At 40.5% G+C, this 144,179-nt stretch overlaps 1 protein-coding gene across 1 annotated transcript; it reads right to left on the bottom strand.

Moving 5' to 3' along the window:
- Positions 1 to 26,841: 26,841 nt before the first annotated feature.
- LOC126236954 (succinate dehydrogenase [ubiquinone] flavoprotein subunit, mitochondrial) lies at positions 26,842 to 115,042 on the bottom strand. Its single transcript, XM_049946652.1, has 13 exons — positions 114,884 to 115,042; positions 110,405 to 110,491; positions 88,685 to 88,902; positions 80,620 to 80,720; positions 72,017 to 72,303; positions 69,181 to 69,319; positions 65,699 to 65,867; positions 63,621 to 63,830; positions 47,264 to 47,447; positions 40,463 to 40,654; positions 34,856 to 34,999; positions 34,566 to 34,679; positions 26,842 to 27,947 (listed from the first exon to the last, which is right to left on the bottom strand). The coding sequence occupies exons 1-13, from the start codon at positions 114,941 to 114,943 to the stop codon at positions 27,861 to 27,863; spliced, it is 1,992 nt and encodes a 663-aa protein (XP_049802609.1). The 5' UTR covers positions 114,944 to 115,042; the 3' UTR covers positions 26,842 to 27,860.
- Positions 115,043 to 144,179: the final 29,137 nt, after the last annotated feature.

Raw genomic sequence — 144,179 nt, 5'->3', positions numbered from 1 at the left:
CAAAGTGGCTCATCCAATGGGATGCCAGTGTGAAGCTGAATCAAACCCAGCCAATTATCACTGACTCTGACGTCTTTGTTGATGTGCGGAGCAACAATCCTCACGTGACATCGACAAACTCCAGCTTCACCGCCATCTATGACACATTGACATAGAATACTGCTAAATGCGCCCATTCCTACACAGAGCATCACCAACCACTTCGCCAACCTGCATAGCTGCATCACCTGGCCAATCACACTGCACATGAGCAGAACACCTTCTGCTGGTATTGTACAACATATGATGCCGCTGCTCACAACTGCAGCCAACCATGCAGTTTCCCATACTAGTCTCTCGATTTGCTGGAGGTGCACCTGACCATGCTGGAAATTTACGTCGCCTTGACACTAAAAGAGTCAATGACGGATTGCACGTGACCTGCTTACTTCATGATAACAGACTTTTTGTGTATGACAACACATGCAGACATTTATACCTCATCAACACAGTTTCTGAGATCAGCATTACACCACTTTATTCACCAGATACATTAACCGAATATATGCCTGTTCAACACCTTGTGGCGAATGACATGTCATTTCAGGTTTATGGCTCACAAGTTCACACACTCTGCCGTGTCACACAAAGCAATTCACCTGGAGATTTCTCGTTACAGACATGCCAAATCACTTATTGGCGCCAGTTTCCTAAAACACTTCAACTTGATCCAAGGCCTATCCAATGACAGGCTCTTCCAGCTAACCAGTGGTCATTTCATTTATGTCATCTTCGACGATGCCTGTTCATTGGCACAGTCCTCTCTGCCCCATGACCTCCATTACCTGAGGACAGTCTCGACAACCATCAGACACTTCATGGGTGCATCAGTATTATGGAGCAGTTGCAACACGTTCACCAGCTTTATTCTGACATGCGTGAAGCGAATCTTCGATTACATCATAACATTGACGCCATCAGGAACAAGATTAAAGATGTCAAGTATGAACTTCTTGAGATACTGCAGCTCTTTGACCATCCGTGGCAGTCCCTCCACTCATCACCTCCCACTGGCTGCCACCCCCATAACACGCCAATGCAGTACCTCTATCAATATTAACGGACATGCACATAACATTGCTTCCAGCGAACACTTCAAGAGTTAGTGCAGCATTACTCACTCGCTCAGTCCATACCGAGTTTTTGTGTGATCCTTCGCAAATGTGTGCTAAACAGTGCGCCATTACAAACTAAATTGTCCATAAGATCATTACCGCACCGGGTCTCCTGGTAAGTCACTGACCACGCTGAATGCCACCTGACCTACTAAGGGTTGCCAAAGCATCTGCAGATGAGCTGTTACAAAGAGGCATAGTCCCCCCCCCCCCTCGCCCCTCCTCTGACAGTTCATGGGCTTCACCCATAAAACTGGTTCCAAAGAGAGATGGCTCTGTCAGGTTATGCAGCGAGCATAGAATCCTTCACGTTCACTCCATCACAGGCAACTGTCCCATTTCATGTGTAGAGGACTTCACCCACTATCTTGCAAATCCTTCCAGTTTTCATTGTAAAATGGCATATTTGCAAATACCTATACACACTGATGACATTCCAAAAAGAGCCATAATCATGCCATGTGGCCTCTTCGAATGTATGTTCATGCAGACTCAGAAATGCAACCCAAACATCACAACGCTTTATCGGTGGACTACTCTTCAAGCACCCATTTTCTCATCTCTAGTTCGATGACATCCTAATTTTTTCACCTGATGAGGACACACACAAAATTACGTCAAATAAGTTTTAGACACCCTCAGCTACAAAAGTGTAATAATAAATGAAGGCAAATGGGAACTTCGCCACAAAGAAGTTGTCTTCCTCAGACCCATCAAAAATGCATCAGGAATTACATCCACATCATAACATGTTGAGATCAGCCATCAACTGTCCCCACAACAAGACTACGAGAAATTATGCAGATTAATAGGAATGATAAACTTTTGAAGGAGATATTTTCCACAAGCAGCAGCCTTACAAGCATCCCTAAAACAAGCTCTGGTTGCCGAAGATACTACTGATGAATATAAATCCGCATGTATGGACAAGATGTAGACAGTGTTTGAGCCCATCGAAGACTGCCTCACACAAGTTGTCACCCTTGCAAACCCCCTCCATGACACACAACTCATCATAAGAGCAGACATGAGCGACTCCAATATCAGCGCTGAGTTGAAGGTGCCCCATAGCCACTCCGGTTCTTCTCCCGTAAATTCACATAGTCCCAAAACAAGTGGTCAGCTTATGATAAGTAGCTTCTGGCACTCTACAAGGCATCATGATACTTCAGGCACAACGTTGATGACACCCCCCTGATCATTTACATCTGTTACCATCCCCTTGTGGACTATATCTGCGCCGGGTGGAGTGGCCGAGCGGTTCTAGGCGCTACAGTCTGGAACCACGCGATCCCTACAGTTGCAGGTTCGAATCCTGCCTCGGGCATGTATGTGTGTGATGTCCTTAGGTTAGTTAGGTTTAAGTAGTTCTGAGTTCTAGGGGACTGATGACCTCAGCAATTAAGTCCCATAGTGCTCAGAGCCATTTGAACCACTTGAACTATATCTGCAACCCTTCCAAAGATATTTGTCCTTGATGGTATCAACACATGGACGATGCAGCACAGCTTACAACAGATGCCAACGTCCTCAAAGGCACAGAGAACGTTGCAGAAGATTATTTTTCTCAACTGATCACCCTGTCATCCACTGTTGATTTTGCGCCAAGGCACAAAATGACATGCAGTTACAACCACTCGCCCACGACCCAGACACAAACCTCAGAACTGAACCTTGCTGTACCCCAGATGAGACCTAGCCTATAGTATGTGATACTTCTCAAAACAGGGTACAGCACATGCACCTGGATGCTTTTGTTGAGATACCTTTGAACATCTTCATAATCTGGCTCTTTTTCATGGACGCATTTGTTTGGTCTAGAGTTAAGAAAGACTGTAAACTCTGGGCTCATGCATGCATACCATATCAAAAAAGTAAAGCTTTGAGCCATGCACAGCCATCTTTAGGTGAGTTCGACATTCCTAAAGAACGCTTCCAGCACAGTCACTTTGACCTTGTCGACCCACTGCCAGCCTCCAACAGTTACTGATACATCCTCTTGGTCAACTACTGAATCACATGACCGCTTGAGGTGACACCAATTTAAGAAATTACAGCCAAATCCACCACCAAAGCGTTCATTGAAACATGGATATCAATATTTGGCTGACCCATGCTGATCACAACTGCTCAAGGCAGACAGTTTGAGTCAGCGCTCATCTCTGAACTATGCAACTGAACTACCACACAATTCAGAACCACAACATATCACCCACAAAGTAATGGGCTACTTGAACGATGGCGCCACATATTAAAAGCCACCCTCATGTGCCATGGGAGGCATTGGTCACAAGCATTCCTTTGATCCTTCACAGAGTCTGTGCAGCATACAGACATGACTTCGTGCATTGTTGGCTGTACTTTTATAAGGCGAGACACTATCTCTCCCAGTGGACTTTGTACTTCAAGACTTGACAACCATGTCCACTGATCTACTAGAATTAGTAATGTGCATTAAAAAAATAAAGCGCACCTTTGAATAACGCTGCCTCATCCACACTCATTACCAAAATGTGTTTGTCCAGAAAACTCTTGTTGATTGTGAGTTCATCATGTTGACAGACGATACACTAAGTTCTGCACTGCACAGGACCTGACAAAGTCGAACATTTGTCATCCACCACAATGGAAAAAACCAATTACCATGTCCATTATCAGACTGAAACCTGCTTGGACATTAGACAAGTTCGTATGAGATGACAAAACTTGCCAACCACACTCACGCCCAACACCCAATGGCTTGAAGGCCTCCAACACCACACAGTCAACCACCAAGCTCAGATTAGAAGCCAGTGACCCCCTTCCAGAGGATCTCACCACCAAAACTACAGACAATGATTTTCTCATTGAAGGATTGTTCACGGACTGCCAGACTACAGATGGCTCCATCAAATACCACTTTTGTAAAACCGTCTCACTGCCACGTGACATTGATGCAGCCACCCTCACTTCCCACTATTCTACTGACGGCAGTCTCTCTTTCATGGTACCACCTACTTCCACTAGACCCCCCCCCCCCCCTCCTTCCTCAACACTACCTACATTGGACAACACACCACCTGCACATCCTAATTCCAACACGTCCCCACACTCACACCAAGGCTGGCCCCACCATATGCCGACCCAACTCCAAGATTTTCGTGTATACACCTTTCAGTGTACTTCACTGACTGACTGACATACTTGGCATGGAGAAAGACAGCGCACCTGGGAGGCCTACCCATCTCCGTGTATTATCACCACCTCAATACACCATGCAGTCTACCTTGCCGTGCTCCACACTTGGGTTCAAATGACTCTAAGCACTATGGGACTTAACTGCTAAGGTCATCAGTCCCCTAGAACTTAGAACTACTTAAACCTCAATAACCCAAGGACATCACACACATCCGTGCCCAAGGCAGGATTCGAACCTGCGACCGCAGCGGTCGCACATTTCCAGACTGTAGCGCCTAGAACTGCTCGGCCACTTCTGCCGGCTCCACACTTGGGGGCAAGATGGGGGCGTGTGGGAACACTTATGAATGTATGCCCTTATTGGTAATAAATATTGTTCTGCATTGCATTAGGACTAGTTATTCATCGTAATCCCCTCCTATACTTAGTGGATCTACAAGACAATAACGTTAATTTATGATAAATACAGACAATATGCACTTCTGTTAAAAGAGAAAACTAATGTGACAGTCTTTTTAGTTATTTACAGTAATGCCGATCTATTATGAAATGGTATACGCACAATATTTGTTCTACATCTAAATCTACACTAATATTTTGCAAATTATTTTGTTGTTCATTACAGAGGGCATGTCCAATTGTATAGTTATTAGGGTTTCTTCCTGTTCTGTTCACACATTGAACACATAAGGAATGGTTATTTAAGTGCCTCTCTGTGTGATGTAATTAATCTAATCTATTTAATCCAATGGGACAGAAATGTAGGGGACTGTAGTATGTTCCAGCATTTAAGGCTGTTTCTTGAAACTTTGTAAGTAGGCTATCTCGGGATACTTTATGTCCATCTTCAAGAGCCTGCTAGTTCAGGTTCTTCAACATCTCTGTGACGTCCTTCCATAGAGTAAACAAATTTGTGACCATTTGTGCTGCTCTTCTCTGTATACATTCAATATCTCCCAATTAGTCCTACTTGGTTTGGGTCCCACACATATGAGTAATATTCTAGGATGAGTCACACAAGAGAACTGCAACCAATCTCCTTTGTAGGCTAATTGCATTTCACCACTATTCTACCAATAAATCAAAACATACCATATGCTTTACCCATGACTGAGCCTTCGTGTTATTTCATTTCATATCCCTACAAAATGTTACACCCAGTTATTTGCATGAATTAACCGATTCCAAAAATCCACATTGATATTGTAGTTATAGGATACTATGTTTTTTTCATTTTGTGAAGCACACAGTTTTTACTGAATTTCTGAACATTTAAAGCATATTGCCAAATTTTTGCACCACTTTGAAATCTTATCAAGATGTGACTGAACATTTGTGAAGCTTCTTTCATACAGTTGTTCATTACAGATAACTGTATTATCTGCAAAAACTCCGAGGATGCTATTAATATTGGCAGAAACAGCATGGTACTCAACATATTTCCCTGGGGTGCACCCGAAATTACTTCTACATCTTTTGATGACTCTCTATCGCAGGTAACTTGCTGCGTTCTCCCTACCAAAAAATCTTCAGTCCACTCACAAATTTCGCTTGATACCCAACACAATCATAGCTTTGATAATAAACATAGATGAGATACAGAGTAAAATGCTTTTCGGAAATCAAGAAACACTGCAGCCATGTGACGGCCTTAATCCAAAGCTATCAGTACGAAATGAGGAAAAAGTTGGAGTTGGGATTCACATGATTGATATTTTCAGATTACAAGCTAGTTGGCACTAAGGAAACCATTATGTTCGAGATACCTCAATATGTTTGAGCTCAGAATATGTTCTAAGATTCTACAACAAATCGATGTCGATAATATTGATAACGATAATATTGATCACGTCTACTACCCTTTCTGTAAATTGGAGTGATCTGTGCTTTCCTCCAACTACTGGGCATATTTTTTGTTCGAGGGATCTACGATAGATTATGGTTGTCAGAGGGCTTAACTCAGCCGATAATTCAGTGTAGAATCTTATGGGGATACCATCGGGCCCTGGAGCTTTGTTCATTTTAACAATTTCCGCTGTTTCTCAGCACCACTGACATTAACACTTACTTCATTCACTGTTCAGTAGTACGAAGATTAAATTGGGGGAAATTCTCCTGAGTTTTCCTTCGTAAACCAATATTTGAAAACAGAGTTAAGCATTTCTGCATTTGCTTTGTTACCCTCCTCTTCAGTTTGTCTCACCCATGTGTGACTGAATGTTAACTTTGTTGCCACTAGCCTTTACATATGACCAGAATTTCTATGAGTTTTGTGAAAGATCTTTTGACAATATTCTGCCACAGTAGTCACTGAGAGCTTTAGACATTGCTCTCTTCACCGCCAACTGCGTTTCATTTCTATCTATAACCCTATGCTTTGTTTTACACCTATTGTGCAGTAGTCTCTGTTTCTATGGAAGTTGCTTTATGGTGTCTGTATACTATGGAGGTTCCCTCACTTTATGAACTGTTCTACTGAGATCACAGTTGTCTAGTGCAGTGGTTCCCAACCTTCCTTAGACCACTACCCCTGAGTGCAATCTGATATTATCTAGTACCCCCCACCCTTTTCTTTGAAAACTTTTGTTTTTAAAATGATGAAAGATGAATAATATTTAGTTTGCATATTTGTGTTTGTGTGTGTGCGCTATAATAAATGATGAAACAATTCCCAGTGAACAGTGAGTGCTACCTACAACTCAGTCAGGGTAGCTAACTATCCACAGTGAGGGTAGACACTTGTTCCAAAAGTGCCTTTTCTGCATTATTCCTCTCCCTAGCAGCATTTGCTTCACCCACACCATGTGACCCCATTTAAAATCCACCTCGTTAAAATGTGTACACTATAGTTACTGTTAGTAAATCACTTAGTACTAGACTCCTAATACTTCTGAAGTGGCAGATATTGCGAGACATCAGGCTGTTAACACTTTGTGTCTGACCACCTTAACAACAAAAATGATGATGATAATTCTGTGTACAGCACTATAGTGTTGACATGCCAATTAATCCATATATCTGTTTGAAAGGAAATAATGAAGCAATTTCGGCGCTATTGGAGGAACTATCTACAACTTGCATAGGTATTTTCAAGAGGTATTTAGCATTTGTTACTTATGTCTTACTTTTACTCTCATATACGTACTATTTAAAGTACAAAGTACGTGTGTATTCAGTGGCCTATGTAAGGTGCCTGTGACCTCCACCGCATGGTGTTATGCATTAATGCTAATAACTAATTATTGATAACCTATTTAATCAGTATTAAAGTCTTACAAAACTGTGATAGTACTAATGATGTTTTAAAAGTAATTTAGTTTCATGACTGACACACACTCACACCCTTTTGGTTTTTTACCTCTTAGGAAATCTCATTTCACCCCTCCGAGGGTAATTACCCTGATGTTGGAAGCAACTTATCTAGTGTACGTGCAACTGTTCCTTTAAACTTGATCCATAGTTCCTCTACATGCTCCTGTAATGTGAGAAAAGATCCAAGTTCCTCGCTGAGAATTGCACTTCTGCTTTTTAATATAGTTTGTTGAATACATATATCTTTCTATTTGTTTTACTTGGCCTTTGTAGTTTGGAAATCATTGTTGCCACAACTGCTTCACACCAGTTTCGATGCAGACATCCTCAAAGAGGTCAGGTCTGTTTGTTGCTATTTGATCTAATGTATTTCCATCATGAGTGAGGTTCCAAACTATCTGTTCTAAGTAGTTTCCAGAGAGGGCATTTAATAATGTTTCACAGGATGTCATGCCTAGCCCACCACTAACAGAACTGTAACTTTCCCACTTGACTTTTGGATGATTAAAGTTTTCACCTATTATTACACTGTGATGGAGAAACTTACGTACAAGCAAAATGAGGCTTTCTGTAATGTTTTTGGTTAGATCAGGAGATGAGTCTGGTGGTTGATCCAGAATCCAACTACAATTTTATGTCCAATGCTAGTACTGATCCTTGCCCAAACAATCTAGCATGCAGATTCAAGAACTAAGCTTGTAAGCCATTCTTGAACAAAAAATGGTTCAAGTGGCTCTGAGCACTATGGGACTTAACGTCTGAGGTCACCAGTCCCCTAGAACTTAGAACTACTTAAACCTAACTAACCTAAAGACATCACACACATCCATGCCCGAGGCAGGGTTCAAACCTGCGACCGTAGCTGTCGCGCGGTTCCAGACTGTACATTCTTGAACAATGTACATAACTATTCATCCTTTTTAGGGCTGAAGAACTTCTCTCAACTGAGGCCCTGGATGCAGGAATAGTTAAAATATTTTTAAAAGTTTTGCAATTTCACAGTATGCTGTCTGGAGTTCTTTTGACTTAATAGACTAAGGCACTCCACACACAGAGCTACTCAAAAGAGAATGGCAGATGACGCAAAACACTAAAGAGTCCGCTATGAGTCATTAACTATATACCAGTTACTAGCAAGTCAGTAACCCATTAATAATCAGTCAGAAATTGCTCAATGTGTTGACTCGGAAGTAATTAAAATCACTCAGTTTCTGGGTCTAATCCATTGCAACAGTGCTCCATTCCTTTAATAAAACTGAACGATCAACCGGTAAACATAAAGTTTGTGTGGGAAGTGGGAAAACCCCCGCATTGTACAATTATAAACTTCTGGAATACTCGAGAAAGGATGAGACTGAAAAGGTATGGAGCGAAGGGGACAAAGATGTTAATACGCCAGGCATGAAATGTTTTTTTTATATTTTTTTTTTATTTGAAAGTAGCATGAACACAATTTTGAAATACTTTTTACAGTGTGATCTCCCCTTTTCGGCCCTCTTTCCTTTTCTTCTCCTCTTCCTTCTTCCTTCGTCGTACCGCAGCTATATCTCAGGGTCTTCAACACGAAAGGGACGGAGAACACGGGGGTACATGTGTGTGGTTGATCATGATGACGTAGTGCTATGTGTGAGTGTCCCCCTTATCTCTGTTCTGAGAATACTGCTAACTGAAGCAGAAACATTCCTCTAAAAGAAAAAGGTAAGTGCTCTCTTTTTGAAGAAAAGTAAACTCATCTGTTCCAAATGTGATTCACAACGAGAGTAGTTAGTTTTCGGTGTGTGTGTTGTGGTCACTAATGATTGAAATGATCGTTCCGGTAATTCTATCACAATCTGTTTATGGGTTGCTAAGCAACGTATCAACTAGCTCACTATTCCGTGATTAATATCGGTCGTATTCAAACAGTAAATCAACTCACACTTGTTGTAAGCATCAAGAACACTTAGTATCCCTTCCGATAATTCTTTGATAATTATTATTAAGTTAATGTCAATAAATCATGGTCAGTGTCACTTAATCATTCACGCAACTACACTCCTGGAAATGGAAAAAAGAACACATTGACACCGGTGTGTCAGACCCACCATACTTGCTCCGGACACTGCGAGAGGGCTGTACAATCAATGATCACACGCACGGCACAGCGGACACACCAGGAACCGCGGTGTTGGCCGTCGAATGGCGCTAGCTGCGCAGCATTTGTGCACCGCCGCCGTCAGTGTCAGCCAGTTTGCCATGGCATACGGAGCTCCATCGCAGTCTTTAGCACTGGTAGCATGCCGCGACAGCGTGGACGTGAACCATATGTGCAGTTGACGGACTTTGAGCGAGGGCGTATAGTGGGCATGCGGGAGGCCGGGTGGACGTACCGCCGAATTGCTCAACACGTGGGGCGTGAGGTCTCCACAGTACATCGATGTTGTCGCCAGTGGTCGGCGGAAGGTGCACGTGCCCGTCGACCTGGGACCGGACCGCAGCGACGCACGGATGCACGCCAAGACCGTAGGATCCTACGCAGTGCCGAAGGGGACCGCACCACCACTTCCCAGCAAATTAGGGACACTGTTGCTCCTGGGGTATCGGCGAGGACCATTCGCAACCATCTCCATGAAGCTGGGCTACGGTCCCGCACACCGTTAGGCCGTCTTCCGCTCACGCCCCAACATCGTGCAGCCCGCCTCCAGTGGTATCGCGACAGGCGTGAATGGAGGGACGAATGGAGACGTGTCGTCTTCAGCGATGAGAGTCGCTTCTGCCTTGGTGCCAATGATGGTCGTATGCGTGTTTGGCGCCGTGCAGGTGAGCGCCACAATCAGGACTGCATACGACCGAGGCACACAGGGCCAACACCCGGCATCATGGTGTGGGGAGCGATCTCCTACACTGGCCGTACACCACTGGTGATCGTCGAGGGGACACTGAATAGTGCACGGTACATCCAAACCGTCATCGAACCCATCGTTCTACCATTCCTAGACCGGCAAGGGAACTTGCTGTTCCAACAGGACAATGCACGTCCGCATGTATCCCGTGCCACCCAACGTGCTCTAGAAGGTGTAAGTCAACTACCCTGGCCAGCAAGATCTCCGGATCTGTCCCCCATTGAGCATGTTTGGGACTGGATGAAGCGTCGTCTCACGCGGTCTGCACGTCCAGCACGAACGCTGGTCCAACTGAGGCGCCAGGTGGAAATGGCATGGCAAGCCGTTCCACAGGACTACATCCAGCATCTCTACGATCGTCTCCATGGGAGAATAGCAGCCTGCATTGCTGCGAAAGGTGGATATACACTGTACTAGTGCCGACATTGTGCATGCTCTGTTGCCTGTGTCTATGTGCCTGTGGTTCTGTCAGTGTGATCATGTGATGTATCTGACCCCAGGAATGTGTCAATAAAGTTTCCCTTTCCTGGGACAATGAATTCACAGTGTTCTTATTTCAATTTCCAGGAATGTATAAAGGGCGATGGCCTACCGCGTATCTCAAACTTCGCGCCGATATTTCAAAGTCCAGTTTGGCCGTGATTCCCTAGAATATTTTCTAAACCAACTCCGGGGTGTGAATTATCAGTTCTATGTCCATTCATAAAAAATTACAGAGGGCCCGCACTCGATTACGACTTGTCAGCGCACTCGAGCAACTCAGAAGGTATCATCCACAGTCTAACATGTTAGACTGTGGTATCATCCTTCTCAAAGCTCAAAGAGAAAAAATATCCCACATAACACAGCATTGTGGTCTTCTATGTCAAAATACATTTATATCCATCTCATAAAGACTCATTACCTATTGATCCTAAAACATATTGTAATTAATTAAATTCTTTACTCCTTAAATAACTAACAAAGTTTAGAAATTATTAACATGTCTACTGTGTCAATCACTCAGCAAAGATTTCACAAAAAAAAAAGAAAAAGAAAAAAAAAAAATCCCGAGTTGAGATGACGTCATGGGTTACTAGTTGAATTCTTTTATCTTGGCGGCTCGTGCATGACCGCCCAGACGCGGGAGATTGCTGCGTTGCCAGTTGCACACGAGGCATGCGCCAAGAGAAGCAGCGCCATAGTATAGTATAGTTCACAAGCTTACGTTTAGGGGGGAGCGCGCAGTTTATGAAGTAAAGCCACCACGGCCGCATTAACCCTTTCGCTGCTACAGAGACGTGCTCCCCGCATTCCGCGCTGTGCGCGATTTTGTCACTGCACTGCTCGCCTGTGCTGACACATGGTGTTTCCGACTGCTTTGACACACTTATCATTCGATTTGTGAAATCGAATGATAAGTGTGTCAAAGCAGTGGGAACACCATGTGGTTGCACAGGCGAGCAGTGCAGTGATGACAAAATCGCACACAGCGCGGAATGCGGGGAGCACGTGACTGCAGCAGCGAAAGGGTTAATGAACAGACAAAGCACTAGAAATTTCAAAAAATTGCATTCAAACGAATAAAATTCGTGAAGTAAGACACTTCGATATTGTTTTTAAATAAAGAAAATATTTTGCATCGCTCAAAGGTTGAACACATTACCTTTCACTCACTAACCCAACACCTTAACCGTTACGCTAGCGCACCTCGTACTACAATAGTTCTCCATACGGACTGTAACAGCTCACGCAAAATTCTGACAAACACTGTTGGTATGCCTATGAATTACTCGCACTTCGTCGAAGTACAATAGGAAATAAACAATTACTGCTGTTCTTTATTGCGAAAAAGCGGTTCGTCAAATTGATACAAACACCTTTCCTTGCTATCGCCTGAATTAAGAGTCTTATTGCTTGTTTGGTTTAATTAATTTATAGAAAATGAAGCAATTGGTATAAAGAATGGTTTTTCCAAACTTTCAAAAAACAAAGTCTGCTATCAAGACATTGCTTTTGTTCTATTACTTTATTTATGGCTGAACGTTTCTAAAACTGAAGACACTCGTCCGTGCTCTGCTCTGCAGTCGAGATCTGGCAACGTCGTTCTCTGTTCATTGGCTGACAGTATTTTTTGACGTCAGATGCGCAGAACGAACCTAAACTCGGCTGCCAACACAAATGACGCGCACTTTAGTACTGTATTTCCTTTCCTCTGCTGTATTTCTTTGTACCCCGGAACTCTATTCTCTGGGCCCCTTTCTTTTGCCCCACCCTGTATTTCTACTGTAACTACATCGTCACAGAATAGTTGTGACATCTTTTTTCTAGCCCACCGCCCGTTCACTAATATGATTTTATTTTTGGGTTTGGTTCCTCTGTGATCACTGTTGTGTTGTTTGCGAGATCAATTAGTTGTCCATTCCTTGTACAAGGCTCCCTCAAACACACTACATGTGCGTTTCTTTGACCACGACCATTTCTAACTCCATGTTCATGACAGTACTCCAAAGAATATTTAGTTTGAACAGCTTCACAGGTGCTTGGTGAACAGAAACCATTTCAAGTCCGTCCTGGTTGGGTCAAAGGCTACACAGCCATGTGCCATCGCATTGTCTTTGTACACCTGGTCCAGGCTGAACCCTTCTGATCTCCACACACATGGTTTCCCTGTGAGTTCAAGTGTAAGTGGGGATAAGCTGTGAGATTTTCAACATTTAAGATCATTCAGTCTGAGAGTTCAGTAGTGGGAAAGCATGTTCTAATTTCTTTTGGGTGCATTTTCCATGCTATGAAACGCTGAGCAGTTTGAAAGTTATTTCCCTGTTCAGTCTGTTTTTGTGCAATTTCTACTATAAGGTCCCATAGCCACAGAAGCCATTTTCTTGGATTTGACGACCATCTCCTTGTTATATTTTTGTGCCAGACCCCTTGGTTTCTGAAAGGTTGAAACTAATTAAGATTCTAAACTTGTTAACAGGAAACTGTGTGTGTCAAAACCTCTCATTAGTAACGTGAAACCAATTTCTTTTAAGTACACAATGGTTAACTGTTACATATCGAAGATGCAAAAAACGCATCTACTGAATTTAAATGAAGTTTTACTAAATATTGTTCCTACGTTTTTCTCGAAATGTTCATTTAGGCCCCACAATAGATTCTTAGATTTTCAAGACATAACTCTGCCCTACGCTGTGTGCACACTGCAAGAATGTGAAGTATTGAACTGCATGTACCTGAACTAAATCACTGTGTGGCAAAGTGCATTATCTTGCTCTATTTTATCTATCAGGCCGCAACAGCAAACTGAACTTTTGCTCTCTTTCCAAACACATGGTTCAGTGTCCACACAACAGTCCAAGGCGTGACAGTGCAGGTCTTGCCAACTCTGAATTTCATCTGATATGGGGATAATCTTCATGAAACATTTATAACTGACAAAAGGAAAGTATTCTGCAATTATATTGAATCCTTTTAATGAAACGAAAATGACTCAAACTAAAAATGAACTATGACACTTTTTAACATTATCACATATCATAAAAATTTATTTTCAAACATAATGGTTAGCTTATGTAAAATTTACACTTTTCTTTCAAGCTGTTGTTGTTACTGTGGACTTCAGTCCAGACTCTGGTTTGATGCAGCTCTCCATGCTACTCTATCCAGTGCAAGCTTCTTCATCTCCCAGTACCTGCTGCAACCTACATCCTTCTGAATCTGTTTAGTGTATTTACCTCTTGTTCTCCCTCTACGATTTTTACCCTCCATGTTGCCCTCCAACACTAAATTGGTGATCCCTTAATGCCTTATAATATGTCCTACCAACCGATCCCTTCTTCTAGTGAAGTTGTGCCACAAATTTCTCTTCTCCCCAATTCTATTCAATACTTCCTCATTAGTTATGTGATCTGCCCATCTAATCTTCAGCATTCTTCTGTAGCACCACATTTAGAAAGCTTCTATTCTCTTCTTGTCTAAACTATTTATCGTCCATGTTTCACTTACATACATGGCTACACTCCATACAAATACTTTCAGAAACCACTACCTGGCACTTAAATCTATGCTCGATGTTAACAAATTTCTCTTCTTCAGAAACGCTTTCCTTGCCATTGCCAGTCAACATTTTATATCCTCTCTACTTCGATCATCATCAGTTATTTTGCTCCCCAAATAGCAAAACTCCTTTACTACTTTAAGTGTCTCATTTCCTAATCTAATTCCCTCAGCATCACCCAATGTAATTCGACTACATTCCATTATCCTTGTTTTGCTTTTGTTGACGTTCATCTTATATCCTCCTTTCAAGACACTGTCCATTCCGTTCAGCTGCTCTTCCAGGTCTTTGCTGTCTCTGACAGAATTACAATGTCATCAGCGAACCTCAAAGTTTTTATTTCTTCCCGATGGATTTTAATTCCTACTCCGAATTTTTCTTTTGTTTCCTTTACTGCCTGCTCAATATACAGATTGAATAACATCGGGGAGAGGCTACAACCCTGTCTCACTCCCTTCCCAACTGCTGCTTGCCATTCATGCCCCTCGACTCTTGTAACTGCGATCTGGTTTCTGTACAAATTGTAAATAGCCTTTCGCTCCCTGTATTTTACCCCTGCCACCTTCAGAATTTGAAAGAGAGTATTCCAGTCAACATTGTCAAAAGCTTTCTCTAAGTCTACAAATCCTAGAAACATAGGTTTGCCTTTTCTTAATCTATTTTCTAAGATAAGTTGTAGGGTCAGTATTGCCTCACGTGTTCCAACATTTCTACGGAATCCAAACTGATCTTCCCCGATGTCAGCTTCTACCAGTTTTTCCATTCGTCTGTAAAGAATTCGCGTTAGTATTTTGCAGCTGTGACTTATTAAACTGATAGTTCAGTAATTTTCACACCTGCCAACACCTGCTTTCTTTGGGATTGGAATTATTATATTGTTGTTGAAGTCTGTCTCTTACATCTTGCTTACTAGATGGTAGAGTTTTGTCAGGACTGGCTCTCCCAAGGCTATCAGTAGTTCTAGTGGAATGTTGTCAACTCCCAGGCCCTTGTTTCGACTTAGGTCTTTCAGTACTCTGTCAAACTCTTCACGCAGTATCATATCTCCCTTTCATCTTCATCTACATCCTCTTCCATTTCCATAATATTGTCCTCAAGTACATCGCCCTTGTATAGACCCTCTATATACTCCTTCCACCTTTCTGCTTTCCCCTCTGCTTAGAACTGGGTTTCCATCTGAGCTCCTGATATTCATGCAAGTGGTTCTCTTTTCTTCAAAGGTCTCTTTAATTTTCCTGTAGGCAGTATCTATCTTACCCCTAGTGATATACACCACTACATCCTGACATTTGTCCTCTAGCCATCCCTGCTTAGCCATTTTGCACTTCCTGTCGATCTCATTTTTGAGACATTTGTATTCCTTTTTGCCTGCATTTTTGTATTTTCTCCTTTTGTCAATCAACCCGTATCAGTTCAATAGGACTACTCCACTTGTGCGACTGTGGCGAGCACATTGCTGCTGCTGAGCGCTCTGTTACTGCTGTTAGATGACTGAGTGGACTAGCTTGTGGAGTGGGCATGCGTGGAAAAATTGACGTGTTTGCTAATTTAACAGCAATAGAGCAAACTGTCATGTCAGTGTGTGTGCACCATGGGTAAGATACTGTGAAAAAGGGAGGATATCTCAGTCGGTGGTCTGACCCATGGCGGCGATGCATTCTGAGTCAATCAAGCAACTGACTGATGAGAAGACCAATGTTCGAAGAAACTCGGAAAATGAATTTGGCAACTCAGTTGAGGATGTCTCCATTGAAATTGATGCCTGCTGCCACATCCATACTGGAGAGAAACTAAGGCTGACAAATGATCCTAGGATCACAGCTCACAACTATCATGACCCAAGAATGCCAGCTCCGAATTTCTACATCCAATACCTGAGTGAAGATTGGATGGAGTTCCTTGGCATGCTCGAGGGCACCACGACGGGTGTGATCAGCTTCAAGCACCTGGACGACAATACTCAGGTGGAGGGGTGAGTAGAGTGTTTGTCTGACTAGGAAACTCTCAAGGCTCTACTCAACAAGTATGTTGTCCCGGCATGGGAGAAAACACGGCAGAAGGAGAATATGGCAACAGCTAAGGCACTCCTCAGGGGGTCGGCATGGTAATGAATAAATCTACTGCAAAGGGCTACTGTGCACCTAGTTCAGAGACATTGCTGTCAAACTTCGTAACAGGTACAACAAGAAAAAGCTGTCGCTGTATACCTAGATTGTGGACAGAGTTGAGCATCAGCTATGGAGAAAGAATGCTGACCAGGTCTTTGAGCTGAATAAGTACATGGGCTTTCATCTACAGGTCGAGTTTCTTCCAGTAGAACTCATCATCAACTCTCAGTGCTTTAAGTGTCAAGTAGAGGTTGCATGGCATAATATTGCCCCAATTAGGTGAAATGTGTCAAGTGTGCTGACAAACACATCACTCAAACTTGTACACTGAAAAAAATGGGATCAACTGACGTGAACCCATAGCAGTGGGTCATATGTCGCAAATCGTGGCATCTTCATGGCCTTGTCAATCTGCAGAAACGTTAACAAGATGAAGTGGAAGAAGAAGACAGACCAGGCATGCTCAGCAGGTGGTGTGACAGCCAAGAAAAAGAAACTGAGAAGAAGAAAGCGCGGCAAGGACATGGCTTCGCTGGTGGAGCTGGACAGAAACGAGTCAGCAGCGGCTCCCCTTCACATGCAGCCAACTGTCTCCATCAGTAAGAGTGATGGAGGAGGCAGCACATGCGGCACAGATTGGTAGCAGACAGCAGCAGTGCTGTGTGAGGAGCAGGTTGTTGTTGTGGTAGAAGGTGGTGCACAAAACAACAGTAAGGTAGCAAGGCCGGTACAAGCCAAGATAAACATATTATTTCAAGGTCAATCCCATGCTTCTTGGGAACCCCCCATCACCCCTCTCTGCCCTCGTATTTTGGTCGACTGGTCAGGATGTAACCTGATACTCAACCCATGGCTGTAGTGCACTTTGTGTGGCTTCATTCACGATCAGGCTGTAGCCTGAAGCCTCACACAAACTTGTAGGCCAATTGCGTCATTCATCCAGTATGCCAATTGTGGCGCAGATAATGATCCAAGATGAGGTCATCCTCTCCCCTCACCCACTGATCTAGGCCAATAGGATGGCTTAAAAAGGTGGGAAACCCTTCACCTCCTCCCTTTTTCTCTCTATACCAATAGGAACACATTAAAATAGTGGGAAACCCCTCCCTCTACCAGTTTTCTCTCTATACCAGTTGCTTGAGCATTGTCATTTGTACTCTGTTCACCATATGGTAAGGATCAGTTTTGTTTGGCATTAAGGTGTGGGCATCTGTTATATAACAACGATATAACAAATTAATTTCTAATGTAAACAATATGTTTTCAAAGCTGGGAAGTGACAGCCGAGTTTCTTTTGGCACTGTGAGGCGATATGCAAATGAACTGTTTACTGAACTCGGAATGCTACTATAAATTTCCCCCATGTGGTGCCATGTTGACCCCACCAAAATTTGTGACTTGGTTTTGGGAAGAGGTTGGTGCGCCAATATATGTGTAGTCTGAAATATCAGGATAGATAATCAGATTTATTCCATTTGACAATTACACCCACTAACAAATTGACTTAATGAGGTGATGCCTGTTGAGTATGGACAGATTAATATCTTAATAAAGAGAACTATAAAATCTAGCAATGCGGATTGACACTTTCCCTTAAGCAAATGAGACCACAAGATTCTAGATAACCTTCTTTCCCTGAGTATCTAACCCCAGAAATAATGCATATATGTGCTGCGATGCTCAATGGGTCATTGGTCATCTGTTTAATTTCTACGAACTGCAAGGCTGATCGTGCTACGGACGGAGTTGCATATATTACCTATTCTGCTCTTCTTCTCCATGACAGGGTTCCCAGCCGGCTGTTCTCATTGTGCTTTTATGCTGATCAGATGTGATGTCCTTGCAGCCAAAGCAGCGCGTGTATACGATACAATTCCGCGAAATTAGCCGGAGTTCCGTATAAGGTACACAGCTCCTCCACTGAAATGCGAGTATCATTGCTACCATAATCTAGTAGGGTGTGCCGCTCAGCTGCTGTGGCTGTCCAATCACAACATTTTAACAAATTTTTCACCATGCTACTGCTACTCGACTGTGAGTGAGCAAGAAACACTATTTCTGTCCCACGCACAAAAACTATGGAGTGGGGGATTCGTGTAGGTACATTCCTTGCTGGCAATGTCACCCACGATGCTTTTGTGATCCCAGGGCGACACGACCGAGAGCGAAATAGTGTCTCTCTGCATTATTCACTTTGGGGAGAGATTCTGCATGCCTCACAGTGTTCGGCCAGAAATGCCGCCAGGTCCTCAGGTGGTATCAAAGCCCTCCCACTGGAGACCGCCCTGGTGGGGCCAGCACCACCTGGGGCACTGGAGGTGGTAAAATTCGACCTTTGGGCTAATGCCTTGCTGGCTTCACACCACCTGCTCCCCAAGTAAAATACTGCACGAAACTCTGTTCACAAAAATTATTTGCAAATAACACAATGCAGAACAGTCTCATTGCTCATCCCTTAGCCACCTCTGTTAGCAAAGAGCAATGAACCGCAAATTTGTTCACATCTATGCTGCTACTTGTCATTACTACCCTAATTAATTATTCAAAAATGCAAAGTGGCGATTGGTGTGGGTGTTGCACTCCCAGCGCAGAGCCCATATTGGTTGCCACCCTGAAAAGTTTTTATAATTGTTCCAATATATGGTTTAGTAACAATTTTTTCATAGTTATTTTTACAATAATTTTTTGTTCTTTCAGTACATGGTTTCACTTTGGGGAGATATTATGCACGCCTCACAGTGATCGGCCAGAAATGCTGCCTGGTCCTCAGATGGCATCAAAGCCCTCCCACTGGAGACCGTCCTGGTGGGACCAGCACTACTGCTCTCTGCTAACAAAAATTAGTTTATTAACAACATTTCCAAGTTTTTTATACTATACATTATTTGTTTACTTTAATAGACAACTTACACGGTCCAGTCACATTAATGTGACCATCACCCAGATTCAAGTTCAAGCTGCAATAAGCACTCACAGATTGAAGGTGGCAGAACTAACATTGGAGATTATATAAGCGAGTCTGGCGATGTGGAAAACAGTGCAGTCACTGTTGTAATGCGAAAACAGAGTGATTTAACTGATATGGAAAAGAGCATTATCGTTGGCTTTCAGGCCAAGGCTGGAAGCGTTTTCAAAATGGCTAAGTGTGCAAACTGTTCACATGTAGCTGTGGTTAAACTGTACCATGCATGGCAAAATCTATCCAAAAATGGCGCGGAGGCAACTGTGGTGAACCATGAGCCATAGATAGCAAGAGTGAACAAAAGCTGCGATGTGTATGGGCGAATAGACATGCAACTGTCGAGCAACTGACTGTGCAGATCAACCAAGGGGCTACCAACAGTGTATCTTCAATGACCATTAAGTGAACATTGCTGTGCATGGGCCTCCACAGCAAGCACCTGGTCCATGCATCCATACTGACTGCTGTTCATCAGCGATGTAGGCTGGACTTTTCATGCTAATACCGCAACGGGACATCCACTAAGTGGCAACAGGTGACCCTTTCAGACGAATCATGTTTTATGCTCTATGGAACAGAGACCTGTCGGGGTGTATAGCATGAAACATCTGAAAGAAAACATTCTGCAACCAGGAGAGAGTGTTACAGTCCAGGGAATGTTTTTGTTGTTTTCCTTGGGTGACCTCATCATTCTGGAAGGCACAACCGATCAACACAAGTATGCATCTATCCTTGGGTACCATGTCCACACCTACATGCAGTTTGTTTTTCATTGGAATGATCAGCTTTACCAGCAGGACAAGTCACATAGGTCACAGTGCACGTGTGCAGTTTGAAGAGCGCTGGGATGAGTTTACCATACTGCCCCTCAACAGTTGTCATCATTCCCCACAAACTCATGGTGGAGAAAGACATCATGATTTGGTATGGGTCATTCAATTTGATCTTCGCAGCTGCAGGTGGACTGAGCATTGTGATAATTTCAATCATAGGCTGCAGAGTGGATATACTCTGGGAGTGTACAGTCATAGGGCTGGACTGTTCTTCATCCATCCCAACCGCCACAATTTCTCTGAAAAATTCTACAAGGAAAATAGCATTGCATTAAAGAACCACATTGTAATTCTTCATACACACACATACAGAGAAAGAGAGAAAGTGTATAAAAATAAGCTTATACTTATGATCACAAAACTCGCCTGTTGAAGTTTATGATTCGCTGTCCGCTGCCATTCATGAAAACATTCTAGGGTGTGTTTTCCAAGAGGATAACACTCGCCCACATACCGCTGTTGTAACCCAACGTGCTCTACAGTGTCAACATGTTGCCTTGGCCCTCTCGATCACCAGATATCTCTCCAGTTGAGCTTATAAGGGACATCACTGGATGCTAACTCCAGCTTCAACCACAAACAGAATCAACTGCCCCTATATTGACAGAGATCAAGTGCAGCAGGTGTTAACTCCATCCCACAAACTGACATCTGGCGCCTGTACAATATATTGCACACTTGCATTTAACTTCTGGCATTTGTTAATGTACGAGCAATTCACATTTGCAGTGACGTTTCTCACGTTTATAGTAACCGGTGATTTTGCTATGTTAATTACTTACATATATCACTTAGACACATGTATTGTATTCCCGAAATTTCATTACTCTACATTAATTAATTTTTGCTGTTGTGATTTTTTTTTTTTTCGTCAGAGTGTTTCAATCACATCTGATGAGTCTGTGTGTGGGCGGAGCTTCGTCACTAACGCGTTACTAACTGCTGGTAATTTCAGTTTCTTTTGAGTAGCTCTGTGTGTGAACCGATTAAACCTCAGCAAATCACTAGCACTGTTATTACGCATTTCTCTTTAAATATACGTAACTATTAGCCGTCATCTTAAGCAGGAAAAAGGATAAATACTCATCTGGAGCAGTTTTAGTGATTAAACACAAGTTTGCTTATTTTCCCACCAACTGTAGTACACCTATGCGATCTGCATTTCAAAGCTGTTTATTGCGTTGACATAATGTAATAATACAGGGGTTGGACAAAAATGTGGAAACACTTCGAGAAATGCTTGCTTGAACTTAAAATTCAAATGCTGGACAAGCCTGCAGGTTGTGCTGTAGTATTTGACCGCAAATGGCACTTATGCACTATCCTCAACGTGCTGACAGTGCCAGTCATGTTCAAAACTGTTCTTCGTAGAGTCCACGTCATGTTGGAGGGCGGCCCAATTTAAAGTCATTCTGCGCATCCCCCTCCATTAGCCACTGGCAGCCAATATTATTCATTCTCTTTCCCAATGGCTAGCAGCGAGTTACAGCTAGACAACGAGAACCTCGCTCCTACATGCTGTGCTGTTGCTGTACTTCGCGACAGCCAAAGTATTCATTCAATTGTCAGTTTTTTGTTCTCTTTTCTTTCCTTGTAACAGTATAGTTGTTAATGTACATCTGTAAATGTTTAAGTGCGATTAAAAAGAAAAAAAAAAAAAAAAAAAAGAGGGGGACTATTTACCGCATTTATAACTTTTTCAAACTTGAATTTGAAAGGTCTCCTACTGTTCACATTTGAAGGCACAAGTACGGACTCCAGAACCATGTGGTGCACAGAAAATAACGGTAAAGAGAATAGTAAACGAAAGTGTCAGAGCTGTAGGAACCGCAGAAAAAGTTGGTTTCGTGTCGCCGGTAAAGCATCGAAATCGCAAGGAACCTGTAATACAAATGGACTGCTTTAACAATGATGTTTTAAATTTCTCCATATGAATGATGAATGCCTGACACCACAAAATGTTTTACAGTTATGCAAGAGAAAATTGGCTTCAATGTTAAGCACTTCGTCAATGTGAAGAATTTTAAAAGACGTTGGTTCCAGATTTAGTTCAAAGAAGTGGCATAGGTGCAGCGCAAACTACATCCCATATAAATTCACAATCAAAAGAGAAAGAAGTAGTTCAGTAGTGTATTACCTTGATGAAAAATGTGTCAATTAGAATCATTCCAGGGAGATTTGCTGGAAAATGAGTGATGATACTGGCAGTTTTAAAGTTTTCATAGGAATAGGTTCTTGGATAAATATTCTGCATGCTTCTTCTGGTTTTGTTTCTGAGAGTAAACTTGTATTTACGTGTAAGGAAAACAGCAGTGACTACTATACGGAAATGAGCACTGTTTCCTGAGTGATTCACAATTCTTGTCAAACCTTCCTCAGAAGTCAGTCACTGCCAGTTATAACTCAACTGTTACAGAGAAAACACTGAGTACTTCAATGGCTTGAAAATAAAAATATTAAGCACAGTATGAAATAGACTCGTGCCGATCTCCTGCAGCTCGTTAATGTATACAAGTGTACAAACTTGGCTTCCTTGATGTAAATGAGGTCACATAGTTTTGCATTTATTCCCATGTCACTGTCAGTGTAGCCCCATGAAATTGGGAACAAAGTGATAATATATTTTAGTTTTAAAGCCTCGTGGTTTAAAAAATGTATTTGTCAACATATCAGATGCATACATAATAATGAAAACTTCCTACCCTTTTTGATTAGGACTTAGTATCCTTTGAACTGTGCAGACTATAATGTTCAACATATTGCCCAAGCAGAAGTTAAGCTTCTCCCACCATGTTGTGTGCTCTAATGAGACTCAAGTATGCAGCTGGATACATTTGTCAAATGTTCGATATTTCCACATGGAAACCCCTGTCATTTCCAAGGCACAAATGAGATAAGGCCCTCTAAAATGGTAGTAACTTATTTGTCGAGACATCAGTGGTTTTCGATGTTATTGGTCAGCTTTCCCTGGAGTTATTCGTAGATGATTGTTAGTTGTCACTCATAATGCCTGTTGACAGCGAAAAATGACAACTTACTAACCATTTTTACGATAGACTTTTACATTAGTCTTTTCTACCACTAATTCTTTCTTACGGGCTGTGATTAAACGTAACTATAGCCAAACACATCTACACGCACACCTTACACACCTTTTTAAAAAATTCTATCGAGTAGAAACAATTGTCAAGCAAATATAATAATTTTGATTGTGCTTGAAGTTAATTTTGTTGCGTATTAAATTTTTACTTACAGTACAGTTAAAATTGTAATAGGTGATACTTATTGCAAGCAGTTTTGATGATCTTGTCATTAGACAATTAAGGATCCCTTCAGTTGTCACTCGCAGCACCCTTACAGCACATCAGTATGTTGGCGATATTCTACACTCCTTTCAGTTGTTGTTCATGACAAGCCTTCCTAGGCTTACACTACAGCAAGATAATACCTAACCATATATGGCGAGTTTCTACCGCTTCTCTTTGTGGTTGCCAAATCCTACCTCGACCAGCAAGGTCGCATGACCTCTCTTCAATGGAGAACCGTAGGAGCATTATGGGCAAGGCCCTCCAACTAGCTTGGGATTTTGACTACGTAATGCATCAGCTGGGCAGAATTTGGCAAAATATCCCTCAGAAGGCCATCCAACAACTCTTATCATTGCTAAGCCAAATAACTGCTTGCATAAGGGTCAGAGGTGGACTAATGCATTATAAACCCATCAATTTATGGAGCTCTTTTTCTTGAATAACAATCCAAATTTTCTTAAATTGTAATCATTTGTTTAGGAGTATATGTGCAACACATTTAGCAATTTTTTTCCCATTCGGATAATTCCTTTGTGGTGCAATGTTTGTTTGTTTTTGTGTTAGTTCATGTATCATCACATATTTTGTAGAACAAATTCTTTAGTTAAAAATAAATAAAGTAAGGTGTTTGTTTTGTTCTTCCAGAACTTTGTAGTGACAGAAGCAGTTGTTCCAGTTGGTTGATATTTGTTACAACTGATTTGTCTACATCAAAAGACAAAAAGTAGTTCCTTGTACACCAGCTGCAAAAATTTAGTGCAACAGTCTCCTCCCCTTCATCATCACTGTCATCACCACACTGTTCCTTCGCAAGCACCTTACTTAAATTAGGTTGGGTGTGGAAGTCAGAACATCTTCACCACAAGAAACAAATTCCTGGAATGTCCTATTTTCAGGAACCTCTACGATTATACTCTGATCTTCTGGAAGAATGTCATCTTCAAAAGTGGCTGATGTAGCACAAACAACCTTTGTGAAACAATTTAACACTAACTGTTGTATAACATAATTCCAGGCTATAACAAACATGTGGCCCATAGAATGTTAAGTCATCACTTCCTTCTTCTCAAGGAATGGAATTGACTTATGGACAACTGTAACTCTGTGTTTTGTTTTAACAGACTATATTCTATCTAGGTTCAGAGGCAGCAGATGCTTTTGGTAGTCTGATGGAAATAACACAACATTTTTCATTCCTGGAAAATTATGTTTCCTTGGAAGGTACAAGGCTTAAGTCAGCAATAAGTATTATTTTCCTGTCTGCTACATCTATCATGGCACCTTAAGGCCTGAGAAATCTAGTAGAGGTTTCTGACGTAATGCAGGCATTTTTATATTTTGAAATACTTGGGAATTCAAAATTTTCTATCACAGTGGAGGCTACTTTTCACACCCATCACTATTTACCCACAATAGTGCAGTCATCGTTTCTTTACTTTTTTACCTCCATGGTATTTTTGTCTCTTAACAGCATGCATTTTTGGGGGAATTGTAAAAGACGCCAGTTTTATTTGCAGTGAAACATCTTTCGGTTCACAAACCTATATTACTCGTGACATTCTAATGTTCTCCCATGGTTTACACATTCTACATCCACAGCCTCACTTTCTGCAAGTACACACTGAAGTGAGCGATTGTGACGTTTTTTGAAACTAACATGCCATTTGACACACTGCAATTTTCAACACACAATGTTCAGGGTGATTTTACGAGCCTTCTCTTGCAGTATGTTCTGCTTATAAGAATGCTGCCACTCCCCATTTCTTGGAACCATTTTAAAAGATTATTTTCCACATCACAGAACAGTGACATGCAAATATCCTTCCTTTTGCATCCAGAGGAACCACTAGAGCCAGTTTTTAAGAATGTTTCCTTGTTCCTGAATGTCACACAATGAGGATGGTGCCGTATGATAGTTCTTCATCAAAGTGAAAAGTTTTATGTCACAACTGTCTTTAACATTATGGGTAATCATTAGCTTTTGCTGAATTACATGCTTACTTTGTTTTTGGAGCATAGCTCCACAAAAGTATAACTAATAAATTCAACAATTACAATTACTACAATTCATAGCTCACACTCCATTAATTCTTTGATCGGACTGCATAACCAGAATCGAACGGTAGGCAGAGCGGAGATAGCTTTCCAATTTATTCAGTGCAATTTTCCTGTATCACTACAAGGAAATTTGAGCTATTGATCAAAAACCTATGATCCAGGTATGTGTCAACTGAAAAAATACATTACCATATACTGCCGTCACATGACGTGCATGAAACTGAAAGCAACTGGAAACTAATGTGGACATCTTAGGAATTGTGTAAAAATTGGATTTTAATTTGCATCATGTTCCACGTTCACTCTTCAGAAACGGACTTTTTCTTAAGGTGGGGAGGAATAACACTGTTCTTATGGGAGTTTCAATGACACCGACTGAAATATTTGTTAAAAGCGAGATTTACTTGAAAGTGGGTTTGTTAATTCTAAGTTCTAATGAAGTTTCTTATTTGAGTGTCTGCATTCCTTAGTAAGCTCCTCTGAAACATTGCTTTCCTTATCCCAGTGCCCTCACGCTAACCCCCTTTCCTTATCAACATGCTGACCATGTCACAACAGTACCATCCAGTGGTACAGAAAGGTCAATCAACAGGCAAAAATTGTACATGACCTGATGTACCAAAGAGTTCAGTAGTAGAGATGCTAATACATATTACACTAGTAATGTTTTTATATACTGCTTAAAAATTAACATGAACAGTCAAAACAGCAAGAAACTACTACTTATGAGGTTACCGGTTTCGGGCCATTTTCGACCATCTTCAGAACTATTACCATGATGGTAGGCAGTGGTGGTGAATGGAGCAGACACTACAATTCCATGAACGCTGACTGCAAAAAAGGGATCTCCTCCAAGAGAATATGTTCTCAAAAATTACTTTTTCTGATAGACATTTGATCCGAGTAGGTACAACTGCTTATGAATTTGGCCTTTGTCAAAATCGTCCCCCCACAGAATACAGCAGCAGCAACCCTGCTGATAAATAAAATAACTTCAGTCTAGACAAATAAAGATTTAATAGTAGCATTTAATTTCAACTATACATTCCTTTTACATGTTTTGGATGAATAAAGAATACTGTCACAATGTGCAAAGAAAATCACTGTTATTCAAACAATGCCACAGAAAGTATGCTGTTTATAGCACTGCAAGAACGCAGCAGACAGCTATGGAAAAAAAAAAATGTTAAAACAATATTAAGTAGTAATGTGGTACTGAAAAATCCATGAAGTTCTTAAGGAGTGACAAAATTTTAAGAACATCACATTACAGCAAAAAGCTTATTAAAACTGAGAATCTGTCCACTGAGTGCAATTTTCTTGCCTAAATACTAACATGAAAAATATATGCCATTACTATTCAGGTACATTGCAGATACCACGACATGAAAAATGAATCTTAGTCACATTTGAAGCTAACACACATTCAGGAAAGCACAGGTAATTTGTTAAAAAAGCATTTTTTTCTCTCCAAAAGGAACACAAAGTAAGACAATAAATTCAGAAACTTTCACAAAATGCATGTTAACATTCAAACAAATACTGTCTTACATGCTTTTCAGCACTCCTTTTCAAAACTCTAAAATAGTTACAAATGAGGTTCTTTGTGTTTGAAACCAATGTATAACAACAAATACTTTTACAAAATTTGAATATATAAGTACTTCTACAGACAATCTCAGTTTAAGACTACATTTCCTTGATAAATAAATAAATAAATAACAGCTGTAGGTATATTTGTGTGAGCACCATAAATTTTCTTGGAAAATGCTTGTACTATCACATTACAGAGGACAATTAAGTAAGTACTGCTTTCAAATGCTGGTTCTGAGCTGCACTGATATAACCATCAAGGTCATTCATTATCTGTTTAAAAGATACCTAAAAAAATATCTGATGTAAAATCAAAATCGGACTCCAATGTAATACTGTATGTAGGTACACTCTTCTATAGTACCCTATACAAAGGCTAAGCGTGCAGGCATTCTGCATAACACACAGTATAGTGTAGATTCAAGTAGCTCATTTCAGTATGAACGAATTGCAGGTGGAACAGTAGCACATTCTCGTTCATCCAGTGTCTTGTCAATCACTGGCCTATACTTGATCTCAACCTGGAACAAAAAATTTGACATGTTATACACGCTACTACTAAATCTGTCAACACCACGTTTGTCGTCAATTCACTTTTCCTAAAGAAATCAAATCGAAGTAGACTGGCTATGAACAGATGGGACAAGAGATGAAACTGACTATTTTATCAAATGGTAAATTGACAGGGTTTGACTCGTGTGTGTGTGTGTGTGTGTGTGTGTGTGTGTGTGTGTGTGTGTGTGGTGCCCAACAGTCTACTTTTAAATGTACCTGATTGGAACTCAATGCTTCCTCTGTGTTGTGAATAACATCAGTATTTCAAGCAGTCATAGCTTCAGACAGATACAGAGCTGGAAGAAACCACTCTGAAAAAAACTGAAAATTTGGATTATGAACATTTGTTTAATCGTGGGGAGACATACAAAACTAAGCACGAAGAAGACAAAAGAAAAAATGTCAGCTGAAACAAGGCAGCTACTACATGGAATGTGAGAGATTTAGCAAAAACAACACAAACCTAACAGAGTGCACAGAATTAAACATAAAACAATTCTGAAATATTTTTGAGGATGTGAGAAAATGTAATAAAAATTGTTAAGAGAAACAACTGGAAGTAATGAGTATGAAGAAATACGTTAGGAAGAGAACATATTACTTTGTTAAGATGTCAATGCGCAGGCATTTGAAAATTTCTTCCAAGTACTCTTAGAAATGAATCATAATCACACAGACATTGGAAAAGATCTGGGTTAGGTACATAACGCCATTCGAACATGAAAAAGGGAAAAGTGCCTGCAGATAATGCTGTAGCAACTGAAATGGTTAATGCCTTAATTTGCTAGAGAACAATGCACAATTCACAAGTCATGAACTAATTTATAGGATGGAGGAATGTGTATGACTTACAACTTCAATTTTATACATAGCTTGATGATGATAAGGATGCAGCTGTAATTAAACCATATAGCAGAACATTTTGGTCCAACCACATTTATGTTTATCACCTCAAAATCAGGTTACATTAAAAATGATGCACTACAGAAGAGCAGGTTTTTATCTTCAGACATAAATCATGGCAAGTGATACGCTGGGTGAATACAAGTGACAAATATGTTCATAATTAAATTAAAAAAAGATTTTGTTTGTTTTCCTTGGCAGTGAGTGCTCTTGTGACATCAAGTCGAGTAATACTATTTAGCAAGGGCACACATGTCTACCAATTACTGCATATTGCCACAATGAGGATGGTGGCTAGTAACAGGTCTGTCAAGGGAAATTAATGGAGACACTGCAGCTTGGGGGGGGGGGGGGGGGAAACAAATACTTTAAATTTACAAACCAATTTATAGCTTTATTTGACGAGTTAGCTTGATAGTTTGCATCTTCTAACGTAAGCTTACTCTTTCGCAATTAGTCAGTTTTAATGTGCTCATATTGTAAGGTGATTAATAATAATAATAATAATAATAATAATGTGACTGAGCCAAACTATTCCCTTTCATCAAGTTAAATTTTTGCTTAGAAATTTTAGATTTAGAGAACACTTTGGTGTGAGTTTCAAATAAATCAGCACAGACAGTTCTTCAGAAAGCGGGCATAAATTCAAACCAGGAGCACCAACTTGAGGGATGGGGAGTGGGCGATGTACTTTTTCTCCCCCCCAATTTTTAGTAGTAGAGCATCCCCCCCCCCCCTTTCAATGTTCGAACATGTATTTCTTACAACAGCCCCCCCCCCCCCAATTATTAGTAAACCTGATAAACTTGTATGTACATTATTGCACAAGAGCATACAATGATTAGGTATGAGGAAAGGTGCATGAACAATTCCAATTTGATGAACTATTGAGAGTTCATCTCTTATACAGCTCTAACCGCTCTGCACCTGAAGAGCTATCTTGACAGGGTTTCTCCTGGATCTGTATTATTCGCACAATTTTGCTTGGATCCTGTAAGGAGGCATGCTTGGAGCAGGAGCTTATGATTTGCTCATAATGTACTGATTGCTTAGACAAGCCCGCCTCCTCCTCCTCCCAGAACAGCCTGCTTGCATCTTATAAAAGTAACAAACATGTAATAGATCACATAAGTGACAGAAAAGTTGATAAGTTGCTAGAAGGACCAAAGATACCAGTAAAGCCTCTTCACTCATTTTTGTAAATAATATTCATAATCACCAGGCACAACACCACACACAAATCAACACCACTCACACAATCATAACTTATTGTTATGGTGTGCGATACTGTTACTTAGCTAATACTAGCAGTGACCATAAACATTCTGGGGCAGCCCAAAGTTGGCCTACTTTCATAAGCGAAAGAGCAGCCACATAAAAGTGTGTGATTAGTGTCTGTCAACTTCTTATCGTATGAAGCGTGCGCACTAATATGACACACAGTGGATAGTGTCAGTGGTCAGTTTTACTGTGACTGTGACTAGGTTGAATTATTAATCAGCCTTTTGTCCCTTATAGGTCAGCTTAAAATGGACAAGTTTATAATTAGAAAAGTGCTAATGCTCCAAATGTTAGTGATGGTGAACCTACAGTTAGTGTCAGTTCTGCTGTGTGTGAAAAAGACAAAGGGGTCGAAAGTGTGGTGGTAACAGAAAACACTGTTCCACAGGTGGAGGTGAGGGGAACATCAAACATCACAGTTATCAGCCCTCTTGGAGCCAGCAATTTGCATGGACTGATTACATTAAGGTAAAAGATGTTATTTACAACACTGGCAAACAATATTTGAAGATCATCATTTCCAGTTCTCACAAAATGGAAACTGGTTTTTTGAACTGGAAGAAAGAGGTAGAAAAGCTGAAAGTGCGTTAAACAACAGGCTGCCACAGCGAAGCTGTACTGAAATTCAAATCCTTAAAAATCAAATGTCAATGTATTTAGCCAGATTTCAAAAGAAAAACTGACAAATAAAACAAAACCTAGCTTGTGTACTTTTTCTCTGTTACTGAGTGTTGCAATACGAGGGCAAATTGATAAAACAGTAACTAAACAATTTATTACGGCTTTGATGTGAAGATAACCAGCAACTTTCAATGTGACTACAGCACAGAACTTATAAATGGACATCCCACGATTTTAAGTCATAAACTTCTTAGAAAATTATTGAATGATATCAAACGAGCAGAGTATTTTGCGATCATGGCAGACAAAACAACAGACTTGGACATCAAAAAGCAATTTAATGTCTGTATATAATTTTTTGATGACACAGGGGTCAAAGCAAATGGCTTTTTAAATAATAAGCACACTTTTGATTTCTGTTTCCTGTTATCTGTTTTGGTAAAACTGGTCATACTGATAGGGTAAAAATATGAATAGCACTACAGAGGAAGTGCCTGCATGTCTAGAAGGCCCACAAGTTGACATCCACCCTTGTAACATTACTTAAATTTATCAGAAACAATTCTGAATCCTTCTGCCCATTATTCCTCTTCAGTCACAGACCTACTTTATTCCAACAAGATATCTGACATCATCACGCTTCTGCACTGAAAGACTGATAGTTTCTGTTCTTTTGGACATGGCTTGTGCTCACATTGTGTACGGAAGTGTGGATGTACTTACACCACCAATATGTATTTGGATCAGATTGCTAGGAACTATGTTCCAGAACATAATGCCTTAATGCTGCAGAGAGGGATTTTGGTGTCCAACACCACTTGAAAGTGATGTATATCAAAATTGCAATTGCAATAAGTATTTTCAACAGGTATATGTAGAACGACTACACTCAATAATTATATAAAGGCTGTGGACCAAGCCTTCATCAAAAATTTAGTGTATCTGCCATCACACTTGTTTAAATACTGCATGTCCCCACAAAAATGTGAGTACTTAACTCAGCAAATGAAGGAACTCAATTCTTCATCCGAAATTTCTACAAGAGCTGTCCCGAAGTAATCACCTTAAAACAATAAAGGCATGATGCGCTTTTCAGTGGACTGTTGAATGTCCAATCCTCTGTAGAAAAATTATTTAAAAATGAGTCCATGGGCAAAAGCACACAATAAAGATTATAATTAATCGAAGACAGAAAATGGTTGTGAACAAATTAAACCATGATTTGTCACTAAAATCACAGCTGCATGGATCACGAAATGAAAGTATCACTGGAACAGACCTAAATCAGAGATAAAACATGATGAAGGAAGCAGATTAGGATCAAATCAACTATGAGGTTGTCAAGTGAAACAACATGAACACTTTGCGGATTGGGAAGCTAGGGTGTCTATCAACTGTCCGATACTGTGCTTTTGCACAATTTTTTGGAATTTTGTGTGGGACAGGTTCTACTGCTTAAAATTAAATCAGTTTATTGAACTTTAAAGGGAGATCTTTTGTCTATGACAAAGAACCTAGACAGTTTTTTAGGCCGAAATGAAAATTGTTGCTTTAACTACACTGTAAAAAAAAAACTTTTCATCTTTTGTTTCCACATGGACATAGGATTAGAAATTGTTGGTACTAAAATGTAAATTGTACAAAAAAGTAGTTTCTTATTGAAAATTATTTAGTTGTCTTAGCATGAAGTTTTTGGGGAATATGGGAAACGAAGTCTCACATTATATTTTTCCACCATAGTACCCAATATGTTTTCTTTCCACTTTCCCAGATCTTGCCTAGTTTCGTTCCACACAAACCTTGTATTGCATCTAAGACCATTTGGATATTATCGGCTTCCTCTAAAAGAGATAGTGGTAAATTAGTGGTTTCTGTAGTTCACGTTGTATGCATTCTTTTGCGGTTTGTCATCAAAAGAAATATGTTCCTAGCATCTTTCCATTTCACAATAACCAAATGGCCTCATTTGCAAAATGAAAGTTGTTTTTAACAAAATCTATGTGAACGCTGAAAAACAAGTAACACACAATGTTGTCTGTATTTGTGTTCTGGCAAAATGAAAAACAGGTGCTGCCCCCTATTTTTTTGTGGCAGTTCAAGCGTTATAATAGCACCTTTACACAGACGACATACGTAAGACAAACACTGTAATACATTCACAAAGCAGCGAAATGGCTGACTCAGGTCTACATTGCTAATTTTTGGACGTAGCTGGAATCAATAGGACAACTTAGGAGCTATGCTGCTCATCTTCAAAGCGTTAATAATCACTGTCAAGTTTACAATGATACACTGGTCATCTGATGTTTAAAATATGCACGAGTTCCTTGGTATAACTTGACAACAGATAGTTTCATATCAGGAGAGACGAAGATCTGACAGGGTTTCCTATTCACTGCTACTAAACTTTTTCCACAAAGTTAACTGAAACGCTTTATAATTAAGAATTATGAATCTCTTGTGAAATATTCATCCCGATACAAAATCCTCTAAAACATATGCTTTAAAATGTATACTTTGTATCATATTCTAATGCTGCAACATGAATTTTACTAACAATCACAATGATGATTCTGAGTATTATGCCCAAAGTTTTTGTTTTACCACTTCTGCCAGATTTGCACAACTTTTTTTCTGTTTAAATAATTATTCAGGAAAACAATTCACTCCAAACTTTTGTTGCTTGCTACAGAATTTCCTGTATATGTATATGTGATGATAATCCCTGGCAAAAAATTCATAGCATAAATGTTGAATATCACAATGTGTAAGTATGTCATTTAATAGAGAGGGGGGTGGGGGAGAAAGGGAACTTTTACATCTTGTGGAGACCCTAGACGACTGGTAACCTCATGCAAGATGTAGACATTAACATAGACCATCTTGACATTAATAATTTAACTATGCTATTAAAAATCACAAATGCAGTACACAAACAATCTGATTTTCAAGTGAGGTCACAAGTAAACAGATGGCATGTAAATTCAACAGATGAGTGGAAACATATTAAACATCTTTGACCCTGTCACCTAAGATGAATACGCTTTTAATATACAGTATGTGACTGACAGCTCATCACAAGTGGAAAATTATCAACATTTTGACACTATCTCTTGGCCTCACAATTAAAATTAGTTTTCAGTCTCATGTAGCAATGAAATACTGACAAATCAGAGCGAAGGAAAGTATTAAGTGGTAAATTCATGGGAAAAAACACCACATGGAATGTGAAAAATAATTATTCCACTGATTCCACATAGAACATGTTGCAGAGATCTTTTGAAGCACTTATTATTCTCGTATTAACACACCAGTATACTAGGTGGCAAATATTGAAAGTCAATTTCAGATGCATGTGTGATATACGAGACCATTGTACCAAAGGTAAAAAATTTCAGTTGGTTTCTTCATCCCTGCATATGAAAAAACTGTTGTTCTTTCTGCTGAACTTTTTAAAATTACTTTTCTCACAAATATGAAAGAAGAATGCTGTAATATGTCACGCATTATACTATTCAATGCCACTGATGTGAAGCTGCACAGACAGGAATCTGCTATCGACATCTCTACGCTGAAACATTTTCAAATTGGTTTGCATTTCTCTGTCCTACACTCACACTCTTTTCTTATGTGCAATACTTCTCAATAAATGCAAACAGTGTGACAACAGCTGTTTGTTATGAAACAAAAACTGGAAACTTACAAGATATGAACTGTTTTATACTAAAATAAGTAGCTGTTAACATGTTAAGCCAAACAGATCATTTATAGAACCTAACCTTTCCACTGCATTCATCAATTGTTGTCAGTGTATGCTTCCTCCAGTGCTGTTCCATTGGCTTCGGTGTCTGGCCCTCTAGAGGCTTGGAATAATCATATTCATCCACACGTACCTGTGAAGAGAGCATGTAAGTTTTATGATATATGCAAACTATGTCCTTATTGTGCGCAAATTAATGCTGGGAGACAGGTATGGATTATTAGCATTACAACTACATGAATCACATGTAAAATTATTGAACTCAATCAATCACATCACTTAACCGATTTAACTTTGGATGAGACTAACCTTAAAATCTTCCCTAGCATGGGCTCCCCTTGATTCCTTACGGTTTTCTGCACCCACAATTGTCTGCACAGCGTTGATCATGAGGTTTTGCAGTTCCAATGTCTCCACCAGGTCTGTGTTCCATATCAAGCTTCTATCAAGCAACTAGATTGGTAGAAAGGAACCTTACAATGTATTATTTTTTTTAATTTAAAATGTTAAAGCATCAGTAATGAAATCTGTAGTCATATACAAGTCTTAGTCAAAGTGGTCTACCAAAGTTGGAAACGGGAAGTTCCCTTGAAATTGATACTGATAACTCTGCAGTAAGTTATTGAAAAACTTACATAGCATTTTAGAATGTTATGTTGGCAATACTCAATACTCTTTTTTTATGATTGTTTTCTATACTTAGTATGTTTTTCATATAACAGTACAGGAAGCAGTTTCTGCACCAGGCATGACCAAAACAGGAAAACATATTTATCACTGTTTCAATGTAAGAGCAGAATTATATGTACATGCAAGAATCCATTCTTTTACTCTACCTTTCAAATTTTTGTAATTTAGAATGTTGGTATCTTTAACACCACGTATGTCTGAAGTGGCATATCAGGAAACAATACACAACTCATCTTTATCATTTTTAATGTTATATATATATATATATATATATAAAAAGAAAGATGATGAGACTTACCAAAGCGCTGGCAGGTCGATAGACACACAAACAAACACAAATATACACACAAAATTCAAGCTTTCGCAACAAACTGTTGCCTCATCACGAAAGAGGGAAGGAGAGGGAAAGACGAAAGGATGTGGGTTTTAAGGGAGAGGGTAAGGAGTCATTCCAATCCCGGGAGCGGAAAGACTTACCTTAGGGGGAAAAAAGGACAGGTATACACTCGCACACACACACATATCCATCCACACATACAGACACAAGCAGACATATTTAAAGGTCTTTAAATATGTCTGCTTGTGTCTGTATGTGTGGATGGATATATGTGTGTGTGTGCGCGAGTGTATACCTGTCCTTTTTTCCCCCTAAGGTAAGTCTTTCCGCTCCCGGGATTGGAATGACTCCTTACCCTCTCCCTTAAAACCCACATCCTTTCGTCTTTCCCTCTCCTTCCCTCTTTCCTGATGAGGCAACAGTTTGTTGCGAAAGCTTGAATTTTGTGTGTATATTTGTGTTTGTTTGTGTGTCTATCGACCTGCCAGCGCTTTTGTTTGGTAAGTCTCATCATCTTTCTTTTTAGATATATTTTTTCCACGTGGAATGTTTCCCTCTGTTATATTCATATCATTAATTTGAACCCAACAGTGACGTTTGTTATTGTCACTGTTACATTTCGAAGTCTTTCCTGTCGTCTTATTTCCTCCTTCTGTTTTTGCCAGTAGTTTCCCTTTGTATTCACCTTCTCCTTTTTACCGTAATCCACTATACAATTTTATCCCGCCGATATATACTCAACAATACGTAATAATACGTAACCCACTTCCAAACCATAACCAAAAAATTTTTTCTTCCGCTACTGCTATAAAATCCACCATTTCTAGTTCACAAACAGTTCCTTTCAGCTATTAAACAACCTTTTCGGCTAGTTTTAATAACTTTTGCTTTATTTCGATTTCCGTTTTTTCACATCACCGATCATTTTTAGCCGCTTCCCACAGGTTTTAACGTTATTATTTCTCCACCAGACAATTGTTAGCCTCATTTCCATAATCTGCCACCACCATACCACTACTTTTAATACATCCTGACGTAGTTTTTTCGAAATTTTCCCGAATTTCTCCACCCTTTAACGTGTTTTGGCGGCAACACAACCACCTAACCTTTATGCACATCGTTTTCTACCTACACTATTTCACCACAGGATCAACATAACCCAGCTCCAACCAACCCCTTTTCGCCTCTTTTCACACCAGATCTCCATTTGCTTTCTACTTCACCTTTATCTCTCCCCACATATTTTTATATTCATTTTCATTTCAGCCTCACGTTACACTTTCGACCTTCTAGTACCATGTCACCCGCACAACACCCCCACAACGACCCCATTAAGTTTTATTTACATTCCCTCCGCAGTGAGGTCTTTAAATATGTCTGCTTGTGTCTGTATGTGTGGATGGATATGTGTGTGTGTGCGAGTGTATACCTGTCCTTTTTTCCCCCTAAGGTAAGTCTTTCCGCTCCCGGGATTGGAATGACTCCTTACCCTCTCCCTTAAAACCCACATCCTTTCGTCTTTCCCTCTCCTTCCCTCTTTCCTGATGAGGCAACAGTTTGTTGCGAAAGCTTGAATTTTGTGTGTATATTTGTGTTTGTTTGTGTGTCTATCGACCTGCCAGCGCTTTTGTTTGGTAAGTCTCATCATCTTTCTTTTATATATATATATATATATATATATATATATATATATATATATATATATATATATATATATATATATATATATATATGAGTGTCTTTGCTTACACTCCAGTGAAGTGTAGAAAAAAGCAAAACCAAATGGATATACAGATTTTAATCAATAACCAAACATGATTATATTTCTAAATCAAATAGCCATGATATGAATTGAATTTGAGGCACATAATAATTTGTATGTTACCACTAACACAGAAGCAATAAAGAGAGAAAATACTTCTAGTTTTTATCATGGGCGCACTCATTTTCTCTCTCTCACTCACTCACACACACACACACACACACACACACACACACACACACACACACACACACTGCTGGACGATTTTTCCAGTCACGGCAATGTGAATTTCCTTAAATAGCAAACTTGATACAAAAGCCATTCTTACAAATCAGAAAGCCCTACCACATCTTATTTCCTTATAAAACCAAATCTTCAACAGTCAGTCTGGTTACCAATTTTACAACATTTTTGAAAAGTCACACTTGACTGACTTTTCAGCAAGACTTTTCTTGCACTCTACCACTTTATGACTTGCTCTGGTCAATAATCAACTTATTGAAAAGAAAATGGCACATATTAAGGAAAAAATTATAGACTAATTGAAAAGTTTTTGTGTACTGAGCAACGAAGACAACTATTGGGTGGAAAAAAATTACAGTAGAGCAAAAGTGGCCTGGAGAGCTATTGGTAGACTAGGTAAGGCTTTCACAACTAAACCTGTGATGTGTCTGAAAAAGATAAGCTTACAATTAGTGTATATTACTAGTTTTCACTTACGGCTCTAACACACGGATTTTTAACGTAAAATTCATTAGAAAAAAATTCACACTGCTCAGTAAATAACAGAGAGAAACATGATGAGAATAACTAGAAGGGACAGCAAAGCAAACAAATTGATCGGGTAACAGACAACACTGAAGGACAGACATGTGACTAATGAAAATTGAATAGGGATGTGCTGGGATATGGTAAATAAATCAATATTCTTTGCTGGCCTCCAAGCAATAAGTAAATACCTAACACAAGAAAGATAGGATACACTAGAAAAAAATTTAGGAGCAGCATTGATAGGTATGGCTGAATGCTGTAATGTGAGAAGCAGCCTGGAGGAGAGAATCAGTAGTGAATATATCAAATGGTTGATGATAATGCATAAGCATACTGACAAGCAGACTGTCAGTGTTCTACTTGGATGTTTTTGTTGTGGTCTTCGGTCAAAAAACTGGTTTGATGCAGCTCTCCAAGCTAGTCAATCCTGTGCAAGCCTCTTTAACCTCTTAGTAACCACTGCAACATAGATCTATTTGAACCTGCTTACTGTATTCACACCTGGGCTTTTCTCTACAACTTTGCTGCACCCCCCCCCCCCCCTCAAAAAAATCACCAGACTCAATATTCCTTGATACCTCCAATCAACCAATCCCTTCTTTTAGTCGATTTGTGCCATGAATTTCTTTTTTCCCTAATCCAAGTCAATACCTCCTCATTAGTTATTCAATCCACCCATCTGATCTTTGGCATTCTTCTGTAGCACCACATCCCTTTAACTGAAAATTCAGGGAAGGACACGTAAAAACCAGAGTCTTAAACAGCCAGGTGAAAGGGTTTTTGAGCTAACAACTTAAGCATACAAGTGGAACTGGTCCGTAAAAGGTACCCAGGTGTTTTCTTTTTAATTGTTTCTAGGCTTGATGCAAACAATACTGTATCTTTGCAGCTTATTTCTGCCAAGAACAGTAAACCACCAATTCTTTAAAGTTTAAATGTCTGATCATAAAAGTTTTTGTACAATCAAATTTGCAAAACTAAAACTTTTAATGATAATATCAACTGACTAGACCAAAAACGTTTACATTCTTATCACAAATGTAATGTAGAATCAAATACATCAGTTCTTAATTGCAAAAACCACAAAATTTAATTTTGTCTAATAGAAAAGACTGCACACCAGTTTCAACCAGAATGGTGATGGCTCCTCAGTTTTTGGATGTTGGTGTTTCATACAGAACTTTGATGCAAATATGATGGTAGATGAGAAAATGTCCTTTTCAGAGTGAGATCTCTATTTTTTACATTCCATGGCTCTGCTTATAGATGTATCACCATTATGAAGTTCATGGTTCTCTTGTTTGTCCACTTTCATATTCCCACAGCCTGAGTGCCTCTATGTATGAGTGTCAACTTTCAAACTGAAGCAAACTATTGTTTCACCACTCACATGTGACGTGACACCGCAGACCTTCAGTGAGAGAAAGAGGATGCAAGGGGGTGAGTGAGAGGGAAGCAGAAGCAAACATGGCCAGCCATATGAAATATTCTCTCATTCCTGATGGACAACACCAATTATCTGTAACCGCATACTCCATCGTTTATTGAAGCCATATTGCATTCATATTGATGGCAATACTATCACAGCCACACATTGCTGTAAAATGGCCAATGTAAATGCACCTCTAGGTAAAAGCCAATGTGTAGATGATACGGATATCAGAGTGAGGCAAATTTTGAAAAAGGGAAATGTTTGTCATTTGTTAGTAATATAATGATTTCTGAATGACAAATGGCAACTATCACATTGCTTTTGGTGTGAAATTTTTTAGACAGCCAAAAAGAATAATTTGCTCCATGAAAATCATTGCCTCTTGGTCACAAGGTGCACAATAATGCAGAAAGAATCTCCTCGTTTAAGTGTTGTTGAAGCACTTTCAAGTCAGTGTCATCATGACAGCAAACATTAATTTAATACATATAACGACAGCTACACATGTCAGCAAACACTGATTTCTTGCAAATAAAGGCAGGCAAATTTGCGTCTTGACTTTTTTAACACATTCAAACATAAGTTATATAACTTGGTTCAAGAAATTATAAGACTGAATAATAACAAAAATAGTAGGAGAGAAAGAGGGAGATGGTTGACAATGGGACAGAATTTTAATTAATACATTCCACTGAGACCAATTAAGAAGAAACTGCAACTGTTGTGTCTCACTGAACATTAATCTTGTGCCACTTCATTCTTGTTTTGTCTGCAGCCCTTATAATGTTAGCATATGATCCATAAATATAGTCAATAACAGATGAATGCGTGACTGCATGTAAAAGAAACCAGTTTAACAACTCCCTTATCACAAACAGATTCTGAAAACACAAAATATTAAGCTACTCTAGGATTGACACAAACCTTAAGATCATCCATCTGCTTATACAACTCTGCCATCTTCTGGCAGCCTTCTTGTAATGTCTCAGCAGTACGGAAGACAGCAGCATGTGTCTGCATAGTCTTCTGCATCTGTAACCTGAGGGTTGCTGTCCTAGTTCCACCATCCATGTGGCGCAAACGATCAAGATTTGCAACAGATGCCTCACCAGCATCCTGAAAGAGAGCATTTCAGTTAGTTATTATGAAATACTCATTTAAAAATCTTGCTTACATTTAAGAGTTCCTGTAGACATTGGAAGGCATATGTGCCAAACTGTACACACCCTCATATGTAGTACATACAATAAGAAAATCAGTTAAACTAAACTTAAGTCTATTTAGCCCCAGCACTTGATTGGAAATTTAATTCAGCTGAAATTCTCCAATATGAAAAGTTGTACTCATCAAATATGAAACTCCTCAACTGTCTGTCAGAAGCAGTTTAAATGAATGAACTTTAATCTTTTGCAATAGTAAAATTTTTCTTCCCCTAGTGGACAGGAGGTGTCAGGTTAGAGTGTGTTTCAAGACACTGATTGTGGTCACAAAGTGCTAAAACAAATACATCACCACTTGTTAGAAGTCATCGAATTTGGTTTTAGCACCAAGTAATCAATATAAATGCTCTGATACAAGCTGCAAAGAAAGCTACATCCACAGAATGTAGAGAGCCAACTATGGAAAACCCAATGTCGGCAACCATCAAAAGTGGCTCTGGACTAAGTCGACAGAGTAAATGTACAAATTTCTGGGTACATTCTTCCCACAGTGACAATGATGACGATATTTACATTCTGGTTTCCATAAATAATTCTGGATAACTGTTATAGTCACAGACAACAAATTTCTGGGATGAGAGTATACCAGAACTGATAGATGTAGCAACACTGAAAGTAATCATAAGAAGAAGAGTGACGAAAGGTACATGCTACAAACTTTAAATTACGAGACAGAATTGCTACTTAACATTCGTAAGACTTAGTACTGCCAATAGGCACATATAAAAGCAGAAGAGGTAACTAAAACTTTCCCTTCAGAGAGGGGAAGGAGGTACATTGTGGATGGTTAAAAAGGAATGGCAGGTCACTCACCCCAGGTTGAGAGAGGCCCACCTGTGGTGAGGACGAGGGCACACAAAGATCAAAGGACAGGTACTGCAGTCGTGACAAGAGGAGTTCTCTCTCAAGTCCTTCTAAATTATTGTTATTTAGCCCTCATATACACCAGCATAGCTTACAGAGTAGAATTGCAACATACTACTGAAAATGTGACAATATTTCTGCTTCCAGACTTTTACAAATGAATTTCTTCACAAACATCTTAAGTACTACAGCTATTTGATTAAACCCCCAGTCGTGTCCGAATTTCATTCAGTGTGTGTCGTTATTTGTGTGCTCAAGGTAATGGTAAGTATAAAAGTGTGGAAAATACTATTAAGGCCAGCTATTGTGTGTGGTTGTCTCTCAAATGTTGCTGTAATGTCAAAGAGTGTTCTGTCTGTCTTTGTGTCAGTATAAACAGCACACTGAAAGTTTCTGGAAGGGTCTCCACTGTTGCACTTCACAAGGTCACTGTCAGTTGCAAGTATTAATCAGGAACATTTCTGAACAATTACAACTTCAAAGAGGGTCAAGTGTGGATGAGTGCTCTGAGTAAATGATTTTACAGCACATTCAGGATATTTTTGTGATTAGACTGTCAATCATATCTTATATCCAATACGAAAATATTTACTTCAGTCAATTTTACTGTAAAGGACACCACACCTAGTGAAAAAAGGCTCAGCATTTTGAATTGCGTCAACATATGCTTCAGATGTTTAATTTCAGGACTGATATGCCATGCCATATCATAAATGGAAATGAAATGTGGATGGAGAAAATTGACTCCAAGATAAAGCTGCTGTTTAGCATCTGTATCTTACCCAACAGTGCTAGTTCAAAAAAAGTGAAAGCACACAGTACATGGAAATTAATTCTGTGCACTTTTTTTGGTGTATGCTGCCACTGAAGACAATGAATTTTTGCAATTTTTCTGTAATGGATTGTTATGACTGTGTTTTATAATTTTTCTGTAATGGATCATTATGACTGTGTTTTACAGTAATGGCTAAGCAGTTACAGTGACCTGTCACTGTGTTATCAAATGTACTTTATTGCTCTCACTTGTAAAAGACATGAAAACAATGTTTGGTATGTATTATCTACATATTATGGTAGCCACACTTACGAAAAAGAATAATAAAATTCAAGTATTGAGACTTGTGTTTAAATCCCCACCATCTTGCCCTCAGAATTTCAGTGGTTTCCATAAAGTCACTTAATAAAAATATCAGAATGACTCCTGAATGATGATTGTGACCAATTACATCTTCCTTCATATCTAACTGAGATGAGAACAATTCAAGAAAAGTTTTTGCATATGGCTGTACCACCACCAGTGATTTTACGTAAGTAGTAAAGTAATTACAGACAGATTTGCTGAATTACATCTTCCCTTTCACACAGAAAGTAAACATATCAATGTTCTTTCTTATATCTATCACACCAAGGAATTGCACCCAGGGAAAGCTCATTCTCTTCCTGTATACAAAATGAACCATCATCAGGCATTACTTTGAGTTATCAGAGGTGGATGTGTTTGCTACAATGCATTACTGAGCAATGTTAGCACAGAGGTAATTCTTGACCTTTCCACCAAGTGGTTTGAGGTGCTTGAAGGATATACTTAGAGGAGATTTGGAGGTAATAGCTATTTTCTGGTATCCCTCTCATTGACTATCAGTGCATTCAGCATCTATTATAAATGGCAGTTACAACCGACCAGTATGTGATAGTTACGTTACAGGCCTTGCCAATGATGTCACTATGACGTGGTTAGCACAGCAGTGCCCCTCTCACCGACGGAGGCTTGCGATGCATTTCGCCTCATGTTTGTCCTGAGATATCTCTTAGGTTTCTTCATAATCTGTGCTACATGTCCAATATATCCTTTAATCAGGTGAGACGCCAGCACAGCAACCTGTCAGCTCTCAACCCGCCAAAAGTTGTTGCCATCAACATGATGATGAAAATTCACTCTATCAGTGGTGGAGCTCTACGACCCTGCCACTACCAGACACCAGACATCTGTGAGCAATGTCCTAAACCAGATCAATATTTCTATAAGTCATTGCCACTCTTTTCACTGACCATGCACTGAACAGGTGTTGCTCTCTTTACACAGACCGTTCTGACCTACACCACCACAGTGTATTCTGCCACCATTTTCCTCATACAGGAACATCACATCTTGTGCACCCTGTTTATGCTGCCTATGAACTTAAGTTACTTTCTTGGTTCGAAGGTGTGAGTGGGTTTCAATGGGCCTCTTTAGATCCAGAGTATCATTTAGATAATTGTAATTTTATGTTTGTTCAATGATAATTACACTTTAAAAGCACCATGACAAGATATTGTTACAATATTGTAAAATTAACTTCCTTGAACTCATAGCCTGTTGTACAAGTATTTAACAATGAAGGGCTAACTGATTTCCATGACACTCAGTTCAAGATTAAATGGATTAAATCGTCACATTATTACGGCACAGAAGGTCTCCCCACTGATGCCATCACTATCTTTTTATGTTTCATTAATTCTTTTGTTTATACATTTTCTAATCATCATTCTGTAAACCATGTACTGACTCGTTACATAGCCAAGTAGCTGTGAACTGCATGGTTCTGCAAAACTTGATACATAAACAAGCAAAATAAATAATTTCTGTAAATGAAGATCAGCATCAGGAGCGTAATGAGCTCTTCAAACAGTGGGAGCTTAGCACCATATGTCTGGCAGGCTCTCCCGGATTTTAAGTCAGCAAGATGAATGGGCAATGTAATGTAAAAGATTCAACCAAAATGACCAGAAGTGTCAAGTAACTGACAGCCACTTAATCATTATCACAAATATGTTAGCAATTCCTTTCTTTCAGGAGTGCTAGTTCTGCAAGATTCGCAGGAGAGCTTCTGTAAAGTTTGGAAGGTAGGAGACGAGATACTGGCAGAAGTAAAGCTGTGAGGACCGGGTGTGAGTTGTGCTTCGGTAGCTCAGTTGGTAGAGCACTTGCCCGCGAAAGGCAAAGGTCCCGAGTTCGAGTCTCGGTCGGGCACACAGTTTTAATCTGCCAGGAAGTTTCAATTGCAAAAAATGTTTTCTTGAAGACAGTAAATAATTAGACTAAAGGACGAAGGTTTCTCAGTGTTTGGAGCAATGGGTCTATGTTGAAGTTTCAAACCATATGAGGAAAGATTCCTACAGGCACTGAGTAGCTGATTTGCAAGTCAACCAGAGTGTGGTATATTGTACACAGATATCATGATTAGAAGAATTAATACACAAATGGAGCTCGATGACTTACAGGCAGTAACACAAGAAGCCACTTACAACACATGGTCAAATGACTAGTTCAAATTAAAAACCCCTATCAATATAACCTAATGCTGTATTTGCCTCAGAAGATTTTAAAATTAAGGAAAGAATTCTGCAAAAATTGCTTTAACACAAACAAAAGATGACTGGTAATTTCTGTATTAAAAGCACGTATCCCAGAAAGAACAGCAAGCACATAAATGTGCTAAGATCAATGGTAGTCAATGTATCAGGGCATGCATTATATCCAGAAACCACATGATGTACACCTGTTTATCACATTATATGTCCAAAGCTACAGAATTAAGGTTCAAGTAAATAGCAAAGTGGCAGCAACCCACATCTATTTAAAGACTTACACCACATTATACCACATCCCTGATGTCTTATGGCATACTTGACCTCCACTTTAAAAGAATGTCCAGTATATAAGTGGAACAAATATTACAGAATGTATTCAGAAGAGTAGCATTCAAAGTTTTTAGGTTGTCTATGTGCAATGGAAGAAGTGTGCTATTCTACACAACAAAATTTGGACATTCTACATCAAAATTATTCTGAATTGTTTGTTTACCATATTGTGTACACTGTACATAACATCAAGGGTCAATAGGTTATTTTGATGGGCATGTTAGATAAATCAAATGGACACTCCCACATTTACGCAGATTTCCAAAAGTATGATCAATGCACAGTATAAAATGGATACAAACCCCCTACCTTTAACTGAGGAATTAGTTCCAAACTTATCACGAGGACAACATTATTTGAAAAGAAGAATTGTCAGAGGTATACTAATGGCTGCCTTGGAAGAGGAAGGAGTGAAAGTGGTACTTAGTTATTAAGATGTCTTTCAGTTTGTATCAGCGTCTCAAACATCTAGCTCTGAAAATATTTTAAATCTATCTCAAACTGATTACAAGACATATTCAACCATGCATGAACTAACTGCATTATGATAGTCATGAGGTCTCCGAAACAACCACGCAAACTTCTTGCCATTTGATCTGAAGCTTTATGAGCAAACCTCTTATAACAGATGTTTACCACCCTATAACTCATTGTAGATTTGTAAGTACATAATTACATTAGATGGGTAGATCAAATAACTAATGAGGAGGTATTGAACAGAATTGGGGAGAAGAGAAATTTGTGGCACAACTTGTCCAGAAGAAGGGATCGGTTGGTAGGACATATCCTGAGGCATCAAGTGATCACCAGTTTAGTATTGGAGGGCAGCGTGGAGGGTAAAAATCGTAGAGGGAGACCAAGAGATGAATATACTAAACAGATTCAGAAGGATGTAGGTTGCAGTAGGTATTGGGAGATGAAGAAGCTTGCACAGGATAAAGTAGCATGGAGAGCTAGATCAAACCAGTCTCTGGACTGAAGACCACAACAACAACATCATCAACAAGAACAACAACTACAACAACAACAAGTACATAATAAATTGAGCAGTATTATTGATTACTATTCCCAAGGAGTACATATTGGCATCTATTTCAGAGTTATGTTGGCTTGATCATTTTTTCATTCACTCAAAGGATTAACCATTGCAGCCTGGCCCAAGGCATGTCACAACAAATGGAATAGCAGCTTCAGAGAGGAGCACTGGTACTTAGCAACTATCATTATCAACTCTTATATTGACCAATATTGCATTACTATAGCATTGCACACATTCAACATTCCTGTTACCCCTGAATCTGGAGGGAAGACTTTGACAAGAATAAGGACTCAGTGTTTGAAGTGGACACAATAAGCATATACACACTCCCAAGGGTTCCCAGCAGATGCAGCCAGAATCACTCATAAAACAGATTCTGAAGCAGCTCTGCAAGCAGATTACACAATCTGGACAAGATCTATATATGACAGTAACATCACCACCAACATATACGTTTTTCAACCTAAACATCAGCTAATATTAAACAGAAGTGCCATTATTTATTCGCTGTTGCATATTCTGAACAAAGTAACTGACTCACTGCTGCCCACAGACATTGTGTAACATCTTAGACTACTGAACCTTTTCAAGAAAAGTAATTTTTTTAACTGCTGCAGTGAGGAGTGGCACTGGTTGATGTTATTTTACTTATGCTTGACACCTTATATACCTCTTAATATGACCATATAAAACGCTGAAAATGCTTAGACAGTAGCATATGCTTACCTCTGTGTCCAGGAGTAAACATCCTGAGGCTATACTAAACATATAAAGTAACTCGACAAGCTTATTAAATCTTTAACATCCACCAGAAATGCATGCAACTGACCATATTGCAGCTATTTATAGTTTTGATCAAAATAAGAAATCATAACATTGGCCTCACAATAATTTTCGTTCCCATCTGTGTTCATGAATTACCTGTTTCAGTTCTGGAAGTTTTTCTCCTGGCTTGTCCTCTGCAGCAATGGTCTTCGCACAAGCACGGCCAAACACGACCAAATCCAAAAGTGAATTTGCGCCTAATCGGTTGGCACCATGAACTGAAGAGCAGGAAGCTTCTCCACAGGAGTACAGTCCAGGTATAATCTTGTCTCCATCACCCCTTCAGATGGAAACAGAAGTCATTAAAATGCACTTGTATTTCACAGCTAGATAAATATTAACATTTCACATATTTATTGTACAAAAGAATTTAATGTTATATAAAAACAATTTCAAGCCATCTGACATCAAATTTATTCCAGCCTTGAACAAAGCATCTTTTCCTCCAGTAATGTCCATGGATCTTTGGTACAATTAATTTTAATAATGGGAACGAGTCATTTTACATTCATATTACACATTCATTTGTAAAAATGGCTACATGCTGATCATATACAAGGTCACTTACGTACAGATTACAAAAAGAGAAATTCTTCAACAGAATAGAAAGAGTTGTCGAGAAGAATTTTTTCAGTTTGTATTCAAAATTTTACTTTGCTGACTGTCATACATTTGATATCATTGGCTACGTCATCCAAAATTTTGGTTGCAGCATTGCTGCACCTCTTTTTGTGCTCAAGACAACCTTACTGTGGAGTAATCAAAGTATTTTTTTCTTCCGGTATTGTAATTAGGTACAGCATTGTTCCTTTTGAACTGCACTAGACTGTACTATTTACAACGAACTTATTGGGGGAATAAATATACTGTGAAGCAGTGTTCAAAATACCTAATGCCTTAAGCAATCTCTACAAGAGATTGTGGGGGAAGAGTACAACTTTCTGAATTCTCTTTGTCAGATATGACATTATCCACTGGTTGATTATACCATCAATTCCATAAAGCCTCAGTGTCTCTAATGGAATATTATGATAGACACAATCAAATGCACTGGATGCCACAAAAGTCCAACAGGTGCTGTTTTGTTATGTAATGCTTTTAACATTTGGTGAATGAAGATGTAAATGGAATTTTCAGTACACTAACTCTTCTGAAATTTGAACTGTGATTCACTGATTATATTGCTGTTGCTCAGTTGGGATACTGTTCTAGAGCACATCACATTCTCAAAAATTTTGGAAAATGAAGTCAACAGCAGAATGGGTCTGTAGTTATTGACGTTTCTCCTCCCACTTCCCCTATAGTGATTTTTAACAATGGTTTATTTCAGTACATCTGTTAAAATGATTATTACATATTTCAGAAAATTATGACAGTACTTATTGGATGGGAACAAGTCTTTAGTACTGTGTTGGAAATAACATCAAATCAAGATGGGCTTTGAGAGACACTCGTATTTCCTTAATTTCAAAAGAAGATGGTGAAATGTTCAAAAGACAATTCTGTACAAGTTCTTTTTTCAATGCCCTTTTTGCTTTTTTTCTTGAACAGCTGGTTCCTATATTCTGTACCACATTGAAGAAATGATTATTAACATTTCTGCTGCCTGTCACTGATCATTTATAGCTTTTCCATTTAATTCATAGTGATGTTATCATGTTCTGTGGCCTGTTGTACTGTTTCTCATTTTACTATATTCCAGACAGATGTAGGTCTAGGTCTCTCATAGCAATTTTGATTTCTAACTTGCTGTACATATTCCTCTATTTTCTAATAAATTTTCTGACAAGGGGAGAGTGCGCGATAGGGCTCATCGATTTTGCCCAAACTGGTATGTGCCCCCTTCCAGGTTCCTGGAATCTCTCACCTGAGTGGGCCATAGGGAAAGAGAAAATGCTCTATTAAGATTTTTGAGTACAGCACGAGGGATTTTTTGAGCAACAAGGATCAAGTACATGAGGTAGCAAACATCAATTTGCTGGCTCGGTTTCAATTCCTGTCACCACCATATTTTTTTTCTCAATTCCTCGCAATGTCATAGCCCGTTGCCGTGAAGTTCTCATTATCACTTAACCACAACAGCCTTGTGCATCTTTAAATCTTTCCAATATTTCAGAGTTGATGAACGAAATTTGGAGTGTATATGGCTATTTAGTTGATCAATGAGTGGTACATAATATAATTCCTGAGGTTGCCCATCTTGTGAATTAATTATGATTCGGACCTTCTAATCAGTTCAGAATAACTGCGCTTCAGTTGTTCTTAGCGGACTTCTTTTCCTTCGCAGTGCCTTTAGTGTTAAAGGCTGAAAGGGAGCTGCAATCCTTCTCAAATCTATGTACTGACCAAGAAAATTCCTTCTTTTAATGCCAATATATTAAAGCTTCTTTAAACATTGACAGATAACTCCCATCAAATATGTATAGCACAATCTATTACAATTACCTGATTGATTACAGATGTATTGCCTTATTAGATAGTACAATGTGAATACCTTTTGAAAGATCAAACATCAGAGAATGAATGTAAGAATGACAGTTTAAAAAACTTCTTTCATTTTGCTTCTATGTCGTCACTATTGCTACTGTGATTTCCGTTTTACCATGACCGCAACATCCCACAACATCTAAGAAGCAGCATCCCACAGCACATGGTGATGCTAAACTATTTATCCAATCGTACCTACATACCTCATATTAGTTGCACTTAACAATAGACCATTTCTCCCTGAATATGCTGTTGGATAATTATTATTAAAAGAAATTAATAAATATTACAACCATCTTTCATTGTTTAGAAAGGCTAAGAGTGTAACCCATCAGTATCCCTAAAATGATGTGTTACACCTCAAACTTTGTTATTTCCTTCCTCCAAATTTCAAGATTTTTTTTCCTCTTGAAACTGGGAATCATGATTTTAATGCTGGAACTTCCATTTGGGATAAGCATCATCACAATCAATGACTTTCTTCTTATCAGTCAAGGACACCACAGAAAAAGATGAATATTTGTTAGTATCATAATCATCACTGTTCACATCTGTACTTAAAGAATTAATCTATTACGAATAAAAAATGACTGCATACAATAAAAGCGTGGATGAGCCAAAGGAGAGAAAGGCAAAGCATAATGTTTGCAGTGGTGAAATTTAAAAAAAAATCTTCTTTAAAAGTTATAGTTTCAATGTTTTCACTTATCACTTCACTGGTAGAAATGTTTTGTTCATTTTCCAATAAAATAATCAGTTTCTATGGAAAATCACCACAGGCATGTGGTGAGATGCTGTTCACAACTAAAGCGCATATTACAAACTACCAGGAAATGGGGACAGTAAAGAGTGACTATATGGGTTTTGAAACATCTACCAGTGTCATGTGCTCTGAACATGACAGAGAACAAAGAGGACGGGTGGGGGAAGAGAGAGAGAGAGAGAGAGAGAGAGAGAGAGAGAGAGAGAGAGAGAGAGAGAGAGATTGTCATCATAACAGAATGTTGTGATTGACTGACAGTTGAAATCACAAACTGTTAGAAATGTATAAATTAATCATAACTAATTGAATATATTAATTTTACGTATACAAATTGATCTGATAAATATATTTAAATTTTATAATTAATAGCTTAATGTTGTGCTGAAAAAATTACAGTAGCAGTTGGCATAAATCCAGATCCGGAGAGTTTACAGTCATCGTGCTACAGCACTGCACTATGCCACTTTATCATCACGGCCGAAAAATGCCTCTGTGTTTCCTCTTTTCCATGCCCATGCAGAAGAAAGATTCTAGGCACTTGAAAGGGGTACCTACCTGACAGTTTGAACCAAACTGGTGAGACCCATCTTGCACACTCTCCTTGTTAGTAATTTTTAGTATTTCTTGTGGTGTGCAACTGCAAGATCTTACTTGTTCTTGTCAACAGGTATATTTCCAGAATGAAATTTTCACTCTGCAGCAGTGTGTACACTGACATGAAACTTCCTGGCAGATTAAAACTGTGTGCTGGACTGAGATTAACTCAGGACCTTTGCTTCATGGGCAAGTGCTCTACCATCTGAGGTACCCAAGCACGACTCGTGCCCCATTCTCACAGCCTTACTTCCGCCAGTACCTCGTCTCCTACCTTCCAAACCTCACAGAAGCTCTCCTGCGATGCTGCAGAATTAGCAATCCTGGAAGAAAGTATATTGAGGAGACACGGCTTGCCACAGCCTGGAGGATGTTTCCAGAATGAAATTTTCGTAACTGTGTGCCGGACCAAGACTTGAACTCGGGACCTTTGCCTTTCGTGTGCAAGTGCTCTACCATCGCAGGAGAGCTTCTGTGAAGTTTGGAATATAGGAGACGAGGTACTGGCAGAAGTAAGGCTGTGAGGATGGGGCGTGAGTCACACCTGCGTAGCTCAGATGGTAGAGTGCTTGCCGCAAAAGGCAAAGGTCCTGAGTTCGAGTCTCGGTCCAGCACACAGTTTTAATCTGCCAGGAGGTTTCAGGTATATTTCCCTTTTCCTTTCACAAGATACTTCAATCCTTCTATTGATCCATGATTTGTTACATGGTTGTTTGATGTTCTTTCTGATTAGCTTAGGCAGAAAGTTATTTTTGAATAATGATATTTTTTAGGGTTCCGTAGCTCAGTCGATAAAAATGGAACCCTTACAGGATCACACTGTTGTCGGTCTGCATGTCTGTCAAGACACTTTTTTCTCAGGAACTGGTAGACATATTGACTGGAAATTTACGTCAAATATTAAGGTCTATGGTCCCTTTGGAGTGTAAAACATTCAAGGATGGAAGTCAATGCAATCAAGAGATATAGCCATTTATGTCACATACTATTTTGATATCTTGCCAACATCAATATCAGGCAAAAATCGTTAAAATTCCTGGGATGTAAGAACTATTTATACACATAATTAAGTAGGTGTGGAACCCTCAGTCTACGAGTCCTACTCACACTTATACTCTGACCCCTCCCCTCCAGAATAGATTTAATTTCAAGGCAACATGTGGTTAATTACAAATTTTGTTCCGGATCATCTCTTGTAAACATTTGTCCAGCAGTCACTAATTATTCTACCTCATTTCCTCTGAGGAGTACCGTCAAATGGAGTGATTTTGGACACCGGGGCGAATTTGGACAGTATGGCTTATTTGCTCTTTGTTACTGCATAGAAACAAAGAGTTTCTTATTTTAACATCTGTGCGCCAGTTATTTTAAGTGCAAGATTGCATTTATCGCTTTCCACAACTTTTATTTTGTGTCAGTTGTTTCCCTAGGTGAATAACTGATGAACAGTCTTAGTGTTAAAAATCCATGCATTATCGTAAAATGGCAACTTTCTATTGGTGCGCCGAGCGGGAAGTTATTGTAACCATAATTGTCGACGCGCTCAGTAGCTAACAGCATTGAGACAATTTCTGTACATTTGTCGAGTTTCTCGTGCAAGGTTATAAAATAACGACAGTTTTTGTAAAACTGTGTCCTGTGTGGAGTGATTTCGGACAATGCCAAGCACGTATAAGAGCAGGAAAGGTGCTACAGTATGGTGTAATTATGACCCAGAACTTTTAGATAAAGCTGTTCGTGATATTCAGAGTGGTAAATTATCATACAGAAAAGCATGTGATTTGTATGGTATACCTAAATCATACCCTACAGAATAAAGTGCAGGAAGCACATCCGAAAAAAATGTGAGGACAGCCAGTGCTAAATAAAGAAGAAGAAGAAATGTTGAAGCAAGGTATCTTGAGGGCTGCACATTGGGGATTTCCGTTCACTAAATTGGAAATTAGATATTTAGTTAAAGATCTTTCTGTTTGCTTAAGTGAAAATATTAAATGAGCTCATGCAGAAGTGAACAAAGAGTGTTTATTTAAATTCTTGCAAAATAAAAACTTATCTGTAATATATGAAATTCATTATATCACTCCATATCACTTTTTCGTAACAAATATGTAAAATGTCACCAAAATCAAATAAATAGCATGTAGAATTTAAAAAAAAGGGTAATAACTGTCCGAATTCACCCTCTATATACTGTAACTTCGGACAGAGATTTAAGAAACACGTGTCCGAAATAACCCCAATCCATGGGATGACTTCGGACACTTTAACTGCCTCAGATAAATATACCTAAACATACACTTTCTGGTTCTGGTATATTTTATTTGTTACACTTATACCCTAGCACTTCCATATCAATCAATTTAATCTAACAATATATATGAAAGTTACAATCAAAATAATGACAAAACCATCTGAAATCACCCCTTTTGACGGTACCTGAACTATAATGCACTACTTTATTTATCGTAATTAATTGTGCCTCATGATCAGAGAGCATTTGTTACTTGGTATACAGTTATTTTCTTGCTTTGAGGTTCATCAAAGAAAACATTATCAAACAGGGTCCCACTGTCTTTATCCACTCCTGTTTAAAAATGAATTCTAAATTTTAGGACCCAAATAAGGTTTCCAGTCTGTTCCCTACCAGAATCCTTTGGAAAATCTACACTGCAATCATTGAAAACTATTAATTGCTTGCTGCTGTCTGACAGATAGCACAGTGTACTACAAAATCTAACTGTTTCAACGTGTTTGAACTTTAGTTCTGTCTTAATACACGTAACAACTTCTATATACTTACTAGTTACATTATTTGCACATATATTTTAAAAGATACTATTGTCAGTCTGTATGTGAACAGTTTGTGAGTGGTTTTCTGAAGCAACTTCCAAACAATTATCAGTCATAGCAAACATAATACCAAACCATAGACTTTCAACCACTTTATGTCAGAATATAATGTAATGTGCAATGAGAGCAATTAAATTGCAGTGGAACTGAGTTAAAAGATCTTATTCTAGAATGTGAGATTTTTGATTTCTATAGTTTGGCTTGGATCTTCACTAGAATAATGTGGTGATGGTCATGAATATACTATTTAAAACCTATTTCCAATTTCAGACATTGTTTAATTGACTAGTGTGAAATGGAGTGGCTGGAGATGGGACATTACTAAGGGCAATGAGAATGAAGCAAAAGTGACAGCTGCTGTAGTATTTGCTGTGTGCTATAAGGCAGCAGAAAGATACAGGTGTCAGTCATTCAAGATTCTGAGAATCTCCATGAAGCCATAATTTTCTCTTACCATTGCATATCTTTCGGAAGCATACATCTTGCTGAAATCCACGTATATTTTCTGAGTGTTCCACAGAGACATGTCCTGCAGCAAATCTAATAAATTCCATGATCACTTAAGCGTGAAGGCTAATATTTAATGAGCTGGCACCAATAATGTGTGATAAGGAACAGCACAAGGTAACACTTACAAAATTGAAAAGGACATAAACCATTAACATGGGTTATGTGGATACATGACTATGAAATTGACTGGGCAGATTTCAACAATCTCAATGCTGGAAGACAACTGACAGAACCAAGCACACTGGCAGTGGGTCAGTTGTTAAGGACTGCAAACAATAACAGTATACACTTACATTAATTAGCTTGCTCCACATAGCACAAATAATCCATACAGTACACAGATGAACTTCCAGTTTTATGAGCATGAATGAGAGATCTTACTCTTGCAAAGGTTTAAGATGGCTGGACGGATTTCTTTGAAGTATGACAGACAGGATCTTACACAGAAACTCAGTACTGTCATCTTTTACTGGAAGCACATTCACCTATCCCTATCTCTCTCTCTCTCTCTCTCTCTCTCTCTCTCTCTCTCTCTCTCTCTCTCTGCCTGCCTGCCTGCCTCAACCTTGTACATATTATTATGGAAGTTCATTTGACTATTATTATGTCCTATGTAACATATTCTGTGTAAACCCATAACCATCCAAAAGTGCAGGAAAGACTAGAGGAATGGCAGTATCAAAAAGACTAAAGATGGCCATACATGTAACTGCATGCCTAACAAGCACACATGCACCAGAGTTTTATGCAAACATACTTGAGAGTGTGTAGGCTAAATCTGTGCAAGCCTCAAGACTATACAAGCTACTTGATACTCAACTGAGTTTCAATTATGCAAGCTTGTGCAAGCATTCGATCGTGTGCATGCTTGAGCATTTCCACTAAGATAGGGAGGCTTGTTGCAGCTGTTAAGGTTGTATGGGAATGTGCATGCAGTGGGGATGACACAATAAAATACAATCTCTCTCATCAACTCACAGAAAATCAAAGTTATAAACTGTTGAAGTTCAATATCAGCTCAGACCCCCACGTTATAAAGCATGAAAAGATTTACCCACACATTACAGAATACAGGCACTTCAATGGGCCTCCATATAAGTGGTTGGATTTACAAGTTTGGCTATGTTTCATATATGGGGCACCAACTCACATTAGTTGCAATTTACTCCGTGTTCCACAAAAGTACTCAATATAAATCCAGGCAGGATTTGCTATGCAAAAAGCACACACACACACACACACACACACACACACACACACACACACACACACAGACTTTGTAAAGTTTCACAAATTCAAGTTTATTTCCAATAAGAACATAGAACATCTGAAAGTCACTGTTCATAATAAATTAATTTCTTAAAATTATTTCTTAAAATCTTGCAGGTGGTTGAATAATTGATGGTTAATTGCATGAGCTTTCTTTAAAAAACCACTTAAGTTCCACAATATCTCAAACTGCGAATTCAACAATGGCTACACACTGAAACCTTCCAAGCACAGCTGGTATCACGCAGCCTGAATTATAATAAGACCATCAGATGTCAAAGAACTTCTATGTCCAACAGTAGGAACTCCGAATAACACACACGCAAACTAACCACTGTTTCACCGCTTTCTTAAGCTGATTAACGCAGCCCGAGAGCCTCCAATGGTGTCTGAACACAGACTTCCACTAATTTGCCGCTGTTCACCCAGGAAATCTCATTGAACTACCACTGAAGTCAGTTAACTACTGAACATGAAAATGGCTAAAATTCTTAATTTTAACCTCTCAGACACATATACATCAGCTCGCACAGAAATTCTCGGAAATACAATGCTGTTATCAGTTTTCTTTTATCTACGTAGGCAGAGATATGCAACACCTTCAACCCATTACATGCAGTCTCCCATCCTTCATCAAAGACACCAACCACTTTCTCAAACGGCTGGAATCCTTACCCAATCCATTACCCCCAGAAACCATCCTTGTAACCATTGATGCCACTTCCTTATACACAAATATCCTGCACGTCCAGGGCCTCGCTGCGATGGAGCACTTCCTTTCACGCCAATCACCTGCCACCCTACCTAAAACCTCTTTCCTCATTACCTTAGCCAGCTTCATCCTGACCCACAACTTCTTCACTTTTGAAGACCAGACATACCAACAATTAAAGGGAACAGCCATGGGTACCAGGATGGCCCCTTCGTACGCCAACCTATTCATGGGTCGCTTAGAGGAAGCCTTCTTGGTTACCCAGGCCTGCCAACCCAAAGTTTGGTACAGATTTATTGATGACATCTTCATGATCTGGACTCACAGTGAAGAAGAACTCCAGACTTTCCTCTCCAACCTCAAATCCTTTGGTTCCATCAGATTCACCTGGTCCTACTCCAAATCCCATGCCACTTTCCTTGATGTTGACCTCCACCTGTCCAATGGCCAGCTTCACACGTCCGTCCACATCAAACCCACCAACAAGCAACAGTACCTCCATTACGACAGCTGCCACCCATTCCACATCAAACGGTCCCTTCCCTACAGCCTAGGTCTTCGTGGCAAACGAATCTGCTCCAGTCCGGAATCCCTGAAGCATTAGACCAACAACCTGACAACAGCTTTCGCATCCCGCAACTACCCTCCCGACCTGGTACAGAAGCAAATAACCAGAGCCACTTCCTCATCCTCTCAAACCCAGAACCTCCCACAGAAGAACCACAAAAGTGCCCCACTTGTGACAGGATACTTTCCGGGACTGGATCAGATTCTGAATGTGGCTCTCCAGCAGGGATACGACTTCCTCAAATCCTGCCCTGAAATGAGATCCATCCTTCATGAAATCCTCCCCACTCCACCAAGAGTGTCTTTCCGCTGTCCACCTAACCCTCGTAACCTCTTAGTTCATCCCTATGAAATCCCCAAACCACCTTCCCTACCCTCTGGCTCCTACCCTTGTAACCGCCCCCGGTGTAAAACCTGTCCCATGCACCCTCCCACCACCACCTACTCCAGTCCTGTAACCCCGAGGGTGTACACGATCAAAGGCAGAGCCACGTGTGAAAGCACCCACTTGATCTACCAACTGACCTGCCTACACTGTGATGCATTCTATGTGGGAATGACCAGCAACAAACTGTCCATTCGCATGAATGGACACAGGCAGACAGTGTTTGTTGGTAATGAGGATCACCCTGTGGCTAAACATGCCTTGGTGCACGGCCAGCACATCTTGGCACAGTGTTACACCGTCCGGGTTATCTGGATACTTCCCACTAACACCAACCTATCCGAGCTCCGGAGATGGGAACTTGCTCTTCAATATATCCTCTCTTCTCGTTATCCACCAGGCCTCAATCTCCGCTAATTTCAAGTTGCCGCCACTCATACCTCACCTGTCATTCAACAACATCTTTGCCTCTGCACTTCTGCCTCGACTGACATCTCTGCCCAAACTCTTTGTCTTTAAATATGTCTGCTTGTGAGATGTCTGCTTGTGTCTGTATATGTGTGGATGGATATGTGTGTGTGTGTGCGCGCGAGTGTATACCCGTCCTTTTTTCCCCCCTAAGGTAGGTCTTTCCGCTCCCGGGATTGGAATGACTCCTTACCTTCTCCCTTAAAACCCACATCCTTTCGTCTTTCCCTCTCCTTCCCTCTTTCCTGATGAGGCAACAGTTTGTTGCGAAAGCTTGAATTTTGTGTGTATGTTTGTGTTCGTTTGTGTGTCTGTCGACCTGCCAGCACTTTCATTTGGTAAGTCACATCATCTTTGTTTTTAGATATATTTTTCCTACGTGGAATGTTTCCCTCCATTATATATATATATATATGTGTGTGTGTGTGTGTGTGTGTGTGTGTGTGTGTGTGCGCGCGCGCGCGCTAGTGTATACCTGTCCTTTCCCCCCCCCCAATTACATGTCTTTCCGCTTTCGGTCTTTAAATATGTCTGCTTGTGTCTGTATATGTGTGGATGGATATGTGCGTGTGCGCGAGTGTATACCTGTCCTTTTTTCCCCCTAAGGTAAGTCTTTCTGCTCCCGGGATTGGAATGACTCCTTACCCTCTCCCTTAAAACCCACATCCTTTCGTCTTTCCCTCTCCTTCCCCTCTTTCCTGATGAGGCAACAGTTTGTTGCGAAAGCTTGAATTTTGTGTGTGTGTGTGTTTGTGTGTCTATCGACCTGCCAGCGCTTTCGTTCGGTAAGTCACATCATCTTTGTTTATATATATGCTTCGAATGAGCCTACTAGCTTTTTTGTGACACATAAGGTTCAGTATTTATTGATTTTGGGGTAAGCTTTAATTTTGTACTGGACACGAAAAGTGGCCACGAGCAGCCATTGTACTGTCCAAAGGATGGTTTGTCTCGGTCACCTTAGTGTCCTGTGCAAGTCCAGAAACGACCTTATCTGTGGAGCACAGTGTGAAACTGGTCATCCACAAGCTGATTTCAGCTGTCAACACGAATATGACCCAATCTTAGCCACCACCTGTGTATCTGCGGTGGTGTTTTTATGACTGAATAAAGTGACTCTTCCCTTTCCAATAGGCTGTTGTGTTACAGTGTGCATGCAGTGTTACTTGTGAGCCAGTTTCAGAATTAATTTACTGGCCGTGAATTTTTTGACATCAGCATTATTAAGTATAGATTTACTACCCAGTAGTGACATATGCAAATCTGTGCCGGACTGTGACTTTAATCAGATTTTCTGCTTATTGCAAGCAATTGCCTTAACCACTTTTGGCTATCCATTCACACTTCCAAACTGACTAATTTTCACATTTCATACTTTCTACGTCCTTTTGTGTCACTACTGGTTAGAAGGTGTATACCTAATATAGCTGATGTCATGGAATTCACATTCAGCGAATTCATTTTGAAAATATTTCATACAGCTGTGGATCTTCAACACTGTTCGTTCTTTCAGACATGCATGTACGTACTTGTGAGACAGTTTCTGCGCTGTATTTACTGCAATCAATTTCCGTAGCCATCATGTCAAGAGATGTGAAAATGTTTCCAGCAAATTATTTGACGTTATGCCAGAATTAATTATGCCGTAGTCTAGGTCCTCACAGTCTAGAGAATCATACTGAGCATACTTTTGACCCACAATGATCAGTAAATAATTATGTAAAGCAAACGCTGCTTCTGATACTTTATCATTACAACCTACTTCCCAATTTATAGATTTGTGATAAATCCTGAAGAGTGCTGTCAAAAATCCCAAAATCATGCTAAATAATGTAGCCTCTACATAATGGGTAGTTGTAATTTTTTTTTTTTCTATGGAAGTCAAGTCACTCTGAACAGTTTTAGCATATAAATCGCTAAGGAAAAGCATCGTCACCTATGAATACATATGACATTATTGGGCACTGTTTGTGACTTTTGTCTCTCTCAAATGTTCAATGACTTTTACAAGTCTCCTAAAAATTATGTATTCTGAAGAGCAGCTCTATCCAATATTCTGCCGTTTGTGCCAAAATCAAACACAATGAATCTATAGCTTGCACTTGCTGTGAAAAGTAGAACCATATGTAGGCATGTTTGTAATTTAAATACTATGAGCCACTTGCAGCTGGAGGAACTCCCTCTCCAGTTTTTCTATCAGAACAGTCAGCACAATGTGGAAAATTTCATCTCTCTTCAAAATCATTTGCTACCTTCGAACCAGTCAGGCGAGTGCATTGTCGTTTGCGCTCGACATATTTCAGGTACCAACTGACTTCAGGTACGAACTGACACTTGTACAAGCATGCTTGAGCCATGCAGAAGTGTCATTGTATCTGCCTGTGCAAAATGCTACAACAAGCTGGTGTAACAAGCATGCAGCAGTTGCATGTGTGGCCCCCTTAACAATGCCATTACAGTACCTACAGTCTCTCTCTCTCTCTCTCTCTCTCTCTCTCTCTCTCTCTCTCTCTGTGTGTGTGTGTGTGTGTGTGTGTGTGTGTGTGTGTGTGTGTGTGGAGTAGTAGTACAGAAAGATGGGAACTATTATTCCCATTTCGATTTTGACAGTTTCTCAAAATAAATGAGAAATGTGATGTTTAAGCTTCAGATCAAAAGCTTTCTACAGCATACCACAGTTACCCTCTCAGGGTTTATATGTGCACAAGAAAAAACTTCCTGGATTTTCCCTATTTCCCAGTTAAAAATACACTTTCTCAGGTGAAAATACACTGTGGCATAGTGAAAGCTTTTTATTAATTTTTTTTTTTTTTTTTCATGTTAAATGGCAATATACTTTCTACTGGAGTTGTAAAACTCGCCAGCCAATGACAGCAGACATTCATGGCATAGGATATGTGAGTTAGTCAGCCAATAGCAACATCACTGTTAAGTAGTGCTAACACATGAACAGAAAAAATTAATGGTTTCAATTTATATACATGCAGTATAGCAACAGCACATAATATAATATTGGTCACCATTTCTTTTTGAGGGTGTGGTTAGGCATGATCCTAAGTGCACAGCTTAAATTGCAGCAGTTGTATATTTCTGACAAGCATGATTCTAAATTCTGTGGGTTACCTGGCTGAATGCATGTTCCACTGAGCACTTCAGCTTTTCGAGAGAGGAGCCCATTATGTGTGAAATTGTTCAAAAACTAATTTCACACTTTTTTGAGGGCTAATTATTCTTTTCACCTTGGATGTTGCATAATTTGCAATTTATAAAATAACTAAAATACTATGAAAAACTAATCTTGAAACTGGTCTTTTTTAGTGGGTGTTACTCTTTAAGGTACATCAAACACATATGTGACAGTAATAGTGTAAGTAATGGCATAAGTGGCTGGTCTTCTGGGCCAGAAAATTTTCTAAGTGGCTGGTCCTCACTGTTATGTTTTGAATGAGAGTTCAATCTGCATGATTTAATAAATTCATCACACATTCTCACACATAGCACCACTCATTTTGCATAAAAGGAAAGTAACTCTGAAAGTAATGCTTCTCAAATCACAACTAGCAATTTTTCTTGCGATCTCTTGGAAATGTAAACAGTTTTGCCGTCACGCTCATTGAAACGAAGCCCACGAGAAAGAAGCATTGTAAGCAGTTTCTTGTTGTGAAGTAGTGCATAGTCTTTGGCACATTTTGCTGTCAGCATACGCTTGTGTGTGCACTATGTTTTGTTATTGTAAATCATGTTTTCTTTGCAACTAAGGTTTTATTTTTGTGTTATTTTCTCATTTATGTTTTATTACTAGAGTACTATTCTGCAGTAGCAGGCTACAGTAAAATTCTTTTTTGGAATACCTGTTCTCACCACTCAAACTTACAAAAATTTAACTGAAAACTAAAACAACAAAAATTCCCAGATATCTCCACACGAAAAAATTCCACAATTTTTCAAGGATGTGTACACCCCGTCTACATTAATTTATGACATTAGTTCACAATGTTATGAAAAGGCTAGATTGCTACTCACCATGAAGACGATATGCCGAGTTGTAGACAGGCATGACGAAGACAATGTTATACAGAGTTCTGTTCTGTCAGCTCCTTACAATTCACTTCCCCACTCAACATTCTTTTCCTCCTCTCTGCTCCCTGGTGTCCCTCCACCTAGCCTCCCGATGCTGTGCCTGGCAGCCCTCTTCTCCCACCTTTAGTACCTGTACACTCAAATAGGCAGTGCTGACTCCTCTTCCTAACATGTAAACCACCCCCTCCCCCCTTCTCTGCCCCACCCCGGACTTTTACTCCTGTTTCAGTTGCATTCCGGCTGGAGTGGCCAGAGATAGATGTTATGTTTATGTGAGGTGTCCTTGATTGTGTGTGTGTGTGTGTGTGTGTGTGTGTGTGTGTGTTTTTAAATTCTTTTCTGAAGAAGGCTCTGGCTGAAAGTTTATACGTAACAGTCTTTTTGTTGTGCCTGTCTCCATGGCATGCAGCAATCGACCCTTTTCATAATATCGTTGATATTCCATGCTGGACTTTCCACTGCTTGATATTAGTTTACATTTCATTATGCTAAAATTCCATTCTTGCATTTTGTTATTTTAAATTTTGTATACTATGTCTGTAAATTTAGAGACGTGTTCTGTGACCAAGAAAATTTTACTTGGACAATATCCTAGAATCTGAGAAATAAAATAAACTGCCCCCCCCCCCTCCACCACACACACACACACACACACACACACACACACACACACACACACACACAAAAAGATAAAAAAAATTCTAAGCACAGATGATGAGTTGACATCAAATAATATTTAGCTTAAAAATCAAGTATACTGGTTGCAAATGAGAAATAATTATTAAGTACTAAAAAAAATGGCAGGGCACACTTTTACATTAAGTAGCTAGTTTCAGTTAAAACAGATAGTCAACACAATATACAAAAAATATACTGTACTGCAGCTAACTGACCACCACTGTGAGTAATTCAGCCCTGTTAGAGATTTACAACCAGAAATGTTAATTACCTCTTGATGCATAACAGAAACTATTACTACGCTACATTTAGTTCAGTCTATTTATTACCAGTTGTTCAGGCACAAGAAATATATCTTCCACTTCTTTAATATGCAACGGATTATCTAATCATAATCTATGAACAGATGTGCAAACCTTCCCCCTCTCTTTGATACAAAAGTAACTGATGGGAAAGTGAATATAGTCTCCTATAATTTATTCCTAAAGGTAGTTCATTTGTCGTTTTATAAAAGACTAATAGAACATTTGCACAAGGTGGTTTCAGCGACTGCCAGCCAGGAAGGTGTTTTTAGATGGTTTTCCACATCGACTAAGGTAACTAAGGCGCTGGTTCCCACATCCTACTTGAGATACATTATGTGCACACTATTTGGCTGTGTGATTACACTAGATGCAGACAGAACAGGTACATGAATCCCTCCCATAGAGAGCGTGGGGATGGTGACAGTAGCTTTGAAATACCTTTGAAAGTGGCAACCCCTTCATAGTAAAAGCCTACATTCGGTACAGTTTGCTCTCTGCAAAAATTGAAGATGTACCATACCTGTCCCAACCTGGTATTGGCTGGATAAACTGAACCTAAAAGGAAGGAAGGAAGGAAGGAAGGAAGCAGGGAAGGAAAGACTAACAGGAATTCATCTTAAATCTTAGCATGATAAACAGTAAATATACTGCAAACATTTCATATCAACGGCATCTAAATATCACAGTCAAAACTGGAATAACAGATCAGAAAATACTGTCATTCAGATTATATCCCACTTTGAACAATCACAAGAATAAATGTAAGTAAATGTCAAAGAACTTACCTGTTCACAATGACTTGACCTTTGTAATTTGTTGGTACACCTCCCATGTTGTAATGCACTGTGGGCAAAACGGGTATAGGTTCTCGAGTGACATCAACACCAGCAAATATCATGGCTGTCTCTGAAATGCCAGGCAGTCTTGTAGCAAGTTGCTCAGGTGGCAGGTGATGAAGCTGCAGCAGTACATGGTCCTTCTCTGGGCCACAACCTCTGCAGCAACAAACATAGAAAATTAAAATCTCCTACCAATCGAGTAATGAACAGGAGTACTTGAGGACAAAGCACTGTGTATCAGTGACAACGGAACAACTGAAAACTGAAGAAGCAGACTGGACAGACTAGATCAAACACAGAATGGTCTCTTTCTTGTATTTCTTATACATTTGTCCTTCATTTCTTGTATTTCTTATACATCTATTATATGATACATTTGCAAGCTTCACTGCTGCATATTTATGATGGAAATAACATATTCCTTAAGGGGCTCCGGAACGCCCTATACTTGCAATGTTAAAATAACGTTTATAAATTACATCTTTCCTCACAAAGTATTTGAGGTAGGAAGTTGAACTTTTTACAGATTATTTATTGGAATATGGGCTACAACTTAACACAGGGATTTTACAAAATTTTAGTTCAGTTATTAAAGATGATTTTTTTTTCAATTGTAATGAAAATTCACAACATTTTTTTGCAATTTTTTATTTATATATTCAAAAATATACAGTTTTTTTGGAAAAAGGCTGTGTTAAATTATGCAGAAGGTACTGTGTAACATTTACTGAAAGTTTGAAATAAATATGTTTGGAAGATCCTTAGAAAACATGTAATTAGTATGAGAAAATAAAAGTTTTGGGAATCGAGCGACAAAGATTGGATTAACTTTTTAGTGCATTCCAGGTCCATAGGATGTATTATCTTCATCAGCAAACTCCTCCTCCAGCTTCCTCTTGTTCCTCCTCCTGTTTACTCTTGCTTGTATTTCTAGACTCTTTACAGCTCTGTCTGCAGCCCGAAGGCGTTCCTTGTCTAAAGCAAGCATCGCTCGTACCATGTTAGAACCTATCTTCATTCCCATATTTCTAAATACCTTGCACCTTACAATGTTGCCATCATTGAAAGTCGCAACAGCATCATACACACCAAAGTGAAGTGTTTCTATTCCAACAAATACAGTCTTGGGGATTCTCGACCATATAACACTATTTACACTTTCGTTGGGGTTTTGAGTTTTTCCGTGAATACACTTTAACAGTTCAGGTGCTGCCAAGTCTCTGAAAATAGGTTTTATCACCTCCATTATTGCATGAGGCAGACTATGCTTATGAGTGTACACTTTACCAGTTAGCAATCCTTTGTTATATTTACACCAACTGTCTTCTTCTTTGGGACACTAGCTATGTTGGGGATTTTCATCGTCTTTATTGTTTACAGTAATAACACATACCTTTGGCTTTCCAACATTTCTCCTTTTCTTAAAAGCCTTCAGAGGATTTCTAATAACTTTACTTTTACTCGTTATTATACTTCAACAAAACAGAGACTCAAGAAACAGAATTAATTACGAATATTTTCGAGATAACGACAGAGTAAATAAACATGAAACAATCGACAATCACACCAGCGATATATATTGAACCATCACAGGTTAGCCACAACACATACTTTATCTCACATCACTAAAATGTACCTGATGAACATGGACGTTAATAATAACACCATTTGACAGCAGTTTAACAGCGCCACAGTGGGTCACGCCCATGTAGAACACATTTCAAAAAAAATTTAAAAATAGTTGTAGTCTTCGGAATTGAATAAATTATATATCTATTAAAAGGTAATAGTCTGCAGATTCAGAAAACGCAAAAAAGTAAAAATTGAACTTTTCATGATTTTGAGCCTTTCCGGAGCCCCTTAAAGGCATCGGGCTGGTTTCTCAATGGTCAAGCACGCCAGAAGCACTTTATAGTATGAAAGAACTACTACATTTGTGGCAAAATTATTAAGTAAGCACTGTTAAAAGAACTTACAAAATTTGATTTAAACTGGGAAGGCAACAATAAAGGGTGTTATCCTACCTCCCTTCTCGAATCTCCATTGTCATAGATCGACTGACAACATCACGTGATGCTAAGTCTTTAGCAACTGGTGCATAACGTTCCATGAATCGCTCTCCTTCACTGTTGATTAGATAGCCACCTTCACCACGGCATCCCTCTGTCATGAGGCAACCAGCACCATATATGCCTGGATACAAGATAAACCAATTAGTAAGTGCATGCACATACTCCTGTGGACACACACACACACACACACACACACACACACACACACACACATATATAAACAAAGATGATGTGACTTACCGAACGAAAGCGCTGGCAGGTCGATAGACACACAAACAAACACAAACACACACACAAAATTCAAGCTTTCACAACAAACTGTTGCCTCATCAGGAAAGAGGGAAGGAGAGGGAAAGACGAAAGGATGTGGGTTTTAGGGGAGAGGGTAAGGAGTCATTCCAATCCCGGGAGCGGAAAGACTTACCTTAGGGGGAAAAAAGGACGGGTATACACTCGCGCGCGCGCACACACACACATATATCCATCCACACATATACAGACACAAGCAGACATCTCACAAGCAGACATATTTAAAGACAAAGAGTTTGGGCAGAGATGTCAGTCGAGGCAGAAGTGAAGAGGCAAAGATGATGTTGAATGACAGGTGAGGTATGAGTGGCGGCAACTTGAAATTAGTGGAGATTGAGGCCTGGTGGGTAACGGGAAGAGAGGATATATTGAAGAGCAAGTTCCCATCTCCGGAGTTCGGATAGGTTGGTGTTGGTGGGAAGTATCCAGATAACCCGGATGGTGTAACACTGTGCCAAGATGTGCTGGCCGTGCACCAAGGCATGTTTAGCCACAGGGTGATCCTCATTACCAACAAACACTGTCTGCCTGTGTCCATTCATGCGAATGGACAGTTTGTTGCTGGTCATTCCCACATAGAATGCATCACAGTGTAGGCAGGTCAGTTGGTAAATCACGTGGGTGCTTTCACACGTGGCTCTGCCTTTGATCGTGTACACCTTCCGGGTTACAGGACTGGAGTAGGTGGTGGTGGGAGGGTGCATGGGACAGGTTTTACACCGGGGGCGGTTACAAGGATAGGAGCCAGAGGGTAGGGAAGGTGGTTTGGGGATTTCATATATATATATATATATATATATATATATATATATATATATATATATACAAGCTTTCGCAACAAATATGTCTGCTTGTGTCTGTATGTGTGGATGGATATGTGTGTGTGTGTGCGCGAGTGTATACCTGTCCTTTTTTCCCTCTAAGGTAAGTCTTTCCGCTCCCGGGATTGGAATGACTCCTTACCCTCTCCCTTAAAACCCACATCCTTTCGTCTTTCCCTCTCCTTCCCTCTTTCCTGATGAGGCAACAGTTTGTTGCGAAAGCTTGAATTTTGTGTGTATATTTGTGTTTGTTTGTGTGTCTATCGACCTGCCAGCGCTTTTGTTTGGTAAGTCTCATCATCTTTCTTTTTAGATATATTTTTTCCACGTGGAATGTTTCCCTCTGTTATATATATATATATATATATATATATATATATATATATATATATATAAAACAAAGATGATGTGACTTACCAAACGAAAGTGCTGGCAAGTCGATAGACACACAAACAAACACAAACATACACACAAAATTCAAGCTTTCGCAACAAACTGTTGCCTCATCAGGAAAGAGGGAATGAGGGAAGGAGAGGGAAAGACGAAAGGACGTGGGTTTTAAGGGAGAGGGTAAGGAGTCATTCCAATCCCGGGAGCGGAAAGACTTACCTTGGGGGGAAAAGGACAGGTATACAGCGCGCGCGCGCACACACACACACACACACACACACACACACACACACACACACACAGACAGACACACAGACACGAGCAGACACATACACAGACACCACACAATGGATGGATATGTGTGTGTGTGTGTGTGTGTGTGTGTGTGTGTGTGTGTGTGTGCGCGCGCGCGCAGCGCGCGCGCGCATACCCGTCCTTTTTTCCCCATAAGGTAAGTCTTTCCGCTCCCGGGATTGGAATGACTCCTCACCCTCTCCCTTAAAACCCACATCCTTTCGTCTTTCCCTCTCCTTCCCTCTTTCCTGATGAGGCAACAGTTTGTTGCGAAAGCTTGAATTTTGTGTGTATGTCTGTGTTTGTTTGTGTGTCTATCGACCTGCCAGCACTTTCGAATGGAAGCCTCATTTCTGTTCCTTTCAAATTTACAACAGTAAACATCCCACAAAGCCATGTTTCACAATTCACTGTGCTGCTGATGATGAATAATACTTATTTTCTTTTACTGTCCGAAAGCATACACCAAGCATAACACTCAGCAAACACAATGATTAGTTTAATTTGAGAGCACAATGTTATAGTGACTATAACGGTACTACATATGACTATTTTTGAGCACAGACTGTTTTAAATTTGTAACTTGCTTAAAAATTTATATGAAGGTTCATGAGAATTATATGAACAATAAGTTAAACTAAATATAAAATGTGTGTGTAATCTTATGCGACTTAACTGCTAAGGTCATCAGTCCCCAAGCTTACACACAACCACATCACAAATGTTAACATGTTCAGGAGAAACAGCCAAATATTTGTGACAACAAAGATGTAAATTTCATAGCTGTGCCACTAGGATTATTATTATTATTAAAATACTGTATGAGCAGACCTACTGACAGAAGTGTTTACCCGGGGGTTGCAGTAGGCCAGGCTAGCCAGTGCCTACTTGGAATTTGACCACAACACACCTCGCCCTGTGTATCGTGCCATGTATTGTGCCAAGTGCTTAGACGTTAACTATCTGCACCAGCTGCGTGATGAGTTCTACCTGTGCTTGTCTTTACACGAGTTTGGATTCTTTGCTAGATCAACTTGCACAGTGAGTTCATTTCCCTCTCACATAGCTCTGTTATCTGGCTATTATCGAGCCACCGTCAGTCAATGAATTATCCGCAATGACCATATAATGAAGTTGCATTATCACACCTGTGTAGATGCTAAACTTATAAACCCAAATTCTGAGCACATTTCCCACCCATTCCAGAAGTCAGACCCTGTATTCACACTCTTCCTTCCCTCATTCCTTGTTCATGTTGAAGTCCTCCTACACCCTCCTCCTCCTCCATTTCTTACTGTGTTTCTTCCCTTTCTTTTTGATTACACTTTTACAAGCGAGTTTGGGCATGTTCTCCTACGTTTCTAATAGAAGCTAGTATTTGGCAAAATTCTAAAGGTGGGAAATACTATAACGTTTTTAAGTGTAGTGGGTGCACACTGGCCGTAAAGAAATTTGCAGCACAGAATAACAAACAAATTTTATTACACTAAATGTCTGTTGGTGGGATATCAGGAATTATTTACATGAGAATTCTTTTCCTTGAGGTTTAAGTTCCTGGAGATAATTCTTTTATCAATGAGTATCAATGGACCACTTCAGTTCCAGTACGATGAAACGTACCTGTGGGATGGAACTGTACAAACTCCAAGTCTTGATTCTGCAACCCAGCACGGGACACCATAGCTGTACCATCCCCCGTGCATGTGTGTGCTGATGTGCATGAAAAATATGCACGTCCATATCCTCCAGTTGCAAGTATCTAAAACAGAATTTGAAAATAAACTCATAAATCTACAAATATATGTTTATTTTCTTTAAAATTATGATATTTTGGGGAAACCTGATATACCTAACTGTAATCGAACAAAAAGAACAAAATGGAGGCAGGGGGTGGGGGTGGGGGCGGAGGAGGAGGAGGAGGAGGAGGAGGAGGAGGAGGAGTGGGAGTAGTAGTGAGAGAGAGAGAGAGAGAGAGAGAGAGAGAGAGAGAGAGAGAGACTGTTGTGCTCAAAACATGAGTTGTCAAAATGTTATTTTCTAAAACGTACAGTCATTTGAATGATGGAAGTATTTTAGTTCAACTTAAAGATTCGCCTTTGCTCATTTCATGGTGCTCAAACACAATTTTCAATGCTAGTTGCTGTTATATAAATTTAATGTACAAAATTGTTAAAATTAGTTGTGAAAATTTTACATGGAATTAACTTACTACGCTATACAACATTCATTCCATTTCATACCATAAACACACCAGAGATTATCAGAAAAGAAATTCTGAATGTGTAGAAACCAGGTTGATTTGGAGTGGTACGTACTTTTTGGAGGCAAACTGCTGACTTTACCTTTCTTCTTACATTTAGGTGAAATGTTCATTATTCCAAAAGATCACAGATGAAATTAATGGTCATTTACCACATAATTTTATATACTCAGTGTATGTCTGCATGCTACAGTGGTTAATACCACTAGTGACAGATGTGCGACTACTATGCTTCATTCTTAACAATCTCAGAATTTTTTAAGACATGACAGTCTTTTAAAAGTCCATTCATCTCTAAGAGGTCAACTGATATATATATATCAGCTCTGTGTAATTATGGAAACCTACATCCATTGGAACTAAGTGCCGTATTCAAGCATCGTCTCCGTCTACAGTTTATACACCTGCACTTCTCTCCATTGTCATACTGACACTTTCTTGATGCCTCGGGATGTGTCCAATCAGTTGACTCCTCCTTTTAGTCAGGTTGTGCTATAAATTTCTTTCTCCCAATTATATTTATTAGTACTTCATTAGTTATTCCACCTATCCATTTAATCTTCACTATTTTTTCTTTAATACCACAATTCAAAAGTTTGTATTTTTTTTATTCTGTTCTTAACTGACTATAGTGCATGTTTCATTTCTGTATTCCATATTTGTATTCCATACAAATATCTTAAAGAGGTCTTCTAGCAATTAAATTAATATCCATTGTTAAAAAATTTCTATTTTCCAAAAACATTTTCCTTGCTCTTGCTACTATGCATTTTATATTCACTCTACTTCCACCATCATCAGTTATTTTTCTACCCAAATAGCAACATGTCTGCTACTTTTAGGGTTTTATTTCATAATCCAATTCCATCAGCATCACCTGATTTAATTCAACAACATTCCATTTACCTTCATTTTACTTTTGTTGATATTCATCTTATAATATGTTTTCGAGACACTATTCATTGGACAGATCGAATAATATTGGGGATAGGCCAGAATCCTGTCTTACTACCAACTCAAAAACTGCTTGCCTTTCTTTTTCCTCATCCTAAGTCATAGGGTCAGTATTACTCCTGTATTTTTACATTTTACTGGACATCTGAAGAAAATTTGAGAGTTTTTTGCAAACTGATAATTTGGTAATATTTACATGTCAGCACCTACTGTTTTTGGAATGGGAATTAGTGCATATTTCTTCTGAGGGCATTTTTCCTGTCTCTTATCTTTCACACAGGCGGAATTTTCTCGTGACTGACTGTGCCAACAATCTTGAGGGTTCTATGACTGTCATCTTCCCAACACCACAGTTTAGATTCAAAACCTGGGCCATTTCCTATGTTTGTTAAGAATTTAGAAAAAATTTAATGTACATCTATTCCTTCATGATACATTGGATACAATGAGAGAGAGAGAGAGAGAGAGAGAGAGAGAGAGAGAGAGAGAGAGAGAGAGAGAGAGCAAGTTCTAGAACATAGCATCCAACTTATGCGTGACAGAATGGTAGAAGAGGGCCTACACCTACTGCCAAGAGAGCAATGTGTAACCTCTTGTGCAATATGTGGCATACAGCCACATGTTTTACAAATAACAGTAAGCATACACATACAATGTTATATCATGTTACAGGCCCCACTGACAGAAGCATGCCAGCACACTAATGTATTCACATTACCTTTCATGTGTGTGTGTGTGTGTGTGTGTGTGTGTGTGTAAAATGAAAGAACATAAATTTTGTTAACCTTAAAAATTGACTACAGTACAAGCAAGTGAAACAATTCAAACAGCATTTACAACAAAAATTAATTTTCACAATGGTACAAAGAGGTTAAGTATGCAGCCCAAATTGTTCATTCCATGTATGTAAAACACACAAACTATAATCAGCCTCTTCCTTGTACATTATGGATCCTCCCAGAAACAGAACAGTAACCATGTGTTTATGTGGGTTGCTGTCTCAAGTTTTGTGTAAGCAGTACTTCAATGTATGTAGCAAACCTAGTCATAAAAGACACTCAAAATTTGATGATAAAAGAATTAAATTAAGGAATGTCATAAGATACATGATGCATTGGTGAATACTGTCCAGCCATTTCATGTGAAGTTGAAAGATATGTATCTAAGCATGCACTGATTGCTTCAGTTCAGATATTGCATGTTACACAGGACTTGCTATCAAGAAGTAACATGTTCACTAACCGTGTTCTTTGCTCTGAAACGATGTATTGATCCATCCTCTAAGCAGAGAGCAATAACTCCCACACAGACATCACCATCCATCAAAAGGTCCAGAGCAAAATACTCAACAAAATAATTGCAATCATATTTAAGAGACTGGCCATAAAGTGTATGCAACAAGGAGTGCCCTGTGCGGTCTGCAACACAGCAACATCGATGAGCTTGTCCTCCTTTTCCAAATTTGAGAGACTGGCCTCCAAATGCTCGCTGATAAATTCGGCCTTCAGCTGTCCTACTGAATGGCATACCTGTAAAGTATGAACAAATATCATCACCCTCCATCATCCACCATCACCACATGTGACACACATTGGTGAAATTGCATTTCAGGTTCCAATCGTTGATGACATACTGTTCTGCAAAGAAAATTCAGTAGGTCAGGAGTGTTGTCACAATAGCAAGGCAATTCGTTGTGTTTAATAATATAATATAAATGAAGGTCAACATTAACGTTTTCTTATCCAAAGAGGTGTTATAAACACTAGGTGTTATAAACACTGCTGTACCCCATCCTATTTATTCCTTCTCAAAATATGCTGTCTACTGTGGAACAAATAACTACCACTGCTGTATGGGTTGTACTTGTTTAAATTTTATCATTCACCAGTACAATCATACATGTATGTATGAATTCTGAGCAAAGAAATGTTAATTAAAATTCACTTTTATGTTAAAAAATATTTATTGCAAGTGGGACATTATATTTTTGCTTCTCAGATGCCAAATGGTAAACATCTTGTCCAAAAGTGAAATACTTTATTAATGAACATGATCCGATGTCCTAGAATTTTAATGTACTGGCAGAAAGGATTTAATCTCTCAGTAATATCCAACATTATGTCTTAACAGATTTCTTCCCTTGAAAAGAAAGATTCACTTTATAGATATTAACATAGTGAATAAAGAAGTAAAAATAAATGAACTACAGAGGGTTCAACTAATTATCAATACTGTTAGAAATGTTTATATCAATCTTCCCAGAAATTTCAAATCCGGTTCCATCAATGAACAGGTGATTCCTTTTTCTCAGCAGAGTATAACTTTAAAAAAATGTATCTAAAATAAACCTACACCTGTAGATTTGAAAAAAAAATGTGATTACAGCAACTTGAGGCTCTGAAATGTACCTAGGTGCTTCAACAAACCTGGATGATTCTTCGGCTATCATAGGCTTTAGCTGAAGCTTTACTGACAACTTCCACATAGGAAAGACCTGAGGTGCATGAACCTGAGGATGAAACTGATCCTGAGGTGTGTAAAAATCCCAATACTGCAATCTTATCCTTATTATTTCCAATGACAGAATAAAAGATGGTTATGATCATTTCTCAGACACTGATGATCCAACTTCCCTGCAAATGTGGAGGTTATGCTAAGTAATAGCAGAACCAAAACTTTTTACAAAAATGGCAGTGTATATTTATGTCTTTTGAAGTGCAAAAGTTGTTTCAAACAATTTCACACAAAGATATCTGCTGTTAGTCTGCCAGATTATTGCTAGTGATTTTTCAATTTTCCAATGATTGTACTAATTATTCAAATTTATATCCTAGTTTAAACATGAATAAATAAAATGTTTGAAGCAGATTCACACACACAACTAATATTACCTTGTTGCTGTGGTCTTCAGTCTGAAGACTGATTTGATGCTCCATGCTACTCTATCCTGTGTAATCCTCGTCTCGGAATGACTAGTGCAACAACCTACATCCTTGGGAATCTGTTTACTATATTTCTCTTATGTCTCCCTCCATGATCCCCCCCCCCCCGCCCCCCCCCCCCCCCACACACACAAACAAACAAACTTCCCTCCAATACTAAATTGGTCATCTCTTGATATCTCAGAATGTGTGTTATCAGGCAATGCCTGCTTCTAGCCAGGTTGTTTCACAAATTTCTAATCTCCCCATTTCTTTTCAGTACCTCCTAATTTCTTACATGGTCTGCCAATCTAATTTTCAGCATTATTCTATAGCACTACATTTTGAAAGCATCCTATTCTATTTTTGTCTAAACTGTTTATCATCTATGTTTCACTTCCATACATAGCAATACTCCATAAAAATACCTTCAGAAAATACTTCATAACACGTAAATCATATTCAATGTTAACAATTTTCTCTTCTTCAGAAATGCTTTTCTTGCCCTTGCCAGTCTACATTTTACACCCTCTCTGCTTTGGCCATCATCAGTTATTTTGCTGCCCAAGTAGCAAAACTCACCTACTATGTATTTTATTAAGCGTCCCATTTCCTAATCTAATTCCCTAGCATCCTCTGATTTAATTCAGCTATATTCCTTAGCCTTGTGTTGCTTCATTGACATTCATCTTGTGCCCACCTTTCAAGACACTATCCATGTTGTTCATCTGCTCTTCCAAGTCATTTGCTGTCTCTGACAGAATTGAATTTCAATTCCCACTCCAATTTTTTCTTTGGCTCCTTTTATTGCTTGTTCAATGTACAGATGGAATAACATCGGAGATAGTCTGCAAACCTGTCTCATCCCCTTCTCAACCACTGCTTCCCTTTGATGCCCCTCGACTCTTATAAATAACATCTGATTTCTGTCCAAGCTGTAAACATCCTTTAGCTCCCTTCAGTATTTCAAAGAAATTATCCCAGTCAATACTGTCAAAAGCTTTATCTAAGTCTACACATGCTACAAATGTAGGTATGTCTATCCTTAACATATCTTCTCAGAAAAGTCATAGCGTCAGTATTGCCTTGTGTGTTCCCACATTTCTCTGGAACCCCCATGTCAGCTTCTACCAGTTTTTACTTTCTTCTGTAAAGAATCTGTGTTAGTATTTCATAACCAAGACGTATTAAACTGATAGTTTAGTAATTTTCGCATCGGTCAGCAACTGCTTTCTTTGGAATTCTTCTTAAAGTCAGAGGGTATTTTGCCTGTCTCATACATTTGCACACCAGATGGAAGAATTTTGTCATGGCTGGCTCCCCGAAGGCTACCCTAGTTCTGACGGAAGGTCATCTGCTCCTGGAGCTTTGTTGCAACTTAGGTCTTTTACTGCTCTGTTGAATGTTCCCTGCAGTTTCACATCGCCCATCTCGTCTTCATCTACATCCTCTTCCATTTCTATAATATTACCTTCAAGTACATCTCCTTCATACAGACCCTCTATATACTCCTTCCACCTTTAACTTCTTTGCTTAGGACTGGTTTTCTGTCTGAGCTGTTGACCTTCATACAGCTGTTTCTCTTTTCTCCAAGGGCCTCTTTAATTCTCCTGTAGGTGGTATCCATCTTTCCCCTATTGAAGAATGTTTCTAAATCCTTAAGTCTCTCTCTAGCATTCCTGCCTAGCCAGTTTGCACTTCCTGCCAATTCCATTTTTTAAATATTTGTATTTCTTTTTGCCAGCTTCATCTGCTGCATTTTAATATTTTTTCCTTTCATCAATTAAATTCAATATCTCCTGTGTTATCTTCGGACTTCTACTAGGCCTTGTCCTTTTACCTATTTGATCCTCTGCTGCCTTCACAATTTCATCTCTCATAGCTATCCATTCATCATCTACTGTATTCCTTTCCCCCGTTTTAGCCAACCATTGCCTAATGCTCCCTCAAACTCGCAACGATCTCTGGTTCTTTCAATTCATCTAATTCATCTCTCTAATTTCCTACCCGTTTTGCAATTTCATCAGTTTTAATGTACAGTTCATAACCAATAAATTGTTGCCAGAGACCACAATTTACAATTTAAAATCTGGTTACAAAACCTTTGTCTTACCATTATATAATCAAACTTTCAAGGTCTTCAGCTCTACCACATATAATACCTACTTTCATGATTCTTACCCTGTTAAATTATTACTAATGGTTTATTAATGAATAGTAATTATAACTTTAACTAATTATTTAAATTTATATTCTAGTATACACAAAAAATGAGAAATAAATCATGTAATTATATTTGGATGAGATAAATATGCACTTTATCTGTCAATCACAGTCCTATGTACTTGTGAAGCATATGGCACATACTTTAAAAATAAACCGCGACCTGCACCATCACTTGGGTCCTTATTTATAACATTAATGAAAAACGATCTTTTAGGATTTTCCTTGACCTAACTGTAGGCCATAAATCAAATTAAAACTAGAAGTTCATGGAAAAAAATTCAACACGGCTGAAAGGGGGTAAGGATAACAATTCCTTTGTAGATAATTGTGTCTGGCACCCAATATCAGAAAACAACCAAATCATAACAATGAACCATAAATGGCATTTCATAACGAACACATTCCAAGATAATGTAGAGTACGACCATTTGTGATGGAGTTGCTGGGATTCCACGTGCTCTACTACCTGTAAGGATGACATATGTATCAGAGTTGAAGAATCTGTCACATGTAGTTCTTTGGGCAATTTAATAGTGTAGGTACATGTGATCGTTTTGTGAAAAGATGTTTCCTTAGAAATCAAAAGTGATGTAGTATGTTATTAACTTAGTCTTTTCATTGAAGACAGAAATCAAATTAATCACTGAAAACTTCTCAATTTACACATCAGCATGATAGTCAAATAAGAACTTGAGGGAAATAACTGCCTTTGCTCGGTATCCCACAAAGACAGCTAATTTCTTGAGTACCTACACAATTAATTAATTCTGTTCATACGACACTTATCGAAAGACCTTGTTCACATTTCATCAAAATATAATGAAAAACATCTTTTTGATGTTGTTGAGCAACAGTCATACAACATTTTTTTAAAGGACTACACTGCCATTTGACTGTTTCATTGTTTATTTGTACAACCAAGGTTTTGGCTTTTTAGTCATTTTCAAGAATGTGATTTTATGGCTTTAACATATGTTGCAGGACACTTATGTTGTCAGGCTAAAAAAAAATATTGGCTCCCCATGAAATGCCAGGTGCAAAATCACCATCTTGTAAAAGATCAGTCAATAATTGTAGGAGCATGTCATATTTTGTAAAAACACGGTTATGCTTGTAAATATTAAAAGATAAGCACATGTCCTTAAAATGTAATGATAGTGAAATCAGAGTGTATGAGTAATAGCAATTAAGAAAACATCTTGCATAACAAAAAGTGAAAGTCACAATTATTTCAGTGTAGTTTTTAAAATCCATATGTAATTTATAGAAATTATGATGTTGGTGTCGTGTGTTCATAATCACAAACTGACTAGTCATATAAAAAACTTTATATCTGTGCACTGTCGTACACTCTTCTAGTGTTACAAGTGCCTATTCTAACATGTACAGTTGCAAGACTAGAAGGAAGGAGAAAACAAATAGTTTACAAAAAATAAAACAGAAGGCATTACTTGTTATTGATGTCACTGTTTATGAAAACTCTAGAGCAGTATTTAGAATGCTTGGTCAAATGACACAATTTCATTGTGCTGTATAAAAGATGAAAAACTGCTGAAAACAGAAGCAAAACAGTAAGGAAACGGGCTAGTCAACTAAAATTACAAGGAAATGCTTAAATACCAATTGTAAACAAATATTAGGGACAGTAATCATGGGTGGCTGATTGATGTGTGATTGGTATAAGCATGTAACAGAGCTGTGACTAGCTTTCAAGCTGCTTGTCTTTGTCTAGTTTAAGTGTGTAAGTTTAAAGTCTCCTTTTTGCATAATTTCTGGGATTGTCAACAATCTATCTCATGAGATAATGGACTGAGAATATGTCATTAATGGTTGTAATAAAAGTTATTTTTCTACACAGACAATGTACATAAAAACAATCTCTTAGATTTATCATTGTGAGCGACAGAAGTCTTTCTCCTATCCATGCCCTTGTCATTTCACTACACATTACTCAAATTAGTGGCTAATTTCTGTTGTTGCTGTATATGTTAATTTTAATCTAAACATAAATATCAGTCACTTAAGAAAAAACAACTGCATGAAGGAAACAAAAACACTTTCAGTTCACAATAATGCATGTAACTATCATTTTCGTATGTACACTACTTCACAATTGCAAAGGAACGACGATATTGTTGGACGGGTATAACCACAAGTGTGTGTGGATGACTTGAAACACAGTACACATGTTAATAGAGATGGAGTGGGATAACGAAAAATGGTACAGATTTCACTACAGGGGAAAGCAGGATAACAGACACAAATAACATTCATGTTTGACATAGGTCAGACTCCCAACACAAAGGTCGATACCAGACTCTCAAGTCAGTAAGGAATATGCCCTCCTCGGGCATTAATGCATATGTTGCACCTGTTATTCATGATGGCTACTGAAGTGTAAAGGAGTCCTTGGGGGATGTTGTCCCACTTCTCTCTCAAATTGGTTTTCAGTTCTTGCATGATTCATGGAGTGTTTATGAGAAACATGTCTGCCAAGAGCATCCCAGTGACGTTCTATAGGGTTTAGGTCTGGGGAGTATGCAGCCCATTCCACATGTTCAATATCTTCACTTTCCAGTGTGTCTGGCACATCAGTGGTCCTGAGTGGGCAGGCACTGTCATTCATAAACAGAAAGTCAGGACCTTCTGCAACCCTAAACAGATGCACATCATCTGGAATTATCTCCCTGGAACACCACTGTGTTGTAGCGGTTCCTAGTGCAGGGATATGTGAAAGCATTCGGCCACTATGTATAATGCATGCCCACACCATAACACCTAGGCCATACCAATGACGATCATGAACATTCTGTGGTGTGTAATATGTTTCCCTCTCTCACCACACTACCAGGTGGCCGGAATCGCTTGCCACATGTTCCCTACACTAATGAACTCTTTCTCAATGATGGTGTGGTTGAAGTGGGATGCAGTTAATAGACTTCCAAGCACACAAACCAGCCTCATTTAACTGAAATGACATGGTTCTGGCAGAGACACTTGTACCGGTAGTGGCTGCAATGTCTGCAGCGATCTGCCTTTGAGCGAGATATCTGTTCCTTTATGCCACTAGCGCTATGTATCAATCCTCCTGTGCTGTGAGGATCCATCTACAACAACCGGCATGCCTCCGCGTAGCAGTTCCACCTTCACCAACCTTCTTTCAATTGAATGACGACACTTTTGGAGACACCCATTACTGAGGCCACAGTAGTGACACTTTGACCAGCTTTGAGCGACCCCCCTTGCCCACAATTGTAATCAAGCAAATGATGTCTTGCAGACATGCTGCTTTACCACATGTAATGTTGCACTAATTGGCTCCACAACAACCTTAGTCAAACACCGTACTGCATCAACTGTTGAACGAATCCAAAGCATTCATGCACAGGCTTTGCTGCAGTTAACGCATCCCACCTTCAACATTTTCTTTTCTATCACTAGTCAGGCATTTCGTAGCAGTTGCTGGGTGTTCCACAGCAAATGGCAGTTATTCCTTAGTAAATGTCAGCTGTTCAGTGCAATGTTCTATGTTGTGTGTACCCGTTAACTACGCAAAGATATTTTCAGTTGCTGTTGTTCATTAAAATTTTTACATTTTTATGTGCCGCAGTCTGCTGACAGAATGACCATGAAATTGTTTTGTAGAGCAGACTCTGTTATCAGTTTGTCTTCTGTGCTGACTGAGATGTCATTCTACAAAAACCAAGTCATATGAAATGACATCCACTTCCTCTTCTTAACAGCTGTACATGCTGTGTCTTGTATTTACAATTCAGAACACTTCAGTTACAGATCATTTACAGGATTTTGTGTATAATCCAATAACACTTTTTCAAGTCTAGCTAATGAATGCTGACTTTCCTGTGTCATTGTGTCAACAATATTGTTACGACCTTCTGAAGTCCATAGTCTGTAGTGCATTTCTCAGCCAACACAGTGGGGGCATGGAGTAATTGACCAGCTAGCAGTTGCCGCAACATGCACACTGCATCAATCCAGAATCAGGCACATGCACAAAGAAAACAAATTTTGCGCAAAATATGTGTGTTGAAACTAATTACTTATGCAAAGAGAAAATACTTGCCAAGGTCATGGCCCTCATATGTTGATCAGAGGAAGAGACAGGGGCAACACATTGCTGCCCCAAAGTGATATGTGACAATATAGCAGAAAAATATTGTAGGAGAGGCAATACTGAAATGGACATAGGAACTGCAGAAAATCGTGCAAAATGCATCCCCATGAAGTCTGAACATTAGGATTAGCACGAATTAAAATACCTGTAGACTGAAAATTAATACTGAAATGTTCTGACAAAATACTAGTCTCCTAATTACATCAATTTTCAGCTTTATGTTAATTAAGCTATTGGTTTGATACATCTGTAACTGTAACTTACCACCAAATATGAATTTTACTAGGATGTTATTACATTTTCCCTACATAAATGAGTAAATTTTGATGGAGTCAAAATATTTTTCTCCTTTTGAATGATAATTATGAATGATGTACAACTTTATCAGAAAGGAAAAGCAGGCTAGTCTCTTTTTCACACTTTCTATGCACAGTAAATATAATTTGCAGGGACATGTCAATTTTCTTTACTACTATCAACACATATAGAATCGCAAATACAAGAACATATTTAACCAAATTAGTACATCATTAATTATAAAAGGTTAAACATTTGTAACTAACCATAGTTCTCAAGCTCAATGACCGCCTTTGGTGCTTCTCTTGTCATGTAGTGAATGGCATCCTGGTCACCCAGCCAGTCAGACCCTTTTACTGTATCATACCTACAACATATACCACCACCATCACTGATTAAACAGTTGCAAAGCAGCTAATGTCAGATTTTATTTGGAGCCTTCAAACAACTTCAGTTCTATAAAAATAGCTCCACTATATAAGGACCATCAATAGTTCTAAAGGCACAATAAAAAACCAATTTCTGTGTGAAATCTACTTTTCATTCATCAAGCACTTAATAATGTTACTTTGTAACTAGTGTACGCACTGACTTCCTTAAAATTTGTATTTTATATTATCCAATCCATTTGACATACCATTATTGCCAACAAATAGATTCTAGCATGTATAATAAATACCTCAAGTTCAATATTTTCTATATTTTTAAAACTGTACATTAAATTCCCAATGATATACAATTACATATGAATTCTGTGATAAAGCAGTCTAATACTTCTCACATCATCCTAAAGAAATAAAACAATGACCTATCTTGAGAGATGCAAATGGCATTGATGAGTAAAATACATTGTTTGAGAATAAAACAGAAAAGGGAACTGGCACTACTCTTTGATGAATGACTGCAGGAAAATCTCTACAAATCATGCACCACCTTGTAACTAGAGCACGTCAAAACGCTGCTCAATCTCGCCCGCTTCTGCTGAGTATGCGGCTCATTATCGCTGGCACAGGCGCTGAGGTGGGGATGACTGACGTCACGCTACGAAACTGAGCTGAGACGAGGATTGTCGAATAGGACACGTGGCGGCCTGAGACTGCGAGAGCGCGAGCTGGCCGAGAGACTCGCATTATCGTAACTTAGCAGTAGGCAGTAAACTGTCACGGGACCAATGGAATGACAACCATCACAAAAGATGTTGTGTTGAAGAAACTTGCTGATGGGGCGTATATTTTGATAATTAAAGTGGGAGTAAGGAATGGCAGTGCAAAGTTGGGAAAAATTTAAGGTAAGCCCTTCAATTATTACTAAATAATTACAGAATAGATCTTCGGAATTCGATACGTGATAGTATTTGATTAATCGAATCGCTTCGTTTGTCTAGCATTTTTAATGAATTGATACGTTTCTTGTGTCCGTAAACGAAAAGAAAAATTGTCTTCGTAAAACATACATGAAGGTGTATGAAGGTGTTTATTATGACTGTTTCAGGTGGTTGTTGAAAGAGATACACATCTTCCAGTTGGTTACGTTCAGTGCCAAAATGGAAATTGTGGAGCATTGCTTGCTTACAAAGGAAGCACAACTGGAACGAACAGAAATAAATGTAAGGATAATCGACACTTGTCAAGCGTTGCAGCTGCCAGTGCTGATAAAATATCTATTAGGGACAAATGTGTTTTAATGTGTGCAACAGACCTCCGATCATTTAATATGGTAAGTGGTGAAGGATTCATAAGCTTAGCTCAAGAACTGATAAATACAGGAGCAAAATATGGACAAATCACCGCCCAAGACGTGCTACCTTCCCCAAGGACTGTAGCACGACATATTAAGGAATTGGCTGATGAAGTCAGGAGTGAACTTATTCCAGTAGTGAAAGACGCAATTGGTAAAAACCAGTGTTCAATGACGTGCGATCTGTGGACAGACAGTTATCGTAAGACCCATTACCTGACTGTCACATCCAGCTATATTGAGGAGTCGACGGACAAATGGATACTAAAAAACAGTGTACTCTTAACTACGAGGTTTCCAGATGTTGCCAAGACTGGTGAACATATCATTACGGAAATATATGAACAAATGGCAGAGTTGCAGATAACGTCCTTGGAACTAAGACAGGTTACTTTCGCTACAGATCAAGGAGCTAACATCAAGAAAGTACTAGAAGCACACAAACGACTCCCATGTGTGATGCACTGTATTAATACAGCACTGAGGCACACATTCAATGAAGGTTTCTTAATGGATGAGATTCCTGCAGTGTATGACTCCATCCTGACTGTACGTAAACTAGTAGGCTTTATGAAGCGATCTGGCTTAGTCGCGAGATTAGATAAAAACCTTACACCATGATGTAGAAACCAGGTGGAACAATGTGTATATGATGTTAGACTCATTCCATTCACAGAGATACCAAATAGAGACAGTTTTGCGCGATTCAAACAAACACGAGATGATGACATCGTATCAGAATGTGACTGTGGAAAGCGTTATTCAATTTCTGAAGGTTTTCAAAGAGGCCACGGACGATTTGGAAGGAGACAATGAGCCAATACTACCATTTGTAGTGCCGTGGATTTTGAAACTGATAGGTCTCTGCGAGACTGGAACCGACGATGTGACAATGTGTAAGCTAAAGAAAAGGGCAGAACTGTTTATAAAACAGAAAGTTCTAAATGAACTACATGACATTCATTATGTGGCAACGTTCTTGCATCCCTGTTTCAAGGAACTATTAGTTTTTCCCGGAGAAAGAAGAGAAAAAATTCATCAAGATGTGCGAAAAATGTTAAATAACGTTGTTGATACGAACGTAACCAAAGATGTCATGCCTTCTCCCACAAAAAAATTTCAAAATTGGTGAACATTCACCTCAAAATCGAAAGATGAGATTGAGAACTATATGAACATGGAGAGTCCGGAACTATTAGTTTTTCCCGAAGAAAGAAGAGGAAAAATTCATCAAGATGTGCGAAAAATGTTAAATAACGTTGTTGGTACGAACGTAACCAAAGATGTCATGCCTTCTCCCACAAAAAAATTTCAAAATTGGCGAACATTCACCTCAAAATCGAAAGATGAGATTGAGAAATATATGAACATGGAGAGTCCAAACGATGAGTTCACAGACCTTCTTTCATGGTGGAAAACAAATTCGTGTACCCTGTCGAAACTCAGCAAAGAGGTTTTCTGTATACCTGCCAGTAGTGCCTTAAGTGAAAGAAATTTTAGTAAGGCAGGGTTGGTACTGACTCAGAAAAGAAGTTGTCTAGATTCCGATCGCATTAATGATATTCTCATCATCCATAACAATAAGATAAGCAAATAACCTAAATTTGAATCACAGAAGCAAAGGCAACTGACAACTGGTCTTCTGAGATGTGTACGTAATCAAATATAATACTGAGAAGTGATAAGTAATGACTGCACAATTACGCAGTGAATATTACATACTTCATACTAAGTAAAGTAAATTGTTGTATAACTATGGTAATAACAGGAGAACAGACTCAACTGCAGTGCAATATCTTCAGAAATGCGACTGCTGAATTAAGGTTTCAGATTAATTTGCGAAACTATATTCTACATTATTCGTTTTGAATATGTACACTTTCTTTTAATAAAATGAATTTATTATTGTGTACTACGGTCGTTTACATCGCTTGAGTAGAAGAAAATTGGTTGTGTATAAGACGCTACTTCCTCACTAAATAACAGATTTATTCCAACATACTGTTTAGCAGGTGGATCGGTTCCTCAGCTGCTGCTTTAAATCTTTTTTCTTTTGGGTGCTATTGTACGACTGCCGGTACAACAGTCTTTGGTTGGTCAGTTAGTTAAATTTTCAATAGATCATTTGAATGATTGTTTTATGGAAATGATAGCATCTTTTTTTTTTCTCTGGCTACCACCTTTTCAATAGACATTCTTCAATGGAACAGAAGGAGTTGTCCAGGAGAAGTGATTTTTAAGTTCGATTTAAAACTCACTTTGCTACCTGCCAGACATTTTATGTTATTGGGCAAGTAATCAGAGACATTTGTTATTGCATATTGAACTCCTCTCTGAGCCACTGACAGCTTTAACAATGGGTAAGATCTTTTTTCCCCTCTAGTGTTCTCCCTATGGACAACACTGTTCTTCTCAAACTGTGATGGGCTGTTTATAACGGATGTCAGTAGCAAATATATGTATTTTGACGGCGCAGTTAAAATGCCAACCTCCTTGAAGATTATCGTGCCTACGTGATTTCCATGAGTGAACATCACATATTATTTTTACTGCTCTCTATTATGCAATCAGTATTTTCTTTCTAAGTGATGAGTTACCTCAGAACATCATTCTGTAACGCATTTCTCTTTGTTGAGTTCAAGCATCGTAATCTTAAGGTTCTTTCAGCTTTAGCAACAGGTGGATCCGGCTTTTTGTAGTTTTTCTTATGTCTGTTGCTGTGGTTTGTATATTTTCAGTCAGCTTTGGCAGCTTTACTTTTTTAATTTCGTGGACTGGATTTGTTCGAATGTCTCAGTTTTGATTCGTTCAACCGAAATGTGTCTTAAATCTCCCAAAATGCATTCATACATACCAGCAGAACTGTGACATGTCACACATGCATGTTCCTTACTAGTATACTTGTAACTCGGATAGCCGCTCACAGTACGATCCGCGTTCGGAACGGCCCCATGCGACCGGCGCCGCTGCAGGTGGCCAGCCGAGTGTGTCGGGTCGCCTCGTTATCGAGACCGCGCTCTCGGAAGACGATGATCTCGCAGGCAGCATTCTAGCTGCTCAGTCTTGCTTACGAGAACGAGCGGGAATACGGCGACAGTTGACGGCCTCTACTTGTAACTACATTAAAGGCTTTCAGAATCCACACTGCTCTATTACAAGGTACATGTACCAAGCAAGTGGGGTAGTACATGAACAGTATCAGCTAAAATGCAATAATAGTTGCAAATACTTAGAAAAAATACCATACTTGGAAAGAAAAAATACCATACTTGGAAAGAACAAGTTAGAAAAACTAACCAAACTAAACATCTCAAAATTACATGTTGGTAGTAAACAACTTTAAACTGGATCAGGTACACTTTAGCCAACATCATTACATGTAATTGTGGGAGCAACACATGTCAATGCCTTGCTGCCAAGTTGGTTAGTGCCAGGAGTACAGCAGTTGTCAATCACTTAGTTTTCTACTTTTATATGACTTATGAAGGCATCCCACTGCCTGTGGAAATATGGTAAAAATAAGTTCAGCATACCCAGATACGGGATCAGTTGGCAGTCACCTTAGTGAATTTTCATTGTTATTACACTTACAATATCAGATGTCAAGGAGGCACCATACACATGTATAGCTGTGATGAAAGAGTCACTGGGGAGAAACACGACAGATGGCCACAAATTGGCACTGACTAAAGATCGTATTATCACTTGTAACAAGTAATTGACTAAACAAAAACTCTGCCTCAGTGAGGTAATAGAAGCACAGATATACTAAGTGAGTTACTCACATGAATGAAAAGAAAATTCGGAAGGCAACACTGGACTGCCAACTAAGAAAACATGCAACCCACAGGTGATAAAATCATATTTGCATGGAATTCTGCTGCATAATACAATAGGCTGAAGATTGCAGTGATATACAGTAGATACTAACCCCTATCGCCACTGCCATTTTTTCTTGTTTGTATTTTGGTCTGCTTTCACTGTTGGCTAGTGGTTGTAAACTTACAAAGCGGCCTCTCTTTAGCATGGACTAGGGGAGGCCATGAAGTTGGGATCATTGATTTACTTCAAACTTTGTACACCTTTAGTAGGCCACTAAAATAACAATGTGCATGTAATAAAACACACTGAAATGGAAATGAGCATTTGGCGTCATTGGTCGGAAGGCCCCTTACGGGGCACGTCCGGCCGCCTTGGTGCAGGACTTATTACATTTGACGACACATTGGGCGACTGTACACCAGATGGGAATGAAATGATGATGAAAACACCACCACCCAGTCCCTGAGTGGAGAAAATCCCAGACCCAGCAGGGCATCGAACCCGGGCCCCTTAGGACGGCAGTCTATCATGCTTACCATTCAGCTATTGGGGCGGACAGTAAAATGCACTACTCTGGCAATACCGAGAAAATTGCAAGAGAAGTTTTACAGATCTATTGTGTTACTGATGCATCTGTGCGTACGTGCCAGATGTTTAGAGTTCATAGTGGCCAAGGGGTTAGCATTCGAGCTTCGTCAGACGAACATGTACGGGGTGACAGTTTGACTCCTGCTTAAAACTTCAGTTTTGTAGCTCAAGTGTAAACCCTGTAAGATTCAAAAAATTTGCATCTCCACTATTTGTTCTTGCTACATTAGCAGTGTCTCGCCACTATGCAGGTTAACTGCCAAATAGGGCTTTCCTCTGTCTGCATCTCGAAGCGTCAAGGTGTAAATTAGTTCTGGGTACCTTACCAGACTGCACATTTAACGAATTTCGCAAATCACAACAGGCATACATTTTCAGGAAAAATCTTTGCATTTCTTCATTTACCTGTTGATAGTTTTAAATATGTTTCTTCTAATAATCAAATTTGATTAAAAACTGTAAATAGTCAAATAACATGCAATTCACTGAAACTTCATGCAAATACAAGTGTTTTTTTTTTTAAATTATATCATCTCTCAAATATTATATAAAATAATAAATACGACTAGTGACGAAAAAATATACATTAAAAATTAGTTCTAAGCAGGAGCCGAACTGTTTGTCTTAAGTAGCTCACACACTAACCACTTGACTACCATGAACTAACATCCAGCACCTACCCACAGATACATCAAGTTACATAATAGACGTGTAAAACTTCTCTTGCAATTTTCGCGGAATTGCCAGGACACCTTACCACTAGCACATTATGTTGTTTTAATGGCCTATTTAATGTGCACAAACTTTGAAGTAAATCTGTGATCCCAATGTTAAGACAAGATAAACTAATCAAAAATTATGTGATACCTTCATGCAAAGGAATGGACTGAACACTTGCCAATCAGATATTGGATTTCAGCATATTCTCGAAATGAGGGGTTGAGGTACTTATCTACACACACACACACACACACACACACACACACACACTCTCTACAAGCCACCATACAGTGTATTTCTAAACATCACTGTTCCCCCGTAGGCAATGTTTGCACCTATTAAATTCCCATCTGAGTTCAATAAACACCTCTGCGTACTAACTGAACCCACTAGTACCAAATCTAGCAGCATGCCTCTGAATTGCTTTGGTGTCTTCCTTTAATTAGTCTTGGCAAGGATACCAAACACTCTAGAGTGGATCTCTCAGTGTTCTGTAAACCAATCTCCTTTTATGTGAGCTATACTTTACTATAATTCTTGCAATAAACTGAATTCAATCATTTGCCCTCCCTACTATCTTTCTTACATGCTTGTTCTATTTCATATTGCTTTGCAACATTACTCCTAGATATTTAATTGGCATGACTGTCAACCAGTACACCACAAATAATGTATTCAAATGTTGCAGGAACTTTTTCCTACTTATATACATTAACATGCATTTCTCAACATTTAAAGCATGCTGCCATTCATCAGATCAAATAGAAACCTTGTCTCCATTGTTCTGTATTCTTCTACAGTCACTCAATGACAATCTTTCCTATACATTACAGCATCATCTGCAGTCACAGACTGCTGCTCATGCTAATCTATTAGATCAGTTATGTATATAGAGAACAATAGTGGCTCTATCACATTTCCCAGGAGCACTCCTGACGATACCCTTTCATCTCTGATTAACACCCATGGTGAAGAACAACTTACCAGGTTGTATTACTCTGTTAATCATTTGCAGTGAGGCAGTGCGTCAAATGCGTACCAGAAACCTAAGAATATGGAATCTGCCTGTTGCCCTTCATCCAATATCTACCTTAATGTTGACTACAGGTAATTAAATAACTGACAGTAGGTAAGTAAATGATGAGTGCTTGGATTAATTACTAGTGAGTTCTGAAGAACTGGGAGGTGGAGAGACATGAAAAAGGAAGAGGAAGAGATGGAACTGCACTCCTGGGAGAGAATCAGATGACTATTCTGCAAGTGCAACGTTCCTTTCACTCATGGGAGAAATAGCAACAGTCTGCATTTTGCATGAACAACAAGTAGCTAACTGAGCGCTTTCTTGTCATATGAATTAGCAGTGCATATGCATCTAAATTAAAGCACTTAAAGGAAATGCTGATCAAACTGTGTGAACTGATAAGTATTTATAAATAGAAAAATTATCTGCTGTTGGATGCTCACATATGCCACTGCCAGTTGTCTTCCTCCATGTTCCCCAGGGCAGCATTGATACCACCTTGGGCAGCTACAGTATGTGAACGGGTGGGAAACAGTTTTGTAATGACAGCTGTCTTAAATCCTTCTGCAACCAGTCCAAATGCTGCCCTGAGCCCGGCACCTCCTGCTCCGACAACCACGGCATCATAAGTGTGGTCCACAACAGGGTATGATCCTGAAATCTGTAAAATACAGAACAGCAGATGGACTTGGCATGAGTAACATAATTAGTATGGTGAATAACAATATACCCACTGTATGATACAAAATGTAAAATACACTTGCTGCCAGTACTAAAAGATATATGCATAACACCTACTGGTATCTTTGTTTCTTGAGTTTTGTACAGGTGTTTTTATCAGTTGTTAGATGACATAAGAGAGGACTCAAATGAGAAAGTATTTTTTTTATTGTTATCAAAAGTGATATCTCATGTACAATTTCTCATATGTGAAATGTTTTTAAGTTGCATGCTTTTAATCACCAACTATAAAACTACTACCAAAACACTGGTGTCCTATGGTGTCACTCATGTTCACTCTGATGCAGTTACTGAATCTGTTATATGCTAGAGTTGACAACCTAACTTAATTTTTCAGGGCAGCCAGGATGAAATAGCATAAACCTACACACACACACACACACACACACACACACACACACACACACACACACACACACACACAAAACCATTGCTTGCCAGTCAGTATTGTTTCTAATAAATTATTCGGTGAACACCCAAGTAACTGTAAGTCTTAAAATAGCTGGTATATTAATACAAAACACAAAGCAATACAAGGTGCGTCCAAGTTAACACACCTCCAAATTTTCTTCTCATACACCAGTCACATGAAAATTTGAAACTTCCGTCATTTCTCCATGTAATCTCCCTGTAGCCGTACACATCTTTCACAATATCGACACCATGATTCCAGAGCCACTGCAAACACTTTTAGGATTCTGGTTTACCCACAGGAAAATTGCTGATGCAATAGCGGCACAGCCAGTGAGTGTGTGACCATGGAGTGTCTCTTCCATAATTGGGAACAGCCAGAAGTCATTGGGAGCTGGTCATGTGTGTAGAGAGGATGAGAAATCACTTCAAAGTTGTCACGAAGAAGTTGGAGCGTCACATTAGCATGGTGCACTGATTTGATGAAAAGGGCATGTATGCAGCCTTCTCCATACTTTTTTCATGCCATACTGGAAGGAGCTTGTTCTTAAAAACATCTTGGTAGGTTGCACCAGTCACTGTGGTGCCCTTTGTAAGGTGACGTGTAAGGATTATTGCTCCAGAACTTGGCCACCATCATTTTTTCAGCACTGGTGCTAACCTGAAAATTTCTGGGAGCATGAGTATGACTGCTTCCATTGGACTCACTGGTGCTTCATTTCAGGATTGAAAAATGTCCAATTCATTGCCACAATCAATGAAAAGAAAGTACATTTACATCTAGAAACTTACTCATCAACCCACCGTACGTTATGTGATGGAGGGTACCTTGTGCCACTACTGTTTCCTTTCCTGTTCAACTCACAAATCGAGCGAGGGAATAAACGACCATCTATAGGTGTCCATATGAGCTCTAATTTCTTGTATCTTATCTTTGTGGTCCATATGCAGAATATATGTTAGGGCGGTATAATCATTCTGTAGTCAGCTTCGAATGCTCGTTTTCTAAATTTTCTCAAGTGTTTCTCGAGAAGAAGTTGTCTTTCCTCCAGGGATTCCCATTTGGGTTCCTGAAGCATCTCCATAACACTTGCGTATCATTCGAACATGCTGGTAACAAATCTAGCGGTCTGCCTCTGAATTGCTTCAGCATTTTCCTTTAATCTGACCTAGTATGGGTCCTAAACACTCTAGCAGTACTCAAGAATAAATCACATTGGCGTTTGCATGTGGTCTACTTTACAGATGAACCTCTCTTTGCCAAAATGTTCCCAATAAACCTAATTCAACAATTAGCCTTCCATTCCACAATCCTCACACGATCATTCAATTTCATATTGCTCTGCAATGTTATGCCCACCTATTTAAATGTCCTGACTGTGTCAAACAGGACACTACTAATGCTATATCTGTCCATTACAGGTTTCTTTTTCCTGCTAGTCTCCATTAACTTACATTTTTCTTCATTTAAAGCTAGGTGCCATTCATCACACAAATTAGAATTTTGTCTAAATCATCTTCTATCCTCCCACAGTCATTCAACTTTGACACCATTCCATACATACATCATTAGCAAACTATCACAGATTGCTGCCCACCCTGTCCATCAGATCATATATGTATACAGAAAATAATAGTGGTCCTATCACACTTCCCTGGGGCACTCATGATGATAGCCTTGACTCTGATTAATACTCACTATCGAGGATAACATAATGGGTTCTATTGCTTAATAAGTCTTTGAACCACTCGCATATCCGGGAACCTACTCCATACACTTTTACCTCGTATGGAGCCCCTTAGGGATATGGCAACTAAGGATGGAAGAAAGCCGAAGTGCACTCTGTGCGCATACCGGGGGGACTCATCCAAGATGTGGAAAGGGTCCTTCCGGATGCCATGAACAGTACCAGGGTGCAGCCAACTGCAGGTGGTGGCTCATGTTGGCACTAACGACATGTGTCGCTATGGATTGGAACAGATTCTCTCTGGTTTCCGGCGCTTATCTGACTGAGTTGGTGAAGACTACCAGTCTTACTAGTGAGATGAAGGCAGAGCTCACCATCTGCAGCATCGTCGACAGGACCGACTGCGGACCTTTGGTACAGAGCCGAGTGGAGGGTCTGAATCAGAAGCTCAGACGGTTCTGTGACTGTGTAGGCTGCAGATCCCTCGACTTGCGCCATAGGATGGTGGGGTTTTGGGTTCCGCTAAATAGGTCAGGTGTTCACTACACACAGGAGGTGGCTACATGGGTAGCAAGGAGGTGGCTACATGGGTAGCAGGGGCTGTGTGGCGTTAACTGGGCGTTTTTTTTTAGGTTAGACAGTCTCAGGAAAGATAAAAAAGGGCTCCAGTCTCAAAGGATACAGGGCAAAGAAACAACAAGAATCGACCAAGCAACAGTCGGTATTGTAGTTGTAAATTGTCGTAGCTGTGTTGGAAAAGTACCAGGGGTTCAAGCGCTGATAGATAGAATGTACTGAAGCTGAAATCATTATAGGAACAGAAAGCTGGCTAAAGCTGGAGATAAATTCTGCCGAAATTTTTATAGAGGCAGAAACCGTGTTCAGAAAGGACAGATTAAATAAAGTAGGTGGTGGTGTGTTTGTGTCTGTTGGTAGTAGTTTATCTTGTAGTGCAGTTGAAATAGATAGTTCCTGGGAATTACTATGGGTAGAGGTTATACTCAACAGCCGTACCAAAATAATAATTGGCTGCTCCTACCGAACCCACGACTCAGATGATATAACAGCTGAGCGGCTCAAAGAAAACTTGAATCTCATTACAAATAAGTACCCCACTCATACAGTTCTAATTGCTGGAGACTCCAATCTACCCTCGATTTGTTGGCGAAAATACATGTTCAAAGCCGGTGGTGGACAGAAAACATCTTCCAAAATTGTACTAAATGCTTTCTCTGAGAATTACTTTGAACAATTAGTTCATGGGCCTACACGAATTGTTAATTCGACCTCTTAGCCACAAATAATCCTGATCTAATAGAGAGTGTCTTGACGGATACAGTTATTAGTGAACACAAGGTCACTGTAGTGAGGCTCAAAACCATATCAACCAAAACCACTAAAAATATACACAAAATAAATCTATTTAAAACAGCAGATAAAAATTTGCTTGCTGCCTTCCTAAGAGAGTGTCTCCATTCCTTCCAAGCTAATTATGTAAGTGTAGACCAGATATGGCTCAAATTCAAAGATACAGTATCGACAGCAGTAGATAGATTCATACCGCATAAGTTAATAAGAGACAGGACTGATCCAGTATGGTACACAAAACATGTCAGAACACTGTTGCAGAAGCAACGCAAAAAGCATGCCAGATTCAGAAGAATGCAAAATCCCCAAGACTGGCTAAGTTTCAAGGAAGCTCCATATTTAATGCAGACGTCAATGCGAGATGCTTTTAATAGTTTCCACAATGAAACATTGTCTCAAAATATGGTAGAAAACCCAAAGAGATTCTGGTCGTATGTAAAGTACACCAGTGGTAAAAAACAGTAAATACCGTCACTGCGCGATAGTGATGGAAATGTTATCGATGATGGTGCCACTAAAGCGGAGTTACTAAATACAGTTTTCCGTAATTCCTTCACGAAAGAAGATAAAGTAAATATTCCAGAATTCGAAACCAGAACAGCTGTTAGCATGAGTGACATAAAAGTAGATATCTTAGGTGTTGCAAAACAACTCAAATCACTTAAGAAAGGCAAGTCTTCGAGACCAGATGGTATACCAATCAGGTTCCTTTCAGAGTATGCAGACACAATAGCACCTTTCTTAGCAATCATATACAAAGGCTCACTTGACGAAAGGTCTGTTCCTAAAGACTGGAAAGTAGTACAGGTCACGCCAATATTCAAGAAAGGAAATAGGAGTAACTCACTGAATTACAGACCCATATCACTGACCTCAATTTGCAGTAGGATTTTGGAGCATATACTGTACTTGAAAATTGTGAATCACCTTGAAGAAAATGACTTACTGACACATAAACACAGATAGAGGAAATATCGTAATGAGTGCTGTTGACAAGGGATCTCAGAGCGATTCCATATTCCTAGATTTCCGGAAGGCTTTTGATACCGTTCTTCACAAGCGACTATTAATAAAATTGCGTGCATATGGAGTATCGTATCAGTTGTGTGACTTTTTTTCTTCCTTTTTCTGTGGGGTTTTACGGCGCAAAACATCAAATTTCAGAAGTGCCCAGTATAGGACCATACAATGCTGGAACCACGAGGGTAAAAAAACCGTTGCGAGGTCCAATGCAAAAAGGAAGAAAAACAAATCTAAAACATCAAGACGTTACTGAAGAGTATCTAAAAGACGTCAACAAGACACCAGAGTCACCAGGTAGAAATCAAGTCTCTCTTGTCATTTTACTGCTTTTTTAAAAACTTACGTGAGCCAGAGCTCGCACATAATCTGCTAAAATGTCCGGCAAAGGGGGAGGCAGTCCGACCCTGAGACGTAAGTGGCTAAAATGGGGGCAAAGGATCAGGAAATGTCTGACTGTTAATGGCTGGCTACAGAAAGGACAGCTGGGTGCAGGGTCACCACTCAACAAGTGGCGGTGACTAAAGCAGCAGTGTTCTATTCGCAACCAAGCTAACATTACTTCCTCATGGCGAGACGGCCGGGAGGAAGTCTAGCAGGCTGTTGGGAGAGGTTTGACTTCTATGAGTTTGTTCCCATGAAGGGAACACCAATGGTCATGCCAAAGTGATGTGATACACCGATAGAGAAAAGTACAAATATCTTGCAAGGAAACAGAGTAAGAGGTGGGCCGACCAAGATGGACTCTGGCCTTGGCTGCAGCATCAGCAACGTCATTCTCAGGCACTCCAACATGGCCAAGAACTCACATGAACATCACTTGGGCTCCCCCATATGGGAACAAATGGAGGCAGTGCTGGATTGGTCGAACGATAGGGTGGACTGGATCGGGATCATCTAGACTCTGAAGGGCACTGAGGGAGTCAGAGCAGATCACACAGTGTGTAAGCTGGTGCCTCCGGTCGTTGTGAACAGCCCGATAGAGGGCAAAAAGCTCTGCTGTAAAAATTGTGCACTGCTCGAGAAGCCAGTATTGAAACGTATCAGCCCCGACGACAAAAGCACACGCCAACACCTTGGGCGGACTTGGAACCATTAGTGTAAAAAAATATGCTATCGGCAAGTTGTGAGCGAAATTCGAGAAATTCACAGTGACAGGTCAGCTCGGGAGTTGAATCCTTTGAGAACGAGCTGAAGTCAAAATGAACACAAACCTGTGTCTGAAGTCAAGGTAGTGAAGGGCACTCACCCATTCGAAAAGTGGGAAGAAGTGTGAACTGCAGCTGCTGAAACAGGTGACGAAAGCAGATGCCGGGAGGCCGCAGAGAAGAAACGTACATCTCATACTGGCGGTCAAGAATGTCATCAAAAAAAGGATCAAAGGTTGGGTGGCCTGGCATGGAAGAAAGCCGACGCGCATATCTACTGAGTAGGATGTCGTGCTGGTATGACAGTGGGGCAGCTTCTGTGTAGAGATTCTCAACAGGGCTAGTACAGAAGGCACCAGTGGCGAAACGGATCCCCAAATGATGTATTGTATTTAGAAGGCGTAAGATAGACAGCCGTGCAGAGGAGTAGACAATGCATCCAAAATCCAACTTGGAATGGACAAGAGATCGATAGAGGTAGAGGACGACAGTCCACTCAGCTCCCCAAGAGGTACCACTCCATACATGAAGGACATTTAGGGACCGGGTGCAGCGTGCAGCCAGGTAGGACCAACTAAGTTTCCTATCGAACGTAAGCCATAAGAACTTCGTTGCATCCACAAATGGGAGAGCATTTTGGCCCAGTCGCAAGAATGGTGGCAGAAACGCCTTGTACTTCCAGAAGTTGAAACAAACTGATTTGGTAGCAGAAAAGCAGAAACCATTTGTGACACTCCACGAACAAAGACGGTCCAGACAACGCTGAAGACAGTTGCAGAAGACATGTCCACTGGGAGCTGCAATAAATAGCTAAGAGCCAGAAATGCCAGCTGGAAGGCAGTCCATAATGGGGTTGATGGCTATGGCGAAGAGGATGATACTCAGTACGGAGCCCTGAGGCACCCTGTTCTGTGAAAAGGTGTGGGATAAAGAGGAACCCACATGTACTCGGAAAACTCGGTCTGCTAAAAATTCCTGGATGAAAGTGGGAAGACGACTGCGAAGGCCCCATGTGTGCATAGTACGTAGAATGCCTGTCCGCCAACAGCTATCATAGACTAACGCTGCTGGTAAGGGAAATTGGACAATAGCTGGAAGGAAGAGATTTATCTTTACCAGGCTTAGGTCGGGGAACAATAATAGCTTCACGCCAAAGCGTAGGAAATACTCCGTCAGTCCCAATACGGTCGTAGGTATTGAGGTGAAGGCATTTTTCTGCAGGAGGAAGATTCTGCAGCATGAGGATGTGGATTGTATGGGGCCCAGGAGCAGAAGACCTGGATGAGGAGAGAGCACATTCGAGCTCCCTCATCGTAAAAGGAGTATTGTAGCATTCTCGATTCGAAGAGAGAAAAGAGATTGCATGAGACTCCTCCACCTGTTTCTGAGGAAGGAAGGCAGGATGGTAGTGGATGGGGCTTGAAACCTTCGCAAAGTACTGGCCCAAAGCGTTGGAAACATCCACAGTGTCGACTATAATGTTTCCCGCCACAGTCAGACCAGGGATTGGGGAGTGGGCGGTAGTTCCAGAAAGCCGGTGCAGACCACTCCAAACGAGAGTGGACGGAGTGAAACTGTTGAACGAGCTAGTGATGGGAACCCAGCAAGCTTTCTTGCTTTCCTTAATAGTGCGATGGCACTGCACATGTAGTTACTTGTAGCAGATGCAGTTCGTGAATGTAGGATGACTGTGAAAGGCAGAAGAGCCAGACGGCTGCGAACTTGAGGTAAGCAAGAAATCTTCCTGGGAGTAACCCATTTTGAATTGATGGTTCGTTGGCTGCGTTGCAATTGTGTTCGCTGGTGAGGGCGAAGAACGGGTAGCAGAATCTACTGCCCGGGAAGTGGGAGACAGAGTTTTTGCTTGAAGGTGAGGCGACTTTGCCACCACTGAACTAAACTGTAAGTCAGAAGTTTGTGTAGCTATGTTTTTTGTGGGACGGGGAGAGGTTAACATAATGCCGTAGCTTCCAGACGAAGGGATATTCGGTTTACGGCTCACCAACAGTTTCCGGGCAACAGGAAACCCGTATCTCCTGAACAGCCCGCTCGTCTTGATAGACGGGACAAGAACGAGAAGAAGCAGCACATTCTCCATGACAATTAATGCAGCGGGGAGAAAGAGGAGAACAAGCACTCTTGTGTGCATTCCTGCTACAAGTGACACATCTGGTGGCGTTTTTTCATGACATGCTGGTATGATTGAACTGGTGGCATTTGTAACACCTCAACGGATTGGGAATGTAAGGGTGCATAGAGGTGACATCATAGCCTGCCTTGATCTTGGTAGGAAGCGTGAACCGATCGAAAGTCAGGAATAATGTGCGAGTGGGCACCTTCTTCATAACTCCAACGGCAGTAATGCCCTGATCCAAGAGAGAATTAGTTAATTTGTCCTCCGCCAAGCCATCCAACAGCCGGGTGTAGATAACACCACAGGACGAGTTAAGCATCCTGTGAGCCTCCACTTTTATAGGATATTCGTGGAGGGTTTGAGCCTTGAGTAGTTTCTGGGCCTGGAGAGCACTATTAATTTCCAAAAGCAGCATTCCATTGTGGAGCCAAGAGCATGACTTTACAGGGCCGGCGATGCCATCCACGCCTGTCTGTATAACAAAGGGGTTTACAGAAGCAAAAGTCTTGTTTTCGTCGAAACGTGAGACTGCTAGATATCGAGGCACAACAGGAAGAGACATTGAGGCAGGAGCCTCATTCCACTTTCTTTTATGCGAAACACTCAGAGAAGGAGAAGGAAACTCAGTCATTGGGAAGAAGTCCCCCATGATTGCCAGTGTCCCCGATGGCGTGCTCCTTCCTGCAGGGGCCCTCCAAAGGGGAGCCTCCCGCCTTAGGTGATTGTCCACACCTTAGGTCACACCTCTTGAACGACAGACCGAGGGACCATTTGGCAGTGGAGGAAGGTAAAAGCTCAGGCAATCACCACTCCCTGGGCCTGGCATGTACCAGGGGGTACGTGCGGGCCCTGCATGCCAACCCGGGGCTGGGAATTACCCATTACCCAGTCTCCTGTTATGCGTCAAATGCATAGGTGGCCGTCAGGCGCACACGAGGAGGAGAAGGAAAGATAAGAAGGAAAGGAGGAAAGGAAGGATGGCCTCAAACACCCTAGCAGAAGAAAAGGAGAGCAGAACAAGGAACAGGCAAAGAGGAAACAGGGAAAGAGCAAAATGTGGAAAGGGTGATACAGGGAAAGAACAGTACAGAACAGAACAGTACAGTACAGGGAAAGAACAGTACAGAACAGTACAGCACAAGGAAAGAACAGAACAGTACAGTACAGCACAAGGAAAGAACAGAACAGTACAGTACAGTACAGTACAGCACAGCACAGCACAAGGAAAGAACATTACAATATAGGGAAAGAACCGAGAGAGAAGAGACCTACAAGTAAACCAACGAAAATGAGCTTCAAGAGACCATGGAAGCACGAGACATCTCCCCAAGAGACGGGAAAAAGAACAGAAGAAGAGGAGACAAGCAGCACTGAAAGAGAAGCGGTGCAACAAGGGCTGGGGCCCCGTGGTCGCCAAGCACTTACTCACTAAAGAGCGGTGAGCCCCCTGGGGGGTAGTTGTGTGGCTGGATTCATGATTTCCTCTCAGACAGGTCACAGTTCAGTTCATAGTGATAGACGGTAAATCATCGAGTAGAACAGAAGTGATATCTGGCGTTCTGCAAGGTAGTGTCATAGGCCCTCTGCTGTTCCTGATTTCCATAAATGATCTAGGTGATAATCTGAGCAGCCCCCTTAGATTGTTTGCAGATGGTGCTGTAATTTGCTGTCTAGTAAAATCAGACGGCCAATTCCAACTACAAAATGATCTAGAGAGAATTTATGTATGGTGCAAAAACTGGCAATTGGCACTAAACAAAGAAAAGAGCGAGGTCATCCACATAGGTGCTAAAAGAAATCCGTTAAATTGCACAAATCTAAGGGCTGTCAATTCGAATAAATACCTAGGAATTACAATTATGAGCAACTTAAATTGGAAATGACACACAGACAATATTGTGGGGAAGGCGAAACAAAGACTGTGCTTTGTTGGCAGAACACTTAGAAGATGTGACAAACCCACCAAAGAGACAGCCTACATTACACTTGTCTGTCCTCAGCTGGAATATTGCTGCATGGTGTGGGATCCTTACCAGGTAGGATTGACGGAGGACATCAAAAAAGTGCAAAGAAGGGCAACCCGTTTCATGTTACTGCACAATAGGGGTGAGAGTGCCACTGATATGCTACACGAGTTGAGGTGGCAGTCACTGAAACAAAGGCAGTTTTCTTTGCGGTGAGATCTATTTACGAAATTTCAATCACCAGCTTTCTCTTCTGAATACGAAAATATTTTGTTGACACCCACCTACGTAGGGAGAAATGATCATCATAATAAAATAAGAGAAATCAGAGCTCGAACAGAAAGATTTAGGGTGATCCTTTTTCCCCATGCGCCATTTGAGAGTGGAATGGAAGAGAAGCAGTATAAAAATGGTTCAAAGAACCCTCTGCCAGGCACTTAAGTGTGAACTGTATGTAGATATAGATGAACCTTTGTCAACAGTTGGCAGTGTGGCACTGTGTCAAATATTTTCCAGAAATCTAGAAATATGGAATCTGATTGTCCCTTTTATCCATAGTTCGCAGTATATCATGTGGGAAAAGAGTAGAGTTTCGCACTAGTGATTCTTTCTAAAATCGTGCCGAGTTGTGTACATTAGATTCTTGGTCTCATTCATGCCATCATTGTGTGTCAACACTGTCTGGCTACGTGACACACACACACACACACACACACACACACACACACACACACACACCCTTGGGATCATACATCAGCATCAAGGCACCCACCTGCATTTTCAGGTCTTCATGCAGGATTGTATGCACAGATGCCATGGAAATGCCAACTTTGGTGGTAGTGTGTTTGACACTAATTTGGCAATCCTCCAAAACACCTTCCACTTACTGGGTCATATCTTTAGCCATACTGAAGCAGGTCCAAGATTGTATTGGTTTGTTTCAAATGAAGTTCTGCTTTCTTTGAACTGTCACACCCATGAAGGCACATTAGACACACCCAAAACACTATCACCACACCTCACTCTACTTGTAATGAATTTCAATCAGTGTCACGCCATACAAATGGAGAACGTGAATGATTACATGCTGTTCTTGTAATGGAAACTTCGCTATTTTAAGTATCAAAAACACTCCTCACTCTTGCTGCTGTCAGAGTTCTGTGTGCTGTACAGAGCTGCCATCTCTGTCACACATTCACAACAGCATGTGTCCTTTAAAACAAACCACGCTCCTGAGGAAAAAATATCAGAGATGTCATAACTTGAATGCACCTCTTAATTTGGTATTATCTTATTGTAGCCTATGCAAGTGTAGCAAAATAACTGAATACAATATTGGAAGTCATAGCATTACTGTATATGCACAGAAATTTTATTAAAATGTACAAAATTTCATAGATAATATTCCCCCAGTTAATTTGAGTATGGGCTGATGCGAAACCTATTTCAATGAATCCTTATTGATCTCCTCAGTTTGATAGATATACCTTCAATCCATTACTCATCACATGCATGAGGCACTGAGTTGCAGACATGCACAATGAAAAGACTGCTAAACACACACACACACACACACACACACACACACACACACAGCTACCATATGCATGCAAGTTGTGTGTGTGTGTGTGTGTGGAGGGGGGGGGGGGAGGAGGAGGTGGGTTGAGGGCCACTTGCATGCACCAGGAAGATGAACATATTTGTTTGAAAGCTTAAATGTTTAGCTGTCTTTCATTGCGCCTGTCGGCAACACCATCACCTCTATACATGATGAGTAGTAATCAATCCTTTTCATATTATTGTTATTTCATCCTGGACTTTCCGCTGTTTAATTTCCCCTCAATCTGTGCACTTTCTGATTAAGTCCCTGAAGTATCCTGGGGTCCATTTTCACCCTGGTTCTATTGCTGGTTCAGAAAGCAGGTGTGTTAAGTGCCATTCAGCTTCAGTTCTGTGGTGCCGACTATTGTTCAAGATGCTGCATTTTCTGAGTTGGTTTTGATGGATTTTGACAGTTCCATAAGGCATATTCCTCAGCTGCTTGCTTATACTGCTAATGATCCATGGTGAGCTGCTTGACAAATCATTTGAGAAATTTTTGGCATTCTTTGGCTTTGCTGCCTCTTTTGACGGAAGGATCAGTGACAATGTGACGCTCGGCTGACACCCTTGAAATAGTGCAGCAAGTGATTTTCCAGTTACTGGATTTGGCATCGTGTGATAACTAATCAACATTTTCTGCAGAGCTTCTTTCTTGTTTTGTCGTCCATAGTTAGTCTTTTTTCACCCCTTCCTTGCACGTCTTGAAAAATCATCCTGCTTTAAAATTTGAAGTGGGATAAAGCTGACCTGTAGTTGCCACTTGATAAAGTTCATGTTGTGAAACCATTTATTTACTTGCTCTGTCTATTTTTGGTCATCAACACTATCTTCTTGCCATTTGTTTTGTTCTGACAATGCCCCAGAGTTCACCATGAAGTGTCTTCAAAATTTTGGCACATTTGGGGAATGATAATCCTTGCAAACTCTGTCTCAAGAAGTAACAAGCCATGCCTGGTGTTGATGGCAATCCTTTTGGTAAAATATGGCTGCCAAAGTTTTTGTCCTTTGGCAGATAGTCTGACCATCAGCTATTAAATAATGCAGAATCATGTTTAGTGCTGCACTTTTGCTCATGGTTTCTCAATTCTTTCGGTGATCAACTGGAAATAGCTATCTGTTTATCAATTTATTCGTCAAGTTGCAAGCAGGATTCTTTAGACATACCCATTTTTAATCCAGATTTGCAGGTAGCTTTGATAAGGCATCAGCATAGCAAAGTTTCTCTGTGGACCTATATCCAATTTCATAGTTATGTCTCATATTTGTAGTCTCTATCATTATTGGCAGCTGTTTCCTTGGATGGAATACTGAAATTGATGCTTGTACTCTGTGATCAATTCAAATCTTCTAAATCTACTTCCACAAAAGTATTGCTAACATTTCTTGACCCAATAAGTTATAGATAGTGCTTCTTTTAAATCTGTCTGTATCTGGCCTGATTTTTACTTAAAGTCTTGGGAGCAATGGCGAAGTCTCCACCTGTATACTAGAGACAATACTGCTCTGATTCCATACGAAGATGCATCAGTGGTTAATAATGCAGTTTGAGTTGGGTAAAAATGCACCAATTTAATTTCCTTCTCAAGCTTCTAAACTGCTGCTTCTTGCTTGATCCATTTGGACAGAGAATTTTTCTTTCAAAGTTGATTCAGTGGTCCTTCAGCTTCAGCAAATTCCTTGATGAATTTGTTGTAGTAATTTACTATTCCAATGAAAGATTATGATTCCTGGATATTCTTTGAATGGGGCAGCTTTTTTATTGCTTCCATACTAGCTTCACATGGTTGGATTCTACCGGCATCAGTGATGCAGCATAAGTATTCTTCTTTGTTTCTGAAGATTTCACATTTCTTTCTAACTGAATCTGAGGCCATTTCCGTCCAGTTGTGTGAAAAGCATGTCCAAATTCTTCATGTGCTCATCCATATTCGTGCCTGTGACAGTTATGTCATCCAAGTAATTGGCGCACACACAGGTATGGTACTTGTGATTTGTTCCACAAATATCTGATGTAGTGCAGGAGTATTTGTATACCAAACAGTAATCTCTGGTATTCGAACAGACCAAGTGCAGAGTTGACAATAGTCACCATCTTGGATTCCCCATTCCAGTTCCAACTGGAAATATGCATTCGGTAAATTATTTTTGTAAACCATTTTCCACTTCTGATTTTCTGAAAGAACTCCCCAGGCACTGGAATCAGATACTGATCTATTTCCAGCTATAGCTCTACAGTCACTCTGATATCTTCACAGATTCTTATTGATGCTTTTTGTTTTGGAACAGCCTATTAAGTGATTCCCTTACTTCCAGATTCTTTCTTTGGCCAGTCTTAATTTCTTATTTAACATTATTCATCATAGCAAATGGTACTGGTCTGTGTCTGAAACATTACCTTGAAAAAAATTTGGGTGGCTCCTTTCTTCAATTTTAGGACTGCTTTGTAGATTCTGCATATGCCTAAGTCAGGCTGGACAAGTGATTCATGATCATAGCATATTTTCTTCTCGGCTTCTTTAAAGCTATTTTTATCCCCCAATCAGTGACTTATTTTAGTTAATATTTAAACTGAAGGCATTGAGCTATTTCAAAACAAAGTGATTGTTTTTCATGAGTTGACAATCATTAATGAAAGCTTTTTGTTTGTGCCTTTGTATCTGACTGCTGCCATCATTTTTCCCTTTTAATTGATATGGGCTCCATCAAAAGTTACCAGTGTCGAATTTGGGCTGCAGCACTCTGGTGATCCCAGTGCAGCCATCGATTTCCTTTTGTATTTAGATTCTTCCTGAACCTTCACTACCAAAGGTTTCATCACCGCCGACAGTTGAAGAGGGTTGTGATGTGCAATAGACAAGACATCTATCCAGACCATCACAAAGGAATTCCGAACTGCATCAGGATTCAATTCAAGTATTTTGACAGTTAGGCAAGAATTGAGAGAACTTTGATTTCTGGTCAAGCGCCTGCTCATAAGCCACACATCACGCTGGAAAATGCCAAACGATGCTTTGCTTGGTGTAAGGAGTGCAAACATTGGACGATTGAACAGTGGAAAAACGCTGTGTGGAGTGACGAATCACAGTACACAATGAGGCGATCAGATGGCAGGGTGTGGGTATGGCGAATGCCCAGTGAATGTCATCTGGCAGCGTGTGTAGTGCCAACAGTAAAATTCGGAGGCAGTGGTGTTATGGTGTGGTTGTGTTTTTCATGGAGGGGGCTTGCACCCCTTGTTGTTTTGCGTAGCACTATCACAGCACAGACATACATTGATGTTTTAAGCACCTTCTTGGTTCCCCCTGTTGGAGAGCAGTTCGGGGATGGCAATTACATCTTCCAACACAATCGAGCATCTGTTCATAATGCACGGCCTGTGGCGGATGGTTACACAAGAATAACATCCCTACAATGGACTGGCCTGCACAGAGTCCTGATCAGAATCCTATAGAACAGCTTTGGAATGTTTTGGAACACCGACTTCATGTCAGGCCTCACCGACCACTAAGTGCTGCACTCCATGAAGAATGGACTGCCATTCCTGAAGAAACGTCCCAGCACCTGATTGAATGTATGCCTGTGAGAGTGGAAGCTGTCATGAAGGCTAAGGGTGGGTTAACACCACACTGAATTCCAGCATTACCAATGGAGGGCATCACGAACTTTTAAGTCAATTCCAGCCAGGTGTCCAGATACTTTGAATCACATACTGTATCTGATTTGTTCACAAAAGCAATCTCTTGGCAATCATGTTCGCATATGCAATTGCAGTCCCTTGCAACACATGTAAAATCAGTCACCCATTCTGCATATGTTTGTCCAGGCTTCTTTTTTGTGCTGAGGAATGAGTAAGTGGCCATCAGCAAATATTTTTGCTTTAAAATGGACTGACAGTTGCAGTTGTAATTGATTTTGGTCCAAAAAAATCGATTTTTTAAAAATATTTTCTTTATCTACACAGTTTCATCTATGTTGGGTGTGAATTTTATTGTGATAGCAGCTTTAGAAATGCCTTTCAACTGTTTAACTGATTAACTCTGCACTGGCAGTCACTCCCACCTTTTTCAACATTTGAGAAACTGCTTGCTTTAGCAGAATTTTTGTCAGCGCGAATGCTATTTTCTTTCAATATCTTTGGCTGACATCTGTATCTTCAGCTGAAAACTTTCTTGCACATGGTTTATTTACATTTTGATAATACCAACAAATATTAGTAAGTGGAAGGTTAAATTCGCAAACCTTTACGTGGAAGTAAAGATTTATGCATAACGAGCAGTGGAAAAACTGTGTTTAGGAAACAGAGGTTTCATGGATATTGGTTTACCAACAAAAAAGAGGAAGCAGCTCGAAATGAAGAACATAAGCTCTCAGCTTCAGGACTGAAACTTGGGACAGAAGAATTGTACAGGTGCAGGAATGATTTTGATATGGATTCCACTAGATTCAAACTTATTGATTTATATCTTCTCTGCCAGGCTACAAAGATTTCATGATTTCATGTTCTAACCGTAAAAATATGGAATGCATGATTGTTGTTGAAGAAAGAAGAGTAGGAATAGCTTGTGATTGATTTTAAATTAATTTGTAATTCGTGTGGCTATGAATTTACATTTTCCTCATATATATAAATAAAAACCACCCCTGACACTGGTACCTATCCTGGTATGTTTCTATCTTTTGAGCATCACTCTTTCAGAAACAGCAATAACGGCTTACACAGATGAAATGATTAGAAACCTAGGCAAAACCAACAGTGCTGTTTGAGTTAATTTAAATATTTCTAAAGCTTTGGTTACTATTAGTCATGAAATTCTATTAGGTAATTGGGAAGCAATTGGGATACATGGGGTATGAAACAAGTGGTTTCAATCATCTCTGCAAAACATAAAAGGTTATGGAACCCAATTCAGCTCATTCTAATCTTAAGTATTTGGTTCATAGAAAGTCACAAAAATAGGTACAGGAGGTAGTGTGTTAGGCTTCTTTCTGTTCTGTATTTACACAAATGACATACAGACCCTTGTAACTGCAGCTAAGATCATGTTGTTTGCAGAACTAGTGTAATAGTGAGCAATGTTAAGGAATCATTGTCTGCAACAACTAATTAAGTACTCAAGACCTTGCATTCATGGTCCAATATCAACAGGCTGACCCTTCATGCAAAATGAAAAAAAAAAAAAAAAAAAAAAAAAAAAAAAAAAAAAAAAAAAAAATTACATTCAACTTGGAAAAATGACTCAAAACCAAGATCTTCAACAGGTAATGGGTGAAAATGAGTTAGAAATAGTACAATGCACAAAACTTTTAGGGATGTATGTTGATTGAGACAAACTAAAAAGACCATGTAACAAAACTCTCCCAGACACCCAGTTCAACATGTTTTGCTCTGAGAACCATTTCTAAAGAATGTTCCTCAGAACATGCTAGAATGGCTTGCTTTGGTCACTTCCAGTCCCTTTAAGCTAATGGAATGATTCTGGAGAATAAGTAACAGTTCATCAGATAAAACTTTTGCACTGCAGAAAATGACTACTTGAATCTTGTCACACAGATCCACAACAGCTCACTGCAATCTGCTATTTAAAAATTTGTACATGCTTACAGTACCCTCCCCTTATTTATACAAATGTGCGCTGATAAAGAGCCAGTCTTGGAAACCTACACACTAATAGTGAATACCATAGGTATAACACTCACAACTGTTTGCCCCTCCATGTGGAGCAAGCAGAAACAACCCTTACTTTAAGATATATGAGGCATTTTGGTGTCAACTGACCCTCAACATAAGCAAATGTAGCATATCATGAACACAGGGGCAGAAAGACACATTAATATACAATTACATGAAAGAAAAACAATTACTGAATGCAGTTACTCCCATAAAATATCTAGAAGTATGCGTATGGGGCAATTTAAAGAGGAATGCCCTCATAAAATTAATCACAAGTAAAGCAGATGCCAGACTAAGGTTCACTGGAATAATCCTCGGGAAATGTAATCCATCAACAAAGGAAGTAACTTACAAAAGTTTCATTTGACCAGTACTTTAATATTGTTTGTCAATCTGGCATCCATATCAGATAGGAATGATAGAGGAAATAGAGAAGATCCATTTTGTTACAGGTTCATTCAGTAAATGTGAAAGCACCAGTGGTAGATAGTGCAACAGAGGTATTATGCATCATCATGGTGCTTACTGTTAAAAGTTCCAAGAGTGTGCATTGCTAGAAGAGTCAAGCAATATATTGCTTCCTCCTATGTATATCTTGTAAAAAGGCCATCAAGATAAAATCAGAGAGATTCAAGCCTACACAAAGGTTTACCAGCAACTGTTTTTCCTGTGAACCTTTTGGGACTGGAACAGCAAATGGAGGAAGCGACAGGACACACAGGACCCCCCGCAACACGTCGTAAGATGGCTTGTGGAGTAAAAATGTAAATTCTTTGTAATGTATTACCATCATACAGAAAGAGATTGGAAAAAGTAATGACTTTCCGTGCACAGTTAAAATCATTTCTTGCTGAGGTGTGTTTCTATACAGTAAATGATTATGTTAGATTATAGAAATACTAAGCCCTCATTTATTGTAGAGTTAACAATGTGTGTGTCTTTGCACAAGAATGTTTGTGCTGTTTGTTTCCAGTTTTCTCTGTTTCAAATGGAAGGCCGTACATCTCTACAGAGGAAGGATAGGTCAGAAGATTAGTTTTGGTGGATATACTGTTAGCTGGTGTTTGTGTAATTTATTTTTCAGCAGTGTTAAAAAAGTCTACATAAGGTCCAGTGGCATTCTTACGTGTTTTGTGCAGCAATGTTGGCAGCACTCACCAAGGGTCCTGATCTAGACTACAGCCAATAATGTGTTGTGTTTACATTTTTTTTTCAGAAGTGCAATATAACAAACTTTCATGTTCTAAATATATCACAGTTTATATTTATTGTGCATGTTGTAATCTCCATGCAGACTATGGATATGTGGTTTTCTTTCCTAATCATGTACTGAGCAACGTGGCTAAGTCAATGTTAATGCACTGTAACAGTTTAGTGGGTGGAGAAGGGTTCTACCCCATCTAGCCCTCCTAACATTGGTTTTCCGTTTTTCCATGGTTTTCCCAAGTTGCTAAGGTGAATGCTGTGATGGTTCCATTGACAAAGCCATAGCTGACTTCTTACCCAGTACTGCCTAACCTTATCCTACATTGTGTATGTTTTATACACCTATATGTATATATTTTTCTGTACCACATTAAGTGTGTCCAATACAATTCTGCTGAATGGTCTGAGGAGAATTGGATATTTATTTAATGACCCATAATCAAAGAATTACTGTCCTGCCAATAATTTTCATAGCTCTTGCATTAAATTAAGATGTTCCATTAACCAGTGCAGGCTTCAATTGCTTCAGATATTTCTTGCTGTAAGTGGTCACAATTGTGAAACACCAGTCATCAACCAGTATGCAGACCATATTTTATTCCTGCTGTAAGTAAGACATTTCAGATGTTTACAGAAATTTGGACATGGAAAATTTTTCTATGTGGCATACCCTGATATCCTCTATTCAAAATCTGGAATGACTGTCATAAGCAGTACAGCCAACATCTACATCAGCACTGTGCAAGTCACCATACTCCAGTGTTTGGCATAAGGCACACAGTGTCCATCATTTTAAACATTTTGCATTCCATTCACAGATAGTGCATCAGTAGAATGGCTATTGGTATGCCTGTGTGTAAGTCCCGTCACACCGTTTTACCAGCATCTATGTTACACAATGTATGTGGGACAAAATAATATGATTCTTTATTTGTCTCAGAATACAAACACTTGGGATTTTAAGAGTAAACCTTTACACAAGGTTCAATGCATGTAGTGCCTCCCACAGCAGATCGTTTAGCATTTTTGTAATGCTATTGCAGTGTCACAACAAACCTAAGACAAATGACACAGTCTACCTTCATTGGACATAAACAAATAATTAGTAGGGGACCTGTGCAGCAACGTGTAGTTTAATGGTGCATCCACTTTGTGGAACTACTTTAATGTTGTCCTGTCAGTAGAAGAAACTTGTCAAAACTATTGTTGCACAAGTCTGTAAAGAGATCTGGTAATTTAATGCTGCACTCTTCTACCTGCCTTATGTGCAGCTGGTGAATACCTAGCCTAGCTTAGAGTATGTGGAGGATCCAGAGGCTCTGAAGCAGTGGCGGGTACAGAAAAACCTCAATGAGGGGGCACTAAAGATATTTTGAGCTACTTTCACTTTTACCATAGTAAAAATTAATCAAGTCACACGCGAAGTTTAAGAAAGTTTTATTTAAATTGATTATACACATATACAAGACAATGTCATCTTATGATACAATTGTTTGTTACAATTGTGGTTCTCTTCCTTAAACGATGAATTCTATGAGACTATTCTTCCTGGCAAATTGGTTAATTACATCGTCAATAGGACAATCAATGTCAGGGCGAGTATTCAACAGAGCTAAGCCATTAAGCTGATCCTCCTCCATTGTCGACCTCAGCCATGTCTTTGTACGCCGCAATGTTGAAAAACTTCTTTCTACTTTAGCAATACATGCAACGTTTCTTGTAGATACGTGTTAGCTATCTATGTGCCAGACAGAAACACACAAAATACGATGATGCAGATGCACATGCTACATAGGCAAATACAATAACTTGATTCAGTTGAGTCAAGCAATCAAAGAAACAAATGAATAGCATGTGAGCTGACTGGAAGGGTTGGCGCGGGTGGCAATGTGCGCGGTTCAGCAAGGAGGGGGGGCACCCCCCATATGTATCCGCCACTGCTCTGAAGCAAGTCCTACTTCGAAAGTTAAATTACTTTATTCAACTTTGTGTATAGGTACCTATCAACTGTTTAATATCCCCAATACACAGTGTGTGATTGTCTATAATTATGTGTGTGTGTGTGTGTGTGTGTGTGTGTGTGTGTGTGTGTAGAATTGCGGCAGAGTTGCATTTGGAAAAATCTTTCTTCCTGACAGTCTTTTTGTTGAGCCTATCTGCAACTCAGCATCTCCACTATATGGTGAGTAGCAACTATACTTTTCATAATACTGTCACATTCCATCTTGGATTTTCCATTGTTCAAGAAAGTGGTTAGTTCATGACTTTCTTTAAATATGTGAATTAAAATAATTTCACATGACTAATTGAGTATTACACACAATAATCAGCTGTCATAAATGAGATAAAGCTTATCCTGCTACTCTGTACAAAGTGGTGAGATATTACTGGAAGTAACAGCTTTAAATTTTTATGTTGACAAACCATTCTCATGGGAGAAATATGCGAAAGCTACCAGCATTGTACAGGCTTATATCCCAGATTACATTTCACTAGAAATTTCTCCACATGGCAAACAAAGTTCCAGCCTTATAGTGCTCCGAAGTTCACTGCTCCATTACTACTGAAACTTGATTGTTTCAATAAATTTCAGAATTATTAATATAAAGGCTTTCACAAATAATAAATTCAATGTTCAGTAACTTTTCACTGTCATTCGTTCAATAATGAGCACATTGGTGTATAAATGTCCAAAGCCTAGAACACCAATACAGAGTTCACACAATGCGACAAAGTTCTTATACAGAATATGGCCAGAGATATTATACAGACTTTTCTCAAACCTTTACAACATACAGTCTATTGGAGGCCTATAGCTATCCATAGTCCAAAACGATTACACATCAGTTATCTACAGGGCATTATTTGCTACTGTCAGCATTAATGCATTTTCACTTAGTTATTAGTAAAAAAAATCTGAGCAACAAAAATTTCCGAAATGCTACCTGTGAAGTAAGTTTGATATTTATGAGCTGATTTTTTAAAAATCAAAATCAGGTTGTAAAAAGGAAGAAACAGTAGCATTTTTCTACTCTATATCTCACATCAGAGCAATTTGCTGTGTTTCAGGCAGGGATTCATGTTTGCATCTGCTCACAATTCAGTTTTACTTCTGAGAAGCTTAAGAAAGTAATATACACACATGAGCAGTTACCGTAGAACAGCTGCCTACCACACGCTGAACAAATAGTGACATATCTATCAACTCACCTGTTCTGATTTTTTGGCTTCACTCTGTTTTACACTGCCACCAAAATGCAGCTTCCTTGAGGCCACACTTGAGAGAGCAAAGTTTTTCTGAAAATAAGTATTTGATCATACTTTAGTAACCGTTACGTCATGTCAGACAAAAATTTCAATTCTTCCGTACACAAGCTTAAGAGGACACACACACACACACACACACACACACACACACACACACACCCTACAGTGTGCCAACTGGACACGCAATCCCCAACATGTGGGGACTGCATTTCAGCATGTGGACTAGAGCAGGGTGGAGGTGGTTGTGTTGGACAGGGTGGACAGTGGAAGAGAGAGGTGGGATGCAGGTATTAGTCTAGGTAGCTAGTGGCTTAGAGGGAGCCAGCAGGTTCCTTGGCTAGGAATGCATGGGGGAGGGGTGGTAGGTGCACAGGCTAGGTATGTGCCGCACAGGTATGGAAGCCGGTGGGGTGTGGGGCACAATAAATGTGACATGGACAGCACAAAGGAGTAGAAACTGTTGGGTGGAAGGTGTGGGGATGGTGAGCTAACAGATTGAAGCAAGGAGGGTTATGGGAACAAAGGATGTGCTGCAAGGATAATTCTCAGCTGTGTAGTTTAGAAAAGCTGGTGGAGGGAAGAATCCAGATCATCTGGGTTATGATACAGTCCTTGAAATCAAGCATGTTGTGCTCTGCTGCATGTTGTACTACTGGGTGGTCAACTTTGTTCTTGGCCATACTTTGGCAGTGGCTGTTCTTGTGGACAGCTGGTTGGTAGCCATACCAACATAGAAAGCTGTACAGTGATTACAGCAGAGTGGTATATGACATGGCTGCTTTCACAGATGACCCTGCCCTTGATGAAGCAGGAAAACCTGTGACAGGACTGATGTAGGATGTGCTGTGTGGGTAGACTGGGCAGTCTTACACCTGGGTCTTCCAATGGAATATGATCCCTATAGAAAGAAATTGGGAGTGGTAGTGGCACAGCGTTGGGATAGGGTATTGTGTACATTGGGCAGGTGACGGAATACCACTTTAGCAAGAGTGGGGAGCATCTTGGGTAGGATGTCCTCATTCCTGGGTATAGTAATAGACAATCAAAGCCCTGGCAAAGGATATGGTACAATTGCTCCAGTTCAAGGTGATACTAGATGATGGGGGGAGGGGAGGGGGGACTACTTTGCAGCTGGTTCTTGAAGGTGGTGTGATGATTATGGGGGTGTGAGTATATGCACGGGAAATGTGTTTATGGCCCACATTTGGAGGGTGGTGCCTGTCTGAAAGGAAATTCTCATCACTGCAGATGTGCCATCCACAGATGGGCAGGCTGCATGGGAGTAATTTTTTGGTGTGGAAGGAACAACAGCTGTTGAAATGCAGATAGAGGCAGTGTTTAGTGGAATTAATATGGGCAGAGATATGGACAGAGCCATGAAACAGGCGGAGGTCAACACCCAGGAAGGTGTCACATTGGGTTGAGGACGATCAGGTGAAGCACATGGGGTTGAGGTATAGGAATGAGGATAAGGAGTCTTGGCCTTGAGTCCAGATCATGGTGGTGGTGGTTGTTAGGATGTTTAAGGGGGACTAAACAGCGAAGGTCATCAGTCCCCACCAGATCATGAAAACATCATCGATGAACCTGAACCTGACGAGAGGTTGGGGAGACTAGGAAGGTTTCCTCAGATTGCCCACAGAAACATTTGCATAGGAGAGTGTCACAGATATGTTTATACACCTTCCCCTCAAAGGAGACATCATTATGCTCATGATATAGTTGGTAAGGCGTATGAGGAATGAAGTAGTGGGTTTGGAGTCTGAAGGTCTGTCACCTACCTCAACTAATCCTGTAATGAGATTTTGTAAACATCTCTATGGCAATATCTCACAGTTGTCACAATTTTTTTTTTCTCTGCAGCAGTTTGCACTTCACGGTTGAAAGCTGGCAACAGTGTTGCGTTTTTCTTATGCCGAGTCGACTGAGGTGTGAGGCTTTATTTCGAGCAACCGGTTGGAGGAGTTGGTCAACAAGAGTGAAAATTCTTTCATTAGGAACACAATGACCAGTTCTAATAGAGCGTCCCGGGTGGTTAGCTCTGTGAATTTTGGGGAGCATGCAGGAGGTTGGTGCGCAAGGTTTTGTTGGGGTATAAGGAGGGAGATGCATTCATGGGAGAGTTTCTGGGAGGGGCCTAAGGGTTTCAGTAGGGACTGGAGGTTATGCTGGATTTTTGGGATGACATCACAGTGACAGGTCTTGTAAGGGGGAGGAATCAGATGCTTGGCAGAAACTTTCAGTCAAGTAGTAGAGTTGAGGAGTGTTTGCCTGCAGGAAGGATGATTTGGTCACAATCTGTTTTGAGACTTAATTGTAATAAGATTGTTTCCCTTAAAAATCTTAACCATCCTCGTATCTACATGGGAGAGTCTAGAAGAATTACACTGCTTAGGACTTTATTCATTTTCTGTGTTGTCTCAGATTTGTAATTTGTACCGATGCAACTAAAACCAAAAACTGTATAGTCATCATTCCTGACCAGATCCCCCCCCCCCCCACACACACACACACACACTCCCTCCTCCCTCTGTATAATGTACAAATAATGTTACCAACAAAACGTAAAATTAATGTTCAATACATAATTTGTTGGTGTCCATGTAGCTGAGAAGGTATAATCATGTTTTTCAATATTAATCATTCATTGCATCATTATGTCTTAGTCTACAAATCCAGAAGTTCTCAGTCAGACCTAGAATTTCTTTGTGCACTTAACTAAGCTGCACTGGGGCTCAAATTCTATGTTAAGTTATACATATCACTGTAACTGGATGGGTGTTAGTTTGAAGGTCAGAGGAAGGTAAGGACAGACTATCTCCAATAGCAGCATATCTAGCAAAAGACTATAGCCTGATTTTCAAACTTCTAGGTTGGTGACAGCTTTAGTTTCTTTATTCGTGTAATCTCACTAATAAATACACCTTGTTTCAACTACACAGTGAGTCACCTATACTCCTTCCACTACTTACATTTCAGTGTCAGACGAGCAAAGATGAAAGACATCTATGAAAACTACAATGTTTCCACTCTCTCTCTTTTTGCGAATGATGTCACTTTAAAATGGCTTCCTTTCAGTCCCATATAGTCTCCTTGTTTGTTAAGGCTCATCACATTATTCTAGAAACTTTTAATGCTTATTTCCAGTTAGGTCACTAACCACGACCTTGGCCTTTAGCTGATGTGCACCCTACCTGAAATATGATTTAATACCACTAACCCCAATTCACCCCTATTTACAAAGGACTCTTTTCCCAACTTTATTCACAGCAGGTTTTGATTGCCCACCAAACAGTATATCAATGACAGCACATCAACTCAGTAATTTTTTGCCATAGTTATCTTTTGAGCATGGATGTTCTGCATTTCTTTCACCATGTAATGTTCAGCAAATGTGGCAATGCAACAGGAAAAGTATTAACCAATAACCCGAAACGTTGCAGGATGAGGATGATGACTATTCTAATATTATGAAATATAAACATAAGCCCTCAAAAATCTAGGCTAATCAAAATTGGTGACAGTCGTGGGAGGACCTTATTTAAATTTAGGCAATTTGGCATAAAATGACACAAATACAAGAATTCTTAGGAAACATGAGAATAATGCAGACTAAAGTAGTTTGTAAGACCGATAGGTAGTATACTATCAGGGCATCAATGAAACTAAAAATTTGTCCAATATTTACTTTGCGCATACCAGTATAGTCTACGTAGAACAACGAAGAGTGTCAGGTGTTTCCTGGAGTATCTACTATACGTGAAGCTTTATACTTCTGCTGCTTTTGCGTACCGGTGAAATTATTTAACTACGGTGTTACGCAGAGAAAGTGACCTCAGCTCATAGCAAAAAGAGAAAAATAAAGTGCACTAACATATACAGTCACTTCGTATTAAATATTCCAAATGCACGACATTTATTAGCATAACTGACTTCTTAGGAATACTCGGTAACCAGCTACTGCGCCTACACCTCCGCCTGTACTCTAGCTAAGCATTGGACCTGCATTACGTAACGTTCTTCTTTCATCCATTATTTTAAACAATATTATTTGACTAATTTGTAGCAATGGTTACCGGATAATTGTTTTCCGCGTGTGAATTTCGTCACAACATTTTGAAATCTGGATCATAATAACCAGTTGCGATCAATAGCAAAAGAACACATTGAACTAAGATATGTCCTGATTTACATTGCTGTTGCAAGTAGGCCTATTGTTCATTGACTTTGAATGGAGACAGAACGATTAAACGTCGGCAGCATACGATTAAACGGTAACAATACACATTAATAATACACTTTCTCTGCACATCGAAAACCTGTTACATAATCATTGCCAGAAATATATACACACGCAAAACTGCTCCGTTTTTTTAAAAGGTTAGTCTACGTGTCAACAGTATGTAAACAAAAAATTCTTACCAGCGGTGACGCTGTAACTTTCTTCGCTAATATTGACGGTAGTTGCACTATACGGCTCATCTCGCTAAATACGCAGACCGCACAGGCAATTCTCCTAGACCTAGGCCAGCAACTGCGCTAACTGCAGAAGTTTCCCTTTGTAAAATCGATAGCAGATTCGACCTCAGCAGACGGTGCCACATGTGTCGACAGTCAAACAAACTTCTGTGGAAAAATAATCAACCAATCATTGATTAGGCTAGGTCGTTTCGAGTGGCAGCTACGAGACGGATTAAAGAAACGTAGGTCGTGCTCCATGTAACAGATAAGCAGGAAAGTCAACGCGTAAACAACGTCACTTGATACATCTCTAGTTTGTCCATAAAGAGAAATGTTTTTGAGCGGATTTTATCTCTGAGAAATACATCCTACAACGGCCAACATAGCTCTGTTAAAAGTGCTACTACCGAATACTACTTTTGGAACTGTACTTCTCTTTCCTAACTCAGATGGAAATCATCTATCAGTTTCATGAGCGATTAAGTATAAAATTGCAAGTGAAATCTGCTCACCAGAGTGAAGACATAAAGATAAAATTTGTTATTGACGCGAATGTTAGTTGGAACACCATAGTGCCTTGCAAGGTGTGGGCGTGATTGAGGTAGTAAGCTATGTTCTTTTATTCATCAGATCTAACTTAGCCAGGCAGTTACAAGTGGGCCTAAAGTTTAAGATGGGTTCCGTACAAAGGCGCAGCTTGACCGTTTTCAGATTAACAAACAATTCCAGAGTTAAAAGAAGTGATAAGAGACATAGAATAGTCCCAGGAGTGCCGGTCGGAGTGGCCGTGTGGTTCTAGGCGCTACAGTCTGGAACCGAGCGACCGCTACGTTCGCAGGTTCGAATCCTGCCTCGGGCATGGATGTGTGTGATGTCCTTAGGTTAGTTAGGTTTAATTAGTTCTAAGTTCTAGGCGACTGATGACCACAGAAGTTAAGTCGCATAGTGCTCAGAGCCATTTGAACCATGTCCTAGGACTGAGCAGGAAATGAACTCTAGCAGGCATTTATATCCATAATCAGGCTATTAACCATTAAGCCATCGAGCAACACTAGTACATATATGATGAAAACAAGGACCTGTTTAATTAAAACCATTAAAAATAGTATTACACTAATAACGAAATCCTATTCACGTATCCCGAAAATAGATAAATGTTTAACATATACTGGCATTTTAGCAGATTAGCATTTTGTAGTTCCTTGCAAACACCCAGACTCTTTTCATGGCATCTAAATGGCACTACAGGTTGTTGTGCTGCATTTCTCAGTCTCCTCTCCCCTCTTCGCCTGCCATGACTGCCTTATTGGAGTTGTTGATAACACCCATAACCGAAAAAAATCTGTGGTGTGCATTCGGGCACACAATGTAAGAAGATTTCTTTGGAGGAACTGTTGCAACATTTTCCTGCACACAGCACTAAATGAATGAATTGCTGTAATTCCACAGCATCTCAGTTTTCTGAAGAATAACAGAACAACAGACTTTTTTTCGCCACCATTCATTGGACAAAGAGAACTGCATCCTTAAAAAAGTTTTTGGAACAGGCGTGAGAAGACGGTTTCAATTGAGCACTTAAAGCCAGCTCATTTTACAGAGGAGACGATCAACATGGATTCAGCTGGGGGTCAGCCTACATTTACGGGAACTTCCACCTGTTACCACTTCATCTCATACAATGAATTCAACTGGCATGATTGTCGACAGAGAAATGAGGAACAGTGGCTGCTATAATCACCTGCACAAGGGCGTCCACTGAGAGTTACGAGGGCAGGACAGCAGGTCAAACACCAGTTCCCTGACATTGCCTGTGTTTGGATATCAAAGAAAAAAAGAGTGGGCTAGTACAGCGATCTGAAGATTGACCAGGAAATCACAAGCAACAATTGACTGTCAAAGTAAGATACATTTTGTCTTTTGTAAGCTCTTTGCATTCTATTTGGTGCATTATCTTGTAACCTAGATATATTGTACTGTGTAAACTTTGGGTGTTCTAAAAGTGTTAATTAACAAATTGTTTGTGCAACAATTCTGGATCAGTGCATCCCTCACAAAATCCTGCACTATCATCTCTCAGAATATGGAAAGCAAAGAGCTCTCAGCAGAAGACATTTGTTTCACAAGGTGGAGAAGTGCTCATAGCTCTTATGGTAAGCATTTTAGACCCATGTTTATGAGTCATTTTTGTTTCGAGTGATAGCTTCTGTCATATCCCTGAATATGACAACTTGTATACAAGGTGGCCCATGCAATTTGTCCTCAGTAATTTAATGTTTCCTGCATGCGTTAGTGCAAGAAGAGCTGCCTCGTCACTGCTGTCCAAAGGGGGAGAGCATGTACAAGCGAATCCCCACTGAGCTGTGCCGCCATCTGCGTGCATTTTTCTCCTGCTTCGACTCTGGTAAGGTCGCATGGCAGTCAGTAGTTCGAATCAGATCTTACAGTGAAACAGGTAACAACTGCTATGTTCTCCAACAAAGACTACACTGATATGACACTGATCTATGGGGAGACACACTGCAGCTGAGGCCCGAAGGCTGTTTTCACAATGTTTTCCAACGCAATGTCTACCTTTCTGGCATACAGAGATGCGTTTAAGAACTGGAGCTTTCCAGTTACAACATGTCATGGAAAGACCAATCCACAGCACACCCAATGTTGCCCGGAATGTTACTGAGTATTTTGGTGCACATCCCACACTTGATAAGCATAGTTAAAATGAAAAAAGCGCGTACATACAAGGTGGTATAAACGAAAGTGTTAGTCCTATTGCATTTAGGTTGCAGTATTATTTACACATCTAATAATTATTGCGGTATTATTTGCACCTATAATGTTGTTGTTGTTGTGGTCTTCAGTCCTGAGACTGGTTTGATGCAGCTCTCCATGCTACTCTATCCTGTGCAAGCTTCTTCATCTCTGAGTAACTACTGCAACCTACATCCTTCTGAATCTGCTTAGTGTATTCATCTCTTGGTCTCCCTCTACGATTTTTACTCTCCACACTGCCCTCCAATTCTAAATTGGTGATCCCTTGATGCCTCAGAATATGTCATACCAACTGATCCCTTCTTCTAGTCACGTTTTGCCACAAACTCCTCTTCTCTCCCCAATCCTATTCAGTACCTCCTCATTAGTTATGTGATCTACCCATCTAATCTTCAGCATTCTACTGTAGCACCACATTTCGAAAGCTTCTATTCTCTTCTTGTCCAAACTATTTATCGTGCATGTTTCTTTTCCATACATGGCTACACTCCAAACAAATACTTTCAGAAACTACTTCCCGACACTTAAATCTATACTCGATGTTAACAAATTTCTCTTCTTCAGAAACGCTTTCCTTGCCATTGCCAGTCTACATTTTATATCCTCTCTACTTCGACCATCATCAGTTATTGTGCTCCCCAAACAGCAAAACTCCTTTCAAGACACTGCCCATTCCGTTCAACTGCTCTTCCAGGTCCTTTGGTGTCTCTGACAGAATTACAATGTCATCGGCAAACCTCAAAGTTTTTATTTCTTCTCCATGGATTTTAATACCTACTCCGAATTTTTCTTTTGTTTCCTTTACTGCTTGCTCAATATACAGATTGAATAACATTGGGGAGAGACTACAACCCTGTCTCACTCCCTTCTCAACCACTGCTTTCCTTTCATGTCCCTCGACTCTTATAACTGCCATCTGGTTTCTGTATAAATTGTAAATAGCCTTTTGCTCCCTGCCACCTTCAGAATTTGAAAGAGAGTATTCCAGTTAACACTGTCAAAAGCTTTCTCTAAGTCTACAAATGCTAGAAACGTTAGTTTGCCTTTCCTTAATCTAGCTTCTAAGATAAGACGTAGGGTCAGTATTGCCTCACGTGTTCCAACATTTCTACAGAATCCAAACTAATCTTCCCCGAGGTCAGCTTCTACCAGTTTTTCCATTCGTCTGTAAAGAATTCGTGTTAGTATGGTGCAGCTGTGACTTATTAAACTGATAGTTCAGTAATTTTCAGATCTGTCAACACCTGCTTTCTTGGGATTGGAATTATTATATTCTTCTTGAAGTCTGAGGGAATTTCGCCTGTCTCATACATCTTGCTCACCAGATGGTAGAGTTTTGTCAGGACTGGCTCTCCCAAGACTGTCAGTAGATCTAATGGAATGTTGTCTACTCCCAGGGCCTTGTTTCGACTTAGGTCTTTCAGTGCTGTATCAAACTCTTCACACAATATTATAACTCCCATTTCATCTTCATCTACATCCTCTTCCATTCCCATAATATTATCCTCAAGTACATCGCCCTTGTATAGACCCTCTATATACTCATTCCACCTTTCTGCTTTCTCTTCTTTGCTCAGAATTGGGTTTCCATCTGAGCTCTTGATATTCTTACAAGTGATTCTCTTTGCTCCAAAGGCCTCTTAATATTCCTGTAGGTAGTATCTATCTTACCCCTAGTGAGATAAGCCTCTACATCCTTGTATTTGTCCTCTAGCCATATCTGCTTAACCATTTTGCACTTCCTGACGATCTCATTTTTGAGACATTTGTATTCCTTTTTGCCTGCTTCATTTACTGCATTTTTTATATTTTCTCCTTTCATCAATTAAATTCAATATTTCTTCTGTTACCCGAGGATTTCTACTAGTCCTCATCTTTTTACCTACTCGATCCTCTGCTGCCTTCACTACTTCATCCCTCAAAGCTACCCATTCTTCTTCTACTGTATTTCTTTCCCCCATTCCTGTCAATTGTTCCTTTATTCTCTCCCTGAAACTCTGTACAACCTCTGGTTTAGTCAGTTTATCCAGGTCCCATCTCCTTAAATTCCCACCTTTTTGCAGTTTCTTCAGTTTTAATCTACAGGTCATAATTAATAGATTGTGGTCAGAGTCCACATCTGCCCGTGGAAATGTCTTATAATTTAAAACCTGGTTCCTAAATATCTGCCTTACCATTATATAATCTATCTGAAACCTGTCAGTATCTCCAGGCTCCTTCCATGTATACAACCTTCTTTTATGATTCTTGAACCAAGTGTTAGCTATGATTAAGTTATGCTCTGTGCAAAATTTTACTAGGCGGCTTCCTCTTTCATGTCTACTACGTTTCATTCTCTTCCTTTTCCTACTATCGAGTTCCAGTCAGCCATGACTATTAAATTTTTTTCTCCCTTCACTATCTGAATAATTTCTTTTATCTCATCATACATTTCTTCAATTTCTTCGTCATCTGCAGAGCTAGTTGGCATATAAACTTGTACTACTGCAGTAGGTGTGGGGTTCGTGTCTATCTTGGTCACAATAATGTGTTCACTATGCTGTTTGTAGTAGCTTACCCGCACTCCTATTTTTTTATTCATTATTAAACCTACTCCTGCATTACCCCTATTTGATTTGGTATTTATAACCCTGTTATAAGAAGATCAGTTTGGATTCAGTAGAAATGTGGGAACACGTGAGGCAATACTGACCCTACGACTTCTCTTAGAAGAAAGATTGAGAAAAGGCAAACCTACGTTTCTAGCATTTGTAGACTTAGAGAAAGCTTTTGACAATGATGACTGGAATACTCTCTTTCAAATTCTGAAGGTGGCAGGGGTAAAATACGGGGGGCGAAAGGCTATTTACAATTTGTACAGAAATCAGATGGCACTTATAAGAGTCGATGGGTATGACAGGGAAGCAGTGGTTGGGAAGGGAGTGAGACAGGGTTGTAGCCTATCCCCAATGTTATTCAATCTGTATATTGAGCAAGCAATAAAGGAAACAAAAGAAAAGTTCGGAGTAGGTATTAAAATCCATGGAGAAGAAATAAAAACTTTGAGGTTCGCCGATGACATTGTAATTCTGTCAGAGACAGCAAAGGACTTGGAAGAGCAGTTGGACGGAATGGACAGTGTCTTGAAAGGAGGGTATAAGATGAACATCAACAAAAGCAAAACGAGGATAATGGAATGTAGTCGAATTAAGTCGGGTGATGCTGAGGGAATTAGATTAGGAAATGAGACACTTAAAGTAGTAAAGGAGTTTTGCTATTTGGGGAGGAAAATAACTGATGATGGTCGAAGTAGAGAGGATATAAAATGTAGACTGGCAATGGCAAGGAAAGCGTTTCTGAAGAAGAAAAATTTGTTAACATTGAGGATAGATTTAAATGCCAGGAAGTCGTTTCTGAAAGTATTTGTATGGAGTGTAGCCATGTATGGAAGTGAAACATGGACGATAAATATTTTGGACAAGAAGAGAATAGAAGCTTTCGAAATGTGGTGCTACGGAAGAATGCTGAAGATTAGGTGGGTAGATCGCATAACTAATGAGGAGGTATTGAATAGAATTGGGGAGAAGAGGAGCTTGTGGCACAACTTGACTAGAAGAAGGGATCGGTTGGTAGGACATGTTCTGAGACATCAAGGGATCACCAATTTAGTATTGGAGGGCAGCGTGGAGGGTAAAAATTGTAGAGGGAGACCAAGAGATGAATACACTAAGCAGATTCAGAAGGATGTAGGCTGCACCAGGTACTGGGACATGAAGAAGCTTGCACAGGATAGAGTAGCATGGAGAGCTGCATCAAACCAGTCTCAGGACTGAAGATCACAACACAACAACACAACCCTGTATTCACCTGACCAAATGTCTTGTTCCTCCTGCCACCGAACTTCGCTAATTCCCACTATATCTAACTTTAACCTATCCATTTCCCTTTTTAAATTTTCTAACTGTGGTGTGCGTACTGTAAGACCTTCGGTACACACACCATCAGATTATTTGACTTGTCGCTCTAACGAAGTAGGCGAGTGTCATCAATATTTCTCTTGGTCTTATCGTGGCGTGTTTATCTTCTGCCGTAAGGTCAGACGATAGAATGCCACTTGCATGCTTAGAGTAGCAGATTGACGGTGACCAACTTTAAACAGAACTTAATTAATTTTCACACACATTTATTAAAATAATAACAAGGATAAAAATAACTTAACTTGTTTCTGGATGCTATTTACAATTGACAATCTGGAATTCCTTTGGTCTTGGTACGTTAATCTTATTCTCACATATCTCTGATACTTGACAAAGTGTCTATACATTTCTCTTCATGGCTATGTACAGGAATATGATAATCTTATTAGGCACAGACTGAAACCTGACTACAGACTAATCAGACTAATGCAGACTAACGCAGACTGGTGCAGACAAATGCAGACTGACTAATTGGAGGTCTGTACACTCGTTATAATACCTCGAGTGTTCAGGTATCACTGCACGAGTGTGATCCGCGAGCAGAAAAGGTTCTACATTAGCAGCAGTCTCATTGGCTGCGTTACATATTAATACGCGGATCGGCGGAATCAGAATTTGGTCCATCTCTAAGACAGCGCCATCACGTAGTGCGGAGACGGACGAGCGCTACGCCTGTGCTGTTGTGCTTAGCGGGGCTACACGCTGACTACGTGGAACTATGTACACAACACTAACCTACCTCCCCGATTAAGGGATCTGACATTTCATGCTCCGATCCGTAGAACGTCAGTTTTTTTCCTCCTGAATATGACGTCCTCCTCAGTAGTCCCCGCCCAGATATCCGAATGGGGGACTATTTTACCTCCGGAATATTTTACCCAAGAGGATGCCATCATCATTTAACCATACAGTATAGTTGCATGCCCTCGGGAAAAATTACTGCTGTAGTTTCCCCTTGCTTTCAGCCATTCGCAGTAGCAGCACAGCAAGGCTGTTTTAGTTAGTGTTACAAGGCCAGATCAGTCAATCATCCAGACTGTTGCCCCTGCAACTACTGAAAAGGCTGATGCCCCTCTTCAGCAACAACACATTTGTCTGGCCTCTCAACAGATACCCCTCCTTTGTGGTTGCACCTACGGTACGGCTATCTGTATCACTGAGGCACGCAAGCCTCCCCACCAACGGCAAGGTCCATGGTTCATGGTCCATGGGGGGAGGGCACCTATATTAATAATAATAATAATTATTATTATTATAGGTGCAAATAATACTGCAACCTAAATGCAATAGGACGATAACACTTTCGTTTATATCACCTTGTATTATATTATTATTATGTTATGGTCATTATTATAAGGTTATGAAAGTCATTACATCTCGTCCAGTAGTACCTATTTCTCATCGTAATTAGGACAAAGAAGAGCTGCAGCGGACCAGAGGATGCTGAGGTCTTCGGTACAAAGGATGCTGGAGGAACGAAAATGGCATCCCTTTAAGCTGCACCAATGCCAACAGCTATATGGAAACGATTTCCAAAATCGGGCATAGTTCTGCAGACGTCTCATACATAAAGTAGCTGTAAATCTGGATTTCATCAGGCAGATTTTGTGGTGAAATGAATGCTATTTCGCCAATGACACCAATGCCAAAAGACACAGTCTGCATTACTGGGCTCCTGCAAATCCTCACAGGTTACAACCACATCCCATGCAACTGCCCTGGGGTGCTAATGTATGGTGCAGCATTCTAGGAGACTACATCATTGGACCAGTTTATTTGGCTCCCCAACTAACTGGTCGGCTGTATTCCTACAGAATGAGCTGAATCTTGGGCATCTCCTAGAAGTCATCCCACTTCAGATTGCTGTGAGGCACTGGTTTCAGCACGCTGGGGCACCATCCCATTAATGTAGAGGGTATATCTAAATAATGTGTACCCCTAACAGTGGATAGGTCGTGGTGGTTACATACGATGGCCAGCAAGATCGCCTGATTTAACGCCCTTGAATTTTTTCTTATGGGGTTGTATCAAAGCTATGGTTTACAAAACGGAACCAGAAAATGTAGATATGTTAAAAGAACAAATATGTTATGCTTGCACTTCAATCTCTGCAGAAATGTTAAGAGGTATCCATGCTAATACCGAGAGACACTTGCATCAATGCATCCAACAAGGTGGACAAGCATTTGAACATTTGTATTATGAATAATGGAATTATAAAGATCTGTCAGTCTATGATATTTAAAGGAACGTCATTATATTCATCGTTCTATTGCAGTCAGAGGTATGACAGCGTTTCGTAATACTGCCAGTTGTGAAGCACGAATTGGTGTTAATAAATTAGCTGCCATATGTTGCTATGCCTTAAAACAGATAATTAATACTCTTTGGCCCTTGTGAATATTATTTTGGTCAGGGTCAATCATTCTTCTACACAGACACCTTTCTCAAGCTCAGGAATCGAACCCGGCACGCTTCTTACGGAAAGCGAGGTTTCTAGAGACAAGCTATAGGACTAGTTACAGCTGTAAAGTGTTTTGTTTTCAAGCGCTGGTCTTAGGTTTAGCAGTGTCTCACCTCTGTTGGTATAGAGTATGCTTTACTGTTCTGGTTAGGCAGTCCTTTTGGCGTCTGTTGTATCCAAGATTAAGTAATATCACCAGAGGACTGCGTGCGTGGGCCACCTGCATACATTCGCAAATGTGGACATGTGTGACATGTGCGATGAATTCAAATGCTGTTAACCAGAATAATAAATATTATATCTCAAATTGTGACCTTCCTTTTTTCCCATAAAATTGAAGTGGGAAATTAAAAAGTGGTGGCACATCACTTAGCATTATTTATTTTCTGACACTACAGTCTTTAGCATCAAAACATTGAGATAAAAAAATATTTGTTGCATACCTATATATACCTTAACAATTATTCCCTTTTGAGGTAAGGATCTAAACATTTCTTCGTATCTCTGTCTCCAGTATAGTTAATAATAATAATTTCATGTGGGTTATCGTCCCAGTGAAGTCTCTCAATTGGACACAACTTTGATAACTTGCTTGTCACTAACATACCCATGTTATCCTACTGGAGAAGGGGACCTACAGTTTTATGTGGAATCCAAACCATATCTCACTTCTGGCGACTCTTCACATGATTGAGAGGTGAGTGTTAGGTTAAAGTGCAGACTGAAAAGTCCTAGGTCCATCCAGTATTTGATCCCAAAACCTCTTGGTTTGCAGTCAAGCGTGTTACCACTAGATCGCCAGGTCGACTGCCAGTATAGATGATTGTGTAAAATGAAGACAATGTAATTAATGTGCAGCACATTTCCATATATACTTTTATAAGGAGATATATATGTTGTTTGTTGTTGTGGTCTTCAGTCCTGAGACTGGTTTGATGCAGCTCTCCATGCTACTCTATCCTGTGCAAGCTTCTTCATCTCCCAGTACTTACTGCAACCTACATCCTTCTGAATCTGCTTATTGTATTCATCTCTTGGTCTCCCTCTACGATTTTTACCCTCCACGCTGCCCTCCAATGCTAAATTTGTGATTCCTTGATGCCTCAAAACATGTCCTACCAACCGATCCCTTCTTCTAGTCAAGTTGTGCCACAAACTTCTCTTCTCCCCAATCCTATTCAATACCTCCTCATTAGTTACGTGATCTACCCACCTTATCTTCAGCATTCTTCTGTAGCACCACATTTCGAAAGCTTCTATTCTCTTCTTGTCCAAACTAGTTATCGTCCATGTTTCACTTCCATACATGGCTACACACCATACAAATACTTTCAGAAACGACTTCCTGACACTTAAATCTATACTCGATGTTAACAAATTTTTCTTCTTCAGAAACGCTTTCCTTGCCATTGCCAGTCTACATTTTATATCCTCTCTACTTCGACCATCATCAGTTATTTTACACCCTAAATAGCAAAACTCCTTTACTACTTTAAGTGTCTCATTTCCTAATCTAATTCCTTCAGCATCACCCGATTTAATTTGACTACATTCCATTATCCTCGTTTTGCTTTTGTTGATTTTCATCTTATATCCTTCTTTCAAGACACTGTCCATTCCGTTCAACTGCTCTTCCAAGTCCTTTGCTGTCTCTGACAGAATTACAATGTCATCGGCGAACCTCAAAGTTTTTACATCTTCTCCATGAATTTTAATACCTACTCCAAATTTTTCTTTTGTTTCCTTTACTGCTTGCTCAATATACAGATTGAATAACATCGGGGAGAGGCTACAACCCTGCCTCACTCCTTTCCCAACCACTGCTTCCCTTTCATGCCCCTCTACTCTTATAACTGCCATCTGATTTCTGTACAAAAAATTAAAAACTATGACAACTGATTAAGGTGTTACCAATTGCAATAGGGAGCAAACATAAAGAATGGACCTGAGAAGAAATGATTAATGTGTTCTACAAATAATTATATGAATGTTAAATGGAACTGAGCTAAACTGGTGAAATACGAAAAGAAGCTAGGTGATACCATTATCCTGTCATTCACATGCACACATCCATTTTGATGTAAGGGTAGCAACAGAGTAACCCTACAGTAAATGCTGGTCTCTGCCAGTTAGTTATTCTTCATTTAAGCAGCTGGAAATAATATTGATTGCTGTCAAACACTTGGAAGCTGCTGTGGATGGGTGTGTTGAGTGGGCTACCAAAGAACCACATATTGGAGATAACTAAAGTATCTCAAGTACTGCCCTCTCCTGTGGATTATGTCTCCTCTCCAGGAAATGAAGGACCTATTACCACCCATCGGATTCATTATGAGAGTCATGTAAGTGGTAGGTCGAGGGAGCAGAAACCAGAGAGAGATCATCCCTCTGACCAACAAGTCTGAATTACTGTCTACACCTGAAAATGAAACTGAGCTAGTGTGACACATTTCACCTGTTGGGAACCCTGCTGTGTCTTGGGCACCAGCAAAGAAAACTTAAAAGAGAAGGGATCTGTTAATCATGGATGAATGGTTCCCATTAGCGAAATGGCAAAGTATAAGAAGTATCACACTTTGCGCTCAATGAATCCGCCTGAAAGCCTTATTCGGCATGTTGAAGAAACTATTCTGGCAGCGATTGAGGAACAGGGTGCAACCAGCTGCAGTTGTGGTTTACTTCGGAACAAACAAAGCCTATCACTTGAGCTCTGAGGTCTAACTTGGATGATTGCAGCGACTGGCAGAGAAGGCTGAGAAGGCCAGTTTTGTTCACACAAGTTCGTCAAAGTACATTATCTGCTGCACTATCACCAGAACGAATAGTGGCTCTCTGGTTCTGAGTAAAGTGGAAAACTTGAACCAGAACCTTCTAAGGTTCTGGACAATTTTGTAGATGTCCCCAAGGTATTACTATAAGACCAAAATGAGCACTCCCCGCAACCTCACAGATAAGATTGGGAAAATCTTAGTAAACAACTGCTGAAGCTTTCACAATGAAGTCCAAGTGCTTGAACTGCTAAAAAGCATTGGAGTTCACATCTTATCAGTTACAGAAAGTTGGCTAAAACCTGAAATTGATGGCAGTGAGGTTTTTGGTGTAAATTTAAGTGTACTCCAAAAGGATAGGTTAATGGGAAATGGAGGCGGTGTATTCATTGCAGTGGACAAGAAATGCAAATCTACCAAGACGGTAACTGGTGCTGTATGCACCAAAAACTTCAGTCAAAGGGAACTAGAACAAACAGAAGAGAATACATGTTTAGTTAATCGAATATAGAGGCAGTAAGTCTGGGTAGGAGCACGTAGAGGAGCTTTGGCTCAAGTTTAGTGGCATTGTTGACCAAGTATTAGGTAGATATGTACCTAGCAGAACAGTTCATGGCGGAAAGGAACCTCCATGGTATACGGTGACTGTAAAGAATCTTCTAAGGAAACAGTGACTACTGGACATGTATGTAACACAAAACGTAGAGCCATAGTAGAGACACGCTAAATGAACATATTTGACTCTCAAAAGAGCAATATGTGAATCCTTCAACGACTACTAAAACAGAGACTCATAGAAAGGTTGCTCACAAAACTTGTGCCATAACATGCTTCTGATCTCAAGGAAGTCATAGTCAGAAGACACTTATCCCCATCTTCTTTCTGGTACCCAGATAGTGTGCAAATGAAGCCCTCCTCCTTCACTTCCTTAATATTGCATATCAATCCATTGACTTCAGGGCTGAGCCTCTGCAACACCTACCTGCTTGTGGATTGATGCAAAAACGAGCAACTGATCTGTTCTTTCCATTAAGCCATATCTGCTGAAGCACTGCGCCATGCTGCACACAGATGTGTGATGGACAGCAGCGCAATATGGTGAAGAGCAGTGCAGAATGAAGCAGAGTGTTCATAAGCGCACAGAAATCTTCTGCCACGCTGCGCTGAACCCCTTTTTTCTCTTTTCTTCGTTTGTGCAACACAGTGCGGTCTGTGTGGGCACAGTTTCACACAAATGAGTAAGAGAAATCAAATACTTTGACCTACATCTGCATATATACTCCACAAGCCACTAACTGGTGCATAGTGGATGGTACCTTGTACCACTACTAGCCATATCGCTCCCTATTCCACTCGCTAATGGAACAAGGGAGAAACGACTGTCTATGTACCTGCATGTGAGCCCTAATTTTTCTTATCTCCTCTTCATGGTCCTTATGCAAAATTTACGGTGGTAGCAGTAGAAGCGTTCTTCAGTCAGCTGCAAATGCTGGTCCTTTAAATGTTCTCAATAGTGTTTCTAGAAAAGAACGTCATTTTCCTTCCAGGGATCCCTACTGAAGCTCGCAAAACGTCTTTGTAATATACGCATGTTGATCAGACCTACCAGCAACAAATCTAGCAACACATGTCTGAATGTCTTTGGTATCTTCCTTTAATCTGATCTAGTGGGGATCAGGAACAATCGAGAAGTACTCAAGAATGGGACACACTAGTTTTCTGTACTGGGTCTCCTTTACAGTTGAGCTACATCAGTCATGTGGCTTAATCAGTATGAGCCCAAGCTGGATTGCTGCCTGATTTTTGATGATATCTTCATGCAACTTTGCCTGATTTCTACCCCCACTCCTTCCCCAATCCCTCTGACGTCAAGGGCCAATTGACCTTGTATAAAATGTCAGGAAATTCAAAAATTAGCAGGAATCTGAAAAATACAGGATGGTGGATCTAGGACACTTGTCCTGCTGAATTTTTCATAGTCTATGACGTCACAGATCACTTGTGCTAAGATTATAGTTGTCCTAAATGTAAATTGATAGGAACTTTAAAAAATATCGGATGGGAAATTCATTCTGACACTCCCAGCTGCAGCAACTGCTCTATAATCAACTTAGCCACGCGATTTCTATGATGAGCCAGTCTACACACTTTATTCAGACTGGCTGACTTGGCGTTATGTTTCATGAACTGTAGTTTTACTGATAGTGCACTATCGGATCTGCACATGGGTATTAAGTGGAGTGGGAGAAACGCACACAAGTTGTCCATAGGCACCGAAGGAGCAATGCACTTGACTGACCTGTACAAGTGCTGATGAATCTGTTGCATGTATGTGAGTGTCTGCTGCAGTGTGTTCCACGTCCAATGGCCTGTTTGTAAAGAAGGAAGCAAAATGGTGAGGCCTCTCTCGAATGAGGTGTTCCAGGTATGTACGTGCAGTAGCGAGCTCATCTGTTGTCGAGCGAATTTTGTCACTTATTGTGAGTTTTATTCCCATAGGAGAAGCCTTTCCTGTCGATAGCGTTTGTACGTGTCGACTGAATTGACTGTTTGCGAACTGAGGTCTGTGATCGTTGCGTGCATGACAGACAGTGGAGTGTCGATAAATCCAGTGACAGATCGTCTGCTACTGTGATGCAAAAGAGTTCCAAGAGACCAATCGGGAGAGAAGTGAAAGTGCTATAGAAAGTCAGCCCCCATTACTGGCTCATTGACAAAAACCATGAAACATTTCCAACACAACTTGTCTTCCAGACTGAAGTTAAGATTCGACGTGTGGTTCCATACACTGTTATGTGAGAATTGTTTGCTGCACGAAGTTGGAAGGCAAATAAAGTTTTTTTTGCTGGTGGTTGATCACCTGGAGTAATGCTCTCCCAGACCACATTAAATCGGGCAAGGTAGAAGAATCTTTTTACCCATTAGCCAAGTGTACAAGTTAGGTGGGTCGACAACGTATTCCTGTCATGTGATGCACATGCCGTCACCAGTGCCATAGAGAATATGTCAGACGTGTTTTCCTGTGGAGGAATCGGTTGACCTATGACCTTGCGATCAAATATTTTCGGTTGCCATTGGAGAGGCACGTCCTTTCGTCTACTAATCGCACGGTTTTGTGGTGCGGTCGCAAAACACAGACACTAAACTTATTACAGTGAACAGAGACGTCAATGAACGAACGGACAGATCATAACTTTTCGAAAATAAAGAAAATAAAATTTTCACTCGAGGGAAGACTTGCACCAAGGACCTCTCGCTCCGCAGCTGATCACGCTAACGACGGGACCACGGCGCTCCTGGGCCCATAGTGGCCTTGATGTTGCCTATCTTACACATGGACTACTCAGTTTGTATATTTTGCTTATTTTTTTCATAGTTCCACAAAACTTCTTCCTGTTTTCTCGATTGATCTGTGTTCAGTTTTTCAAGGCCTATCCACTGTGCCAACTTATAACTAAATCTGAGGGGGTGGCGATGGGGAGGTTCCCTCGTTAGTAGTGTGTTCGTCCAATAATGGCTGATTTGGAATACGCAGACAGGTTGTAATACGTCGGAATGCAAGATGACGATACAAGATAGCTGACCTGGAATACTGGCTCTATGACATCGGAATCCAAGACTTGGGGAATACTGGAGCAGGCTCTCTGACGTCAGAAAATAAGTCGGTGACTGAACATTGCGACCAGGGCATACCGGCACAGATCTTTGATGTCAGAATCCAAGCTCTGCTATACTGGCCTGGCTCTATGACGTCAGAGACAAAGGATGTTTGTGCTAGTCCAGGCCTCTCTGCTGGACAAAGGATGTTCTACTTGACATGTTTCCCGCAGCTATGATTCACTCAGAGGTGTACGGTCACTGCATATGCTTCTCCTAACTGTTAAGTTTGGATTTCTCCACTTCATGATGAGAAAATCTGCTTATTCCTAGTTTAAAACAATGAGAAATCTGTTGACTGGCAAACTATAGAGTTCTCGACCTAATTTTAAATCTGAATACCCCTATGATGCAGCCTGTTTGGTTGTCAATCACCATCACTGTCATATCCAATTGGGATAAAGGAATAGGAGAGGTATTCACTTTCATTTTTATTTACACACTGCTATATCGATACCGCGCCAAACGTCAGTCACTTCAGGGGCCCTGTTTCATGTCATCCATGACCACCCTGCAGCATGTTCTGGAGGGCGGCAGTATTATTGCCTAGAGTGCAGCGCTACAAAGAGGCGGTTTCCTCCTGCAGTAGGGTCATATGTGAACTGGTCAGCACCATGTCATACGCATTTTATATAGGATTTAAAAATGACAACAGGCCACGTAAAGAAAGCAACTCAACTAATTTTCATGTCAATTTTATGTTGGAATCAACAAATAACGTACCAAAGTCGATGGAATTGTCAGCTAAAGAAGGTGTAGTCTTAGGCATTTTTGCTCTTGTTGTAACATACTGGAACTGTATTTAACACGTAGAAATCAGCAGTTATACTAAAAAATAATCAAGTTTCCAAACATCAGGTGAAGCCATTCCATCGCTCCATATGCAAGTGGTATAGCAAAAGACAGCTACTAGCAGTGATGTTAGATATTCTCCACAGTGTGATGTATGCAGGCTTACTGAATGTAAAGAATAACACCACACACGACACACACCAGAATTCGCACATCATACCCTTCATTTCCGATGAACTGTAAGGGTGCCTGTACTGCAAAATGTGCTATAATACGTCCACAGCAGTGGCAAACTGTTTCCCAGCTTCTAGATGCACAATGTGGTCTTCTTACAACTCCGCAGACATTTTGGAGAAAACTGTTATACAGTCTACATCACACAAAGCGTATGGCATAGGTTCTGTTTCTTAGCATGAAAAAATACTTAAAAACACCGTGGAGCAGCTAACAGAAGCTTAATAATACATTCCTTTAGTCATAGAACTTCATAAATCATTTATATACCGCGACCACATATGCTGCAATCAGTTCAGAACACAGGCGCAGAACTAGACAGTAGTTCTCAGTTCCGAGAGAAATACACTGTAATTATTATGAGACCTGTTCCCAGCAATATCCCTCTTACTAAAGCTATTTACAGTGTACAAATCTTCCATTGCCGTATCCGTCTGGCCTACTTTCACGTAAGTATTCGATGACAATGATGTTGTGTGGAGGGAAGTTCAAATGATTCAAGTGGCTCTAAGCACTATGGGATTTAACATCTGAGGTCATCAGTACCCTAGACTTAGAAATACTTAAACCTAACTAACCTAAGGACATCACACACATCCATGCCCGAGACAGGATTCGAAACTGCGACCGTAGCAGCAGCGCGGTTTCGGACTGAAGCGCCTAGAATCGCTCGGTCACAACGGCTGGCTTGGAGGGAAGTAAAACCGTTGGTAGATTCTAAGGAACTGCAGAAAACCATGGATAAAATGTGGGATACGACTGCATAAGAAAGAGGGAGAGACAGGCTCGGGGAACTTTAACGGAATGCCATGGAAGAACAACGATGTCATTCTCGCAGAACCATTTTAGGTGAAGGGATGTGAACATCAGGATGGGAGAAAAACCAGCAGGACTGGTTTAGACAGTCCAAATTAAACGCTCGTATGCAGTATACTACGCACAGTAAATTTTACTACAACTTTATGCAATTTCATTGTGCTTCCTCTGTAATTGCGGTGGTACTGTACAGCATTACGTAGCGAACTCTCAAAACCGACGATTATCAACATGCATGGTCATGAAACAAAAGGTGTAAGAGATAGAGTTTCTCGTACAGTTTCCCGTAGCTTCATCCAACAGATGGTCGTAGTCGACCCCCTCTCTGGAACATAATTCTCGATTACACATTAAGCACCAGTGTTGCAATTTCAAGTGAGTCTTCATCCAAATTATACGCGTTTTATGGTTTACATAAGACTGGAAACATCACAATGAGCGTCAAAGTCGCCCCATACGGGTGAAAACTGTTGACTGAGATGTCATCTGTCTCTGGAAGGATATAATCGTATTACACACACGAGAACGATTGACAAACACACCAGAGAATCGAACCTTATGCGGGTAAACCTTACACAAGGCTGAAAGAAACGAAACACTCAAATACATTGTATGCCGCGCATGGAAGGAGTTTGAGGTATCCTGAATCATCCTATTCGAAACACTCTAGTCTTTTCTTGAGAAACATTTAACTAACAGAATACAGTGTGTTATAACTTCTGACTATCGTCGAAATCTTCGGAGTGTAATTATAGATCACCAGTTGAGCTCTCGCTTGATCCTGCAGCTGTCAATGCGTCTGCTGACCTTAATAATCTGTGTTACCAGAACTAACAGTCCTGAACAAGGGCAAAATATTATCTCTAATTCACAATCTATTAGATGCATATAGAGGTAACGTATCTCATCCATTTCTCTTGTAGGTGCCATCACCGAAGAGACCCAGACATCCTACACTGCCGGCCGGAGTGGCCGAGCGGTTCTAGGCGCTTCAGTCTGGAACCGCGCGACCGCTACGGTCGCAGGTTTGAATCCTGCCTCGGGCTTGGATGTGTATTATGTCCTTAGGTTGGTTAGGTTTAAGTAGTTCTAAGTTCTAGGGGACTGATGACCTCAGATGTTAAGTCCCATAGTGCTCAGAGCCATTTGAACCATCCTACACCAGTCATTTAGAATGCAGTGTTGTTAACATTTCAATGTAGGAAATCTATTTCCAGCGCCTGACATACATTTTCTTGGAAAAATTCACAAACTGTTACATCAATATCACCAGTATCTGGAAAAAAAGTGTGTGGAACTCCCGGTTTCCTAGTTGTTATGATTTTGGAACTGTATCAGAAATGGGAAATGTGGTGGTTTTGGACCTGTAGCAGAAAATGGGAATGGTGGGTATATCTTAATCTCTTTTAGTTAAAACTTCCGGGCCGAGAGGCCGTGGTCGGTGTATAAACCGCTGCCTGACGTTTCGGCTCCATGTGCAGGAAACATCTTCCCAGGTAAAATGACTACTTGTTTTTTCATTTCTTCCCCTGATGGGAGAAGGCGGGCCATGGAGAGTCCAATGCTCTTTGGTGCCTTAGCTTAACTTATGGATTGCTGTTGAGGCACAATTTATTATATCAGTTGGGGTGTTTACTTGATTCCTGTGTAATCTTATATTTTCTAATGAGAAGGTGCTAAGACCCAGGCATTCGCCCAAGTGCTGGAGGGAAACCCCTCAAAAACCTCAGTAGCGGTCATTGAATTGGTGTATGTTATGATGCTTCTGCCTTTCTTTTGGTTTAGTTTTCGTTTTCTGTTAGGTGTTTTAGTATGTCTATTCCGATGTTTTCTGTGGAATCGTCTTCAGCTGCTACGCATTCTTTGACGATTTTTGGCTCAGAAGTTTGCTTGTAATCTGGCTAGTTGTATTCTGTAATTTAGAAGCTCGGTAGCTAACGGTTTGTTGATGGTTCTGTTTTTGCCTATTTTTGCTGTTAGAGCGATCCACCTATTCTTTATGGGGGATTCTTTCGTGTTTTGATACACTATTTCATTCCTGGTTCTCCTGTCTAGTTGTCCTGCTACCCATAGAATTTTCCGTTCATGTGCCAATAATTTTTGTGTGTTGTTTTTGCTTACTATTCAGGCTGGGCCGGTGTATTCTCACACAGGTCGTATAAAAGCTTTATACTTGTGAATCAGGAATTCATTGCTTGCTCCATTTGCTCTTCCTCTTACTAGTCAGATTAGTTTGCATCTATTGTTTTTTGAATATGCGGAGTCCACGTCATTGATGCGTTGTTATACTGAGGTAGTCAGCTGTATCGTTAGGCTGTATGGTTTTACCCCATAGTCGAATGTTAGTTTGTGTTAGTTCACAGTTTCTCGCTCGCGAAACTGCTACTGAGGCTTGAAGGCATACCAGGGCATCACCATACTTCACGTGGTGCCAGCTGTGTGACTATATCTGGATGCCGTCATCATAATCGATTAAAAATAATCGATTGTCATTCTGTTAGCGCAAAGTCGACATCCACAGTTTATTCATCTAACTTCGAATCTCCTTCTTTTCTATTAAAATTATTGTGGCGTTTATCAATCTCCACTCCTTCTTTATGGTTATGGAATGTCACTGCTAAACACTCGACTCACTGAATTTTATTTCGTGGTTCCCATCTCGAAAAACATGTTCTGCTACGGTCGATTTTTCAGTATGTCCCAGACGACAGTTCTTTTTGTGTACTGCTATGTGGGTATTGACACTTCTTTTCGTGGTTCCGAAATGCACTTGTCCACAACTGTACGGAATTTTATATTCTTCTGGTGTTGCTAGGGGATGGCGTTTATCTTTTGCCGGTCTTAAATATTTATTAACCTTCTTCGTGGGTGTAAAGGTGGTTTCGACTCCATACTTGGCCAAAACTTGCCTCCTACGATCCATAAGTTTATTAATGAACAGGAGAAAAACTTTTCCAGGTGGCGGCCAGCACTACTCAATACTTCTGACTTCTTCTCATCTTCCATGGAGCGCTCGATCAATCTCCTTATCAATATATCTATTTTTCCTGAAGTCCGACTGTAAGTGATTTAAGTCAGCCTGGAAACAAACTGGCTCGCAGATTCTGTTGGCCCTGTCCACCCAGATTTTAATGAAATCTCTTCTCTGTCTAGGACGATGGTTGATTCCTTGTGGAGGTATAGATCAGTCTGTGTGTCCATCCTGTATACTATGGCACGGAGTCCCGTCCACCAGTTTAATTAAAGATAAATCCAGAAAATTAAGTTGACCCTTGCTCTCATTCTGCATTGTAAACTGTGTCTTTAGGTTGATACCATTTATATGCACCAAGAAGACACTCAGCTCTTCTTCACCGTGAGTCCGTACTACAAAGGTATCGTCCACATAACGATACCACTTAGCTGAGTTTTTACTGGGCGTCTGCAGCCCGCACTGTTCGAAGAACTCCATAAATAAACTGGCAACAGTTGGACTAAGAGGGATGCCCATAGCCAACCCGTCGATTTGTTCGTAAAATTCATTATTGTACTGGAAATAAGAGTGGTAAGGTAGTGTCTAAATAAAGCCACCATATCAGTCGGAAAAGTGTCTGCTTCATATGAAATAGCTTCGTTTACAGGAACCAGAATGAACAGGGATACCACATCAAAGCTGACAAGAATATCACTTGCGCTGAAGTTAATCTCCTTCAGAGCTTTTAATGTAACTGTCAGTTCTACCAATACATGGGAAAGTTTTGGTCAAGTATGGGGTCGAAACGATCGTTAGACCCATCAAGTAGATTAACGAATATTTAAGAATGGTGAAAGATAACCGTCACCCCGTAACATCTGCTGGAGGATATAAAAATCCGTGCAGTTGGGGACAAGTGTGTATCGGGACCATGAAAAAAAAGTGTCAACACCCACATAGCCGTACACAAAAAGAACTGTCGTCTGGGACATACCGAAAAATCGGTCGTAGCAGAACATGTTTTTCGAGATGGGAACCACGAAATAAAATCCAGTGAGACGAACGTTTTACTGAGGGCATCGCATTATTATACACACTTATATAGAGGAGCAATAGAGATTCACGAACACCATAATAATTTTAATAGAAAAGAAGAGGTTCGAAGTATGAATAAAATATAGGTGTTGACTTTGCGCCAACAGAATGACAGTTGGTTATTTTTAATCCAGTACGATGACGCCATCCACAGATAGTCATACAGTCGGCATCATGTGACGTATGGTGGTGCCCCGTATGCACGCTATAAATGCGAGAGCACTGCAAGATTGGTGGCAGTAGACATTTTAACTCGGAAGATGTCTCCTACAGCTGGAGATGAAACGTCAGGAAACTATTTTATACATCGACCAAAGCCTCTCAATCCAGAAGTTTTAACTGAAGAAGACGCCGGCTGTGGAAGCTTACATTGTATGATCAAATCTTACCGCCCTTCGATTATGCTACTAGTATTTGTTGGAACTTTCGGTCAGCATTAAATACAGTTCCGAGATGTCATTTGGAAGACGGGCTAACACCTCTTTAGGTCGAAATTTCATTGAACTCGATATGATAGTCGTTGATTTCACCATAAACTTGGGCGTGAAAACTCAACGATTTTTGTATGTATGCCGTCTGTCATCATTTTGAATAAGGATGTGTCAGTATCCCTCGCCTCGGACTCTGACGAGACCTATAAATGATTTGTGTCAGATTGAATCGATGTTGTATTTGATGTACAAAGTGTTGGAGCTCTGTGCAAGATAAACTTTTTAGATGAATATGTGTAAGGTGCTGTAAATGGATTCCGTCTTACTACAGAGCGCTCCAATTGTGGAGATGGCACACAGCCTGTATGTCATAGCGCTGGACAGTTTGGATCAGCATCATGTAGGAGAAGGCAGATTGTCATGGCCCGTAGGTGAGAGCAAGCAGCGTGGTTTGTTGTTTACGTGGAACCATGTGATTTCACGTGGAGTGTGGCGTGCTGTCAGCAGCCTGCAGCGCCATGTACGCGAGAGATGCTGTCTTGCATTCCTCAATGATGTGGCATCTGTTGCTCTGTACTTTGTAGATGAAAGTCAGTGAGTCTCTGGCAGTGCATCATATGTCCTGCAGTATTCAGTTCCAAGGTTGATCAAGAGTTTAAAGCCAGCCTTTGAGGGTTACACAGCTCTGCATGGATTATATCACTCAGCGGCAAGTAGCACGATGCAGCACTGGTGAAGCAATGTACCTTGCCGGGTCTGCTCTATACAGTGGCGCGCCTGTTGTACAACTGAGGGATTGCGGACAGTCCGCAGCTGGTGATCTTACCAAAAGAGGCCTTCCACGGTGTGGTGTTTGTTTAAACAAAGCTTTAGTTGTTCCAGTCCTAACTAGGCTCTTGGCGGTGCTGCCACAGATGGGGTTTATGATCACCAGTCTGGTGATCATAAAATTTGCAAGTGCGGAATAGGAAACTCTCCCTGGTAAGGTATTTGTTTAAATAAGAATACAGTTGGTGACTTTCACTTAGCTGGATAAGTCAGTGGTGGCATCACTGATGGCTGCTGCTGCCTGGCCCAGTTCAGTGCTGAGAGTCGTGGGGTCCGGATGGTGCATTACATGCTGCCTGTGGGTCGGCGGCGACTTATCACAGAAATGTCAGTTACTCCAGCGTGGCTGCCTTGCAGTGTTTGTTAAATAAAGACGCAATTGGAGGGATCCAAACTTAGAGTTAGGAGAAGCAGTGATCATGCATCTCTGAGTGAATAGCAGCTTACAGTAGGACTGAGCCAGTATCTCAAGTTTGGACCAGTATGCCAGAAATCTACACTGATACAAAAATAGCCCAACAGTTCTGACGTCAAAGAACCAGGACCAGTATAAAAATTTTGGGCCAATAAGCCCCAGTATCTAACGTCTCGGCCAGAATGTCGGTATTCTGCGCTGTTATAAATAGCCCAACAGGTCTCAGCTGGATTGTGACGTCATAGAGCTGTGCCACTCTACCCAGGTCACAATCTTCGATTGCCATCTTGTATTCCAGGTCAGCCATCTTGGATTCTGACGCCTGTCTCAGATTGTGACATCATAAAGCCAAGGCCAGTATTATAAATCAGCCAGTATGATAATGCACCATTTTGAATTTCCTGCCAATTCATACTTAGGACAACAACCATCCTTTCGTAGGAAGTTGGGCTATTTATTGAATGTTCCACGAAATATTTGAATTTACCAAAAGAATCTGTGTTTCCTGCCATTTTATACACAGGGCAATTGGACTTTGTCAGAAGCGGAGGGGTGGGGGAAACCCATTATTCATCAATGACATCACTGGTGATACATACTGTGCTGTAATGCCCATAGAATATCTACTCATCCTCCCTATGTTTGTAGCCTGTGTCGACACTTCGATTCCTCTCTGCATTTAGCTCGTAGTTAACATTAAGTACAAACAGATCATCCAGCTTATAACTCTGTTATCGATAGTCACTCAGCTGGCAAGATTTTTGGTGTGGATGTCTTCTTGCTGTTTGGATGTCTGTCACTGATGATATTTGGGTTTTCTCCGACATGGCACCCTTTGAGGAGCTAGACGACCTGTGTACTACCTTTACACCTAATGTTTGAACCCGGTATGAGGTGCGCCATGGATTTCCAAGCTAATGTATACTTATGACCGGATGCTGTGCCCTATTTCTGCCGAGCGTGACCTCTTCTTGTCTCTTTACAGGTGGCCGTTAATCAACAATTTGATAGCTTCCAGGCAAGTGGAGTAACTGAACCTGTCAAAACTAGTATTTTGGGTCTCACCCAGAATTGGCATGATATCATGAGGCGATTCAATCACAGAGTGGTTCAGAAATTTTATCAAGAGTGTCATTATTAAGTGGAAAGAGGATCGGGTAAGGCACTTAGCTGCATACTCCATACTCCGCCTTCACATACAGTCACATCTCTTTGATCGACTTAACAGGGGATGGGGGGCGGGGTGGTTCATTTTCATCCCTCTTCCAAAAGCTATTACCACTAAATAGGCATGAATTAATGTTCTGAATCTATATGAGATGGTTGAATATTGTCTTGCATAGTCACTCGTGGCTAGTTATAGAAATCAATCCAAAAAATGCCCATTGTCGAAGTAAATACGAAACACATGATTCCTGCAGGCATCATAATTGGAAAAATTAAAAATTCAGGACCTACCAAAATTTGACAGGCAGAGCTCTGATTATCCAGTGCATGAGTACACCATGAATGTTGACGATAGCAAGTCGGAAAAAAAGGTGACCACGAGCACACTGGACAGAACATAGAAGTGAGGCATAAAGTAAGTCGACATCTTCACTTTTTAAAATTAGCCAGTTCAGTGGCCAATGCGGGTGGATCAAAAGCCAACCCCACCTACTTCCTCCAAACTGAGTAAAAAAGGACATAAACAGTACTTTTACGGTAGGTGCCTCAACTCTTTTAGCAAGGGTGATGTTCCAGAAAGCCGCCTCATCACTGACTGCTCGAAGTAGAAAGCATAACATGTGGAAATGCCTACCCAGCGTAAAAAGATTTTAAGGTTTAAGAGCGTCTACCACCGGGAGTGATGTCCCTTTGTGTATACGCTGACTTGGGGTGAGTCCCAGCTCCTGTAGCACGTTGTGAAGATGGTACCAAAGCCTCTCATACTACCTTAACAGACTGACATGTACCGTGTGTGGCATTTTATCAAGTTGTATGCTTCGAATCGTACATTGGGGATAGTTCTGCGAGATGGGTGCTCTCTGATCTCGAAAAAATTACGGAGAAGTTTATGGAATTTATCACAACAACATTCCCATGACTGACATGCAGGAGAATGATTCCTTGTATGAGCAGGCAGTTGATTGTCTGACGGTGGATAGAAAAGTGGAAACTACATGTAGAGACAACTGTCATCAAATAGAGAAGTTCTGTAGAACACTGCCTATTGGCTTCTGCCTCGAGTTCTTCGGCCGACGTTCATCTAATGATTTTACCGACTTTTCGCCAGCACAACTGGCTGGCATTGTCAAAACTTCACCCTGCAATGCCGGTAGTGAACTGGAGCCGAGCTCGCGGCCGCAGACTAGAGGTGGCAAAAAATAACGTAACTGATAGAAATAACCGGTTACTGAGAAGTAACGGTTACTGAGAAGTAACGGTTACTGCGATAATCGTTCCTCTGATTCTGGCAGTTATTTCAATAACTGTCTAATGTCAACAGTGCCTCGCGCCATCTGTTGACCGAAGATCGTACTGCGCATTTGGAAGGCGTTCTATAGGCCATGGGAATAACTGTGAGACTGCGCGCCATCTGTTGATAAGAACTGTGTACTATTTCGTGCGCCTTCGTTACTTTTAGCACAAACAATTAAATAAAGTTAATGTCCGAGCGGTGGCTGATAGGAGCTGCAGTAGAGGCATTAACAAGTACAGTCTATCCCTTGAGCCACTGCCTTATATGTCAATTTAGCTTGGACGGATAGTATAAAGAGAGTTACCATAAGGAATTCGAGCGACTATGGAAATAACTGTCAACGATCGGTATTTTCCTCTCCCGGGCTTCCCCTCCCCCTTCCCCCCTCCCCTATCTCCCATGCCCCTGGCATCTCTGCTCTCCCCTCTCCCTCTCCCTCTCCCTCTCCCTCTCCCTCTCCCTCTCCCTCTCCCTCTCCCTCTCCCTCTACCTCTCCCACTCCCCTTCCTCCTCCTCCTCCTCCTCCTCCTCCTCTCTTGGCAGGTCCGCGGACTTGCACACGCTCAGTGAACATTCGCGCGCTGGAGATCATTGTCATCAGTGTCTCATGTGTGTGCCTTCATCTGCGTTTAGTGTTCTTTCGTCGTCACACATCCACTGTTCACGTGTGCCGTCGCCGTCGTCCGTCTTCTGTGCGCCGTGTCAACAAGTGTTAGTGTTTTTTTCGCCCAGCGTGAACGGCTTCATGTTTATTGTTTTTTTATCTACTTTTTTTGCCCGCCATTTTTTGTATTGTCTGTGTCACCTATATATCATATTATTGTACCCCTTAAGGCTGAAGAGCAGCGTATTATGCTGCTGCCAGCCCGCTTTGTATGAGGTGCTTAAAATTACAATAAAGAAAAAAAAAATATTTTCCTCTCGGCATCTCCGGCGGTACTCCGCAAGGTTACCGCCCTTCGATTGTGCTAGGTTTTTCAGATGCCAGCCAGCCAGCAGCGGCGGCGGCGGCGGTCCTGGTCCCAGTCCCGGTCCCGGTCCCGGCCAGCAGTAGCAGCAGCGGTCCAGCCGGTAGCAGCCAGCCAGCCAGCCAGCCAGCCAGCCAGCCAGACCTCCTGCAGCAGCAGCAGCAGCAGCAGCAGCAGCAGCGGTCCAGCCAGCCCAGCCCAGCCCAGCCCAGCCCAGCAGCAGCAGCAGTGGCCCCGGCAGCAGCAGCAGCAGCTGCGGCATTCCTGCCACCAGTCGTCGCCGTCAGCGCCAGCAGAGTGGGACTCTGATCTTCGTCCGTGTTCGTCTTCCTCCCTCTCCGTCTTCGTCTGTCCCCAGTTTTTGTCCTTTCTTTTTCGTCCTGTGCGTTTTTGTTTCTCACTGTCATGTCAGCCCCCACCACCACTATCACCACTGCCATAGTTTATACTTCCCCCTCCGCCGCCACCACCACCATGACATGGTGTGCCCAGTCACACCCCCCTCTTTCCACCCCGCCTCTTCTCAATCTCCCTTCGCCCTCGCTCTTTGTTGCCCCCTCTCCAGCTTCTTCCTCTGATCCTTTCCCCCTACTCCCCCAGCCTGTCACTGCAGCTCCAGCTAGGTTGGTGGCCTGTCGGGCCACTGCCCATGCCCAACTCTCCCCATCGCCTTTGCCATCACCGCCACCACCGTCGCCATCGCTGTCGCCTTCACCGTCACCATCTCTGGCGCCGACTGCTGCGTCCACGCCGGGACCTGCCCCTTACCGCCACCTCCCTATAGCTCCCGTTCCTCATATCACCACCCACCCTTCTGCCGCCGTTAAACGCCCTAGTGGCACCACCACCTGCTCCACTCACAAAAAGGCCCCGCCCCGTCCTCCTTCCCCCCCCCCCCCCAGGATGCCATGGATGTCTCCCTGCCTGGCCCTGCTCCCTCCGCCTCCTCCTCCTCCTCCTCCTCCCCCCCTCTTTATACAAATACCTCCTCTCCCGTCCCGATTCTTCCCTTCTCGAGGCCCGGAATCTCTCCCTGCTCCTCTGCCAACACTTCACTGGTGCCCCCATCTCTCTCCTCACTCCCAGACGGGATTCCGTTCTCATCTCCTCCCCCAGCCCAACCCTCCATACTGACATCCTCTCCCGCCTCCCCATCACCCGTTTTGGCCCCAATGCCTCCCTCACCCCTGCTCCCTCTCCACCTCCTACCCGCCAACCCCAACCCCCACATCGCTCGCCGACCCTCACTGCCGTGATCACTCAGCTTAGTCCGACGATCACGGAGGAGGAGGTGTTGGTGGAGCTCAAGGCGCATCCCACACTGGAGGTGCGGGCAGTCCGCCGCATTTTCAACTCGGCCGGACCCACCCGCCTTATGCGGGTTTTCTCCGAGGACGCCCACTCCATTGACCGTCTCCTGAAGGAGGGTGCCCTCCTCTTCAACCAGCGCTACAAGGCCGACCCCTCCCGTTCCCCTCCTCAATCCCTGTGCTGCCAGAGGTGTCTGCGCTATAACGCACACCCAACAGCCGAGTGCCGCAAGGCCCCCACCTGCCCGCATTGTAGGCAAGCGCACTACCTCCGGCAGTGCCCTAACCTTCAATCCCCTCCCTCCTGCAATACCTGCAATCTCCCCCATCCCACCTACTCCCAAAAGTGTAAAGCCCGGCCCCCTCCGACCACTCCTGAACTCACCGTCCCTGTCCGTGCTCTGGACGCCCCCACCCCTCCCGGCAATTCCCTTCGCCCACCCCCTACCGCTGAGGACATCATCAGATTCCTCACCATCGTCCTTCAGAATGTTCATCCTTTTCAGCGGCCCCACACTCTCCAACAGATATCCCTCGCCGCCCGTTCCATTTTCCAACTCAAAATGTACGCCACCTACTCCAACAACCAGGCCCATTTCACCTTCTCCGCCGGCCGCGGTGGTCTCGCGGTTCTAGGCGCGCAGTCCGGAACCGTGCGACTGCTACGGTCGCAGGTTCGAATCCTGCCTCGGGCATGGATGTGTGTGATGTCCTTAGGTTAGTTAGGTTTAAGTATTTCTAAGTTCTAGGGGACTGATGACCACAGCAGTTGAGTCCCATAGTGCTCAGAGCCATTCACCTTCTCCCGTCTTGACACCCTTGTCTAAATCCCTGACATGGCGCGACAGCACCGTATCCTTTTCAACAATATCCGCTCCCTTCCCGCCAACAAGAACCTCTTCCTACACACCCTTGCCACCCACCGCGTGGATGCCTTCCTGCTCAATGAAACCTTCCTCCAACCCCACCACACCGACCACACTTCGCCCTACCTCCTCCACCACTCCGATAATCCCCTCCCGATTGCACGTGGCGGAGTTGCCATTGGTCACCACAGCCAGATCCCCGTTCGGCTCCAACCTCTCCTTCCCGACCCCACCGAACACCTGATCCTTAGTCTCTTCCCCGGCCTTACCGTTACCTGCGCCACCATTTATGTCCGCCCTAACACCCCTGTTCCCTTCGACTTCCTCTCTCACATTGACCGTACCTTCTCCTCCTACGTGATCGCCGCCGACCTCAACATCCATAGTCGTTCCGCCGCCCAGTTACGGCGGTGGCATCGGTTCCTCTCCTCCCTTCAAGGGACCTCCTCCCCATCCCCCAGCACACCTGTCCCG

The sequence above is a fragment of the Schistocerca nitens genome, chromosome 2 (genome assembly GCF_023898315.1).
Source record: "Schistocerca nitens isolate TAMUIC-IGC-003100 chromosome 2, iqSchNite1.1, whole genome shotgun sequence".
Taxonomy (NCBI): domain Eukaryota; kingdom Metazoa; phylum Arthropoda; class Insecta; order Orthoptera; family Acrididae; genus Schistocerca; species Schistocerca nitens.
Note: the sequence above shows the minus strand (reverse complement) of the source record. Positions and strands in the feature narration are given on the sequence as shown.

What these genes read in the sequence shown, in the direction of transcription:
- LOC126236954 (XM_049946652.1), bottom strand. Translation starts at nt 114,943, where the DNA reads ATGAGCCGTATAGTGCAACTACCGTCAATATTAGCGAAGAAAGTTACA. An exon ending in AAGCCAAAAAATCAGAACAG is followed by an intron (nt 88,903 to 110,404) that starts GTGAGTTGATAG and finishes TGTATTTTACAG; the next exon opens with ATTTCAGGATCATACCCTGT. An exon ending in ATGGAGATTCGAGAAGGGAG is followed by an intron (nt 63,831 to 65,698) that starts GTAGGATAACAC and finishes TTGTTGCTGCAG; the next exon opens with AGGTTGTGGCCCAGAGAAGG.